The 113,820-nt window shown below is 45.0% G+C and overlaps 10 protein-coding genes and 1 long non-coding RNA gene across 23 annotated transcripts; 1 reads left to right on the forward strand and 10 right to left on the reverse strand.

Moving 5' to 3' along the window:
• Positions 1 to 1,744: 1,744 nt before the first annotated feature.
• Positions 1,745 to 4,399, reverse strand: LOC148328455 (uncharacterized). The gene is made up of 6 exons (XM_088306933.1): positions 4,239 to 4,399; positions 3,568 to 3,869; positions 3,338 to 3,394; positions 2,742 to 2,960; positions 2,234 to 2,377; positions 1,745 to 2,088 (listed from the first exon to the last, which is right to left on the reverse strand). Exons 2-6 carry the CDS (start codon positions 3,862 to 3,864, stop codon positions 2,032 to 2,034), a joined length of 774 nt encoding a protein of 257 aa, XP_088163059.1. The 5' UTR covers positions 3,865 to 3,869; positions 4,239 to 4,399; the 3' UTR covers positions 1,745 to 2,031.
• A 137-nt stretch (positions 4,400 to 4,536) lies between these two features.
• LOC148328456 (uncharacterized) lies at positions 4,537 to 10,268 on the reverse strand. 8 transcript variants are annotated; one of them, XM_088306930.1, is made up of 7 exons: positions 10,106 to 10,268; positions 7,678 to 7,738; positions 7,030 to 7,331; positions 6,635 to 6,691; positions 5,796 to 6,023; positions 5,440 to 5,577; positions 4,537 to 5,267 (listed from the first exon to the last, which is right to left on the reverse strand). In XM_088306930.1, exons 3-7 carry the CDS (start codon positions 7,324 to 7,326, stop codon positions 5,211 to 5,213), a joined length of 777 nt encoding a protein of 258 aa, XP_088163056.1. In that variant the 5' UTR covers positions 7,327 to 7,331; positions 7,678 to 7,738; positions 10,106 to 10,268; the 3' UTR covers positions 4,537 to 5,210. The 8 variants fall into 8 exon arrangements, with proteins under 8 accessions (XP_088163056.1, XP_088163057.1, XP_088163050.1 ...); XM_088306931.1 differs by having other exon boundaries at positions 10,111 to 10,267; XM_088306924.1 differs by lacking the exon at positions 10,106 to 10,268 and adding an exon at positions 7,901 to 10,098.
• Positions 10,269 to 10,297: 29 nt separating this feature from the next.
• Positions 10,298 to 15,619, reverse strand: LOC148328457 (B-lymphocyte antigen CD20-like). The gene is made up of 6 exons (XM_088306934.1): positions 15,374 to 15,619; positions 12,949 to 13,235; positions 12,520 to 12,576; positions 11,781 to 11,975; positions 11,114 to 11,248; positions 10,298 to 10,650 (listed from the first exon to the last, which is right to left on the reverse strand). Exons 2-6 carry the CDS (start codon positions 13,228 to 13,230, stop codon positions 10,594 to 10,596), a joined length of 726 nt encoding a protein of 241 aa, XP_088163060.1. The 5' UTR covers positions 13,231 to 13,235; positions 15,374 to 15,619; the 3' UTR covers positions 10,298 to 10,593.
• Positions 15,620 to 18,146: 2,527 nt separating this feature from the next.
• rpz4 (rapunzel 4) lies at positions 18,147 to 21,674 on the reverse strand. Its single transcript, XM_088306901.1, has 2 exons — positions 21,509 to 21,674; positions 18,147 to 19,561 (listed from the first exon to the last, which is right to left on the reverse strand). Exon 2 carries the CDS (start codon positions 19,540 to 19,542, stop codon positions 18,370 to 18,372), a length of 1,173 nt encoding a protein of 390 aa, XP_088163027.1. The 5' UTR covers positions 19,543 to 19,561; positions 21,509 to 21,674; the 3' UTR covers positions 18,147 to 18,369.
• An 815-nt stretch (positions 21,675 to 22,489) lies between these two features.
• Positions 22,490 to 26,937, reverse strand: rpz5 (rapunzel 5). Of its 2 annotated transcripts, none has more exons than XM_088307884.1 (2): positions 26,867 to 26,937; positions 22,490 to 24,273 (listed from the first exon to the last, which is right to left on the reverse strand). In XM_088307884.1, the coding sequence occupies exon 2, from the start codon at positions 24,205 to 24,207 to the stop codon at positions 23,026 to 23,028; it is 1,182 nt and encodes a 393-aa protein (XP_088164010.1). In that variant the 5' UTR covers positions 24,208 to 24,273; positions 26,867 to 26,937; the 3' UTR covers positions 22,490 to 23,025. The 2 variants fall into 2 exon arrangements, with proteins under 2 accessions (XP_088164010.1, XP_088164011.1); XM_088307885.1 differs by having other exon boundaries at positions 26,723 to 26,872.
• Positions 26,938 to 31,654: 4,717 nt separating this feature from the next.
• LOC148328460 (protein rapunzel-like) lies at positions 31,655 to 37,300 on the reverse strand. Of its 2 annotated transcripts, none has more exons than XM_088306440.1 (3): positions 37,188 to 37,300; positions 34,721 to 35,217; positions 31,655 to 34,601 (listed from the first exon to the last, which is right to left on the reverse strand). In XM_088306440.1, exons 2-3 carry the CDS (start codon positions 35,212 to 35,214, stop codon positions 33,911 to 33,913), a joined length of 1,185 nt encoding a protein of 394 aa, XP_088162566.1. In that variant the 5' UTR covers positions 35,215 to 35,217; positions 37,188 to 37,300; the 3' UTR covers positions 31,655 to 33,910. The 2 variants fall into 2 exon arrangements, with proteins under 2 accessions (XP_088162566.1, XP_088162567.1); XM_088306441.1 differs by lacking the exon at positions 37,188 to 37,300 and adding an exon at positions 36,116 to 36,296.
• Positions 37,159 to 47,775, forward strand: LOC148328461 (uncharacterized). The gene is made up of 2 exons (XR_015845577.1): positions 37,159 to 37,505; positions 44,636 to 47,775. It is a non-coding gene; the product is annotated as an uncharacterized LOC148328461 (long non-coding RNA).
• Positions 41,417 to 46,225, reverse strand: rpz (rapunzel). Its single transcript, XM_088306442.1, has 4 exons — positions 46,064 to 46,225; positions 43,994 to 44,064; positions 42,701 to 43,179; positions 41,417 to 42,187 (listed from the first exon to the last, which is right to left on the reverse strand). The coding sequence occupies exons 1-4, from the start codon at positions 46,207 to 46,209 to the stop codon at positions 41,981 to 41,983; spliced, it is 903 nt and encodes a 300-aa protein (XP_088162568.1). The 5' UTR covers positions 46,210 to 46,225; the 3' UTR covers positions 41,417 to 41,980.
• A 547-nt stretch (positions 47,776 to 48,322) lies between the features above and the next one.
• LOC148328463 (uncharacterized) lies at positions 48,323 to 51,630 on the reverse strand. The gene is made up of 4 exons (XM_088307570.1): positions 50,985 to 51,630; positions 50,114 to 50,329; positions 49,865 to 49,940; positions 48,323 to 49,206 (listed from the first exon to the last, which is right to left on the reverse strand). Exons 1-4 carry the CDS (start codon positions 51,313 to 51,315, stop codon positions 48,798 to 48,800), a joined length of 1,032 nt encoding a protein of 343 aa, XP_088163696.1. The 5' UTR covers positions 51,316 to 51,630; the 3' UTR covers positions 48,323 to 48,797.
• Positions 51,631 to 51,792: 162 nt separating this feature from the next.
• il21r.1 (interleukin 21 receptor, tandem duplicate 1) lies at positions 51,793 to 76,862 on the reverse strand. 4 transcript variants are annotated; one of them, XM_088307567.1, is made up of 12 exons: positions 76,762 to 76,862; positions 76,578 to 76,696; positions 71,781 to 71,856; positions 57,702 to 57,918; positions 57,464 to 57,544; positions 56,440 to 56,548; positions 55,972 to 56,147; positions 55,167 to 55,303; positions 54,786 to 54,978; positions 54,606 to 54,684; positions 53,606 to 53,699; positions 51,793 to 52,760 (listed from the first exon to the last, which is right to left on the reverse strand). In XM_088307567.1, exons 5-12 carry the CDS (start codon positions 57,516 to 57,518, stop codon positions 52,203 to 52,205), a joined length of 1,401 nt encoding a protein of 466 aa, XP_088163693.1. In that variant the 5' UTR covers positions 57,519 to 57,544; positions 57,702 to 57,918; positions 71,781 to 71,856; positions 76,578 to 76,696; positions 76,762 to 76,862; the 3' UTR covers positions 51,793 to 52,202. The 4 variants fall into 4 exon arrangements, with proteins under 4 accessions (XP_088163693.1, XP_088163692.1, XP_088163694.1 ...); XM_088307566.1 differs by having other exon boundaries at positions 71,777 to 71,856; positions 76,578 to 76,860; XM_088307568.1 differs by lacking the exon at positions 71,781 to 71,856 and having other exon boundaries at positions 76,578 to 76,860.
• A 635-nt stretch (positions 76,863 to 77,497) lies between these two features.
• Positions 77,498 to 91,994, reverse strand: nr2f5 (nuclear receptor subfamily 2, group F, member 5). The gene is made up of 4 exons (XM_088306764.1): positions 91,187 to 91,994; positions 83,838 to 84,118; positions 83,181 to 83,427; positions 77,498 to 79,734 (listed from the first exon to the last, which is right to left on the reverse strand). The coding sequence occupies exons 1-4, from the start codon at positions 91,566 to 91,568 to the stop codon at positions 79,412 to 79,414; spliced, it is 1,233 nt and encodes a 410-aa protein (XP_088162890.1). The 5' UTR covers positions 91,569 to 91,994; the 3' UTR covers positions 77,498 to 79,411.
• Between the last annotated feature and the right edge of the window lie 21,826 nt (positions 91,995 to 113,820).

Below are 113,820 nucleotides of genomic sequence, written 5' to 3' on the forward strand. Positions count from 1 at the left end.
TATCTAATGTAATAATAATAATAATAACAAAATTAATTGTTGAATAGTATTTATCTTCTTTAATGCAATATTACCCTAATCACACAATATATTTGTTTTTCTACCTTCATATTTTGTCAATGTCAATCTTGTCATATTCTGCCTTAAAAAAAAAAATCCAACATCAGGTGATTAGCCCAGAAAGAAAGTCAATATTCGGGTGTGAAAGCACATGAATATTCAGAAATGGAACGTCACAAATGCCACACGCTTGACACTTCAATTCATGTAACGGAAATTCTATTTCACAAAAACAAACTTATCGTCTGTAATATTAAAGTTTCATGAAAAAAGTGGAAAGTCTAAAAACTATGAAAATAAAGGAAGCCGAATTTGATTGCCGGCATTTGCAAATACACACATTCTCCCATTTCTTTTCGTTTCTCAACTCAACAAGAAGCGCCGCTGTAACACTTTCAGCCTCACGTTGCAGGAATGTAAACAAACAAGCGCAATTTTTCCATCACAGATGCGGAGCAGCTCCATTTGGGTTTTTTTGGTGCTCAAATCCAAAGAGCAATCTTTACTCCTCAAATTTTGGCTCACATCACAAAGCGAAGAACGACTGGCAGTTGATAAAACTTGGGGCAGACTTGAAGAAACTCACCAGGCCGGGAGATGGCAAGCGTGCGGACAAAACTGACATGATTCCCGTCGACATGAACTGATGACAGAAAAAACATTTTTTCAGGTATAAGATCTTCTTCCAGGGGTATAAATGTGTGTGTGTCGTGTTGGCGCCGCACCACGGCCCCGAGCCAGTAGGCCGCACCCAAAGCCGTCAAATCTGTAGAAGCCGTGCTGGTCCGCCCCGGACCCAGACCGATGTTGAACGCGCCCACCAGGAGCTGCGCCGTCTGAGCAACATCAACAACGCAAACACAAAAAACGGCTTCACTCGAGGAGACGTGAACAATTCATTCCAAAAAAGAAAAAAAAACTGTGAGACTGGAAGAGTGACAGAAAGGCAAAGCGGCACGGTCGTCTTTCTCACCCCGAGAGCGGCGATGAGGCGAGCGTCTGACATGTCGACGGCGAGCCAAAAACGTCTTGCAGCCCAAATCTCAAGAATGATGGAAAGGATCGGTCGCACGTGAGCGCAGGCCGAGTGCACGGATTTACTTTTTTTGTGCTTGAAGCGGGCAAAAACCAACATTGCTATCAAGTGGAAATATGCGCCGGCGATTGTTTCGTGATTTGCTCACGTTCCTAAAAGCAAGCTTCAAACGGGAGCTCGTTTCAACAAAAAAAAAAAAAAAAAAGCTTCATAGTAAAGCATAAGAAGTGCACACATCGCTGTTCAAACGGCGGATTGTTGTTTGGAACGAGACCAAGGTACATTATTCTGAAACGTTTTGAAATCTTTAGGAAAAAAAAAAGTGGCAAAGACAACTAAAACATCCGAACTTTTTTAGAGTTGAATTCGCTTCTAAAATGCTGACGTAAGCAATTTTGTCGGCAGCTGCGCAAGCGCGTTATCTCGCTCGTTTATTTTGACGTCACCTTGGAAAAAAAGCTGAAATCATTTTCATCTTCAATTTTCAACGAGTATGTCGACTTTTCGGATGTGCTGAAAATATTTCATGCGATCCGTGGTTCATCACCTAAAAAATTAAGTCAAAGAGCGAAATACATTTTGTATGTATACGTTTACTTTTTTTGTATTGGGGGAAAAAAACTAAAATCAGGAAAACGAGTCACCGAATGTCTTTGTAGCTTTTTATTTGTCATAATACCTTAACAGGCAAAAGAGAAAATATACGTTGCAAGTTTAAAAAAAAGAAAAAGAAAAAACACGTTCAACTTGCAAAAGCACTTAAAAAAAAAAAAAAACTCAAATCAAACCCGCCGCGTCTCGAACGAAGTGCAAAAGATGGAAGATTTATTCTTTTTTTTTAACATTTGATACAAACTCCAGATGCAAGAATGCTTCCTGGATATGTAAGGTGACTTTTGAAGAAGAGGAAAGAAGTGAAAGACGACATTTGCGTTCTAGGCCTCGACTCCCTCCAGAAGCGACTTGTATCCGCCTTCCGGATCGTCACGGCTCTGAAAAGCCAAACGACAACAAACGGCGTCGTTTCATTTTGGGATGCAAATGATGAGAAAAAAAAAATCAATAAAATGTCATTGTCGATTGATTTGTTGCGCTGGTCCACCTGCGGACGACCGTCAACGGGAGGTGGCTCGTTACCTGCTGCTGGTTGTCGTCGTGGTGGTGCCCGTGGTTGCCGTGGCAACACAGAGCTTTGAAGGCCAATACGCAGGAGCTGATAACCAAGCAGAGTTGGAGGACGCAGAGCACGATGGTGACGCCGTTGATGGATCTCAACAGCATCTACACAAGCCCAAAAAAAAGAAAAACTTGATTCTTGACAAAAGTCGGTTGACTCGCTCGGTGGAGGTTTGCCTTAAGTGGAACGCAAGTTGGAGGTATGAACACAAGATTGCGGCAACAACTTTATTCTCTTAATGTCACAACGTCATTCGCCTAATTCCTTTATGCGGAAAAATATTGACGTTTTCATTTTATAAAAACAAAACTTTCTTTGAAATATTTTGTCGGTTGGCCCTCCGTCCAGAATCGTCCTTTTAAAGCGCTTCCATCCTTGCATTTCACCACGACGTCCCCAAAAAAATATGCGCATGACGAATTTATAAAGATCATTTCAAGCTGATTATTTGGCAAATTTTCCACTCACGAGAATGAGGTCTTTCCCCTCCGAGCAGCGCTCCTGGTAGTACTGTTCTGCGGGACTCGGGGTGGTGCTGGTGCGTTTTCTGGCCCAATAATCGTCATAACTGTCGTCATCTCGGCACAAGCGCCAGACGTAAATATGGGACACGTTGATGGAGTAAAGGACGATGCCGGCGATGGCGAAGCCGACCCCAGACAAGTTCAGAATCGCGTTGAGCAACACCTAAAGCACAAACGACAAAACAACTGAGTTAGGAGACCAATCAAGGAAAATAAATAAAAGAAGAAGCATTGGCGTGTAAGATTTGTTTTTTTCTCAAATTCAATTCAATGTGAAGAGGTTGTGTTTTGTTTTTGTTTTTAATTAACTTGACAGGACTCCTGTCAGTGGTTGACGTTGTCTATTCCAGACGCACTTTGTTTGGTTTCTTTTTTTTTTTTTTATGTATCTTGGTATCAATTTGCAAGAATCATTTGTCTGCTTCCTGCTTTTATGTTGGAGCAAAATGATGGGGCCTCAAACAACGAAGGTCTTTTGGTAGCGACTCTTTCAGAATAAAATATCATTCTGGCTATTCGAGTCATAGAAACACTACTCACCAGACATGGACTGGGGAACTTCTCAGACAAAATGGACACGATGCCAAAAAGGATGAACTGCGATAGAAAAGAAAACACATAAGGCTATTTGGAAAAAAAAAATCACCATTTAAAAAGTGCATTTGATGCTTACTTGGCCATTTTGATGATCGCGCATATTAAAGTGAAGAATTTTGAAAAATTCTTAAATAATCCAACTTCATCCTTTAGAAGTTAGCTGTCTTTCTTACCATTGCTCCCAACCACGCAGGGAAGGCAGTTGAGTCCATTTGCCAGCTGGAGGCGGGCCCGCTGCACATGAGGATGACCCCCAGGCCGATGTTGAGCAATCCCACTATGATCTGCAGCGCCCCCAGAACGGACTGGGAGGTTCCCATGACGCCCTTCAGGTGCCGCGACACCGAGCAACACGCCGGGCTGTAGCATAGGCCCCCCAAGATTTGGCACAGGGGGGGCCAGCTACTTTGGGGGTTGCTGGTGAGTGTCAGGATGGTGACCCCGTCAGCCTTGGTCATGGCTACCGACATCGTGCCTTGAAAAACATCAATCGATTATTTTTGTGTTTTATTTTGAAAAAGGTTACGGAAGTCACGTTGTGCGTTGACGTACAACGTTCAGTGCTGCCACCAACGGCCATAACCTGTACTGCACTTTCGATACCGTGACTTGTTCTTAAACAGGATTTAACGCTCGTCGAACTTCGAATAAAATCGTGTACCATTCTCCAGTTTTGGGGAAACTGCCAAACTCCAGATGTGCCGTATCGTATGATCGCACATCGAGTATGTGACCCAGAAAAATACGCTGCGCCATTGTTTGGCTTCCAGAAAAAAAACACAACAACGTGGTGGAAATATATGACGCCAACAGGGACAAACAATTGCGATTCTATGTTACTTACTTGCTTCTTCGCGTAGATAAAGCCGGTGGAATATTTTCGGATCAAGTGGTGGCCGACGTCTGAGGAGCGAGAAAGACTTTGCTCTTGTTCCGGGAACGAGCAATCAAATGCTGCCTTAACCCCTTGATTGCTCTCCGCAGTTCACTGGACGCCAAAATGAAGCAGGCCTGCGCGTTCACAGTATTGAGCAATATTTCTGTAGCTGCCGCACAATTAATGTTGACATAGCAGAAAAAAAAAGATGAAGTGACGCCTATTGGCAGTGCAGCAACGGAGAAAAATGCAGACGCAAAAAAGGTGTTGGATATTATTTCATTTGTAATGATGCGTTTGTCAATCTTAATTGTCGCAACAACAAATAAGTAAACAACAGCAAATCAAAAAACACAAAATCAAAAGATCAGACACAAAAACACAATAATTATACACAGCAGCAAATTGAAAAAAGTGCAAAAACAAAACAGCAAATCAAAAATCACAAAACCAATTAACTAAACAAAAAAAAAAGCAATAAGGTAATTGCAAACAACAACAAAAACCACAAGTGACAACACAAGACATTTTCCTTTTCTTAAAAAAATAAAAATGGATTGTATCATATTAAGTTCTCAACAGGTGGAATTGTTGATTTTTTTGGGAGCATGGGGGTGGGGGAGGCAAATGAGTGAATCTGCGGGGGTGAAACCCAGAGTGTGTGCTGGGAAAAAACCCCAAAAATAATTCCCAAATGTCAGTGTAGGCTTTTGTCAACATGTCTTAACATGAAAAAGATTTTTAAAAAGTTAATGTAAAATTCCAAATGCATCCACGTTGAACTTCAACTCAAACCCACCGCATCTGTAATTAAGTGCAAAAAGAAGGAAGAGTTTTTGATTTTGGATTTTTACATTTGATTAAAAATTCCAGGAGCAGGAGAGCATGTTCCGTATGCGAATTGCACTTTGAAGAAAAAGAGGCCGACGACGGAACGTGTTAGGCCCGGACCTCCTCCAGGAGCACCTTGTACCCATCATCCAGCTCATCACCGCTCTGAAAAGTCAAAAGAACAACGAAAGACATCGTTTCATCTTTGGCTGCAAATAAGACCAAAAAAAGGAAAAAAGGCATCGATCATCATGTGAATTTGACCGCATATTGTCGGCACAGTGGAAGATGGGTTCGGGTTCATTTTAGGCTTTCGCGACCGGAAGTGGATCCTTACCTGCTGTTGCTTGTCCTGGTGCTCACTGTTGCCGTGGCGACACAAAGATTTGATGGCCAACACGCAAGAGCTGAGAACCAAACAGAGTTCCAAGACGCACAGCACGATGGCGATACCATTCAGGGCTCTTATCAGCAACTACACCGCCACCCAAAAAATAAGAAAGACTTTTGTGAAACAGAAAAACAACACTTTCTTCTCAAATTGCTCAAGTTGATTTATGAACTTCCTAATTCCTTTTTCTAGAAAAAAAACTGAACTGAAATCATTTGGAGATTTTGGTAACATCGACGTATTTTTTTTTTCTTTTTCTCTCATAACATGACAACTTTCTGATGCTTTTCTATGAGACTCACGCGAAGGAGGACTTTCCCCTCGACGCAGCGCGTCCAATATTCCTGCTCTGCGGGACTCCTGGTGCTGCCGGGGCGAATTCTGGACCCGTGCATGCCATAAAAGCTATAATCATTGCACACGTTGTAGGGCCACCAAATGTAACCTCCGTACATGTTCACGGCGTAAAGGACGATGCCGGTGATGGCAAAGCCGATTCCCGACAAGTTCAGAATTGCGTTGGCCAACACCTAACACACAAAAAAAGGTACACGTGAGTAATTAGTCAAACAAAGGGAAAAATGTTTCACAAAACAATGAATGAATGTAAGACATCATATTTAAATGGAAAATATTACCATTACCACAATATTGAAACTTTTTTTGAAAGAAAAAAAAACATTTTAAAAATGAATTTTATTTTTTTTTCTTTTCTTTTATAAATTAGAATCTAGAAAGAAACAGTACCTTTTTCTTATAGGGTAATTAAACCAAAATAAATCTGACTATTCCCATATCACAAATTCTTTTCACCTAAAATAAAACAACTGGAAGAAATTCTATAAAACTGGCAAAATAACAATATTTTTCTCATTTATTTTGAAGTAAAAAGCTTCTTTTCTTCAAAATGAACTTGAAATGACTCCCGTCAGTGGTTAAGATCATCTATCCCCGATGCATGAAAAAGACAAGACATTGAATTTTTCTTTTCTTTTTTAATATTTGCTGTAGCGTTTCGGTTGTTTCAATTGCAGCTTTTCTGTTGCGGCAAAATCGAGCGTCAAACGGCGACGGCATATAATGGTTGCAAATTTGACATAAACGAGTTGAGTCGCTGCACGAGCGAACAGGCGCTACTCACCAGACACGGACTGGGGAACTTCTCCGACAAAATGCAGACGACGCCGAAGAGGATGAACTGCGGCAGACAAGAAAGCGGCATGAGATCAACATTCAAATGGAACCAATGCAGTTTATTTTTTTGTTCGCGTAAAACGTCTGTGACTGTTTCGTTTGGAAGATTACAACCAAGAATGAAGGATCACTTTTCACATCATTTAAAAATTGCATTTAATGTGTTTAATGATTGTGCACATTGATATGTGGGAATTGTTTTTTTTTCCCTTTTCTACATCTTGATCCTTGGCGGCTCAAACGTAGAGTTTGGTGAGTTGGCAAACAACTTAAATACAAACAACTCAAAAATAACAACTCCATCACACAGTTTGTCTGTGCGCTTTGGGGTGTCGTTCTTACCAGTGCTCCCAGCCAGAATGGAAAGCCAATTCGACTCATTTGCCACCCGAAGCCGGCCCCGGTGCTGAAGAAGATGGTCGCCAGGCTGAGGTGGAGCAAGCCCACCGTGATGTGCAGCGCCCCCAGTACGGTCTGCGAGGTCCCCATGATGCCCCTCAGGTGCCGCGACACTGAACAGCAAACGGGGCTGTAGCACATGCCGGCCAAAATTTGGCACAGGGGGGGCCAGCAACTTTGGGAGTTGCCGGTCAGAGTCAACATCGTCACCCCGTCGGCCTTGGTCATGGCTACCGACATCGTGCCTTGAAAAAAAAACACCACCACCACCACAACGGTAAAATAGACTAAGGCTACATACGCACTGCAGGATTTGGGATTTTGTTTTTTTTTTTTGGGGGGGGGGATCCAATCTTTTGACGTGCTGGTTCACATGGCAACAACAAGTGACTTGAAATGTGAAGGCAACGCGTCGGTGAAGTGACACGCATGCGCACAAAGCACGACGTTGAGTGCTGTGCAAAGAGACGTCACGGCGCTATATTGAAGGAGATTAAAAGTTTCTACACACACGTGTAAGCGAACAAAAATAAACAAATAAACATACATTTATCAATCATAGCATTGAAAATGTATTTGCTGCCCTGTTACCTTATTCCGCTGACCAAATATGTTACAGTGACGGTCTGAAGTGTGCAGCTTTTATGACACTCTGGGAAGGTACACAACGAGATAAGTAAAAAAAATAAAATAAAAATACAAAATACATAAATAAAAACGTACATGGCAAGCTCTGTTGGGCGCATGGAAAGGACAGTAATCAAAACGAACAAACAAAAAATAACCTGACACTGTAATGGCAAAGGAATGTTACCGTGGTTGAATGAAGCTACATAGAATAGCTGTGAGCTGTTTGTGCCGTTCTTCAAAGAGCTTTTAAATGTTTCGTTTTATCGTAGCTGCAACAACCAGCAACCAATTGCGTAGCGCGAGTTCTGGCGCCAGGATTTGTCTCTTCTTCTCTGTACGCAGTTCAACTCGAATAAAAATGGAACATCGCCACTCTCTGGCAATTTTAGAAACTGCACTGAAAATAAAGAATCTTGAGATATGAACGAGCCAATTTATATAAACAGTTAAATGTCATGCAAATAAAATTCTCTGTAACACATGACAGTACATTAAATTATATTGCATCACATGTGCTAAACGGATTAGCTGCAGTTATACCACAAATGTCGACTTTGTGTTTCACGTTTCAAGTGGGATTAAAATGTAGAGTCAGCGATTTACAATGCGCAGTCGCGGCCGTCTCCTTCGCAGTGTGTCACGTTCTAAGAAAATAAAACCAAATCAGTGATTTATTTGATTGTACTTGTTATTTTTTAGAACATTATTTGGAAAATATTCCTTACATAAACGTGTTTATGATGAACCAGTGAAGGCACTGGCTGCCATCTTGCGTTGCCACTGTCCAACACACCAGGAATGACTGCGAAATGTAAACCTAACCTCTGTAAATCACGATTCATCATACTGAGGTAATCGAATGGTCGCGGAAAACTGAAGTTGGTTCTTTGAGCAGCTCAGTGGCAACGTAAGATGGCTGCCCTGTGACTTCAGCCGTGGGGGGCTCATCAGACTCCTAAAACCATTTCTCCCCAGAAAATGCAAAAAATAAGTGAATTACATTCTGATATGTATGAATAATTTCATTTCAGGCGAAATAATTTATCTGTTTAACTAAGGATGAAGCCAGAATCGTGAGACTTTTTCGGTGCAATTTTTGTTTTAGTCAAAATATGACTTAGGGCATCATTTTTAAGAGGCTGCTGATACAAATGTCTGTGGTTGTAAGATCGCTTCCTTCCATATTTTTTTTCTTTTCATTTCCTCATTCTACATCGTAAAAGCAAGCTTGGACATTTTTGATGGATTTCTATTTTTTTTTTTTTTTACCACATCTCCCACTAGGTCATATGACAAAGTGATCACATGCGGGAGTTGGCGCTCAACCTTACTGGTTATTTCTGCACAGTGCACAGTGATAGTTTCATAAAACAAAATTTGCATCGATTCAGAAGCAACACACAACACAAGCAGGACCAAAAGCAACATTTTGCTGAGCTTCGTTTCCTCAACTTTTCGTTGGCATGGCTTGGCACAAGAGTGTGACTTTTTGCAGGACTTTATTCTGGTGTAAATATTGGACTATTTTATTTCTTATGACGTGCTTTTTTTGGGGGGGGGTGTAAGTCTTTATTTTGTGTGTCATTCAATTTCAACTTTCTGATTTTGACATTCAATTAAAGAGTGTTTTTTGAATGGCGCTTGATTGATGCCAGCTGTCTTTATGCAAATGCCTTTTTTGGGGAGGAAAAAAAATGGATTTCCTTTTTTGTTAAAGTTCAATGTGCTAGTTGTCCATTTCTTCTCATTTTCGTTTCCTCATTTCACATCATGATTAAGCAAGCTGGCAAAAGAAAAGATTTTTTTTTTTTTTTTAAACCAACCAGTCGTGTTCGGACAAGTATATCTTTTTCCGGTATTCCACAGTTATGCAAACAAATAAGTTGTATTGTTAATTTTTTTAATGCATTTAAACTCGCATTGTTTTTACATTTCCAAAGTATGACATCATGATGTTTACGTTTTCACCGACGTGATGAAAAGATATGTTATCAGAGGATGTTTGCCTGATTGTTACTCTTCAAGAACTTAGTCATAGGAATGTTTTTTTTTTATTAATCAAATGCAATACACTGAATTCATTAATTAAAAAATTACATGTGCTTTTTTCTGTTTTGAAATGCTTAATTCATTATTATTATTTAAAAAATACTTTACTATACTAAACAAAATATTAGCATTAAAACGTGCAAGATTATGAAAAATATTTGCAATTTAAGATTTTTAAAAATTCACCATGTGCTAATAGTTTAAATGAAAAAATAAAGACACGTGACATAAGGTAAAGAAACCATCTGGAAAGACATCAGGTACAAAGTTGAATTGCCTCATCGTTTGACGGGTCAGTTTTCCAGTCACCTTCAAGCGGGATTAACAAATAAAAACACACCTTGCCTTTTTTAAGAGCCTTCTTCTTTTCCTCAGTGATGTTCTCAACAGGCTTCAATCTCCACCGACTGACAACAGGCAAGAAACAAAACTTTCATAAATTGTCAAGTACTTTTTAAAGTGTCTGTGAGGAAGTGGCGTGTGAAGCACAGTTGATGTTTGGTGGGGGGGGGGGGGGGGGGGGGGGGGGCGCTGCTGCGGTGGTTTAGCACCAGACGATTTTCATTGGGGTGGGGGCGTGGGGGCAATGAACCAAATTCTTTTTCACTTTATGGCCATAGATGACAGCAGGAATCGTTCTTGTGTTGCGCTAAATTAGAATGCTTCTGATTTGATTTATTATTTACCTCTACTCGTTTCAACGTTCAACTACGGTCGTCATCCGGAATTGTATAAGTCCTTTTCTTAATTCCAGATACAAGAGTGCATACTTTATAAAGTGCAGTTTGAAGACAAAGCGGAAGATGAACACGAAGACGACGGCGTGTATTAGGTGACGACTTCTTCCAAGGATGACTTGTCTCCACCGTCCAGATCACCACAGCTCTAAAAAGTCAAACAATAACAAAAGGCATCGTTTCATTGTTGGATGCAAATGTGATTAAAAAAAAGAATCATAACAAAATAGAAGTAAATGCTCATTGTCTAAATACTTTTGAGTGCTGATCTCATCATTATGAGTTAATACTTTTAAGTCCAGGTTGAAAAGTTTGGTGTATTTTGGAAAAATAGATTTAAAAATGAAAAGTGAAAAAAAAACAGAAAAAAATATATACACTGTGTATGTTCTGTATCAATTGCTAGAGCTCTATTTTTTATTAATTTTGTGAATTTTATTGTATTGCGCATTATTATTGTAATGAAAACCTGATGTGACAGAGAAAAGAGGAGAGCAAGATTTGTAATCAGCGCAAAAAAAAAATATATTCTGGTCAACTTGTGGAGGTAGTTTTGCAAGTCCACCAACAGGGGGCAGGCAAACATCTTTACACAGAAGATGACTTCCTACCTGCTGCTCGTCAAAATACTGTCGGTTGCCACGGCAACATATAGATCTGAAGGCCAACACGCAGGAGCTGATAACCAGGAAAAGTTCCAAGATGCACAGCGCCAAGGCGAAGTGGTTGAAGGCTCTCTGCAGCGTCTGCACAACCACAAAAAAAAAAGACTGGAACAAAAAAGAAGACTTTGTTCTCGTTCAATTCCGAGTGAGCCCACTCGCTTGACAACATGCATTAATCGAACTTCATTTTACTCATTATTTTGTCAATGTTTTTTTTTTTTTTTTTTTAATCTCGCAAAAGTAAGACCTTCTCTGAAATATGATGCCACAAAAAAAGACTATTCGAGTAAGGTCCCACCTTTGCATTTTCATGATGACTTTCTGGGAAAAAAAACATGTAATCCCACAAATTTCATTTTCTTCTATGAAAAAGTGCACTTGTAGGACATATTTGTTTAATGTGACTTTTTATTTGGAAAATTGGATTTTTTTTCATTTTTATTTTACCATGATGTAAAAATGCCTTTTCAATTTAGCAAGATTAGGATCACTGTTTGCAAAAACAAAGAAAAAACCCCAAAACATTAATTTGGCAATGTGAGTAACCCCCCAATAAGGCCATCTTCTTAAACCTCTTTCTGCTGGTTTTGAATGAAAGTGAGCGTCTACTCACAAGGAGGAGGTCTTCGCCTTGGATGCAGCGCTCCAAGTATTCTTTGTCGCCGTCGACCTCAATGTCAGTGTCAATGCCCAATATTAGATCGCATTTCTCCCAGACAAATATTTCAGGCACGTTTAAGCCGTAAAGGACGATGCCGGCGATAGCAACTCCGATTCCCAAGAAGTTCAGAATGGCGCTGACCAACACCTCAAACACAAAAAAGAAACAAATCAGAAATTATGACCGATGATGAAATTCAAAATACATTTTAAATGACATTTTTTCATTTTACAGAGAAAAAAATGAAATATTCCACATTCACAAGACAACAGTTTTATTTTAAAAATTGATGTTTTTCAAATGTAACTTTATTCTTATAGAATTTACTTTTCCCCCTCAAAAGAAAATCTGACTATTCTCGTATTACAATTTGTTTCTGTATTCATCTAAATTAAAAACATTTTCATTGAATTCATTCAATTATGCTTGAAAGCTTTTCCTCATCTATTTTCACATTTTTTTTCCAAAATTTTAAATGGCTCGTCTCTAATTGTCATAACCTGACATATATTTTTTTAAATTTTTGTATCAATTTGCGAGAATAATTTGTCTGCTTCTACATTTCTGTTGTTTGAATCATTGCGCCTCAAACGACGACGGCGGCTTTAACAGACGAAAATATAATTGGAGCAATTCTGGCATTCGACATCAACGTGTTGAGTCGCTGCGCGAGCGAAGAGGCGCTACTCACCAGACACGGACTGGGGAACTTCTCCGACAAAATGCAGACGATGCCGAAGAGGATGAACTGCGGCGGACAAGAAAACAGCAAGAGATCAACATTCAAGCAGAACCAATCCACTTTTTTGTTTGTCCACATTGCTTCTTAAAATGTCCGTGAGTGTTTCGCTTTGAGATTACGACTGTTGAAAAAAAAAAGAATAAGAAATAAGGAGGGAGGGATTACTTTTACGTCACTATTAAATAAAACTTCATCCTAGGAGGCTGAAATGTCACCCATCTTGGTTCCAGACACATTTTGTTAAATGGCCATCAGTCCAAAAAAAATGTATTGCTGTTTATTTCATTTCACACTTTCTGAGTGGGCAGACCCCCAACTACTCGTTTGCAAACAATTCCAAAGTGACTTTTGCAACACAAAATCAGCGCTCTTTCTTACCGTTGCTCCCAACCAGTGAGGAAATCCATTTGAGTACAACTGCCAGTTGTACGACTCCTTGCAGCACATGAGGATGGCACCCAGGCCGATGTTGAGCAAGCCCACCATCATGTGCAGCGCCCCCAGAACGGACTGGGACGTCCCCATGGCGACCCTCAGGTGCCGTGACACCGAGCAGCACAGCCCCCCCAAGATTAGGTACAGGGGGGAGCCGCTACCTTTGGGGTCGGTGCTGAGTGTCAGCGTGGTGAACCCCTCCGACTTGCTCATGGTTACCGACATCTTGCCTTGAAAAAAACAACAACGGCGGCGTTCAAACAAACAAAGTGGCATGGCGTCGCGAACACGAAGCAGCCAACGGCAATGACGTCACTGCCGTTGGGCTGCAGCCGCTCAAGGAAAAATGGAGACCACTGGTCAAGATATGTCGATGAGATGTCGACGGACTAGCTGGAGCACACACAACGCAAACACATAAGCTGAATCTTGTTTGCGGACAATTGTTGGTGAACCAGAAAGTTTACAATGTGGAAGAATACTCGTATAAAAAAAAAATAAAAAAGAAAATCAATCTTTTATGATGGGACGTTTTAAGTCCTTTTGCGGGAGGTCCCGCCAGCCGTGACTTTGCGGCACGGTGCTGCCACCAATGGTCATAAAGTGTACTGCATGTTGAAGCTCACAATTTTCAAACAAATTTAGCTCTCAAAGCGACAAGTCAGGCGTGACACAATACAAGTCAATAAAAATACTTCCGTGTCTTATTTGATCGATTTTGGGTTGAAGTCCACAAAAAAAAAAAAAAAAAGTTTCATTCCGGCACACAAAGCTTACGTTGGGCTCATCGCAATCTGCAGTCGTCCTTTGTTTTACATTTGCGGGTAAACTTCATGTGGGAGTGACAAATAAACAGCTTAAAGCAAACACACCTTGGCTTTTAAGAGTCTTCTTTTCCTCAGTGATATTATCGACCGCCTCCAATTGTTCCCAATCCACAACAGGCACTGAACATTTGTGATGGTGAGGCAACGCACTTCCCATCATGCTTTGCAACGTTCTTTGTTCATAGTTGTAAATAGTCGGGGCTCTTTATTTGTTTTTTTGTGAGAGTGGCTGTCATATCTTTTTGATGATTAGACAAAGTGACAAAGGAACTTTTTTGATGAATGGACACGGCAGATGACAGACGAGTTTGAACGTTGGCTCAAGTGTGTTGTCGCATGCCAGTTGTGGCCGATAGCAGCTTTGGAGTGAACGCGCGGAGCACAATCTTGGTAACAAAATGTATCGCAGATTTTCACCCATTGAGACTGGAACGTGTAAACTGGGCTCCAGTGTTCCTCATTACCTCGCGTAAACATCTGTCGTCGTGGCCAGGACAATTATGGTCTGAAGGAGAACGCGGCAGGCTCAGCAGGACGTAGATGGCACGGTCATCCACATAAGAGTGGAAAGAAATTTCAATGTTTTCGTAGGATATGCCCTCGGGGCTGTAAATACGATGACAACAGCAAGGGCCCCAAAACAGAACCTTGTGGAACACCATACGACAGAGGGGCAGAACGGGACACAGCATAACCGAAAAACTGCAAAAATATATTGCACAGTTCAGGGGGGAGATCAAATGACGGGGTTTAAGTGCAGAATCAATAGTTTTAAATAATCGATTGTGATGATTAAGACCTAACAAGTGTTCCCTTGGGACTCTTCCAGTTTTGCTTTGCAATGCCAGTAGTCTTTTAGGATATGAGAAGAGCCTGTCTTTTTTTCCACCTGTGTTCAACTTTGCGACATGGCTCCGGTCTTACTTTGTGACGCATACACTCTGCCGCTGTTAAACATACTACAAGTGAGTGCTGCCGTCTGATTTCGAAGCCCCTCACTACTCGTCGGTTCTCGGATGCCTTTCATCAGCGTTATGCTCCCTCTTCAAACAGTGGAACTCAGCTCTTGGTTCCACTCAACTTGCCATAATAATTTGAATTATGTGGCTGACAAAAAATGCCATTTCTAACAGGGACAGCAAAAGTTCATGTTTATTTCTTTAATTGAGCCAATGTACATAATATATATCATAGAGTATTTTCGTATAATTACATTTTGTACAGCTCGGAGAGGCTCCTGCACACCCGTGACAATTTTGAGGATAAGCGGTTTGGATAATGGATGCACATGGAAAAAAATCCAACAGCATAAAATAACCACATACCTTGATTTCCCCCCACCCTTCTGCCCAATTAATGGACACTCACAAAAAAAAAAAAACATTCAAAGATGATGCATACCTGTTGAACAGCAAATCAACAATATGTGCAATAACTATTTTGTGCATGTTTTCACAAAAATCAACCTCCTCAAAGACTTTAATATTCAACTATTATATTTTACCTGGGAGTCATTCAAATTGCCCAAATGGTTCACTCACCTTTCACGCTGAGAAAGTTGGTCCTGGATGCGTCCACATCACAACGGTCACTTGTCCAGTTAAGCCCTGAATATAGCTATGTTTTTGGAGGACATAAATTTACTAAACCCTCATGAACTTTAAATGAAGTGTCAACGCTGCGGGGGGAAAGAAATCACACTTGTTGAGCTACTTCAGAGATGAATGGCGCGCGGCCGCCATGACACGCTCTTCTTCACAATTGTGGCGCTGGTGAACGCTGTCTGCCACCCTGTGGTTAACATTGGTATTACATCCTTTAATGACTCAGCAACAGTCGACGTTTTCATTTTGAGAAATTTATTCAGGGCCGCTGCGAGGGTCGGCGAGGAGCACCAGTTGCCCCCCCTTTGAAGGTTCCTCACACCGACAAGACCAAAAGATGACGAACTCGGCTGTGAGCTGATCAATAGTGGCAGAGTTTTTTTTCTTCGGTCATCTATCCAGTAAACTGGACGTGAAAACTTGGGAGTAAATCTCCAGCAGTTTGCCTTTGAAGGTTGCTAGCAGGAAACACTAAAAAGGAAACTTCTCACCAAAACAGTATAAATTGTCTTATTGGTTTCAATACAAAATATGATAATATAATAATTCTCCTCTCGTGTGATGTTAAAAAAAACCTTGAAAATATCCTCAAAATTACTTTTCTCCTAAAAATTGTATTTGTAATAGATTAAAAAAACTGCTTTAAGTCATTACACACTGAATTCAGCCATTCTTTCCCATACCACTAGAGGGCGCCATTTGGTACGAAAATTTGAGAATCACCGATACTGGCGATTACCTATTCTCTCTCCACATTCGAACAGCACGCCTACACACTACGGAGTGGATAGTGAGCGATTCTCAAGCCAACCTGTCACTGCAATTAGGGACGCTCCCTATTCGCACAAGAGCTCCACCCACATGTGAGGCGGCCAATCACAATCCCCCAGAGTGAAATCTCTCCAAATGACAAAAAGTCCATCCATTGACAGCGAATTCGCCAGGCGGGAGGTAAGGCCGAGGCACGGTAGCGTCGGCACAATGGGCGTCCCGCAAGGCGGGCGCATGCTCGCGATTGCTCGTGATGTTTGTACGCGTTCTTGCCATCACCTGATGACTGACGCCGGCTCAATGCACCGACTGTGCGCTCAAATGGAAAGCATCACGGCACCTATTCAACATTGCCAATGTCCACTTTGTCAGGGCTGTGAAAAAAAAAAAAAAAAAAAAAAACGACCGGAGGGATGTAAAACATTTGCATCTGGCACAACATATTGGAGTGACGCAACATCTTGCACAAATGTTCATCAACACAAGATGGAGGAAAAATTAAATACGTATAAACAATAGTATCAAAGACTAGTTAATCGAATGTTTTGGTTTGAATTTTCTGCTTTTGGAAGAAGCAATTGAGAGCCAAAATAAGCATCTTAAGTTGCATATTTTTTGAGCAAAGGGATGAAGTGCAATAAATAGTGATGAAGAGGCACAGACCGGTCAAATGCAAGGGCTTACTTTTACGCTTTAAAAAGGATGAGGACGGGGATGATTAGATTATGAATATGGATGGACGGACAATGACGGAAGGGTGCCAAGATCGCAAACGGAGGACGGAACGGCAAAATAGGGTAAGGTACCCATCTATGTCGAAACCCACACGCATGTTCAGAACCTGGTGGCAAATATTTGATGAATGGACAGAAATCACCAAATTCTGTCCGCTGATCTTGTCCAAAATATAACAGGTAGATTGGTGAACAGCTAATTGTTATTTGGTCCTCATTTCAACATGGTGGTGCACGACAAACAGCATTTAAACGTTTGCCGCCACTGGAAAGCAGACTCGGACTTGTTTGGAACTTTTTTAACATGACGCGCATCGTTCTGGGACAAAGATAGAAAAGCCACAACCACGTGATTACAAGGCAGCCAGGGTGTTTCCACGCTCGCTAAAATATCCTTTTCCTGCGAGCGAGGCAAATTTGGTTTGGTGAAATCAAATTAAATCCACCGCAGCAGTGCAAAAACACACACAAAAAGAATTCATATTCACTTTTAATGTTTATTCGGACAATTCAGGAAGAATAACATCTACCACCATTTAGCAATGTTTGGTAAATATGAGGAAAATGCTGTTCAGATATAAACTGTCTTATACGATACATCATTTGATTATCGTGGTTAATAACAGCACACACGTTCATCAAGTACGGGAAATAAATTTGGAAAAGGCGTCGCACTTGTGTTAGTTGTGTACGAATAAAGTCAGAACAGGACAAATGCTCTCGAGTTGCACAAAAACTAAAAAGTCTCAGAGTTGAGCATCACAAAAATGTACGATACTTAAAATTTGATAGCAACTGGACAAAAACTGTCGGACGAGTCAGTCTCGGAAGACAGAAGGAACAAGTCGCTTCAAACCAAAAACGGAAGACTTGCTGTGTTTTCTTTTATTTTCTGGGTTCTATTCATGATCGCCGCTCCTCCCAAATTCCAAGTTGCCGAATGAAACGCTCTTTCAGGGCGGAATTTCATCAACGTTAGAGTTGGATTCTAAAATTGTCACTTCAAACCAAACTGGCAGACTTTCTGGGCATCACTTCTTGAATTAAAAAAATATATTTCTAGGATATGTTCGCTTTGATGACTGCTTCAAGACTAATTCCAGGATCTGTTGTCCTTTTTTTTTTTTTTTTTTGGAATGTCACTTTCAGAAAGATTTTGTGGATCTACTCATTGCTTCCAAATCTCATGTTGTTTTGTCGCTTTTGGGGAGGAATATTCAAAGCGTTGTGACATTTTGATCTTAAAATGGCAGACTTGCGTCTTCTCAGGCATGGCTTCCGAACACTTTTTCTACTCAAGACAGACTTTCCACCAAATTGCAAGTTGCAGAGCGTAACTGGCTTATCAGGACAAACGGCGAGTTCAAAGGCACATAGAGAGAAAAGTGTCGCGGCATGGAGGCGTCAAGTCTCGATGTGAGCGAGCCGTTAGGCCGAGTGAAGGCACACGTGCAAGTTCTTGTGCTCCTGCCAGTAGTGCAACTCGTCGCTGAAGCTCCAGGCGCACGCCAGGTCCTTGCTGGTCTTCACGGTGTGGACGGCGCAGTCGCCGGGCACCTTTTCGAACAGCATCTCGGCCAGGGCCACCACGCTCATCCTCTTCTGGCTCTGGATCAGCTGGCGGACGTGAGCGCCGTCTACCGGCTCGGGCGAGGCGCTGTAGGACACCACCACGTTGAGTCTGTCGTCCGACGTGGGCACCTGGAAGCGGCTCCTCCCCGCGGGGCAGTGGTAGTTCTTGGGGGCGAAGAGGCCCGTGGGCGACTTGAAGACGCGCACCGACCAGCCCACCCAATCGTACTTTTTCTTCAGCTTGGCGACGATGGCGTCGGCCAGCTGCCGGTTGCTCCAAGCCGGGTTGTCCCTCACCAGCCGTCGAGCGTCCAGCTCGGCCTGCTTGGGGAAGCTCACCACGCAGTCCTCGATGACGGCGTTCATCTTCTCCTGCACCACTTTCATCTTCTCGCCCCAGTCCTTGAGCTGAGCGTCTTCCTCGCCGTAGCCCTTCAGGGCGGCGTGGCCCAGGAGCGCGATGATGCCGAGGCAGAAGAGCTTCTTCAGACGGGCGCAGAAATCCTCCAGGGGCCGGCGGCTTTTCTCCTCGTAGTTGAGGATGATCTCCAACACCGACTCGCCCGAGAAGTTGTCGCCCGTCACGGCGTTGTAGAGCACGTGCAGATTCTTGTCGCCGCCAGTCTTCTCGAAATGCTCCAGGAAGAGCTTCTTCTTGACTTCTCGGAACTTGGCCTTGGCGTTGAGGATGTCCATGTATTTGCGGAACTGGTTGGTAATGTTCTCCTCCACCGAGAAGTAGGTGGCATCCATGCCGCTCTTCTTGATCTCGTCATGGATGCGCCGCATTTGGTCGGAGATGGCGTCCAGGCGGTCGCGCACCTTCTGGAACTGCTCTTTCATGAAGGCCGCCTCCTTGCTCTCCACGTTGTCCAGCGCCAGCTTGACGATGGGCGCGGCGATGGAGAAGACCGGGAAGAGGTCGCCCACGATGCTGGCCACAACCTCGGCGCCCTGCTCGAAGGCCTCCATCACCGTCTCCACCATGTCCTTCTTCTCCGCCACGAGCCTCTGCAGCTGCTCGGTCATCTCTGGTGTCGCCGCGATTCTGTCAAAGACGAAAACATCAAAGGACCGAAGTCATTCTTCATATTGAAAGAGCAGCTAAGCAAATGGCCACATTAATGCTAAGCTAACGCGCTACATTGCGTTACTGTCTGATGAAAATAAAACAAGTTTACTTTTCTGCAACAAAGCTGACTGAAAGGTTGACCTGATTGCAGTTACGACTTTCGCTATCATTTTGAGTCCAAAAGTTAAATTTTATACAATGTTTAAAATTCAAGGCCACCTTTCAACGGCCTTAATTCCTCTGCAAACATCACTGTATGCTTTTCAAAGGCAGTTGGCATTTGCTAGACTATCGCCAGATTCTCAACAAAACGTCACAGCTTCAACCTCGTCCGCTTTATCGTTACACATGAAAAAGATATCAAAACGTCCCCTCTAAACAACCAAGCCGCTCCTCCAAAAGCGGATACGGCAAGATATCGAGATGTGGGGCGAGATTAACGAGAGAGATGAAACGAGAGCGAGAGTGGTCAAACCCGCTGGACCAAAAGGTGCTGGTTGCCGTGACAACCAGGCAGTGGAAAATAACCCGTCTGCCCGTGTTGCTCCAGGGGATTTCGTGATGGACAACAGCACCGAGGTTGTTTTCTTATTCCCCAGCCTGCTCTCATCAGACCGTGCCGTTATTATTCTGTTAACTCTGACTATGAACACCCAAGGTACGCTGAGCTAGATTTCTTACGTCATCGCCACGTCGCGACCGAAACATCAGTACACTCAGGGACATTCCATTAGGTACACCTGATGACAAGAAACTACAAGAGATGTATTTTTCGGAGAACGATTTTGTTTCACTTTTTTTAACATTGTAATATGATGCGCAGAAATGGAACGTTTTCCCTCATTTCTACGGTGCCTCCGAGAAACCAAACTTGGCAAGTCTACCACCAACTCCTTCAGCACAGGTGCAACCAATACGACAACTTTTAGTATTTCCTTGAGCGACAAAGTAAATGTACTGTATTTGGCACACATGCTGTATTCATGATGTCGAGGAACTACATTTGCTAAGTTTGTCTCCTTCAGGTATCCGGTGCAGAAAGATGGCGGCGAAACATGGCAGCCTCCTTCAGGGGAGGTGTGCCCAATATAATCTAATTTGCGATAATGTCACCTACAATAAATGTACAATGATGTGATAGGACTTTTTTTGCATATATAATTAAAATGTATAACTTTTTGAAATAATGATCACTGGGGGAAAAAAATCAACCAATTTGTAAGCACTGTCCCTTCAAGAACGAGTTTCCTGCATGATGTCAAATAACTTGTTGGAAAAAAAACCTTAAAAGTCACAAATCAAAACTGAATATTTATTGGCAAACATACAACATGTGTACCCTCCAAAAGCGTAAAAATGATAGAGCATCGTACATCCAATATTGTTCAAGTGTCCATAAAGTCTGCAAAACAATATCCGATCATGTTGGCACTCAAGGGCGAGCTGAAAGCCAACAAACAGGCGCTTAATGAGTTCTCATAATGGCCAAGATATCGATCGACAAGCTGAGAGGCGAACAAGGCACGTTAACAAGATTGTTCAAAACCGCACACGAGCGAAACTTGCGCACACGCAAAGTCAACACAAGACAAGCAAGCACCAAAACCTGGGCGGTGACGTCATAACCAAGCGCTTGAGAAACCAACGCCCAGTAAAGTTAGACACAACGCTTTTTAATGTCGTTCTACTGCCAATATACGGACTTTTATCAATTAACGTCAGCAAAAGTAGCCACTCAAATAAATTAAAACCGTTTGGTTTGTGTGTGTGTGTGTGTGTGTGTGTGTGTTTGACAGTAAGCGCGACACTCATCGATCAAGTAACAAGAAAACGAAACATAATCGATAAAAGTCGAGTTGAAAAGGTCAACGGTGAGCTTATGTGGGACAATATTGAGTCAATTCGCAACTTAGTGGTACTCACCTCCTCTAAAAGAAACAGCAACAACGAAAAGTTTTGATAGAGAAGACGTCGAAAACTTCCACCAGTGTGCTTCCGTGTTTCGATCACGTGATCAAGCCGCACCCGTTTTGGGAGGTAACAGCAAGTGACGTCATCCCCAGGCGGCCCTCCTCCACCCACTTGGTCAACTTTAAGCTAAGTGGTTTACTTATTGTCATTTCAGACATTTTTTTACTGTTATATTAAAAATGGCGTGACAAAGTGTATGCAAGACATGAATTGGATCGACAGATGGTTTAGGATATATCTTGGCAATAATAATCATCATAAAACGTGATCAACTAAAAACTATGATTACGGTTATACTAGAACTGTTGTGGAAATAATGTTGGAAAGAATGACTGAAAGATTGCATGTTGTGGTTCATAGGACCCTTGCGTGAACTTCCCAAAACATCAAATCACCTTAAAGCCATTTTGAGACTCCTTTTCAGTAGTCAGCACACCCTTCGAGTCTTATGAAAGGGTATCGTAAATGGGAAACGGTACACTAGAAGGCTTTAGGTAAGAAACCAACAATGGCGCTGTTGACACGACAAACAGAAGGATGACATGAACGCACTTGGCTCAAGTCTGAAAGACAGATTTCCAATTTGACTTGAGGAATCTCAAGCTGCAGAATTTTCTTTACCGTTGTCGATGTCCAGCTGTGCAGGATCAAATTCACAGCATGAACAAATGTGAAAATGGAGCGCTAAATTCTTCAGTTTTTATGATCTAAATTCCCTTTTTTTCTGCTCCAAAGTCACGATAGAACATTAGCGCGTGCCGCGAATGCTTTTGGTATACTCCATTTTTTTCCTGAACCAGGAAGTGGTGTTCTAATTAGGAAAGAGACCAAAAAATACAAACCTGGCGCTTCATTTGTCTTTCATTTGCATCATCGCGGCTTGCTTCTTCACGCTTCCTGCGCATTCTTCTTGAAAATCAAATGGCAAATAACTTTTCTGTTTTGAAAAATCAGCATACTTTTAATGGAATGTGTTTTTTTTAACATAGATTTGTTTTATATATATACACACAGTGGTTCTGTACATTACATTACTAAAAAAAAAAAAAAAATCAATTTACAAACATGTGCCTGCAAAGGAAAATCAGTTGAAGAAAAAAACAAACAAAAAAAAGTTTTGATCACTGACAAGAAAACAAACATCACCGAGATTCAAGCATGTCCGATTAATGTTGAAAATCAAAAGGCGTCCTGCTGGATGACAACAAATTCTCTTTGGTATCTTTTATGTTGGACAGATGCTGCGACGTGAGCGTTTTTGTAAACAGGAAGCGATTGCGAGCTGTGGCGTGGATATTTTTGTAAATCTACCAAAAAAAAAAAAATGCTCATCTTTTGCAAACTCTTTTGGGAATGTCACCATGGCTTGCGAAGAGGAAGGATATGTCTCGAAATTGTCCGAGATGAAATGAGGACCTTTCAAAAATCATCAAAGTGGGTGACACAGTGCTTCAGGGTCCGTTGCGGTTCTACTGCGGGTGGATGCACAGGAAGGCCCGCCTGTGCTTGCCGTAGTAGTAGGACTCCACGCTGAAGTTGTTGGACTCCACCACTTCCTTGTAGTGGCTGACGGCGTGCACCAGGCAGTCGGGGAAGCAGCGGTTGAGCGTCAGCGCCACCGCCATCATGTTGCCCTTCAGCCGCTGCCGCTCGATCTGCTCGTAGATCCGAGTCTTGTCGATGGGCTGCGGGTCCACGCAGAACGACACCACCACCCTGATCTTGTTGCCGGTCACCACTTCGAACCAGTTGGCCCCGCCGCTGCCGTGGAACTTGCGTCCCGCCAGCCAGTTGTAGAAGAAGATGCGCTCGCGGTTGTTGAAGGCGCGCACCGACCAGTTGACCCAGTCGTACTTCTTGATCAGCGTCGACAGCAGCGAGCGCGTCAAGTCCTCGTTGACGGCGCACGGCGTCTCCTTCAGCACCTCCTCCAAGTCCAGCTTGGCCTGGTCCACGAAGGTCTCGGTGCAGTGGTCCACGGCCGCTTTCATGCGCTTTTCCACCGTCTCCATGCGCTCCTGCCACTTGGTCGCCAGGCCCGTTTCCACCACGCCTTCCTTGAGGGCGGCGTAGCCCATGACGGCGATGAGGCCCACCACAAAGAGTTTCTTGAGCCGAGCGCAAAAGTCCTCCACCGCCCGGCGGCTCCTCTGCTCCGTGGTGACCACCGTGTCCAGCATGGGCTCGCCCGCCGTGTTCTCCCCCATGACGGCGTTGTAGAGGGCGTCCAAGTTCAAGTCGGCCTCCGTGTTCTCGTAATACTTGATGAACTTCTCCTTCTTCTTCTCCTTCATGCTCGGCTTGGTGTTGATGAACTCCTGGAACTTTTCGTACTGGCCCAGGATGTGAGCCTCGCGGTCGACGTTCTGCTTGTTCATCGACGTCCTTTGCAGCTCCAGGGCGATTTGGTCCATCTCGTTCTGGACGCCCACCAGTTTCTGGTTGACCTGCTCGATCTTCTGGCTCAAGTAGACGGCCTCCTTGCCTTCCGGGTTGCTGAGGATCTCGGCCGAGGCCATGAACACCGCCTCCAGGATGGGGTGCAGCTGGCCCACGGTGGAGGCCAGAACCTCGGACGCCTGGCCCATGATGTCCAAACCTTTCTCGATCTTGTCCTTGTTGTCCAGCAGCCAGTCGGCCACGCTGTTCATGGTCGCACGAGTTCACGGCCGCTAGCTAACGCCAACAAAACGATTCCGCCACAGCCGGAGACGTTCCTGAAACGAGACCGAGAGGGACACCCTTAAAGGAGACATTTTATGTTGTCCTCATGCAAATGAGCCACTGCTCACCCCGCCCCCTCGACTGTGAGGTGTCAGTCGATGACTCTCTCTCAGCAGATGTTTTGAAAGCAACGTGCTTTTATCTCATGCAAATGAGCCACTGCTCAACCCGCCCACTCCAATCGAATTTGACGTACCAACGCGAGGATCGCAAGCGACGTCGAAGCAAGTCTTGCTAGCCTCACTCACCAATATTCTTCTGCGCATCCAACAACACTGCAGCTCTGCTCAACTTTTTGGTTTGGATCTTTGCTTCGGAAGCTGCCAAGTCACAGCTGGAGAGAATTAGTCCGAAACTCTGAGCAGCATTTTTCAAGACGTGAGGCCAGCGCCAAAAAATGTAGTTGGATGTGAAATTGGTGGACAGGCACTCCACACAGCAAAATATGCGCTTGATTTTTCCATCCCTGGCAGGTACGAGCGCCAAGAACCGGACCTTGTCCCGACACGCACAACCTAGTCCGTGTCCTGTTTGCACACGTCGGCATCAGGCCGCACCCTCGCAGCCGCACACAAACGTCACGTCGTCTTTGGGATGGCTCATTTGGTCGGACTCGTCCGACAATGGCGCAGCGCCAGCGCAAACACAGATGTTCGCGGTGGAGCAAACTAGGTGGGGGATTTTACGGCGCCGACACGTCACTTCTCGTGCCGGCTGGAGAAAAGACACCGGGGAGATGATCTAAGTTGCGCGTCGACTCCCCAGAGAGGCCGCGGAAAAGGCACACCCAAGCCTGGCTCAGGAAAAGCCTTCGGCAGTGCACTTGTGCAACCTTGTAATCACACACTGCGCGCGCACACACGTGCACGCACACGCACACACACACACACGCACGCGTTCATGCAGTACATTGCCTGAGTGTGTGTTTTTTGTATGACAAAAAAACAAAACAAATGAGGGCTGTTATTTGGCTACGGGTCGAATTGAACTATTTGAATGTTGATAATGATGCAAAAGCATTTTTAAAATTATTTTTTTTCTTTTTTGGGGGTGGGTAGATTTTTATTTTCAAATGAACTAAAATCAAGCTCCAAAAATTCTTAAATATTCAGTAAAATGCATTCAATCCCTTTTTATTTCGATGCATATTTTGCCCATATTATCATCGTTTAATTAAATGTTGCATCTTTTATAATTGACATGCGATATCAAATACATTGACAGCCGGTGAGGCAAAATGGGGGAAGAAATGTTCCTTCTCTGCCGTCCCATTCGGACAGCTTTTCTTTTTCGTTCCTTCGTGTTTGATGGTGGAAGACAAAAGCAGGTCGCGTCTTTTGGAACGTGTTTTGGACACAAACATGGCACGAGTGTTTGAATTCTCGCCACTGGCGTGCGCGCGCTCGCTGCAGTGATGAGGTCACTCGGTGTCATTTTACTTGACGTTGGACAGGACGACGCTTTGTAACCCAAAAATCAGGATTCATTTTAAAGTCGAAACTTTGGCACACAAACAAAAGTTTGCTCTTGTTAAGGTGGAATTTCTACGAAGGGCGAGGCCCTCGCGCCAGAGTTGGACCCCCCCCTCCTGCGTCCTCGACCCCTCCCCCTCCCTCTTTGTAGCTTGTAGGGAGCTCGCGCAAACAAGAATTGGGCCTCCCTCCGTCCCTCCCCAGCGTGAGCACGCAGATCCACTCCTCCGCTTGGGCCGTGGCCTTGACGATGCCACACCAACATTTGGCCTGATTTAAAAAAAAAAATATTCCACTCAAATGCTGAGCAATCGATTGCGCTTGACGCGGACATTCCAGGCCACTTGACGCGCAACGCAGACGTCGCCGGCCAAAAGTGCCTTGCCACAGCAACCAAAGACTTTTTTTTTCTATTTCACTTTCTTTTGTGTTAAATTACGCAATAAAAAGTGAATTAAGAGATAACTGAAGCCAAGTTGACGTTCACATCCTCACCTTGAATGGCCTCAATGCATTTGCACGGCGCTTTAATTCTTGCCATTTCCATTTCGACTTTCAAATGCTCAAATGGAATGTTCAAAATGGATTGGGCGAGCAAAAATAAGGCTTTCATTTCAATTTCATTAAAAAAAAACATATCCTAAAGTGTTATCTAATCCAAAATTGAGTGGTCACAAGCCAGCCGAAGAGAGCAAAATCGGCCTTTAATTTAGCTTCTTTTAAGTGTTAGCTAATATGGACACTTGTCCGAGGTGACATTCAAATCCTCAACTTGAGAGGTCAAAATACATTTACAGAATAAACGACAGCGTTTTTACACTCAATTATTTGAGAATTAAATCCCAGCTTTGAACGATTTTTTTTTAATTTCACTGTCAGAACAACAAGCGACTTTTTTTCCTTTTCACGCTCTTTTCTTTTCCCTTCCTTTTTTTTTTTTAAATCAAAGGGGAATTGAAGCCCAGCTCACCTTCAAATCTTCAACTTGAATGATCAAAATCCACTTGCCAAGCAACAAGAGGCTTTAATTCTTTCCATTTTGCTTTCTTTAGTTTGAACCAAAAATGTGCTTTCGCTTTTACAGGAAGTTGTAGAGAATTAAAGCCGAGCTCACCTTCAAACTCTCTCCAACTTGTTCAGTAATCCAGCTGGGAATGCGAGTGCAAGTCTCTGCCGGATGCATTTATGCAACCCCCCCCCTCCCTCCTCCTCCATCCTTTTCTCTCTCTCTCTCTCTCTCTCTCCCAGTGGATCTCGTCACGCCCCCTGTGGAACTCCTCCATCCTTTCCCAGCATTCCAGACGGATGGATGGACTGTGAGGCACACTGGGAAAGACAGAGATAACATCCTGTAAACACTCCTCCCATGCAGGGACATGTCGGCAGAAACATTAAGTGTGTGTTGGTATTTACTTCATTACTGTACTTGGGTACATTGGACCTCAGTATGAGTATTTTACTTCCGGACGCGCTGCGGCGACCCCTGAATGGGACAAAACAACCAAGTGTGTGTGTGTGTGTGTGTGTGGCGTAAAGCGTGAGAAAGGGGGAGTGAAAAGGGGGCTGCCGGACCCGGTTGTCCCCAAGACAAAACCAGCCTTGTTGTGGCTGGGAGCTGGTCGCCACGGCAACCGAACCCACTCCCTTCAACTTGAGCCTACGATTCCGCTAAGAACAGCAATCGCTCTGCCCGCAGGCATAAATTAGCGACGGCGGGCGATTGGTGGCCGGCAGAATGGTTCGGTCACAGCGCGGCGGTCGGATGAAAGGCCACGTTTGTCTTTGACAGCGCGGCGTGACAGGCGGCGCGGCAACATGTGATGTCACGCAACGTGACAAGTTGGTGGCGTGACGGAAATTTAAGAGGAAATACGGCACGTGTTGCGTTTACAGTGCAGCCCCTGCTGATGGTTTGTGAGGCCCCGCTGTAGCGCAGATTTTGAAGCGATTGTTTTTTTGGGGCTTTTTATGATATCGGGCAAGTCCGAATTTAGGACAAGGTGGCAAACATACAGTGTGCGGGCCAGAAACGGTCCATCGTGGAGCCCAAGCTGGCATTTTTCTGTATAAGTGACTGTCTGTATTATACTGCCCCCAGGTGGCCAAAGTGTGCACATGAGAGGGACTAGCCCAATGGCCACAGAATTGAAACACAGAATGTGGCAAAAACAGTTTAATTCTTTTTTTAATTGATTTAATTTTGACATGACTTTGTGTTTTTACAAAGTGTAACATCATACAAGCGCTTTTTTTGTTGGAGCAGAATAATGACATTTCATCAGGGAAATATGAATTAATTTATGCTTTTATATGTTTAAAACATGTGTAGGGGTACAACTTTAAAAAAAAAATATATATATATATACATTTAATTAGATCTCTGCAGCGGAGATGTTCTCCTCTTGCTGGTGGATGTGGAACGTATCCCCCACCATAAACAGCGGTTGACCGTATCCTTGCGTCAAACTCCTTTTTTGTGCCCGACTTGACTTGTCTAACAAGTCGCCGCAGTGAATTCATGTCAAGGCACTTTGCTTTGTTGACGTGACATGAAGAACGGCTTTGTATTGACTGGCTTTTATCTCTTTGACCTTGGCCAGCGTCTAATGTTTCCTGCCCGCCGCCGCAAAGTGCTACTCTCCTCAGCCGCCACCCTAGCGCCCCCCCTTGCCAAGATCAGAAAGTGCAAGTGGGAAGGAATTTGTGAAAAGGATTTTTTAGAGCAACATTTATTTTCGGTTCATTTCTTTTGTGCAAAGTGGCACTTATCAGGAAATACTGGGTGAGAAGGGCCATCATTCACCGTGTAACACGTTCAGTGGCTATAAAAAGTCTACACACCCTGCAAGCAATTATTACAAATATTTTACCATTAAAGTGACCAATAACCTGTTCAACGCAATTTTTTAAAAGTATTTTAAAGGAGATACAAGGGAATAAGCGAGACAAAGTGGTTGCATAAGTGTGCACACCCGCTTAAACTGGGGAGTTCATATGCAACCAATCACATTCAAAGTTTTGTTAAAAGGGAGTCAGCACACCTGCCACCATTGAGTGAGTCCGGTGAACAACAAATAAAGTGCAGCTGTTCATGAATTCTTTTTTTTTTCCTTAATTAAGGTTTTGTGCTGACACTGAATTTGATTTGGACCTGTTGAGAATTCCTTCCACCTTGACTAAAGGCCCCTATGGATTCTCCCCCCCCTTTACCGTGGTTGACTAATTCAAGTCGTTTGGAAATCACCTGCGGGAAGAGCTCTGCGCAAACAAGCCACACAAGACAAGTGTGACGCTATCAAACACAAATATTATTTTACTATTGCGAATACTGGACAGGACAAACCGGTTTGTGGCTACAGTAAGAAAAAAATAATAATGAAAGGCTCCGTCAGGTGCTTCATGTCCTTTGCTCGAATAATTGGACGAACAATAACAACAATTTTCATTCTGCTTCCTTGGATGACGGCAACTCTGCCTGCCCCGCCCCCAAAAACGTGACCATCATCTTCCAATTTAAAGTCACATTTTAAAAACATGCCAACAAATTTCAGTTCAGTCCAACTCTACAGCAGAAGGATGAAAAAGCCACCGGCGGCTCTGGGGCCGCAGGTTGCGCACCCCTGGTCTCAATGTTTGAATGTTTCCCCTCGCGAAAAACGGATTCACCGTGCGGTCATCCCATATGAATATTTCAACAGAAACTTCTTGCTTGAAGGGAGGATGTCCCCGCAGATGTTTCCGGGCCGCGCGGAAAAAGGACGTGCAGTGACACAGTTGGCCCGTAGGGGGGAACGGAGGATGAGCGGGAAGACGAGGACGCTTCCTACGCCGCCTGCGGTCATCCGTCAGTCTTTTGGGTCAATACCAAGCGACAGGAGAGGAAAGAGATAAAAAAGAAAAAAAGGCCTGGGAGGGAAGTGCTATCGATTCCCCGGCGCTGAGCCGACTTTGTTGGAGCTCCACCAGGGCACACAAAGCAATTATCCTTATTGGGCCGCCATGTTGCTTAATTGCAGTCCAAGTTCCATTATTTACGTTTTGCTGGCTTCTTTTACTTTGACGAGATGATGAGATACACGCACGAGTCAGCATAAATGTTCCTTTTTGTCCGATTAAAAAAAAGAGTGGAACAATTTGACTCTTAACTTTGTGACCTCGCATGTGATATTTCAACCTAATAATTTTGTTCTCACAATTTGGCAAATTTATCATAACTCCGTGACTTATTTGTTGTGATTTTACCAACGTGCGATCACCACATTGCAACATAATTTTTTAACTTTGTACTTTATTTTCACTGAGTTTTCTTTGGTTTGGACGCTCTCGCAAATGCACTGAAAGGACGCCACAATCACTATTTTTGTCTAAATGGGGCTTGGCGGCGTTCATTATTGGAGTCTTGACGTTCTTTTAAAACGTCGTGCTTGCAACTGCACTCCCTTTGCCCGAAATCAAACATCAGGCAAATGAACGTGTTTGCATAGCTTCCTTTAGCCAACGGTGCTCATTCGTTTTATGGCTTTAAATCAACTTGCCGTCCAGCAGGACAGCGTTGAAGCGTGAAATTTGACTACATCGCAAGAGAAAGTTGCTACAGTTTCACGCGCGTGTTCTTTTAAGGTGGACATGTCTTGAGCACGGCCAATAGAAAAGCTCCACATTTTCTCTTGCTTTTCATTAACGTTGGGTGGACTGAAAAAAGAAGCAACCAAAAACAAGTTGGAAGGTGGTTTCGCGTGGGGTACTGGTTCTGGAATTCGCCCTAAAGCTTTCCGATGACTTAGCATGCGCCTGATTGGCTGAGCGAGGGAAGATCATCCCAGTGAAGGTCTTGGCCTGCTACGGCTCTCCTTCATTTCCCGTTTCTCACGCTTTCTTCTGTTTGTGTCTTGTGTGTGTAAAAAGTATTTTAGTGACTGAACTGAGTAGTACTAGGTTTTGAAAAGAACAAAATTAGGTTCCCAGTTATTTCATGAGTAGCATTCAGTAGCTGTATAAGAGACAGGCATGTTATCACTCAGACATAACTTAAATTTTGATCATGCCTGACCTGGATTCTTTTTTGTACTCACCGCGTACAGTAGCTGGAAACAGTTGCATGCTGGTCGGTCACCACCAGGGGGCTCCAGGTACCACATTTCCTTCCGCCAAATGTCTTGAAGGCTCTTTATCCAATTGGATCAGTCAAAGAACAGGATGCATGCCTAATAACATAATCCTTAGCCGAGAGGAGCCTAACATCGATCCGCTGCCTTTCATTTCGCTTATGAAATATTGATATTGGCTTCTATCTGGTCCTGCGGATGGCAGCATTTCGTCTTTTTTCCAATGAGGGCAGATTGAATTGCTGCCTGTTCTGAAGTCGAAATTTCCCTTTGACTTGAAGTCCTGTTGCAAGTGAACAGCGCGTCAGAAATGAGATCACTTGGGCTACACTTAATAATAAAAATAAAATAAAAAATAAATTAATTAAAAAAAAAACTTGTGCTCCACTTTGCTAGGCAGGCACAGCTGCAGGTGTTTTGAGTTCAAATGGATCACGAAGATCAGCTGTGATTCGATCAAGCATGGCGGAAACGTGCAATAAGAGTCGACCTTTTCTCTCTGCACTTACCTTTGTGTTGCGTTCTGTAGAACTTATTTGTGTCGCTTTTTATCTTGTTTTATCTGCCAAACAAATGTCGAATATTGACCAGTCGCGTGGCTCTTCTTCGCTTTCAGAATGTGTGCCTCGCCTCACGAAAGGCAACAAATGCCGTCCTCTGCTGGTTGGAAGTGGACATTGCACCCTATAACATTTTCTCCCGCTTTTGTTATAACGATGAATAAACGACATTTTTCCTGTGTTTATATTTTTTATTTTTCTATTTACAGTACATCATACATTGATATCAAGCTGAAGTACTCTTTAGATGCCTTAGTATTAATACAGATGCTTGAAAACTGGCAGTTTAAAAATTATATGAAAAAATGTGAAAACAATCGGGACAAAATGATGTGAAAAAATAGGTTTTACGCTTACGGCTTCTCGCTCCTCTACGGGTGCAAAACGCTGATCGCAGGCGTGACAATTGTGCCACAATTTTTAACCAATCACGAGTCGGACACTGGGTTAAAAAAACGGGAACACCCATTTGTGGCTACATCTGAACCATATTCCCGTCATGTTGCCATGGCGGCGTTGGGCCTGTCGTGAGGCTTTTTAACGAGGAGGAGGATAGGAAGGAAGAGCACCTCCGATCAATATTTCCAACCTTTGGCCAAAGACCGCACAGCCGCTAATCAATTTGCTGCCACGATACACCGCACATGGCAATATTAGAAACAACTAAAGACACCCCAACGCGGAGAATAAAATCCACCGCAACAGAAAAGATGACATAAAAATAGTGATCATTTACGACAACAATGAACCGACTCAGACTGAAAGAAAGCAGCAGCAGATGAGACAACGAGGCACATCTGGATCAGACGAGAGTGCCTGCGGGGAGCTGATGGCCTGATAATCGAGAGCTGACGAGAACACCACGAAATGACAACCGAACGACTTGACATGACACGAAAAAAGGGACAAATATGAGGCAAACATGAAAGAAAGAAAAACACGGATGACAATTCCCGCATCGGTTTTCTCTTCTTCCTGCCACATTACGAAAGCTTGCCGGCTTCATTGCCAATTGTTCTTAGATGTCAATGTGGACGCTTGGTTGTCGATATGCGCTTAGCGACTTGCCGGCGACCACTCCAGGGTGTCTGTCAGCTGAGATAGGCTCCAGCTCACCCACCACCCCAATAAGGACATTTAAGATGAAGAAAATGGACGTTAAAATATTCCAATGAAAAGCCACGTTATTTTTCCAGGCTGGCAAAAGCGTGGCAAACGAATGAACGCTTCACATGCTAAGCTAAGCACTTTAGCGCTCGCCCGCGGGGGGTTTTAGCGCTGCGGTCTGGGAAACGCTGACTCGGGTGCAAAGGGAAATTAGATTAGCAGCCGCAGATGCAAACGGTGCAGCGTCAATCACATTTGCGCCGCGGAAAAAAGGAAGCAGCCTATTAGATTAAACACTTGCCCACATCCATAAACGACTTGTCCGCTGGCAGCAAGCAAAACGCATTCGATGCTCAGCGTGCACTCACTTGATTTACTCTGCAAACAAAACAATCCAAAGTAATTATACAATTTGTCAGGATTGGAAATACAATTTCGATTCTGCTCTTTAAAATGTCGTCATTGTGACTGTGAGGTCAGAAATTGAAATTATGTCATTCTTAAATCATTCGCTGCCATTGACGAATATAGACGTCATAAAGTATTTATTTTTTTTACCGGGGCTGGTGGTGATTGAGTTAAAAGTGGAACGTTCGTGTTAGGGTGGATGTGTTGGATGGTTTATGTTTAAGTTTAGGAAGTTAGTGGTTTGAGGTCACGGTTCAGGTTTAGGGATTGGGGGACCAAAGGTTAACGTTCATGAACAAGGAATAGAGGGCAAGCGATTCGGAATTAGCAGAGCTGGGAAGTCCGTCCCAGGGGCGCCCATTTTTGGGGCGGAGGATGTGAGGTGACAAATGTTTAAAAAAGGGCTGGACAAAGCAAGGCCGGAGGTGGATTTAAGTCCCGCCCACTAATCGGCCCTCATGCGTGTGACGTGGTCGCGAGGCGGCTAAAAGTTCATCTGAACGTACTCGGCGTTAGTGGCAAACAAAAAACATTTTCTTCGAACGCGTCAACAGCGCCACTCCCAACTGTACGTCGAAGAAGAAGGCTCGTTAACCCATTTCGGTTTGACGAAACACTTCCATCACAATGAGCCCATAATGAGGTGAGCGAATTTGAAGACGAAATTAGCCAGCTAATGATCTTAAAATTAATTTCTGCGCTTAGCATCTTTCCCACGGCAACATTTTTTTTTTTTTTTTTTTTGGTAACAGTGTCGGGGGGCTGACAATTTCTATGAATAAGGCCTGAGGGTGGGGGACTGACGGGCAAAAAAGGGTCAAGTGCCCAGCTTTGGGTGTTTTAGGTTTGTAGGTTTAAATTGGGAGCTTTCGGGTTTGTGTTTGGGAGGTCATGCCGGTCAAGGTTATCGTTTAGAATGGAAACATGAAACGAGGTTCGAGGTTGGACTGAATTCCTGCTTTGGAATGTTTGCGAGTTTCAGTCGGCGTGTACGCACACAGCAACGTTCTTGTGCCTCTCCCAGTAGTGACAATCTTCGGGGAAGCTCCAGGCCGCCGCCGACTCCTTGTGGCGGCTGACGGCGTGAACCACAAAAGCGCTCATCTGCTTCTCCAGGACGTCCACCACGGCGGGGGCGTTGCCCTTGCGCGCGGCGCCCTCCATCGCCGCCCGCACCACGTCACCGGGCACCGTCTGGGGCCGGGTGCTGAACGACACCACCAAGTTGATGTTGTTGACCTGCAGAACCTCGAACCAGTTGCGGCCCACCACGTGGTGGAAGCGCTCCCCGGCCCTCCAGTTGCGGTACGTGCTCCCCGAGTGGTTGATGAGGCGCAGCGACCAGCTCACCCAGTCGTACTTCTTGACCAGGAAGTCCAGGAGCTGCTGGGAGGTCTCCTGGAGGTTGTCGCTTTGCTTCTCCTGGAGGAGGTGCTGGACATCCATTTTGGCCTGCTCCGGGAAGGCGTCCACGCACGACTGGATGGCGGTCTTCATCCGGAGCTCCATCTCATCCATCTTGCGGCTCCATTCTTGGATTTTGTCTTCTTCTTCTTGGTGATTTTGGGTCAAGGCCGTGTGTCCCATCAGAGCGATGAGGCCCAAGCAGAGGAGCTCCTTCATGCGCACGCAAAAGTCCTCCAGGAGGCGGCGGTTCCTGGAGACGTACCTGACAAAACATCACATCAACACGTGATCAATCGGCTCCGACTTTACGACGTGGCACTCTACACCAAACAACGTTCCGACGTCGGATCGGTGTGTTGAGAGCTTCAAGGCCGAGCGTACCTTTCCACCACGTCCAGAATGGACTCGCCAAAGCTGCTTTTGCCCATGAGTGCGTGGTAGAGCACAAATAAATTCTTCTCGCCGCCACTCCTGGAGAAATGCTCCAGGAATAATTTGGTCTTCACCTCCCGGAACTGCGGCTTGGCCTCAATGATGTCCATGTACTTCCTGAACTGATTGCGGAGGTTCTCCTCCACGGCAAAGTACTGCGAGTCCAGCCGGGCCTTCTTGATCTCGCAGTCGATGTCCTCCAGCTGGCCCGAGAGAATGTCCAGAGAATTGCGGACGGTCAGGAACTGCTCCTTGACGTAGAAGACCTCCTTGCTGTGGACGTTGTCCAGAGCCAAACGCAGAACCGGAGCGGCCGCCTCGCACAGCGGGAAGAGTTCGCCCACCGCGCCGGCCACAACTTCGGCGCCGCGCTCCAACATGTCCATGGCCGCCTCGATGGCCTCCTTCTTCTGGGCCACGACCTTCTCCAGGGGGCTGCTCATGGTCTGCGAGACAAGAAAAAAAAATTCTCATGGAAGATTTTCCAGCGATCGTTTTCTTTTCTGAGTTGCGCCTACAGCGTAGTACCGCGTTGTGCCACAACAGGGGGGGGCAGCACTGAGCTCTTGTGGCAAAGTTGCAGCGCAAAAAAAGCAGCCTGAAGAAGAGTGAGAGAAGTTCCCACATGAACTGTGCGTACGCGTGATGTTGTGATGCAATTTTGCGCTCATTTCTTGACAGCAAGAAAGCTGCCAAGAAACACTCGATAAAAGTTTCTTTTAAAAACGCCTCAGTGTGGTTTCAGACATTTCCGAGGGCTATGACTGCCATCAAATTATTATTATTTTTTTGTTATTCTTTTAGAAGGAATCGGAAAATTTCGGTGCATCTCCCTTCTTTTCTTGTATCAGCGACAACGTCCGGTCATGCTATCGTCAGAGCAGTTGAACCGAGCTTCACCAGGCCAAAGAAACAACAACAAGAAAAAAACGAGTGCAGGAGAGAGAGCGTCTTGTTACTTTGTTGTTCCGCTTTTTGCATCCATTATTTATGCCGGCAGCAAAATTCCAGAAGCTGCCGCTGCGGATTCAAAAAGTCACTCATCTTTCAGCTAATCAGAATCACCTCATTGACGCGCCTTCTTTCATTTTTTTTTTTTTTAACGTTAGGCAATCAGCCAATTAGGTTTACCGAAGTATCGTGCCGATTTGCTCAAAGTAAGGCGTACAGATGCAATAATAATTTCTGTTGACAGGTTTACGTTCCTCACCACACTCGCAGCAAGTGGAATTTGCAACACATCTTTAAGGTCTTCAAACACACTTTCAAAAATCATACAAGCACATTTAAAAACATTTCAATGTATTAATTCAACAAAGTAATGATCGTTCCTAAAAGTTGTACCTTATAAATTGAACGCACAGCTGTGGCTCTCTGGAGGCATAAAAAGCAGGATTGGAGAGGCTTGACATTCAAGAACGAGGATCAATTGAAAGTGCGTCCTGTTCTTCTTCCAATTTTAGTGTCAAACAAAAAGAGTGCAGCGCCATCTAGTCCTCAAATGTGGATTACACCCAAAATAAAAGAGAGGCGAGACAAAATAGTCAAGAAGTGCGCAAAACAAAACAACCAAAAGATGTGAAATTGGAGGACCACAAACCGAAGGGCATCTCGATTTAAATGCAGGAAGTAAAAGTAAAACCCCCTCAGGAAAATATTCAAGTACACATACATATAAAAAAAAACAAAAAACAATTGAATGTTAATTAGTTATTATTAAAGCTGATATGTCACGGAGCGGTGAATGCAGCAAATTCTTATAAACAAATAATATGCATCGATGGAGCACATTTTAATCATGTGGAACCGATACTCGGTACTTTTTCGCATCCTTTTTTTAGTGGGGTGTGGTTGCACACGTTTCGCCATTTTCAAGCCTCATCACACCATATTTTTTTTAATCATTCAAATATGGCACATTAAGAAAAGTCTTCTCTGTTCTGCTTCAAATGTCAAAGACATTTTCACTTTACGGGGACTTTAAGTTGAGTAATCAAGTTAGAATACGCCACTGATTATGTTACAGCTTCAACCACGACAATCGTTGGGATGTGCTCCAGAGCTGGTGATGTTTTCAGAAACAAAAATCATAAATAAAACACAACACTGAAGGTAGTGATGTCATGCACACAAAATGGAGGCTGTGCGTATGCGCGTGCGTGTCCTTGACTGGATGCGAGCAGCAAAGGCCGCGGGGGGGAAAACAACTCCTTAACATCCAGAAATCATCACACCTAATCAAATACGAGGACGATTCTGGTTGTCAAAAAATATTTTATAAAAAGAAACCAGTAAGTGCGCAGTGGGCGCGCGCATTTACGCGTGTGTGTGAGGCCCCCAGTTGACGTCACCACACCCGCTTGGCGATCATTTTCATCGTCTCCAGTCCAGAAAAGAACATTCAGCACATTCTTACCTCTGCGTCTTCTTTTTCACGTCGGACAAGTTGTTTGGTGGAAGATTGTGAGCGTGCTTGCTTGTGTGTGTGAGCAAATCTGCACGGGGAGGGGTCCCAAAGAAGAGAGAGAGAAAAAAGAAAGGAGGGAGGGCTGAAGAAGAGATGCAAGGGACGTGAAAACATTTTGCTGTCGTGGTTCGTCCGAGGTGGATTTGAATGTTTCGGGCTTTTATCTTATTTTATTTATTTGTCGCTTTTTTGTGGCTGGGGGCAAGGGGGGGGGGGTCACCTTCAGGAGCCTCTTGGAGGTGTACAACATCACGCAAGCCATGGAAGGTAAGAACAGGACCTCATTTTTGTTTAATATATGATTGCGCACATGTTAAAAAGGAATAATCGGGTGTGTGCTGATATTGAAGCTTGTCACGTGCGTGAGTTGTCCACCATCAGGTTTGATGGCATCTTTTTTTTTGTCGTTGGGCATGGCATTCATTGAAGGAATATATGTGGCTTAAATATTGTATTTCCAAGATGGAATAAGATGGTTTTATTTTGTAATTAGCCGCAGGTGATGGCGCAAATGCTGCTTGAGGCGCAAAAATGATAAACGAAACACACACGCACACACACCACCGCCACCCTGCACCAAAAATAAATCCCGATAATGACGCAAATCCTGTCAGATATGCGCCACAGTCCAGGCAAGCAACATCAGTCAACTGGTGACTTATTTTTCATTTTGTATTTTTCTTTCTTTTGTGACTCGTGACCCCCTTCAGGGACGAGCAGCAGAATTGTGCGGGTCAAATCAGCATTTGTTTAGATGAGAAGATTACGCGCGATTGGAAGCAGTTCATCCAGTTCTTAACGGAGGCTTCAGCACTCACTATACCTTCTTGAAATGTTAAATAATAACTACGGTAAAGCTCAATTTGGTTCATGACATATATCAGAGTATACAGCAAAATACCGTAAATTTGTACTCGGATATATATCAGACTATGCAGCAACTGAAAAGGATACTGGGTGTGTATGTGGCGGATAATATGTGGACACAGGTGGACTGTTTGGAGATGTGGGAAATAGCAACATCTGGCGGACATATTGAGAAAGTGCAGCCCCGTGATCCACTCATTGGGGATTCACGCACATCGTTGGTGTCACCCCTAAAGGATCTCACATCAAAATGTGGCTAATTTCACATTTTTTCACAAGTCTGGACTTTCGATCAGGCCCGACGAGCGACCGAAAGAAGACAAATATTGTCCAACTAAAGTGCTGAAAATGGCTTGCTATGCAAGATAAATGGATTGACAAAGTGGCCGTTTTTTTAATTTCATATAAAGAAGTAATGTTTTTAGATTGAAGATCAGCGGCTATGATAATTGATGGATAATGTTATTTAAATAAACTTTGCCTTAAATGCAGTACACCTCACGTGACCTTCACACCCTCCATCCATTTTCTTCACCTCTGAGCTTAATGTTGAGGGTTGCTGGAGCCTAACCCAGCTGACTTTGGGCGAAAGGTAGACGACATCCTGTCACCCGGGACTGGTCGCCAGTCAGTCAGTCTTTCACACAATGAACAGATGCACTGCTGAGAGGATCGGATACCCCGGGAATGTCTCCCCGCTTAGGTGTCCCGGGCACGTCCCACCAGGACGACGATGGAGTGCCTGGAGTCCGTCTTCCGGGTCACCCCCCAACCACTTGATCATCCCGCTCACCCGAGGCAGAAGAAAATGGATGGATGGATGGAAGAACAGGCGTCATTCCGAAAAACAGCACCCTCTCGTGGACAAATAAGAGACGACACCTTCGATTGATACGTTTCAACCTGGGAAGCCGGCAAACCAAAAACTACCAATCGGCCTTTTATTGGTGTCGTTTGAAATATAATTTATTTTTTCTGTAAATTTTTGTATCAGTAGCGAAACTTCGCTGTGTCGGACACGCGAGCTTCAAAGTTTTCGTAAAATAATTCACACATCACAAGGTGGCCTACGTTAGCTACGTTTTGATACTTTAGAATGATTGGTCAAAGTATTTTTAAAAAGTAAATTTCATTTGATTTTACATACATACTGTGCAACTCAAGTATGTGCATTAGGTACACATTAAGTCAAAAAAAAAGTTCATTATGTTTGTGCACATATTTTTAAAATTGTACATTGAATAGTAAAAAACAAATCCCATGTAGACATGTACACAGAATCATGTGTCACTTTCATTTTAATTTTATGGAGCATATTATTAGGCACACTTGGACCGTCTAGTGATGAAAGCCCATTTTCATTAGCTGCAAATATTTTTCTTTTTAAGACAAAAACTTCACACTTCAGTCCAAGTCAACGGAACCAGATGGCTAATTGAAGAAATTTGGAGAAAGTCACAGTCCACAGCACAAGGACAGCAGTTTTGTTTTCATTGTCAACTGGCCATGAATCAAATTTGTTAGCTTGCAACGTCGTATCACTTCTTAGATCACATCAAATAAACATTTTCAAGGTCACACACCGTAAATTTAAAAATAGTTTGGGGAAGATGGAGATCTTGGTGTATTGGGCTCACATTGTCGACTTTCTTTAAACATTTTCTTTGCACCAATACCATGTCAAAGTGTCTTCGGGCTGGCATTGCCAGTGTCACGGCTCAACTGTTTGGCCAGTTTGGTCACATGATGTTGGCAACGCAAACCTGAGGGCACTTTTAAATCAATTTCAGCACAATCCGGTCGCAAACCGAGCGTCTCCGTCTCGTTTCAGGCTGCAGATGTCCCTAATTAAATGTCCACTAAGACCAGACGGCAGTTAAGGCGAGAAAACAAAAATCACTCCCAAAATCATGTATGCAGACTTGTATTTATTTGCAATGGTGCGAACAAAACGTGCACGAATAAAAAAAGCCAAACAGCCCGACACAATCAAACAGCCAACATGACAAACGGAGGCATTAATTCAACGTTTTAACACCGCATATGTTTAAAAGACAGTGACAACTGAGAGCAAGTCTCACCAAAATCAAAGAAAGAAAATCAAGAATATAGACATTGAGGCACCACTGGCTGCAAAAAAAAAAAGTTATTTAAAAATATAAAAAACAATTCAACCTGAAGTGGCCGCTGCTGCTTTTGCGTTTGGAATAAAGTGCCCATTCAACAGAAAGTGACCAACTCAGCACGAGCTTCAATGGCCTTTCCTTTTTTTTTTTTAAGTCATTCTGCAGAACGTGGAAGGAGGTGCTTCTTAAAAAATAGTGTTCGTGGGACTCAAGCGGCATTCTCATCAAGTCGTGTCATGAAAACCACTTTTAGTGTTCAGGTATGAGCGCCACACGACATAAGCGCATAACATTCGTCTCACGTAATAGCTTGGTTTGTTTTTGGTATCGCTCATTTTCACAACATCGCAAAAGCCGCTCGGGATTCGGATAAACTGGAAATTGTTGTAACAAAGAACATGGTGACGCTTAGTGGGTGGTCCCACAGTTAAGAACTACAAATAATTGACAGGCGCCCGCCTAAGCATTCAAGTTGTTCAAAACCCACAGCGGCGGGCAAACTCAAGCGCCACGTTGGGACTTCAAAAATGGACAAACTCAGAATGTGTGTGTGTGGAGGGAGGGAGAGGGGGTAAGCAAGAGATGCCATATTTTAATTGCCGCCACGGCGGACGACTGGTTAGCGCTATCGATTGGGGCTCCGGTCTTCCTGTGTGGCGTTTGCATGTTTTTGCATTTCCCGTTCCGAAGACGTGCATGGCAGGTTCACGGGACACTCCAAATTTGCCGTAAGTGTGATTGTGAGCACGAGTGGTTGTTGGTCTTTGTGTGCCCTGCGGTTGGCTTGCAACCAATTCGGGGCGGCGAGCCGACTGACCAAAGACGGCAGGGAGAGGCTCCAGCATGCCCCGCGCCCCTCATGGAGGACAAGCGGCTCCGATAAAAAGGGGGGGGGGGGGATTTTTTTATTTGGACCGTTTAGGATTACTTGAAATTAATTAACTCAACGGCTGCCACGGACGCTTGCATTTGGCAACGACGACCAGCACAGGCCCATTTTTCAACAGGCGGGCGGGTTGGACTGTCTCACCCGGCTCGTCTGTCAAATTCAAACTTGTGCATTTGAACAAACTGGCAGCAGGTGGCAGCCTTGCATCACTTTGGAAAGGAGATCAGCACAGCTTTTAAATGGAAAATAAAGATTAGGCAGCCATTGTGGACAAAAAAAGGTCAGCGATGTTCAACTTCAGCCATGTGGGGAGTCAACATCTTTTTGTTTAGGCGTATATTATTATTTAGCCATCGAAAGCCCTTTCTCAGTCTTGTTTTTGATTTGGAGGTTGAAGTGCCACAGCTTCAAAAATATTAACGCCAAAGCTTTTCTGTCCGCTTGAAATCAGTGCGTGATCGACTGCCTGTTTCTAAAGAACAGAAACAAATTCTAGTGAAATTTTACTTTCTGGTTTGGCGCAAATAAAGGCGGCAGAACCTAACCTCGAACGATCAGTCCAAGGGCTTGCAAACGGCTGGCAGTCGATGAGTTAAATAAGTACTTCATTTGGAGAAAAAAAAAAATAACGTAGACAATCTGTAACATTTTTGCCCATGTGTAATTTCTTGCAATAAACCTATCAGCTAATTCTTGAATGAAATATATCAAAGAAAAATCCCAACCACCAATTCGAGGAAGGGAAAAAAAACGCTTGACGACGTAAATATGAAGTGGCCGCACTGCCCGTCATGCAGGACGTGCGTACGCGACTTTGCCCACCGCTGTCGTAGAAGCGAACGACGACGACGACGACGCGTTCAGCGGCACATGCGCAGCGCCTGCTGCATCTTGTCCTGAACGTTCTCCATCTTCTCGGCCCACTCCTCGCCGAGGCCGGCGTCGTCGTCGCCGATGACGGCGGCGTAGCCCATCAGGGCGATCAGGCCGATGCAGAACAAGTAGGTGAGGCGCGTGCACAGGCGCTCCATGGCCCGACGGTCGCCACCCGAGTGCTTCAGGAACACCTCGAAACAACAACAACGCAGCGTCAAAACCACTTTCCCAGTGACGGGCAAGCCCTCGATGACGTCCGGTCGCCGATTCCACCGTCGCGTTTAGTCGTGCTTGAAAATTCACGTCCATCACTGTTGGTCAGCGGAGAATATTTCCACCCGATCAAATATACAGGAACAAATGCGAGTTGGCCTTTTCCCCGTTCAATTTTTGTGTAACGAGAAGGAATTTGTCCTACATTTAATTTGACTCTCTTAAACAAACCAAAATAAAACATTTGTTTGTGGTTGGTGGCGTCGCAGGATTGTTGCAACGAGGCACGTCTGCTTTTAGAAAGCAAGCATCTCCTTCAAAAAAGAAAGTTGAGTTACGTTACGCGTCTCACGCAAGGCGGCCAACGCCGTCCTCTGCTACTTTGAGTTCGACATGGTCGCACGGCTTTTAGCCTCAACTGTTATTTGATATTTTGCCGTATTTGTAATGTTATGGCGTTTGGGTTTACGTCAGCGTGGTCTGCGACTCACCTCCAGGATGGGCCGGCTGAAGAGTTTGGGTTTCCCCACCACGCCGTCGTAGAGCGTGTGCAGGTTCTGGTCGCCCAGGTCGTCGGCGTAGGAGCGGGCAAAGTCTTCCTTCTTGCGCTCGCTGTGCTCGGGCCGAGCCTCCACCAGCTCCATGAACTTGCGGAACTGGTTCTTGAGGTTCTCCTCCACCGAGGCGTACTGGCTGTCCAGCGTCTCCTTCTGGATGGCCACCAGGGCCTGGCGGTTCTTGCGCGAGAGATCGTCCAGCGCGCGGTTGACGGAGCCGAACTCGCGCTTGAGCGTGCGGATGTCCTCGTCGTCGATGTGGTGCAGGACCACGCGCATCAGCGAGCCCGCCACGCCGAAGATGGGGTTGACCACGGCCGCCGCCGACGAGATGGTGGCCACGCACTGCAGCACTTTCACCACGCCCTGCTTCAGCTTGGCGTGCTCCTCCACGATCTCCTCTTCCATCTCGGCTGCGAGAAGGGACGAGACGGTCATCAAGTATGGATACGACCCGGCCGCACCCCCATCGGACAGAACCATACGCTCATCGTGGGACCAGATAGGCAGGAGGGGCGCCAAAGCACTACTTTCTTTTTCTTCCGGTGTTTGAATTGTGGCGCTTGACCCGAACGGATCGCAGCTCAAAGATGATCCGTTTGCGTCACGAGTCCATCATAGACGGAACGGACAGAAGTCTGTCACTTTGCAACACAAGATCTTTTTTTAGCCGCAAATAAGAAATGAGCCTTTCATCTGCGCCAGGAAGGTTGCCTAAAAGTATCTGAAAAAGTGACTCAGATTTAATTTCTGTGAATTCAAGAGTAGAAAATGAAGACTTGACAATTGAAATACGATTTGCAGAAGCTACCTTAAATGTGCTTAAGTCTCATCCCACTGACATCTGCCGTCTAATTTGAAAAGCTGGAAAAAAAACGATTTGGATAAGCATTTATCCCCCCCAAAGTACTTAACTGTCGAAAAAAAAAAAGAGGATTATTGTATTATTTCAAGTCAACATTTTGGGAAAATGGATACTTTGACCAAACAGATTCCGCTCGATCAGATGAAAGTCAACCGAAATGTTTCCAAAAAGTTGTTTGATTCTTTGCAGAGAGTTGACGACTAAAGTGTCAGCGCACGCTTGCAACATTCATGACTGCAGCTGACACGCAAGCGGCACAAAGGCAACACAAATCTGACGTCGTTGAGCCGATAGCCTCGGAAGCATCACAAACATTTCACACACACTTTCACGGGGGATTCCCAGTGAGCACAGACGCTTACACGCTTCGGTCTTTTTTGCCTCCTTCTTTCCTGGAGCTCCCACTGGAACAAGAATGTCGCTGGGCACCGTCCTGCAACGACACAAGAAAGAAGAAAAAAAACAAACAAAGTGAGCGAAGAACAATGTGGAGTCATTTTTGACTTCCGGTGAGGAAAGAGTTAAGCATGAGCCTCTCCCGTTCCGCTGCAGCTTTTTTCTTTTCAGCACCAGGTTGCTGCGAGCGCACATCTTCGAGCCGCCGCGACAACTTTTAGTGGGTCGAGCCAAATGAAAAACGACAGAGCAGATCTGTGACGGAATTTTGAGCCGCATTTCTTACGCTACACCTTCATGAACAGCCCTCAACAGCTTGATTACGCGTCCAGAGCCTGCAGGGCGTGTTTGGATTGTGCATTTCTTACTCCATGCGTCCACTAGAGGGCAGCAAAAGGGTCAGCACTCACTCTTGATTTCAGCACCACCACCAGTGGACTGAAAGCAAACGCGTCAGAATTCAGGGGCCAAATTAGGCAGCACAAAAACGGAGACACTCAATGGAGACATTTTTTAATAGCTAGTTTGTGTGACTTCTTTTCTTCTATTTGCTAACTCCAGTTTCATAGTGGCATGAATGTATTGTAATTGTTTTCTTGTTTACACAGATGATGAGGTTGAGGCCCATTCCAGTGATGCAACTCAAGATGGCCGCCATTTCAGATGATTTGATGCAAAGGAAGAATGCGAAACGCAAAATGACTGCCATTTAATATTGTTTAACACAAGTGAGGTAAGCCAAGCTAATTCCAAACGACAGCAAGGAGGTGAGCCAAGTTGAAGACGACGGCCATTGAAGAGGATTTGGACAAAACCGAGGAGATACGTCTTTTTTTTTTTTTTTTTTAAAGCATGCATTTTTTAGATTAATGTATTGATTGAAGTTGGTGATGAGGGAAGGGGCACAGACTAGCACAACTTGCAGAAATTGATTTCTGAAAATCAAATTTAAGACCGTGACACAGGAGGTGAGCTGAATTCAAACTGGCCACTATTTAAGATGCGCAACAAGTTGAGGCGACCTCACCATGGCAACCATTTCATGATTCATTTGAAATCAAAAGTCAGACAGTCAAGGGGAGCAGAGTTCGAGCTTGCCACCATTAGAAAAAAAAGTCTGACCATCTCAAAACGTCGTCCATTCAATAGGCTTGAACAGACAGCTCCAATATCGTTTTCTATTAAATTGCTAGTCATAAGTGTGACATTATGATACACTGGTTCCATTAAATGTAAAAAAAAATAAAATAAAATAAATGTCACCCTCTAAGTGACTTCGTGTACGAGCAGGTGTTTCTCACCTGAGTGATGGAAGAAGTCACTTGCTTTCAGCAGCATTTAATTGACTAGTTTGCTAAATATATAAATGGACATATTAACAGTGAAAACACGGGAAAAGGTCTTTAAATGTGACATTTGTCTCAAATCCAAACAAGGAAGTGAAGGGCAGCCTCCTGACGTCACTTGTTACCAGCTCGACAGCCATCTTGAAAACTCACTCCCAAAACAGAAAAAAATAGCAACAAGCTAAGCTAATTAAAACAACTCAAATTTCAATCTTAAAGTTAGTCATTTCTAAATCAAATGACATTTATCTTCCACGTGAACATTGACGAGGCGAGTTTGTTGGACAGAATTTCTTGTGCCATTTAGGCAGTTGACGCGCACACCCTCGAGGCTCATTATCTTCAAACAACTGCGACGACTGTTGCCAAAAGACAACAATCAAAAATCTTGCGGTCTTGTTAAGTGTTTGTGGTTGCTTCGATAAGGTCAAACATCCGCTTTGCTAAAGAATGGAGGCCCACAGGCCGGGTGAGGTTCCTTCCTGCCTGCTTTGGCTCCCTCTAGCCGCGCCTCCATGTTTGCTCCTTAACGCACAACCGTGGCCTGACCCGCTTGAAAATGCGGCAAACACGCCAAATTAGCCAGGAAAACTCGTCCTTTTCGGTACCAACGCATACCACACCGTCTCCTTTTGGGATCCCAAGCAATATTGGCCAGCATTAGCAACGAAAGATGTGCTTCTTTCTTACCTTTTAGTGGCTGACTTCCACCTTGGGACGTCTATCCGACCGCCCAACCTCGACTGACTCTTTCTTCTTCCCAGCAATCCCTGCAAAATGGACACGTCCATGTACATTCGACATGTAGGGGGGGGAATATTGGCATAAACCATCATTTAAAGGTCTACAGATTCACCCAAAGGCGTAAAATTGTTATTTGGAACCAATTAGAGCCATTTTTCCAAGTGCCACTTGAAAATGCTACATTAAATGACTGAAATATTAACGCCCCCCCCATCACATTTACAGCCATCCCCCCTTGTTGTGAAGATATTCTGGTCCATTCCGCATTCAAATAGTCGAAACCAAGACCGAATTGTTTTACTGCGTGCAGGCGAACTCCAAAAAGAAGACTTTTGAGCGCCTTGCCAAAGCCCGCGGCATCTTTCAGACACTAACAAACACTCCATTCATGATATTTATAAGTCCAAGAAATACTTTAGCATTTCAAAAGTGCTTGGCGACGACTTTCAAGCAAGCAAAAGTCGACAGTGCTGAGGAAAAAGACGAAACTTCTCCCAAAAGGTGCGCAGGCAGGTGCGTCCAGATGATGCCAATGGGACTTTCCCCTTGGCTTTAAATGAGTAGAAAAAAATATAAAACTTTCTAAAAACACAGCAAACATACAAATGTTGCCGTAAAAATGCGAGTTCCGCCGGGAAAAAAAGGAATATTGAGTCCGTTTTCATCCAGAGTCCGCCGGGAAGCGCACCAACGAAGCGCGCAAGCCACTGGAAGTTGAAACTTGATCGATTTAGCGTCTTTAAGCCTTCTGAATGCTCAAATAAACGTGGAAAATGAGTATTAGTCCTGCTTGGAAAGCATGTCACTGCTTCACAGGCGAATAATGTGACACAATTGAGCCTTTTAACGCGCCCTGCCAGCCAGTGGCTGCGCGCGCATGCTGCCATCTGTTCATTCGCCGCCGCCTTCTTCTTCTTTCTTTATTCGGCGCACGCTCGACAAAAAAAAAGAGGTGTCCCATAAATCTTGTAGAGTGCAAAAGCTACAGAAAGCAATCTTCCAATTAAAGTGACTTCGTGGCAGTTGGAGCTGTTTTGCCCCACGGCCCTTCTTGTGCATGCAAATAAGATACGCCACCTTCACCCAGGCGCAAATGTCAGCGTCGTACCGGCTACACAAATAAAGTGGGAAAAACGCGATCATTCGCTCCGTCAGACCTGAGATGTTGGATTCGGAGCTAAAATCAAGACCCCTGCTCTGCCAAAACGAAGTGCACCTGTCCCGTTGAACAGCTGTCGAGCGGATCCGATTGCACGTGCAAACAAAATTCGACAACAGCAGGCATGCAGTTGGTTGCAACTGCAGCTCAGCTGTCTGCTGCTTGATTGCACGCCTCATACTTGCGTTCGCTTAAATTAAGACCGGGGTTGGGGTGCTTTTGCTTTCTAAAGTCTGAAAGCCCGGCAAACCTGCAATGAGAAATAAGTGTTCAGTTTATTTATTTGAAGTCTTTCGTAAAATGCTCTTTAAATGTATTAATTTTTCCAATGACAATTTTTTATGCATGGCATATACATTTTATCTTTTCATTATCAAATTTTGGAGATTGAAATGTATGGTATAAGTGTATTGATTTTTTTAAATCTCCCTGTGCATGCAGCGTTGAAACAAATGTTTTGTCTGTAAACAACACTTGAATAAACGTAAAAAGAAAAAGGCGTCTTTTTGCATTTTTTATAGCTTGATAAGTGCACCATGAAACAGTAAAACACAAAACGAACGGGTTTAGTGAAAAGCTTTTTAAAACACGCTCAGGACAGGTGCAGAAAATGGTTAAGCGGCTCTTTCAAAATACTTGCAGGTCAGAATGGTGGACTAGTGGTTGCACATCTGCCTCACAGTTGGGAGGATCGGAGTGCGGGGTTCCGTTCGAATATAGATGACTTTTATCACCAACATCTTAATCGTCACTTTTTTTAGATAAAAATGCAAAAAATTGACGGAACGCCAACAAAATGTTGTTGAGCTAATGTAATAACAGATAATGGACGATAGGGGCACTGTTGGGCCGTCATTTAAGAGTAACATTCGAATGACTTTAGTACTTAATTAGGTGATCTCAAGATGTGCCAGGACTCCCCAGGTTATCACAGATCGTACCCTCAATGTATTGTGATCGTTTCTTTTTATTTTTGCCAAATTTGTTTCTGTGGCGCTCTGCTAAACTCATTATTGGTAAATTCTGAAAGGGAGGACAACCACAAGCATCTTTGGAAAGATTTTTATTCAAACTGCCTGCAGACAAAAGTAAGGAAACTGGTGAAAAAGGCCCAAAATACAATTATTTTATTTCATGTTAAATATTTTTTAAAGTATGATTTACATTTTGGTAGTTGTGAAAGTTGTCTTCCTGATGTGTTATACCGCCCCCAAGTGGCCAAGTTGCACACAGCGACGGTCGTTGCAATGAATTCATCAAGATGCTCAATTCTGTATGATTGATTGTGTTAACAGTATGTTTTATAAAGTATAATATTTCAATGGCAAATGCTGAGTTAAGGGAAGAGTTATACATTTGTATATTTGCGGTCGGAGTCTAGTGAATATTCTCAACTCCACCCAAAAATTAAAAAATTAAACATTTTTGAATTTATCTTTGCATCCCGCTACTGTTGACGGCCAACTGGTTGGGGACAATTGAAGTGAACAATTCCCAACACCACCTCAGTGTTGTTTCTCATCAACTACACAAAATTCCCCCGGGTCCCCCTCTGTCGTCCCCCGGCGGCTCAGGGTGGCGGTACGGCGGGGGTCCGCTCAGGTGGTGCTGATGTGCCATTTTCCTGGCGTAGTACCTCCTGGAGGAGGCTCGCCACGCCTCCCGCTGCTGGGCCTGCGAGTCGTGAGGCAAGTCGCAAATGGGTGTCCGCCGCTTCCTGTTGCCGGTGGTCAAAGGGCGGCAGGGCGCAGCGGGGTAGTGGGAGGACGTCGTCACGGGACGGAAGTGGGCGGGGCGTGGCGGGGGGCCGGCCTGCAGACGGGCCACCTTGCGGGCGTAGTAGCGTCGGGAGGCGGCTCGCCAGGCGGCACGCTTCTGCTGCTGGGCCTCCTCGGGCAGCTCGGCTGTGGGGACTCGCTTTTTCTTGCTCCTGAGGACGACGACGGATGACACGAGTGATTGATTAATAATGTCTGTCTCTGTGCCACTGGTTCTTCTCGTTTTGACGTGGGTACATCTGATTTGCTTTGCTGATTTTTGAAAAGCTCGGCGTGACAAGTGAGACGTGCCTCTAGCTGCTTTCCACTAGATGGCGCCAAATTGTCCCATTTCAGCCACGAGTGCATCTGGCATCTGCTTCTCCCCCTCTCATTAAAAACAAGCGACATCTTCAATTTCTCATCATATATTTCAATGTTTACATAAATTTTATTTATTTTACGATGTACTTTTCATTGATTTCATAACCAAGACTATTTCCCATATTTCGTTTCATCATTTGTTTCCTGCGATTTAGAGGATTTATTATTATTATTCATATTTTTACTCAGGGATTTTTTTTGTGTTCTCCATGGGTTGAATATTTGGTGCCAAAATATACAATGTTGACGTCTCAATTGTTTAATGAGTCTGCTCTACTGAGAGTGACAGGCTGGCTGCATGGCGCCCGTTTCCACTCTGATGCCATCTATGAAGGCAGAAAATTTGTTTTCCCTCTATTCCGTGTTGTCAACGTTAATTGATAACAGCTTCATGGCGGACGTTACAGACGTTTTCTTTTTTTTTTTTTTGTGATTGAAGCGTTTCACCTCAGTTGCTCCGCCTCTGCCACATGTGCCAGTCCGTCGGCGTTGTCGCAGGTCATCACTTCTCTAAGCTCCAATTCTTAAAAGACGCACACACACAAAAGAGAGGAATCAGCATCAGTAGCTCCCGTTGCCGAGTAAACTGAAACTTATCATGATTATGGAGGGGGGAATTATTTGCTCACTCTCCCTAGGTATAGAAATGGAGGCTGAAATTTTAGTATAGTGACAACCCTATTTGGTAAACGTTACCTGCGTCCCAACAAGGACCGCCGCTTTGGTCCTGCTGCTCCGGCAACCTCTCCTCGGTCAGCTCCCATTTGACGAGGACGGCATCCACGTTGCACGGCTCCTCTTTCACGGTGACGCCGCCCACTTCCACAGTGCCAGTCGGGTCCGCTTGGCTGTGGGGGGGCGAGGGGAGCGCCAGAGAGGGGATGTTTGACGGAGGGCTGTCAAAGAGACCCACTGTGGATAAAGGACACAAGCAGGCTTACGTCACAAAAGTTAAAATCAAACAGAAGTCTGAAGTCTTGTAAGACAATCTTGCTCAGTCACATCATACAGTTGCACATTACTCTTCTTGTACGTTACAATCTACTCCCTCGTTACACATGTGGCTGCACCATCATGACCAAGAGGATAATCACAATTATTTTCAATATTGTAATTAAAAATGTAACATTGTAAAAAAATATATATACATAATTTTTAATGGACTAATTATCAACAATGTAAGACTTTTGAAACTCTGAAAATACTAAATACGCTTATTTTCTTAATGAATGTTTATCTCATTGGAGGCACTCGCTCTCCTTCTCCAACATTTTCTGGAATTTTTTTTCTCAAGATGCCAGGCTCTCATCAGACCACCGAATGACTTCACCTCTCAAATTGTGCTCCATTGTTACTCAAGCAGCTAAGAAAAGCCTTAACAATACGGCCCCTGGTGGTTGACTGACGATTGGTTATGCAGTAGATAACATTTTACAGATCAGGTTAATTCGGACGTGGCAGCCCCAATAGTGTTCCAGATTTTATTCATTGTACAGCTCGAGTATATCGTGATATGGATGGACGGACAGTCAAGACATTGAGATGTTCATACTGCCAACTTACGTACAGGAGAAAGTGAGTTCACACTGCTGCTGACCGGCGTCCACGCCACCGCCGTCGTTGTTGTCCCCGTGTTGCCCGTTGTCCGGCGACCGTTCGGGGGTCCCCCGGTCGGGCATCGTACACGAGGCGCACCCCCGACGGCGTAACGCGTGCAGCTCCCGCTGCAGTCTTGCGATCTCTTTGTCCCTGTCGGCCACCATCCGTTGGTACTCGCGACTGCGGCCGCTGGTGACGCTGTACAGCACGTTGACCACTGACTCGATCGCCAGCCGGATGGCGTTCTCCACCACCAGAGCCTCCTCCGGTCGCAGGCTGGTGTTCTGGGACAAGTTCATCGTCGTTTTCCTTGGCCTTTGACGGGGGGCGTGGTTTGTTTTGTGCCAGGCTCTAACGGCTAACGGCTACCAAGACGAGGATGCTAGCTTGCGGGCAGATCGGCCACTCGCGCTGAATGTCACATTTAACTCGTCAAACCGACGCTTGCCATCGACGCGAAAACAGAAACGCCCGAGAAGTTAAGCATAAAAAGAGTGCAATTGTTTTTCAAACGGTCGCCCTTTGCCCTCGCTCGCTTGCCTCCAGTCACCGCTTGTTGTCTTGTTGACACTTGATCGGCTGTCGGTTGGCCAGGCAACGCGACCACAGCGCCACCTGGAGGCCCGGATGAGTGGTGACGGAAAAGAGGAACGACAATGGTGACGACGGCTCGGAATATTTCGGGGACAAGTCGCAACATTATAGATATAAAAAAAACTAAATAAATAATGCACCCGGATTTATTTATTAAAGTGACAACACAAACTACGTACATAAAACGACGTCATTATGATTTTAATAAAGGCACAAAATTGATACAAATAATTAAAAAGAAGGCTTAGATTTTTTTTTACTAAAAAGAACAATATAAAATACATAAAACACATATTTTGAGATCAGGGATGGCATTAGTATTTGTCAGCTGTGGGTATGTTGAGCCTTGTCTGCGATTAGACTTAAAAAATGAACTGTCCATTATATTGAATGGACAATAAAAAAATATGACCCATTGTTTGTACTGAAGAGGGGAAAATGATGGAAAATAAAAAACAAACAGGTATCCACATGCATGATTCCAACAAAAATAAGATGGAAAAATAATCTTTAAAATGTTTTCAGTGAGATTTTCTAGTCACCTTTGAACAACATGTACAAAATCCATTCAAAACTAAAACTGGTGGATTGTTTAATGTAGAGTGTGTGTCGAGTCTTCGCCAGCGTCACGGCACATCATCCACTGCTTGACATATTTGGAGCGTGAGCTTAGTGGCTCGGCTAAGAAATCTCCAGCGGGCTCACCTGAACCGGAGTGGGACGGGCTGGCGCACTCCCCAAAACCGCTATCCACCGTGTCCAAGTCCACGCGGGGGTAGCCGTCGTCCGACTCTCGGTTGGAGGCCAGCGACGCTCTCTCCACTTCTTCCGGCCAATCGTTGAATCGTCGCTCTTCGTCTTGCCCGTCCACTTCTGGCCGCTCCAGATCCGAGTCCATCAGCTCCCCATAGTTTGGCCCCGACGCTTGTTGCTCGTTCTCCTCGCACACGATCACCGTGTGAATGGACACGTGTCCCAATTGAGCCAGCGGGGCGGGAACGAGGAGGAGGCGCCCCGCGGGTCTCGTCTCCTCATCCGCTTCCCAAACGGGTTTGTGGTAGTGGAGCAGCTTCTTGGTGGTGGTCGCCGTCTCCAAATGCGAGGTGTTCCCCAATAAGTCGTGCTCGCTGAATACGGGCCTCACCCACTCCTGTGACGAGCGTTAGCAGAATGCAAAGGAGACATTTCGTGTATTAAGCCTCACAGAATTCTTATTCTCGATACAGAAAGTGACTGAACTCGAAAACAGGGGTGTCAAAAAGATTTTCTGTGCAATTCCACGGGCCGCCACTAGTCTAAACACGGTATCTGATTCATATCGCGTTGGTGGAATGAGAATTAAGCAGATGAATCCATCCATGTGGAGGGGCTGACATTTTATCCTGCACGCCCTTTGCTGTCGACTGAAATTGAGGTCGGGCTCGCATTGCAAACGTCACGTGACCAAAGCCAATAGAAACCTTCATGAGGAGCTGAACGTGCGTGTGCAAAAAAAACGATAGATAAGCAAAAAGACGATGCGGATCTTCCAGGTCAGTGTCGACTTATCAGAGTTATTTGAACGTTATTCTCCAGCCCATGTTTGAACGCTGCGCCTCTGACACAGCTTCTCCTTCCATGGGAGATTGTCCAAGTGTACCTGATATGGCCACTCACATACAAAGCCTTTTCTTATGGAATATTGTTTGTGACTTAAGGACAAACCAAGATCTATTTAGAGTACATTTTGAAGGAAAACATTCAAACAACATTTGCATCAACTGTCATTTTTCCACTGAGCTAGAACACAAACATTGACCTCATCATCACCCCCCCCCAAAAAAAACTGCAAGCCCCTCGCAGCCCTGGCATAAAAAAACAAAAAAACATTCACACCACCTAAGTGGCCCCTCGGTGTGATTTTGCGGGAAATTCCCAGGCAGCGAGCAAGTGCAAGAAGTCCCCCTCTAGCGCGACGCCACCTGCTGGCCAGCAGCATCAACTACACCCTCTCACCTTGAAGTTGCCTCCGTAGTCGAGGTAGAGCGGCTTGAAGAAGTTGTGCGGCCTGGACACGTATGTGCTCAGCTGAAATCTTTTCAGCAACAACCTGGGAGGAATCCAAAACACGTCAACGTCTGTTACGCAGGTGTAGCTCATTTATTGATTGGAGGAGGAGTCGGCAGACTTTTGCGGTCATTTGGCACATTTGATTTTTAAAAGCAGGCATTGAAAGGATTGCTGCAAATGAAATGACACTCCTCGGCTTGGTCCATCCGGTTTGTTGAGTTTTGCTTGATTCTTGGAGTTTCATGACAAAATGCAGCACGTCGATGCCGTCAGGTTCAAGCCCGAAAAAAAGTCGCCTTTTTAAGACTTCTGAATACTGTCAAAAAGCCCAACTGACTGCTGTGTCGTTTCGCTTCTTTTTTTTTTTATTGCTGACATTCGTTTTAAGTACAGAAGGTTAAAATAAGTGTCTATGTTTGTGTCGTTCCTGGGGTCCTTAAGCAATTATTTAATGAAATCAATGTCGAATGTGTAAACGAGTTCAATAAAAGAATTCATATTTTTTTAAGAATTGTATTCCTTTTAATTAACTTCAATATAATTAAAAACAAAACAATGAACTGTATGGCCTTGTTTTTATGTACACTTGTTTGAGCTGTGGTTGCTTTCTGAAGTGCTCTAAGAATACATTTGAGTTGCGTGTTGCATTTGCAGAGGTGTGCCGCGTGACTTCCTGCCGAGTGAAGCCTGCTCGTTGTCTGAGCGCTGTCGTGTTTGTGCGCGTGTGCGGTTTCTCGCAATGCAGGAGGTGCTGCCAGGAAAGGGTAAAGGCCGAGCGGTGAGAACGAATATCATCGTCATCCGCCGTCAACGGGAAGTGAGTTGGCGGCAGCGGCGGCGATGAGTCACGCTGTGTCGAAATTGGCTTTCACTTTGTTTGATTTCAAATGCAATCAAATCAATCGGGGAGACTTGAGTAAATCCCACGGTTTGTTTTAGTACTCACGCTTTTTGAGAGCAAGCCAGCAGCAGCCCGCCAACTAGGACCAAGACGGCTACGAGGATGCACAACCAGAATCCTTTCACTAAGACACAGGAGAAAATCAGTCATGTCGAGGGATGTGACTGTTCTCATTACAAATCACATTTGTCTGCTTGCCAAAAAATGAAATGGCGACTTGCTTACATGCCACGTCTGCGGATTTTGTCGGCGTGTTTGTCCACTTGACGGAGGAACTCCACTCGCTCCACGGGCCCTGCGACGGGTTACTGGGGCACAACTTGGCCCGGACAGACACGCTACACTTGGCGTGGGGCGGCAGCTCCTTGCGCCCCACCACCAGGAACCTCTCGTCCACGGAGAACAAACGCGCTGGATTCTGGCGAAGGAAAAAAAAAAAAGTCAAAACCTCGCATGAATTCTGCCCGGGGTCGGAATCATTCACTCATTCCGTTCTCCAGAAAGCAGGAAGGGGCAACCGGCAGCCTACGAGCCGCGACCACATTTGATGAATTTAAATCCAATATTTTCATAGCATCCACAGAAAAGCGTTAAATTGAGTTTTACCTGCAAGAGACCTCGGCTGATTCCGATGCGCAGTCTGTACATCAAACAATCGTTGTTGTCGTTGGCGAAGTCCCACGTGATGTTGTCGAAATTGTCGGCGCTCATCACTCGCACGTTGGATGGCGGCTCAGGTTTCACTGGCATTCAAGAAAATGACATTTGTAGTCTTAATTTGAAGGCCATAGGAACAATGTTATTATTATTTCTTTATTTTTTTTACTCCATTCATTGCGATTGGGCCAATTGTGTGCATCCACACCTGGATGTACTCACATGCTGATTTTATTTTGTAATATTCATTATTTTGAGAAAAAGAAAAATTAAAAAATTAAATTTCACCTTTGATGTTAATACAAAAACGTTTTTTTCACAAGTCACAGTAAAACATGAATTCATTTGTTTTTATCTGAAAAAAAATATTAAATAAGAATAAACGTTCTATAAATCGATACCTACAATTAATAATCTGAAATATTTTTTCCAATTAGTTCAAAAAAATGTTTACATAGTTATGTTATTTATATATTTTTTTAAATGATTACGTTGTTGGTGGGTCTGAGGTGATTATATCAAACCCGATTAAATCCTGATCAGATTCAGATTACACATTTGCACAAAAAGTGATTTGTATGGTTCCAACCGCACATTTTACAAAATCAGGTAATAATTTCTTACATTCATGATGAAAAAAAAAAATATCCGGATGTAACATTACACATGCTAACTGCTGCCTTGGCTGAGGTGACTTTTTTGTTCTTATTTTTTGCCGTCAACCACAGGTGATGGTTCGGTGACTCTGTCTTACCCACGTCGTACAGCGCCCAGCTAGAGAACTCGCTTCCCGGGCCATCCGGTCGGCGGACTGCCGTGGTGCATTCGGTCCCGATGGCGGCGATGTCGGAGAGCTCCGGCGGGTACATGACGCACCAGGAGTGAGGAGGCGCCACCAGGCAGCTGTCGGCCACGTGGAGCTCGCCGTCGCTACAAAAGCACACCAACGAGTAACTCCGAGACTGTGACGGGTCTCCCACAGTCACAATGCTTAACTTTTTTCCTTTTTTGGGAGGGGGTGCTGGAAAGAATTAATTGCATTGACATTCATTTCAAAGGGAAAAAGAGGATTTGAGATACGAACGTGGTCAAAGAACGAACAAAACCCGTATGTCAAGGCGCCACAATAGTTGGAGTGTCATGTGGCAACTCGACTGATTGGATGGACGTGGCAACACACAGAAGCTGAAATGTGACACGCATGACGTTAGGTGAGGATTACCTGCAGTTGACGTGGAGGCGCAGCGGCTGCGCCGGGACAGAAACGCACGAGCAATTGATGAGAAGGTTGTAGTCGGTGGAGCAGGTGACGCCGCAAGCGGAGGAGATGACTGCAGCCAGAGAGGAACGTCTGAGACCAAAGTATTGCCTGCGGCACACAGACTGCACTACAAAAAATATTGTGGATGGGCCAAAACATTTGTAGAGGAGAAAAAAAAAAAAAGGTCCAACGAGGAAGTAAAATCCTGCATGTAAATAATCTGACTTTCTAATGATGGCTAATAATTTTATTGCTCCCAATTTATTTATTTTTTTATTCCTTTTTTCTGGGCTGTCAATATAAACATCAGAAAGCAAACTTTTTTTGAATACATTATATTAATAATAATGGCCTGTTGTGCCTTTCTTGTTGCGTGAGCTATTACCGCAATGCGTGCCGCCACCTCTTGGGGGCAGTGTGCTGCATTCATGGAGATAACACACCAAAAAGACAAGTAGACGATATAATCAAAATAACTCTGATGATTTCCTGTGGATATCATTTTATCTGTCCGCATGTACCTGTGTGAATATTTCTTATTCTAAGGAAGTAGCCACCACGTTAAGTTAATGGAACCCTCGAAATTGGCTTGACGTGTGCCAGCAAACATTTCTTTCTTGTCTGTTTCAATGTCAAAATGTGCATTTTAACGAGTATTTGGAAAAAGCATCCACCACCTTGGGGGATCGTTTCAATGTCAACATAAAAATTTGTTTTCAATTTTTTTTAGCAAACGCTTCTATTTCCTGGACTTTATCATCGCAGACTTCTGACAATTACAAATTAAGTCTATTTTGGAATAGCAAGTCAGCAATGGTATGCATCCGAATATGTATTTAAACGCTATTCCAAGATGCATTTCCGATTGCCGCAAAAAGTCAGACTTTTTTCTCTTCCTTTTTGCCTTTTCTTCTGCGTCAAGGATGATACATGGACGTACAAAGGTGAACGGATGAGACCTTTGACAGGCACATCGATGACATACCGCCTTGGATAAGAATTGCGAGGCTCCACAGCACCATTGAAAGGACAGCAGCCATGAAAGTGCTCGAAAAAGCAGGAAACACTGAAACGAAATGTCGGCGTGCCGCACAAATACACATTTGGAAATCATCACAAATTCAAAGAGAAGCGCAAGACATCCATTTAGCAATTGTTTTTGACTTTCAACAGTTGTCCTTAAGAGTCATTTGTAAAACCGGAACGCAAAAGGAAAAGCTTACCGTCTTAATTTTGGAGGCTAAAGAAATGAAAAAGTTGAGGATGCGCGAGTGAAGACTGCCAAATTGGTCACCACGGTGGCGTCGTCGGCCGCTCTCATGTCAAATGTGGTGACATCGCATTTTGCATCGCGTCTTCCTCACCCAGCCGCACCAGCGACGCTGCAGATGAGCGTTAAGCGCATCCTTTTTCTCGTTTGTTGTTCCTCCTTCACAAAGCCTGCAGAAGACAACGGGCGCTTGGTAAAAAGCACCTGGCAGCCGGCAGACACGCGCGCACGTTTGTGACACTCCGGCTGATCATTTTCACAAAGCATTTAAATTTTGCCCTTTGACTCAAAACAAAACCACTTCAGTTTCAGTACTGAGATGATCCAAATGATAACACAAAAGGCCCGTATGGCGAGTTTGCGTGCCGGCAGCAAGCACTTCATGAGGGGTTTTCAGTGCGTAAAACCCCTCACTTCAATTTTTAACTCATCCTAATAGTATTTGACATTAATAATGGACTGGAAATGTCGTTTTAAAAATGACATATGGCGACATTTTGTTAAAAAATAGACGCCCACAAATAAATACACATGAGGGGTTCCAGAGCAACTGGCGCAAATCGGAAAATCCACACATAAGGGAGGAAAAAAAAGGAAAATAATTAGACTGAATGTGTGTGTATGTAAATTCTTGAATAAATAAGGATAAACCGCCAATAAGTGCTTTGGATGAAAAATGAGGATTGGCTCCACAAAAATGATTTAAAAACAATAAAAAATCAAAAATGAGTGGCTCTGCTGGAGCCAAACTGCAAGTATGCGCGCATTCACTGTTCTGCATATCAAGTTTATTTGGTCACCGTTTGCGGCTGTGTCGGAAAAGTCTTGGAAAAGGTGAATGATAATGCAGTATGGCTCTCATGCTCATAGCTTCATATTCAGAATCATGTTTAATCACTCATCTAAGATGTGGAAAAGTCACACATTACGTATATATATATTTATATTATCATATTAATGTATTGATTCAGCGGCACCCCTTTTTTTTTTTTTACTTCCTCACTGTCCGTCACAGTCAAAAACTCAAAGTGATACAGGCCTTGCATTGCATTTCCCCAAAATTGTGGAACGCACTTCCTCTTGCTGTCCCTTTATGGACATTTCTGAAAATCAGTGAAGCCACATTTGTTTATGTAATAAGACGAGTTTCATTCTCTTATTAACTCATTTATGGTACTTCAATTTGGGCTTAATGCCAAGTTCTCCCTGTTGGGTTTTGAGGTAGGGCTTTGTGGCCGGGTCGGAGTTTCAAATTAGGGTTTTAAGACAGGGTGTTGATTTAAAATAATTAAATTAGGGTTTCAAACGAGTGCAAGGATTTTGAAACAGGCTCAGGTTTTGTGCTAAGATTATGGTTTTAAATTGGGGTTTCAAGGGACATGGTTAGACTATGTTTGTGATGTGTGTGTTTCATTTAAAGATAGCCTCGAGTCATATTGTAGGTCCACCCTTGCGCCACTAGATGTCACTGCCTCAGCGTCTTTAACTTCTTCACCGGCCTGGTCAGGCTCTCCTTTTTTTTTCTTTTTTTGCGGTGGCCATAATCTGACCATAAATCATTTAATACTCTGCCTCCTACGTTGAAAGAATTTCACTTCAATTTTCAAGTTCGTAAAAAATGTGCAAAAGCCGCAAATATTTTGCCCGCCAAGAAGAAGCTAAAGGACGTCAGCAGTCGCCAGGAATTAGACCAGACCAATTTAGTGCTCGCAACGTATTTAAACACACGACATTTTTCGAAATAAACACACGCTCACGTAAGAAAATAAATGTACCTGCAATATTATGCTAGTGAAATGCGCGAAATAAATAAAGTTGTATTGTACTAGTAAATTAAATTGCTTTACGACGAGCCGTAAAGTGAACGCAAGTGCTGCAACGTAAATCTAAAAAAAAAAAATATATATATATATATATATATATAGTGTGTGTCGGCAAAGTGGGTTGCAGCTGTGCTTGTGGGTGTGTGTGTGCAAATAAGGGGTGCAAGGTCCAGAGTGCGAGTAGGGAGGCGGTAAATACAGGTTGGGAAGTGTTGAAGCGTAACATTTCTCTGGCTGGCCGTCCATCCCAGCACTCCTCCTCCCTTCTGTTGCCCGGCCAGACTCAGCAGCGACGGCAATTTGTGCGATTTCACAGCTCACCGGATCCCTAAAACTCTTGACAGCCGTGCGCTGGCGTGCCTCTGACGGGGCGGTGCCGGGATGCGGCGGGGCCACCGGGCATGTAGCGAGCTGGCGGGAGAGAATGACAAAGGAGTGTTGGGATGGAGGAGCACACGAGACGGGGATGTTGCAAATAGAAATATGGAACAACAGTTGAAGGGATCGTAACATCAGTTTCCTTTCCCGGGGAAAATGCCTTTCAAATCAATCTGAGCGTCGATGTAATATTGTTCCGGCGCTTTTCCATTAGCCCGGTTCCACACCGAGACGACCCTGCTTGGCCCGCAGTTGTCGCTTTTCCACAAATTTGGGGAAGTGTTGTTACAATAGCGGTAGAGGTGGTGCTAAGGCACAGGCCGGGTGGACCCGAGTCGTCACTGCCATCTGATTGGCCGACAGCAATGCAGCAAGGCACACGCCCATTTCCTGGTTTTACGCAAACCAGGCAGAAACCACGTAATGGCCGTCGCCAAAGTCATTAAAAAATAAAAATACACTATGTACAATAAACGTAATAGTTTTTACAACAACACTGAACCATGATTACAATTTTATATGTACTAATGGATTGATTTTTGTTTGTGCATTTTCTGTACTGTCAATTTGAAATCATTTCCTGCATTCCTGCACTTGAAAGAAACATGTAAACTTATTCAAACACAGTTGACGTCTCTAATCGAAATGGGGGAGGGGGGGGGCGAATTTGGTGAGTGCCCCCAAAGCAACGGAGATAGTGGCAGATCGTCCCCATTCAAGGGTTCTTGTGATAAGAAATGTCACCTGAGTGCTCTGTTTGGAGTGCGGGGTCAAGAGAGGGTTCGAGAGGAGTGTAGGGTGTAAGTGTGTGTTGGGGGGGGGGGGCTGGATCAGGACATCTGTTGGGGCTTTGGAGAGGTCAGCCACGGGACAGGAACCAGTTTTAATCCTCCCAGCTGGGCCCGCGGGAGAGGATTTGGACCCGTGCTCACTGGCTGGCTGTCAAACAGCCAAAGCCACAACACAAGCTAATTGAGCTGCGCCGAGCAGCCGCGTTCGCTCGCTCGCCCGCCCGCCTGCGCTGGCTTGGCGGCACTGCATTGTAAAGCCATCGTGGTGGCAAAGCTCACCAAGAACATCAAAAAACACCTGGATTGCACAGTAGCTTCCGTGTCACGCTTAACGTTTTGCATCTCAAACGAACGGTCGCTGGTGCAAAATATACACAGCAACTTTCACTTTTGGCGGATTACGGGCAAATTGGAGTGAGCTTTACAGATAACAGGCCGGACGACTGCAACTAACAATTTCTTTGATAGTCCTTTTAATGTGCTGATAATTATTTTCTGATTAATTGATTAATCAGATCAAAAATTGTTTTTTTATACACCCAAATAATGCATGATTATTTTCCAATAATTGTTTTTTATTAAAAACAAACTAAAATAAGCACATAAATAGAAAACAAAGCATAAAATTCCCAAATAAAAATGGCTTAAAAATATTTAAAAACTAACATAAGTCAGTGCAAATATTTTTTTAAATAATAAAAGACAGTACATAAAAAACCTTTTGATTAATAGAATGATTTTTTTAATTAAGAATAAAAATGCTAACTTTTCTCTTTGAAACTATTTTTTCCCTTGAAAAAGTTAAATTACTTCTAACAATATAAAACAAAAAATCTACATTTATTCTTGTAAGAATACAGCAGTTTTTTTTATCAAATACTGCACATATATTTTTTATTCTTTTGAAAAAAAAAAAAAAAAAACGAAATAAGACTTCATCTATTAAAATTGCAACTTTGAAAAAAAAAATAGTTTTTTTTTTTTTTGCTCAAGTTGTTTGGAAAAAGGATTGTACTAAACATGCAGGAGGTAGTTATCTTTGAAAGCTTGTGCTTGTTCGACCCTGACGAAGGTCCATTCTTGTACTGATATGAGACCACTCAGCCGAGCGTCATTCACCCAGAAAGAGATCCCAAAATCCCTCGCCAAACGTTAGCATGCAGGGCCGAAGGGGGTCAAGTGAAGGTTCTCTTCCTGATCGGCCAACTGGAAAACTCCCAGGTTCGAAGGTCACGGATAAGCCGCCCCATTGGCTGACCGATCGGACGAGTCAAATTAGTCCGCACCCCCCCAACTTGCTGATGTCGGCCACCCATGAAGCGTCAGATGAGGCGCATGTGTGCGAGCATGTCGTCGTTAGCGGCCGTCATAAAGTCGGGGGAAAAAAAATAATATCCGTCCGTCCGCCGCGACCTTACGCTTCTCTCAGCGTTTCGTAAGCGCTCATTTGTCCGCCAAATACATTTCTCGGCCTTGTTGGAATGCGAGTAAAGTGCGGGGTCGACGACTGGGTCAAAATGGCAGCTCGTAAATTGCAACAAAAAGAAAAACTGAAAAGAAGGATGACGACAACATGTACAACATCAACCGCCTTTGTAACGGGACCTTGTCGTCAATTCATGAGCAAGTTTGGATAGCAAAGCAATTTTGACCATAAAAATGAATCAAAATGCCGACTCCTAAAAACGCCAGCATTTTGTACTTGCGTCTTTTTCATAAAGAAAAATAGCAGCCAACCGATATGGATTTTTTTTTTTTGAAGACCATGCAAACAACAGTTGCAGCTTGACTTTGAGTCCATAAACTATTTTTGTTGTCAAATTGCTTTATGATGTCAACCTTCGCAGGCGACACAATTTGTTGTTTTGTCGTCATAACGAGCCCGGTTTGGCAATGAAAGGTGATTGAAATCATGTGAATAATCCTGCAAGGAAAGGGCAAACCAAGAGTCAAAACACCTCGCCACCATATTCGACACCAAATTTGGGGAAAAAGTGATTTTTTTTTTTTTAACTTTCAAGTGTAATCCTACAAACAGACCAAACAACTCTCTGGTGGAATTATGGAATTAACAAATAGCACTCGGAGTTATCGGCCTTGGACTTTGTGCTTTTATGACACTGAGATGGCGAGCGTGTGTGTGTGTGTGTGTGTGAGAACCTCACAGTTCATGTTTCTGGCCATAAATTGCAGCAGTGTGGCTCATTTATCTCCCTTTTAAAGAGGTTTTTGTAACATGATGGGAGGCTTAGACTATTTTAAAGCAGAGCTGCGGTTACAAAAACACTTTTCATGGGACAGTAAAAATGATGAACACTCAACCCCCCCCCCCAAAACACGTTGGCTCATGTTTTCCTCTTTTTTTCCCCACAAGGTTCATGCAATTGTTTATGTAGTTGGGAAAGTTGATTTTCTACTGTAATCAATTCAAAGTTCACTTCACAGTTTTTGAACTTGTTTAAATCAAAATAAATAAATAAATTAATTAAGTAGTGTTTTGTATTTTTTTTTATTTATTTATTTGAAATAATTCAACTTATCTTTTGTCTTTGAGAGCCAACATCCACCACAAATGGCGCAGCAGCACATACAAACAGCACGCAAACGCAAATTTGGGGGGCAATTAACTGCGATATAGTCGTGCTTCAGTTGAAAGGGATCAATGCGCGATCTGATGAATTTTCACGCTTGCTTTGCTTTCATTTTCAATGCTGCCTGCCTTGCAAATAAAATTAACTTGCAGCCAATTGATGCAGTGTGGCATCGACATGCGGATGGAAATCAATAATACCGCGTACGTCTTTTGACTTTTTGGAAAAACTAACTAACTAACTACCGGCGGTTCATAGCAGTCCTTTTCCCACCAGGATTGTGGGCGGAGGAGCCGAAAAAATGCGAGCATCCGTAAGCCGATCGTTGCGCGTAACGCGCTCAGCCACCAAAGAACTAAATAAAAGCTTACGAGTGACATTTGGACAAACGCTTACGCAACGGCCGATCAGAGCTTGGACGCCACATGAAAGGCTGACGTGAGGCTTTTTTGGCTGGAGTCGGGCAAACCAATTAGCCTTTGTTTGCGCTCATTCGCCACCTCCAGTTTGGCAGCGGCGGCGCGCCGGTACCACGGGCCCGGCGACCGGGCCCCCTCCAGATCAGACGGAGCAGATGGGGAGCTGGGAAGCTTACATTAAAAGATGCCCAATCACGACAAGCGTGCGGCATAAAAAAAAATAAAAAACAAGATTTACTCCATGAGGCCACCTTTGCAAACTAAGTCGCTAAATAACGTTCTCACTCACTCACGAGCCGATCGCCATTTCCAATTGGACTCATTCTGCATCCCGTGAATGCAGTGGCGGGCCGTGCATTTCGCACGTAGGCCTTCAGTGAAGTCCTACTTAGTCCGACTTGCATAAATCCTCCTCATATCAGCTTCATTTAAGACACCACAACCGACTTGAAAATGACGTCGCAAGTGTATCTGCAATTAAATGCACATTTTTCCCTCCGTCGGCCATTGTGGTTTAAAAAAAGCAAGACTATATTTTACATTTTTGAACAGTCGCCAGTTACGACTTACGGGTGTGTTGATTCCCCCTCACGAGTGAGTATCCAATCACAAGACGCGTTCATCGCCTTCAACGTAAGGCCAGCGAGAAGTCCCGACGGTCATCAACTCGTGATCTGATTGGCTATCGCAACTGTCTATCAACTGTAAACGCCTCCTCGCACTCACGCCAAACAGTCGCCCGCACGATTGGATCTGAAGGCCTCGGACAAATAGCGCGTGCCACTGGTGTCGTGAAATCTGCCTGGCAACACGAGCTATCTGAATTCTGATTGGATAAAAACTCTCAGCACTAGGATATAAAATGACATCAACGGTGAAAATATGATCATGATTTCTTGATTATGTTAAGCCAGCAGAGAAGGCCTTGATGGCCTTGACCGCCCGCCACTGCGTGAATGTACATCAAAAGAAAAATAACATTTTCAGTTTGACGTCGGGTCGTCAGTTAGTTAGTCATGAATAATGTGCGCACTTTGTAACGGCCATTTTCATTTTGCTGACTGACTAAGTAGTCGCTTACGACTCGCAATTTTATGTTTTTCGTAATCCTAATCATGAACTCATTGCCACTTTGATTTTTGTACAAGGCTGCTGACTGACTTAACGGATTGACTGCCTGGCTGCCGTTTTGCTTTTGCTCAAGCAAGAGAAATGAAGGCGAAGGCTCCGCCATTGTTGTCTTTGGGTTGAGTCATGGGGCTCGCTCGCGGAGGAGGGTCGGGTGGGGGCGCTCGGTCATACGTGAACTGTACATGACCCGGAGGGGGTCAATCCGAGTGTTTGTTTGGGTTGGAGAGAGTTCGCAGGGGATGATGCATTCAAGGAACTCGAGAGCGCGGAGAAAAAGGAGGAGGCGAGCGGAAGGGGGGGGGGGGCGCGCGTGAGATGGATCGGGCCGGCAAACGGGCAGATGTTTATGGGCCATTATTTAGCAGCTCTTTAATCTGCGCTATTGACTTGCCCTTGGAAAAGGATGGCTCGGTGGCTCGAGTCGCCTGAACCTGAATCCACGGACAACGCCGTTCGTCAATCTCCCCAAGACGGTCGAGGAGGAACGCTTGTTACCAAATTGAAACCATTGAGGTTTTTTTCCCTTCCATGTTTGAATGATCGCGTTGCCAAGAAATGGCCTTTTTGGGGAGAACAGACCCACAAAGGCCTTTTTTTTTCTGGCCTGAACAATTTCACAGGCAGTCATCGAGCGACATTTACAAAGGAAATTCTAAAGTAATTTTTTGGGGGAAATTGGAATTGTAACTAGCAGCCTTGTTCATTTTCACATCTTCATGAACGTCATTCGGATTTGCTGTGAGCCTGCAGCCTACTTAAACGAGCTAACTAACCGAGTGACAAATGCTCAACTGGGTGCTTTTTTTCCCCGCTGGGCCGATGTAAAAAGCAGCATGAGCACTTAACCTGCCGAGAGGTCGGCCCGGACGACGAGGATGAAGGCGTGTAATGCGCACGTGTGGACTTGAGGGCGTGATGAAGAGGCCACTAAAGAGTTTGTCACAGCCATTTTCCCCATCCGCCTTTTCCGCGCAATTCCACTTGTCCTTTTTAATCCAGCGTGCGGCGGCGGCGTGCGAGGGGGGGGCCCCTCCGCCACGCTCTCGTTCATCTCTTGAAGGCGCACTTGAGCTTAATTCTCCCATCTGCTCGGTGAATATTAGCCCACTTGGCGTGGAGATCGATCGGAGGTTAAAAGCTTGCGAGACCTTGGCTTGACTGAGGGTTGCCAGGCAACTGCCGTGCCCCCCCCCACGGGCAAGAATAAAGAGGTGTCCGCGCGGTGCCCTGCAATCTGATAATTGACTACATCAGCATAAGCACGCGATGAATTTTGCCAAAAATTGTCCGGTGCCTACGCGTGCAACAATTAATAGATTAACCGACAACTACTCAATTATCACATAACGCGCCAACGATTTTGATCGTCAACTAATTGTGAAGAGATTTTGTTAAAATTGAAAATGTCCAAATCCACATTGTCAGATTTTTATAGTCCTCAATGAAATCAGACTGATTTAAATAAAAATAACTAGCGAACTGCAACTTTCATTTTGATCATCTGCTGATCATTGTTTGTATTTTGCTCATCTCCAATCAACAAACTAACTTGCTAACTTTCCATTTTTTTGTAATCCCGCATCCGTAACTCACGTCTATTATTGGTAAACAGCAGAGAAGTTGGAAGTGGTTGGGGCGGCCCGAGGCCACGTTAGCATCCCAGCCTTGATTTCCAACCATCAGTGATTAAAACTCACCCCCCCCCCCCCCCCCCCCCTTCGCTCTTTCTCACTGATATGCTGACCTTAACCCCCGGACCTCGGCACGGCGGGGTCACTTAACCTTGAACCCAATTACAAGATAAGGTTACTTAAGTGTGACCCTCCATTTAATGGCTGAGGCAGCCAGAGACGAGAGGGAAAAAAAAAAAAAAAAAAAAGCTGATACGTCGCTGGCTTAATTCGCCTGCGCCATAAAGAACGCCGCCGCTTCGATTTCTCATGCAAAGTGCGACTCAGCAATACGCCGTCCTGATAAGATGGCCGTCGCGCGGCCAGGTGCTTGAACCCACATGAATTTGTTTTTATGAACGACCTGACTCATTATCAATAACGAGATGAAAAGGTTGCGTTCAAGTGAGCCGATGTCGTTGACTGCTCGGGTCGTTGCTTTCCGACGTGGATTGAAAAATAGCAGCATGGATTTTCTTGAAAGGATGGTTCGATTTGAAACGAGCAACTAAAACGTGGTGGGCATGTTTATCATGACGGCATGATGAAAAGGACGCGTGCGAGAAATTGAACAGGAAGTCAAACATTTTGACTCTGATGGAACGTAAAAAAAATAAAAATAAAAAATTGACCCTGACAGCAGTTTTACGGAGCAACAAAAAATGTCCTTCAGTGCTAAATTTCAAAATTAGCTTTTTTTTTTTTTTCCTCACTCTCTCTTCAGTTGTCTAATGTTGGGAGAACCCTCCGGTCCAAATTTCATGATTATTTCCAGGAGTATTTGGAAAAAAATAAAAACAACCAAACCCAAAAAAATAAATAAAAAAATCCTTGACATCAACAAGAAAGTGGACAGACAGACGGACGGACGGACGTGTCCCGCTTGACAGGACGTAAAAGGAAATCTCAAAGAAGCGGGCCACGTGTTTTGGATTGAAGCAACAATTTAGACGAATCCGAAAAGCTACGTTGCCAACGTCAATTAATGTGGGCGGAGCATAACAACTAACGTCTACAAAAGACAACATGGCACACGGACGATGATCATTTTGAAAAATTCTCATTTCTGGATTTTGTGTTTAGGACATTTTCACCGTCCACGCATACAAACATTTTCCACACTCACTTTCACACACGGCCAATTAAGAGTCTTCAGTGATACTTTTTTCCCCCATTTATTTCCGTGAATAGGTTCAGCGTTAATCCTTCCGCTCGAGATTCAAGTAAGACATGTTGCCAAGATTAGCCTGAGAGCTTTTGTTGTCAAAATGTAAGAATAATAAGAATTTGAAAAAGTCATTTGAAGGGAAACAATGACCTCCTTCGTGTTGGCGAACTGCTTCAATCTTCTCGCCGACTCACACAAGTGGAGAGTTTCTTCTCTCATCGTTTTGGACGGACGGCGTCGCGAACAGCTGCGTCCTGTCTGCGCACTCCCAAGACACTCACGCAAAATATTTACTTGCATCTTAATCACTGATTTTCCGTGCGCGTTGATGAACTCTAGAGGAATGCAAATCCTTTGGGGGGCTTTACTTTTTACATTTCCTCTTGTTTTAAGGGTCATCCCACCTTATTTATTTATTTTTTTTAAAGACGCTTTGACCGGCACATACAAACGAGCGTGGCTGCTTAGTTGGGGATCTTCTCTGCCTTCTTCTTCTGGCCTTCATTTACACCGCATGCACATGAGAGGACGAACAAAGCTAAAACTGCGTCGCTATCAATCAATTGCTTTTGCCAGTGCATCTCAAATCGTGGGCGGGGCCCCGTGGGCGGTGCGATGCTGAGGGGGGCACGTGTGACCCTAAGGAACATGCTTTTTCTCCGCCATACTAAAACAAAGTGTAATTGCACATCCACTCCAGTAGTTGGCAGTGGCGCTCTCCTTGGTTTTGAGTCATTTGATCTCTGTCAGGTGTCAAACATATTGATGAGGAATTGATGGACCTCCAAATACGTGTTCCGTCATAAGCGCATGATTCTTGTTAACTTATGTACTTTAAAAAAAATAAAATCAAATCAAATAAAAAGCACATGCTCCTTTTTGACAAGCGGGAAGTTCCTTTCACATTTTAAAAGCACAGGATTTTCCAAATGGATTTTGCGGACTACAACCTGTTTTTAAAGCCTTTTCATTGTAAAATGATACTAGAAATTAATCTCTTTCTTTACATTTCACAAATCTCTGCAATCAGTGATTGTCTTTCTTTCCGCAACACTTCTTGCACACTTTCTGTTTTTGTCTACTCGTAAAATTAAAAATGAATGAGCATGTGAATGAATGATTTAAAGAAACATACAGTGCTATTACCACACCATTGTCTTGACAAAAAAAAGAAAAAAAAAAAGATTTTGTACTCTGAAGAAGCTAAAATTAATGGCTAGGTTTATTAAAGTCACCAGAGTCCGCCGCAACCCGGATCAAAGCCGAGACAAAAGATCAGCTGAGTGCTAAAAAGAGATGTGAGGCATGAGGTTGTAAGTTCGTGCATGTGTGCGCGCGCACGTGTGCGGTGAGGGGGGCGGGGGGGGGGTTGCTGCTATTAGAGCTCGTAAGCAATAGAATGAATCTGTGGCCCGCTGACCGCCTGTTGAACCTCCCTCTGAACTCAAGGCGAACCCTAAACTTGACGACCTACACTCGAGCATCTCCCGACGAGTCCTGAATCGCCGTAGCAAGTACGCAGAATGACGCACACGCACGTATACATTTAACGGCAAGTTCGGATTTTGGGACGGAGATTTAGAACACGGGACTTTTTTTTTTTTAATGCTGTAGTGTCCCAAAACTTTTGCTTAGGACAGTGAATGCCCGTTTATCAGAGAGAATACTTTGCAAACCCAGACTAAAAAATTTTTTTTCCAATAGTTTTACTCCACCTGTACACTTTTAACATTTAAACGAAAGACAATCAAACGTATATTTAAGTAACATTTCTTTTTTCCAACGAGTCTGCCATCTTAATAAACGCTATCATAGCGAACACCGTAGAGGGAAATGACGCCATTTATAAACCTCCGAACAAGTTTCACTTGAACTCACATGGAGCGGCAACTCGTACAAATAACAGCAAAAAAAGTCGAGAAGGTTAAAGGTCATGAATGCAATTCAAGTTCATCCGTAAACTTTCAAGGACGTTTTCGGTCGAACGTGACAGTCGAATGATTTTAAAATCGACAGAACATTGAGTTACAATTTCAGTATGAAACGCGACAACAAAAATTTGGATTGACTGATTGATTTCCATTTCCACTTGAGAAGTGAAAATCTTTGTTCTCCAAACCGTGAAAAAAAGTCCACAGCAGGTCATGATGTGTGGCGTTGTCAGAAACATGACCCCCACCTGCCCACCCGCCGCCTGTCCCGACCTCAGGCGACGCTCAAATCCAAACGGTACTGAAAGCCGTAACTGCCCCCCCCCGCGCTTTGCGTTCTCGTGGTCTCTCCCGTCCAGCAGCCGTCACACAAGAACCACAAACCGGATTTCCCAGACGCAAACTAATCCTCTTTACATTCGAGGAGCGGACTTTGTTTTTTAACACGGATATTGACCCAAGATTTGCGCCAATCAGTCAAGTTCAGACGGAGGTCACGGACGTCGAGGTGCCGGCCGGGAGCTTTGACGGGAACGTTTCACTCGGCAGTTAGGAAATCAAAGCGAACATGTTGAACATGACCAGAATGACAAGTTTTATCGCGCGCTCGGCAAATGTCTCAGCACTTGTGGATTTACGCACAGTTAGCTTAGCGCCAATAACATCAGTTGTCCGTAACGGGAGCGAACGCCGTACCTGTTTTTTGCGTTCAATTTAAAAACAAATAAAACAGTCGCCTTAATCCTTTTTTGCTCGCCAAATCCAAAACAGCGAGAAGGAATCCTTCGCTCGTTAACGTTTGCGCTAATCGACTCGCCTGGCATCAAGAAACGGCAGAGAAATGAGAAGTGCTATTTGTAACCGACCTCGTCATCAGAACCTCCACCAAGCACCCCCCCCAACCCCGTGCCCCCCTTCCGTTTAATCCATCTGTCTGTCAGCTCAACACGAGACAGAACCCGACCCATTACGCTCGGCGCTGACCTGTCCGTGACCCATCCCTGCACTCTGCCTTCCCATCTCACTCGCTGGGGGGGAGGGAGAGGAGATAAAACGCTAACGCAACTGTTACTGCGGCAAAGGGTGTGATTGTGTTGTGTTGTGTTGTGTGTGTGTGTGTGTGGGGGTGTGTGTGTGTGTGTGTGTGTGTGTGTGTGTTTGCGCAGTGACTTTTTGACACGATTGTGGAAGCGAGAGAACGCTCGCGGCCCAAAGCGCGGCGAGCGTACGTAGCCTGACTTCGACCACTTTGCGACAAACACATTTTAGAGTAAAGGCCAGTCCATTAGGGACGGCGGGAGAAAGCATATTATCTGTGGATCATCGCTTTACACAGTGGCGCTGTGTTCATTTTGTCAACAGAGGTCATTTTAGGGTTGATTTGGCCGTTCCCAGGGGCCCACGGAAGGATATCATTGATTTTCTTTGAAAGATTCAAACCCTCGAGCCAGTTTCATTAAGCGACAACAAATTTGCTCTGCATATCTCTTGTGAGTAGAACAATTGGAAAAAAAAAAAAAAAAAAAGACCCGAGGTTCCAAGCCTAAAACGACATAGGAAGTCTGCTGTCGGTCTGAAGTGAACATTTTTCTTTTGGGCATTTCCAGGAGTCCTCTAAGAAGAATGAAATTGTTCCATTTTTAAAAAATTCAGCCCCGAAGCCAGCTCGATTTAGCAACATGAAATTTGCTCGAGATCTTTGTCAAGTTTTGCCGTTTTGAAAATTCAGCCTCGAATGGTTTGAGTTAGCAACACGAAGCTTGGTAAATATGTCTGTCATGAGCCGACCCACAAAAAAGTCTCAAGGAGCCATGCCTGAGAAAAAGTCCACCATTTTGGTTTGAAAGTGATATTTTGGGGTCCTGTTAGGGGTCCCACGGTGCAAAGTCAAAGTTTTGTATTTTGTCAAATTACGTCCGCAAAGCTGGTTTAACTCAGCAACATGAAAGTTGTTCATGGCTGTCATAAGCAGACACACAAAAAAGTCTAAATAAACCATGCTCGGAAAAAAAAACTCAAGGGAAGTTCAAAGTGCCCGTTTTAAGTTAATTTGTCCTGTTCCAGTTTAGTTGCAATATTCAACATCAAGCAAAAAACTCCCAATAAACTTAAGAAGCCAAACTTACTTACAAGACACCGCATGTCTGCCATTTTGGTTTGAAACGGGAATCGTCCCATTAGGGTCCGTGTTTCATTTCCGCGGGTCCTGCAAAAGATAACAGTCGAGTTTGAGCCCTTCAATCCAAATTTAGATTTGCAAGTCTAATGTTGTACAAAAGACTCAGATAGTTCATATTTTTAGGCAGGCAGTGTTGGGGCAGCTATGCTGGGGTCCTTCGTAACTTTGGCGGCGCGGTCGAGCGAGAGAGAAAGAGAAAAAGAGCCGGCCTTTCCAAGCATCCTGGTCACCAAGTGGCGCTCTGGCCGACGCCCTCAACTTCGGTAAGACAGAAATCGGAACCACCAGATTTACAGTCCAGGTTGACACACAGCGCTATCGACAAATGTAGTGCCACAACATGCTGCGGTACATTAGAGTTCAGTTGAATATTTGTAAAATCCGTCATTGCATGCTGCAATTAATAAGCGCTTGTCGGTGTCATCGAGGCCATCTTGTGTATGAAGACGCTCAATTAGAGAAAGCAACAACGACAGACGCTTCCCGTTCTACATACTCAGCGTGTGGACTGGACGACAATGGCGCACAAACTCTACAACACACACACACACATCATCATTAGTGGCAATTAGCGCAGCTGTGACCTCACACTTCCGGGTCAGCGCTTCGCAGCAGAATGGAACAAAAAGGAAAGTTGTCCCGGAATCCGCGCTCCCAATTAGCGAGGGCGCTGAGCAGCGCGGCGCACAATGGCGCAGGTGAGAAGTTGGACGGGTCCGGGCGTCGCGCTTTGGACCAGCACAATGGCAGGCCGCCGCATCGCCTGCGAGCCGCTTGACAAGCGAAGCGGCTCGCAGGCGAAACGACACGGGAGGTTCCACCGTGCCTTTCACCCGCTCCAAGAGTGACGTAACTGCGTTTTTCTTTTTTTGTTTTTTCACATTTTGCTTGGAACAGGACCAATCTGCATTCGAAGTCAGCGATTTCCAACTTGGGTGCCATTTCTGACGATGATCATAATGAGAATTATTTAAAGAGACATCTTTTGTCCATCGGTCTGTCCCAGCGACGTATATTGACAGACAGAACAATTACACACTTGACCACTAGATGGCAGAAGGACCAATAAACCTTCCCAACAAACCTCCAATTTAAACCAAGGCTAACCCGAACCCCGACCTAACCCTAACCAAACAAAGTACATATTTTATATATATTTTTTTTTTTTCAAAATTGTCAGAATGACCTGACGATAATAGATTAGTAAAAATAATCTGTTAAAAAAAATCTTCAGGTTTCCTCAGTTTTATAAATTAAAACCCCCAATTACCTACTTACGTGTTCTTTTAATAAGTCCAAGTGTGTTTTCAATAAATTGCCTATTTTTTTTTTTTTTTTTTGAAGATTATGAATTCCTCGCCATAAGCGCAAATTGATTGTACTCGTCAATTAAGCGTGCCGTGTGCTTGGTACGCTACTTTAACGCACGATTTCTGTTCCATTGAATTGTTTTGTAAAGTACAACTGGGATGGGATGCATCAGCGAGCGGAAATCATGCGTCACGTTACGGCATGTTGTGTTTTATTTTTGATTTTCGTTTTTTTTAGAAACGTCATGAGTAAGTTGTCGTGGCTGCTGTTTGTCGGCTCGTTACGACACTTTGCTGCCAAAACAAAACACTCAATAAAGCCGGGGGGGGGGGGTGTGAACATGACTTAGTGGGTCAAACGCAGCCTGCGGACAAACACAGATGCGTTACCGCGTGTGGGGGTGTGTGTGTGTGTGTGTGTGCAGAAGCAGAAGGCACTAAAAATAAACCATCTGAAATATTTAACTTAGTGACCCAGAAAGGCGGCCCGGCGTAATCGTATGTTTGCACAAGTCGAGCGCGACGGCCATGATATGATGAGGCCGCTCCGACGCTCTCGTCGCCTCGCGTCCGTTTGACGTAAAATAGACGGAGACGTAAATAATAAAACGAATCAGCACAATTGGTTGTGAACTTGTGATTTTGATGACATTCTTTGATACGCTGGAGTGCGGCAAACGGTTTTCCCGATTGAATATGCAAAATGACGTCGGCCATCAATGACAATCGATCCCTCGGATTGGCTCGTCGAACACGAAGCAAAACTTTTCTCGTAAGTGAAGGTGAGCAAACGTTTCTCCCGATTTCTGATTGTGAGTGTGTTGGCCAACATTCTGAAATGTGCGCATTTTAAATCACCAAACTCTTGGACTAATGTTGAAATGCTTTGCAGCTTTGAAGCGGGCTTTCTTGCCAAAGTTCATTTGGAGTTCTCCGATCCATCGCCATGATTTACTTGATAAAAAAAAAGAAGGACAAAGTCCTTCGGCTCTCCATCCAAAGCGTCCAAAGCTAATATGCTAACGAGCGTGGCGTCGGGTGGTCCCAAGACGTCCCAAAAGCAACAGTCGCGCTTCCAGCGTCAACAGGCCGCCGTCAACGTATGAAACATTTATTTTTTTCCCAACGACCGTCATCCGGCCATCGCCGAGGGAATCGCATCGCCCGTCGACCCCCCCGTTCCGCTCGGATCTCATCAGGCGCTCCAAGATCCAACCCCCCCCCCCTCGCTTCCGTGAAAATTGCTGTGCAGGAAAAATGTACATCATCACCCCCCCTAAATCCTTCAAGAGGGCCCGACTGCAATGTACGGCAACAGCATCAATATTGATGCGGGACAAAGTTCTCGCCAAGCCGCCTGGCTGGCCGCCCATCAATATTGATGCGCGCCTCAACCCCCGATGCTAATGACGTCTGCTACGGGGGGTTAGCGGCCCCTTGTGCTGCTCCAATATGGATGCAGCGCGACAGGACAGGACAGGACAGGACAGAGGAAAGTCACATTTTGCGTGGATCGTCAAGATGGAAGAAGCTCAGTGAGATGTTTGCCTGACTGCCAAAAATGGTTTGGCCTTCAAAGTCGGGCCGGGCCTTCAACTTTGGCGTTGCATTTATTGATTTTGCATTAGGAGGACAAACCCTACAAGCGTTCAAGCCTGGGATAGGCTGTAAAACTAAATTCCTAGTTTGAAATTGTATCTTAATCCAGGATTAGGGTTTCAAATTATCTTTGAAATTAGGGTTTTTAAATTTGGGTTAGCGTTTTATGCCTGCGTTGGGATTTATTTTAAAAATCTAATTAGGGTTTTAAGACTTTAGAGGATAGAATTAGAAAAACAAGGCTTAAGGTTTAAAATTAGGGTTCCAACCAGGATTGATGTTTGATATAACATTTCAAATTATGGTTTAAAACCGTTTATGATTTCAATTTAGGGTTTCGACTAGGTTAGAATTTAAAGCAAGTGTTAAGGCTTCAAATTATGGTTTCAAAAAATGGAAACCTTTTCAATTCATGTTTTAATCAGGTTTAGGGTTTCAAGTTAGTGTTAAGGTTTCAAATTTGGATTTCATGCAGTGCTAAATGTTTCAAATAAGGGTTCGGGTTTCAATGTCAGTTTTTTTAAGGGTTCAAAGTAAGAATTGAATGTAGAATTGAGTGAGCGTGCGTTTAGCATTTGGATAGTGGCGATATTCATTTATCAACCCCCCACCTCGACTCCCTGAGCCACTCAAATATCCAACATGTTTTGCTGATGGAGAACACCCCCGCCCCTCCGCGCCCTGCAAGATTGCACTTAATACCGTACTCCCAGACAAAGAAAGTGTGACCTCAATTCCACGTCATCGATCTGCGTGGCCGCCGTGTCACCTCAAGCCCACCCCTGCCCCCCACCCCCACCCCTAGACGGACATCTTGCTTGGCCAGACACGACACACCTTTTATTCAAACCACCCTCACCGTTTCGCAAAATTGAAAGCGCACAACGACAAAATGGAGGAGGAGGAGTCATATGGCTGAAGGACAATTACTGTCATATTGTGCATCTGTTGCAGACCCTCCCCACCCCCCCACCATCATAAATTACGATTTCAAGCAGGTTAGGGGTTTAAAGAAAATTAACATCTAAAGTAATAGTAGGGTTTCAAGCTGGGTAGAAGTTACAAAATGTTACCATTTCAAATTAGGGTTTCAAAGATGATTTGGGGTTTAAATATGTGGTTTTAAGACGAGAGTAGGCTTTCAAGCCTGGAAGAAGATACACAATGTTGGGGTTTGAAATTCTGGTTTCAAGTCTAGGTCTAGTGTTCAAACAAAGGATCGGGTTTTAAAAGTGTTTCAAGCCATGGTTAAGATTTCAAGCAAGCCTTACCTGCGAAGGTATGGTTTTTAAAGTCCGGCTTTCAAATTATGGTTTGGCTTTTTTAAATTTGGATTTCATGCCACAGTTCAAGTTTCGAGAGAGGCTCATGATTTTAAAATTGGGTTGTGAACGCAAATTCACTTGCAGGTCCTGCGCCTGCCACCTTGACGGCGGCCTCGCTCGCTCGCTCGCTCACATCGTTTGCACCTCAATGAACACAACATGGCCGCGGCAACCGAGATCGACTCGACTCGACTTCCATTTTAGTACGTTTGGCTTGGATTTGCAAGCTTGCTATGTAAACAAAGCGACACGGAGGGCGAGTGTTGGTTGGAATTAAACGGATGCCAGCTGTGCGCCAAGTGAGTCAGCTGTGTGCTGGCGTTCACGAGATACACGCACACACGCACGCGCACATACACACTCACACATAAGCTCTGTGACTGAGACATGACATTAACAGCCAAAATAAGTTTGTATTTTTTGGTTTGGGGTGAGAAATTTAGCAGGTGATATTGGTAATATGGCGTTTATTGTGACGCAAATTGTGACGGGAACTAGTGAAATATTTACTTACAAGTTGCTGGCGTTGGGCTAGCATGCTAGCTCTTTCCACTCCTCCATGATAAGAAGCAGGCCGGATGATTTTGACAGTTGACGCATTTCTTTCGAAATGTTATTTGAATTGATTAAGTCCTGTAGTGAATACGGTGTAAGATTCTGAGTTACTTTTGAAAGTGACCGTGCTAAAACCAACACACCGTGCGCACTTGATGTCTCAAAATGCCTTCCACAGCACGGACGAGATGGCGCCCCCTAATGGACGGTGGTGCATAACGCACTGTACGTGCATTGCGTGTAAAGTGACTGCTGGTGTCCTCAACCTGGTTGTCACGTTTTATTATTTGATCGCCTAAATTACGTGTGTCTGTGTGTGCGTGCGTATGTGCGTTTAATCAACTCTGTGTGTGTTTTCCGATTTATTTTCCAACATATGGAAAGCGTTTTGTTACAGCTCCAGCGGTTGTAAAATGCGCTATATAAATAAAATGTATTACATCGGACACGCCTTCTTATTTGACCCCTTGCTTGGCTGCGATCAGTCACGTGACTGGATCGTTCCCGCTGATTCGCAAAATGAAGATTTATCGCTTCCTTCTCCTTTGCCGTCAATGTTCACTGATTTGCCAAACAAGTTCTTTTTTCACTTTTTTGTGGCACTCGCCGGACTCAATTTTCGTACCTTTTCGAGGCAACATTGACAATGAAGTCGATGCCGATATATATCACCCACCCCTTACTCCCAAACCCTAGTTTGAACCTTAACCCTATTTCAATACCCTACTTTGAAACCCTGACCATGTCCTAAAACCCTCATTTGAAATGTTGATTCTGTCACAATCTAATTTGAAACCCCTTTTTATTATTATTTTTTAAACGGTAATAGAAAACCTTGTCTGCCGTCTGCAGGGTCCAATGAGTGACACGCAAGCACAGTCAGTATGAGCAACCAAATTTTTATTTTCTACATCACGGCCCACCAAAAGCGACAGCGCCGCTCGCCGACTTCTCCGCTTGGCCAAGAGCGCCGGTCGCAAACCTTACCCGAGTTTGTGGGAGGGAGGCCAAGTTGAAACGAGAAGAAGGTGACGAGCCGCTTGAGGTTTTATTTTTCCCCGAGGTTTGTCATACATTTCCCCACTTTTTTTTTTTCCTTTCTTAATCCCTGTTATAACAGGTAAACACAGATTATGGCACAGTCATAAGATAAATGTGACAACGTCTTTTTTTTGTTCTAAGGCAAGTTCCGATAATTGCTGAAAAACGCCCACCCTCCAAAAAGGTGGAACGGTGCCGTAGTAAAACGAGCGTGACGAAGGCAACGAAAGGGAGGGCCAGTGCTGTCAACGTCGCCATGCAAGTGCCTTGCCCTTTTTTTCTTTTGTCAATGAAGAGTCTCTCCGCTTTTTGATGTCTCCCCCCTCCAACATGCCTGACTGAAATGATCAGGATGGTCATCCGGCTCCTGCACAGCTTGCTGATGAGCTCATCATTTGAATCAGGCGTGCCGCAGCAGGCAAAGATGGAAAACAGGCCGGCTAGGGGCCTCTCGAGGATCAGACGTGGACGCCCCTGACAGACCTAAACGGACTTTACATCCGATTGGTCGCCATCTGATCACAGGGCACATATTGACAAACAAGCGCTCCCGCTTTCGAGTGTTCAATGAAACTAAAGTGACTTCCGGTGAGAGAAGCGGCGTACGGCCTGCACGGGTCGCCAGACAATTGCGGGACACATTTCGACAAACATTCACACCTGGGGGGGAGTCTGGACGGGTCGCAAGCATTGACCCGGTCTTGACTGAAGCTAAACGGACTTGAAGTGCGAGAGGGCACAAGATTGGACGTATCTTTTCTTTCGCTATTTTGCGTATGCGCCGTTGTGGGAGGAAACACCGCTGAAATGTTTGCTATCCAAAGGAAGCGACTCCACTCATTCCCTTTAAGCACTTGGGGAAGAACTTTGACCGCCGATCGTACATCCATGTGTGACACCCGCCCCCCAAAGTTGCGCTGCGGTCAAGGGAATTATTTTCAAAAATATATTTTAGATAATTTGTTTGCTGAATTGATTTCTATACTGATTGAGAGGAGTGGATGCACGCTGTTGTCATGTTGCCGAAAGAAATCTGATGACACCAGCTCAGAATCCTCCATCAAATGCACAAAAATCACATCACACCGCCTGCGCCACAACTTAGACCTGCTCCAAGCGGGTCTCATGTCTGGTCTACTTTGTGTCACCAAATTGTCCGGTGCGCCGGGCGACGTCGGCAATTTACCAAAACGGCCAGCTCGGCCTGCCAAATTCCCAAACACGCTAAAATACACCACAAGGAAGATGCACTCGTTTTTTCCGCCATCGACCTAAATCACATTCACAACGATGACCAATTTCAAGTCTTGACGTTTTTGGAATGTTCCCCACTTGTCCACCGTGCTTCTCGAAACGGGACCCTCCGAAAAACTTGCAAATTTCACTTTGGCATGAGAAATTTCATTTTTGTTGTCGTCTGTTTTTTGAGTCATGCCCGTCGAGTCATCCCATTTTTTAACCTGAGCTTTACTCCCACAACATCAGCCCCACCCTCCCCCCAAACCCAGCGGGCACCCGCAATGCGATGGACGCTACACTGTACATATGGACACAATCGGTACTTTTCTCTCCGTTTCAACACACAATAAAACTTCTGCAAAAAAGTCCCACAAAAAAAAAACAAAAAAAAAACTTTTTGGGGCGTCTGTCCTCTTTCATGTAATGGCTTGCGGTTGGGGCGGGCCTCCGCCTGCGCCTGCGTCCAGTGGTTTTTTTGGCTGGCCCCGGTCTCCCGGGCCCGTCGGGGGGGCCTCAGGGTCCGCCGTCGTTGTAATGAAGCGAGACGGGTCGCTCGCGCTGCACGGCGGCCGGCACGTAGGGCCAGTTGTAGCCGGAGCCCGACAGCAGCATGTCGCGCAGCAGCGTCTCGATGGGCGTCTTGCCCACCAGCCGCACGAAGAAGAGCTGCTCGATGACGGGCGACGACACGATGCGCAGGGACGGCAGCCGCAGCAGCAGACGTCCGAAGCGGTTGGGCTGGCTCGGGTACTGGTTGCGCACGTACTCCTCCAGGGCGCACTGCGACTTCTCCTGGATGCTCTCCACGTGGCCCGCGTCCGACAGGCCCATCGCATCTGCGACACACACACACAAGTTAGAATGTCGGAGCGTTGAAGATTGCGCCCACCGAGTCGTGTCACCAAGCGATGAGGTTCGATTCCACACAACAAAGTTCATTATAGTGAACAAAAATTGTCTCAACTAAAATTAAACACAAATTTTCTGTAACAAAATAAAATCACAACTAAAATGCTTTTCAAATAACACAAACTAACTTAAACTTTACAAACTTGACGACAATTCTGATGGTAAAGAAAAATTTTCGTCATTTGAAATGTAACGATTTCGGTCTGGGTCACACGGTCGTTTGAGAATTTTGTCTTGCGTGACACAAATCCTCCATATATTATTCTTAAAAAAAATAAATAAATAAAAAATCTAAAACTAATACTAAAACTATAAAAAAAAAAACTGAAATGAAGCATTTTTAAAAATATAAAAACGAATAAAAATGAACAAACTGGCAACACTCATTTAAACCAACTGAACTAAAACAAATAAAACTAAATAAAAAGTATGCATAATGAAAAATGTCAAACGTGAAGATGTGAATTTGAGAAGAGCGAAACACCAATCGAACGGTCGGACAAACGTCGCCATACGAATGTGAAGCAAAGCGCGATTGGAATTGTTTGCCATTTTTCACCGTAGATTATATTATTTTCAGATATTTTCATTTTCCAAACTCCGTCTGAATGAACTTAGATTTTTGAAGACGAAGGTTACGTTTCCCAAAAGGACAGACAAAGAAAGGACAGAAGCGTTTTTTGTTTTTATTTTTCCCGTCCCTTTTTCACTGACTCAGCTCATCGGCAAGCTCTGAGAATCTTGATGATGATCCTGATCGAAAACCGGCTGGAAAGGACCTCTTGACGACCGGACTTGATTCGAAGACGGTTCGCGCAATGATTAGGAGGTTTTCGTGCTTGCGTTCGGTTCGATTGAACGGGTGCCGCTAACGCCGCGCGACAAGCTAACTGACGTTCGACGGCACTCGAAGCACGACGGCCTTTGACATGTGACTGAACACCTCCCATTTCGCCCGCTTCCCTCCCCCACTGCACAGCTGAGAGAGATTGGGAGCTTGGAGGGGTGGGGGGGGGTTTAGGTCGCACACTACACTTTTCACACCCTCAGTGTCAGGGGGGAAAGCATGAGGGATTTGGCGCTGTGGGAAGTCCAAACAAAGACGCTTTTTTTTTGCTCTCTTTTTGCGCGTGACCCTTGCATGAACTCTCGTGTTTCTGCCATTGCTTGGTTTGAACCTGTCAGCTTGCATCGGGGCTCCTTTTTGTCACAGCGGCCTTTGATGTAACCCTGATCCCCCCCCCCCCCCCCCCCCCCCCAAAAAAAAAAAAAACGATAGCGTGTCAAGCTGTGTGAATCACTGCTTTACTTCTCTGCCGCTCAGAGGACAGCTGGACTGATTATTTATTTTTTTTTTTTGCGTGTGTGCGTGCATGTTGAGCGGCCGTGTTCGTGACAAAGCGGCAGAGATTAGTCAAGCTGTCCTCCGCCGCCCAAAAAAGCGGCTTCGCGTGCCGAAGCGACAGCTCTGCGGACACTCTCGAGTTTTTGCGCCAAGCGGGGCAGACGAGGAAGTGGAGCCCGGCGCGGCCCGGCCCGGCGCGGCGGAGACGTCTTCCACCAAAACCGGCGTCAGGAATTTCCACGGCTGGAAGTTCGTTCAAGATCACGTGTGAAGTCATTTCAGAAAATGCCAAATGAAATGAAGCCTAAAAACAAAAATAATTCCCATGTCGTATTTTCGACAAAGTAATCATTTTCCCGAAGTGGCAAGCGACAAACGTGGAAGTGTGACGTCATTTCTAGAACAACAATGGCGGCGCTCAACGTGGGAAGAGTACAACGGCAGACAGAAAGCGACATTTAATTTGCGACTTCACACGTCATCTTGAAATCAACTTTGCCACAAATGACGCCACGAACTATTAATTGTTGAAAACGTGCCTGATTTGCCGCTCGGATTGCTTTGGCGCCACCTGGTGGTGTTCTGATGCCAAGACATTGTGTTGACATAAGGGGAGGAGCTTCATTTCATTCCAATGTAGTCCTGACTGACAACAAAGTGGTGCTTCAGCAACATCTTCGGGCATATTGGTGCCAAGGAAGTATGTTGTGACCCTCGCCCTTTCTAAGAGGAAAAAAAAGCGCACTTTGGCATCATCGCGAGACAACGAGGAATTGTTTTGGGGCGCATCAGTTCCTCACAGATTTTATTCTTTATTTGCAGGGCAACATAGCACATGCAGGACTGGTCGTTGGCCAGTCGCACGGCACAAATAGACAAACAAACATTCGTTGTCATCAAGCTTTTTGGACTTTTTGGTGACAGAAGCGAGCGACGTTCTGGACTTTGGCATCCAAAAATCAATGGCAGGGCATCGTGACACGTGACCATGACATGCATTCTTTTTTTTTTTTGACTGGTGTTACTCGTACTTTTTGTCTGAAAAATCCAATGGGCGAACATTTGCACTCCCATTGCCACCTGTGGGCAATTTCAAGCGTTCGTTCGATGAGCCTGACGTGGTCCAGCATGCTTTTGGCAAGAGAAGCACGAGCGCTTGCCAGCCAATGACAGGCGAGATTGGATTGTGTGTGTGTGTGTGCGTAAGTCAGATGGCGAGCTGAGGGCGACGGGGGGTAACCATGTAGGTCACGGCCACGCTGTGGACAATCCGACACGATACATAATTTAACTTGTGAGATGGGGGGGGGGGTGTGACTCAATAATAAATGGGATCATGGAGGAAGCAAAAGAGCCACATTGCATGGGGGGTGCACAGGAGTAGGGTGGGGGGGGGGGGGCGGGGTCTCGCAATTCTTCTGTTAACGTGTTCACATCATGATCTCCCAGCGAGGTGTCTGGCTCGCGACAGCACGTCGGAGGCGACCGCAGCAAAGTGACCAACGCGATCAACGTCAAAGCGGCGCACAACAAAAGCCCGACGCCGCCAATAGAAAACATCTCGCCACCACGTCTGTTCCAAAAAAATGCAATTTCTGTTTTGCCGTTTTGGAGGCCTCGTCGAAGCTCGTTATGCCAATCAAGTCACGGGCGCGCGCCCCGAAAAACCACAAACATGCCAAGAGCCATCAAAAACAAACAGAGAGGTGTAATAAAAAAATAAAAAACAACACTAAAGTCAACAATGTGTTAATAATCGTGATCTAAATTTGATATATTATACAGTTCCTCTATCTGGAGTTATTATTTTATGAGGAATATTTCTTCGGCTTAAGTCAGACTTTCTGGAAATGATGAATCACGAAAATCAAGGTTCCTCCTTATTAAAAATGACATGATGTGTTTTATGCGATATAAAAAAAAGAAGAAAAAAAAGAAAAAGAGAGCCGGTTGGAATATTTTGGGTTGAAAATGAAAAATGGCGCCACGATTCTTTTGGGATGGACCCGAAAAGCCGTTTGCGCTCACCGGACGTGAAGAGCACGATGGACTTGAGGCAGGAGTACTCGGCCGTGTCCACTTGGAGCGCCTTGAGCTTCTCCACCTGCTCCTGGAAGACTCGGATGTGGTCCATGAAGGCCACCACGCGCTCGGCCGACATGGGCGAGGCGTGCAGGCCGGCCGCCGCCAGCAGGGGCGCCACGTGCAGCGGCATGGAGCACTGCGCCGCGTTCAGGACGAATAGTTCGCTCCACGACATGCGCAGCAGCGCCACCTAGGAACAGGAAACGGCATTGCAGTCAGACGCCAAAAGTGACACCACGTCAAAATAGTTTTCATTTCACCGGCCTCATGCAATTTCTTTTTAAAAATCTATTTTAGTCATGAGGATTTAAATTACTGCCATTTATCATTTAAATGATTTCTATGACAAAAATAAATACACAACGGGCCGAAAAGTACAACTTGAACAAAACCGTGGCCCAGCATTGAATTTTTTAAAAACAATATAAATGCAGATTTTTTATTTTAAGTTGTTTTATTAATGCAAAATAATGTTTAGTTTATCATTAGAATGTAAAATGCTCTAGTAGTCTTTTGGTATATAATTATAATTAACTTTTGGGAAGTTCAGAAAGACATCAAAGCGAAAGCGGAAGGAGGAGGCGGGACTTGCGCGCACACCTGATCCATGAGCTGCAGGTCGGGGAAGAAGGGGATGTTCTTGGCCCACTCCACGGCGCTGAAGAGCAGTCGGGCGGCCAGCTCGCAGATGTTCTCGATGCCCATCAGGTTGTTGCCCTGCATGCACTGGGCGCCGTAGCGCGACGTCGGGTAGGGCTCGGCGCGCAGCAGCAGCGAGATGAAGCCCGACAGGTAAGGCTGGCTGTTGTACGGGTCGGCGCCGTTGCTCAGGTACTGGCCCGGGCTGCTCTGAGAGTTGGACGTGCGTCCTCGTTGGACAGCTGAAGGACACACGGCACGCTTGGTCAGATTCGGATGAATTCAACGCTCCAGCGTTAACATATTCTTTATCCTCTGCAAAGAACAGCTAATTGACTTTTTATTGCGATGCTTTGGCAGTCTACTAAAAGACAAAACGTGCGCTGGAAAATGTTTCAACTCAGAGGCCCGGCATTCACATCGATGCTGATGATGGCAAGTGTGAGGAAAACACCTGTTCATAGGTCTCGTGTTACTCAAACAAACACGTGGGGGGGGTGCAGAAACGCAGCTGCATAAAAGTGAGGGCGACGCTTCGATGCTTTTAAACTTCTTGGAAGGAGAAGTTTCCTGGTGGTGGAGCGCCAGTCGCCCGCCGCCTTCCAGGAACTGAAGGACACCTCCGGTCCAAACGAGGACACGGCGCCACTTTAAAGAACTCGATGTCGCTATGCGACCTGAAAAATCACGGCAACGCTCGCCTGGCGTGCGACAAAATTTGAACAACGGTGGCTGACTTTGTGTTTTTGCTGAACAACTATTAGCATCTATGCTAAAGCTAATGTAGAGCGACAATGACGTCGAACGAGGAAACGGAACTTTTGCCACACACGACTTATCAAACACAAGTTGCGTTCAAGAGCGGCAGTTTGTTTGATTTCAAGCGATCGTTACTGCTGAAAATGACTGACAAAGTGGAGACGATTATTATCGATTTGTGGGAAAAAATGAATTTGGCCATATTTGGACATGCGAGGTTTCCCGCCGGACAGCGAAGAAGAAGAAGAAGGTGGTCAGAAGAGGGCGCCCTCACACACGCGCACAAACACGAGAGAATGGATTGCGTGCACAACTTTAGTTTTGTTTTTGCTTTTTGCTGCGAGGATGCTTGCTGCCTGCGTCTCTCCGACTTTGATGAGGCACTTCCTGAATTAATTAGTAAAGCGAGTGGCTGACTGTGATTCAGGCTATGCTCACTCACACACACACACACACACACACACACACACACACACACTCACCCCGAGACGTTTGACGGGAAACACACCAAACGCGGCTATTTTTAAACGCGCTCCACCAAAACACACGCGTCAGCTCGGAGGAGTGCTGCTGGTCACGTCGTTTGTTTTCACGTGCACGCATCCGAACGGCGGCGAACACGCCAGGAAGGTCAAGTTGAAAACAGATCAAAACGCTGTCCCGAGGAGGGAAAAAAAAACAAAACACAAAGATAGTCACAAAGAGGAAATCGGAATACTGACGGACAAAAACTGTTAAATTACTCCTCAACACTTTCATATAAATAAATAATTTCATATCGTGAACTAAAGCGTCATCGTGTCGAGACCTGAAACGATTAATCGATGAATGGCAAAACTAGCCAATCGGGGCCTGCGGAGTTAAGTGTAGCGATTTGTGGAAGGCTACATGAGCGAGCTAACAAGTGTTAGCATCACATGCGCCGAGGAAGGCCCCATCGCCCCCCCAGAGCTCCACCCCCACCCTCCCCCCTCCCTGTTATGACGCGCCCTCATTTGGACTTTGGCTCCGGCTGCGTCTGCTCTGAATGTTTTAGTTTTGCTTGACCTATATTCTGCACCGCTGTTGGCTCAATATGAGTCACGCATGGGAGGCGACGGGCGCGTATCCCACTGCGTGCGCCGCTTCCATTTGGGGATCAACGCATTCGCACCGTGATCATCTGCAATCGCTCCTTTCCTTTGATTGCTTTTCTCACATCCGTATTCCAACAAGAAACCAACGTCCAAACGGCTAAACATTAACTTCCTTGTTCAAACAATAGACGGCAGAAAAAGAAGAGCAAAAAAAAAAAAAAAAAGGGCCTGAGGCTCAGCGCTCCATCTCGTCCCATTTTAAATGTCAAGTGTGACCAAATAAGACAACACGAGTTTGCTGAGTCTTGTCGGGGAAGGAAAAGCAGCAAAGTGACGAGCCGGCTGCGTAAAAGCACACAACACGCAAACTTCAGCGCCGTGCCCTGCGGAAGCTCACTCCATCCGCTTTACACCACGCCAGTGCAGTCCAGTCAAGAAGATTCTGGCTTTGGATTTGGATTTGGACTTTATTGTTCTGCTTCCCATTTACTTTCAATGTGATTCCACGGTGGACCAGTAGATGGCGGAAGACTTTTATTTGACACTGTAAATTGGAAGGAAGAACGAAATCAGAAAGTTCAAGCTCAGAGTTTTGGACTTCTCGGGCCTGCAGAAAGCGACGAGTTTTAATGTAAATCTTTTTCCATGATTGTTGATGTGGATTGTGAAATGATAAGTTTGTTCATTCAGAAAAAAATGGTGACTCAAACAGTGCTATATGGGCAACATACTTCTAAAATGGGTTGATTTGTTTCTTTGGCTTCCCGTCTTGTCATCTGAGATCTTCTTGTTTCCACGTCTTATGTTTGTCATTTAATTCATTAGAACAACACAACAACTAAAATGTTGCAATACGGGCAACATTTTAGATCCGAATGTTGGTGTTCTACTTTTTGGCTTCCCGTCTAGTCCTCATGCCATGTTTTTGTTTCCTAATTTCGCGTCTTTGATTTCCTACACAAGAACGGCACATGAATTGAAATAATAAAAATGCCAACATTGCTATTCAAAATGTTTGCTACGCATGCATCCCATCTAGTCGTCATGACAATTTTTTGGATTCCTCAACTCCTGAGGTTTATATAAATGCAGATAATGGATGGATGGCTGGCAAATTAATTACGTCACTATATGGGCAACATTTCAAAGCCTGGCATGAGGCATTTTCCATGACTTTGGCTTCCCGTCGAGTTGTCGTGATAATTTTTTTGTTTTTTTTTGAGTTCCTAGCCTCCTGTGGTTTCATCAATTGAACGCAGAACGCAACGCAGAACCTCAACTATTTTGACATTGCCGGCATTCGCATCTTGTTACTTTGGCTTCCCGTCTAGTCGTCATGGCGACTTTTCGTTCGCTCGCCTGACGTCTTTGTCCGATTCTCGCGGGCAAATGCAAACCATTTGGAGGAAAACAAGCGGCGGTGGTCCGAGGTTAGACAAGGACCGCTGTCCGCCTCAAGGGCGCATCCGCCGCAGACACGCCATTGCTATCGTGTCTCGATGTCATCCACGATATGAAAAGGCCAGACATGCCCCTCGGGGCAGCTGGGAAGAAGGAGAAGAAACCCGAATCTTCTCCATGCCAAGAGGTCATTAAACTTTTAGTGTGTCGACTGGAAATGTCAAGGCGATACCAAACCGCACACTCGTACACACTAATTATTGAACAGATAAAAATCAGTCGCACTTTGCGGCTGATAAACGTTGCCGTCTTCATGCGGCCGGCCGCCCCGCGGAGGTTCTGCTTAACACGTGGCTTGACGGCTTGCCAGACGAGCAAAATATTCCTGGAAGATCATTGATGAGAATCAAACAGAAATACTTGCTTGCATGAGTCGACTATAAAGTCCACTCTATCTATCAAAACCCTTGCATTGGGAGAACTCAATTAAATGTTTCAGCCCAAAAGTCAACTACCAAGAAGAGAACTTTATAAAAAAGGACGGACGAAGCAAGGCTGGAAGTGGGTCTTCGACGGTCCCTTTAATTACCGTGCGCAAGAAAATTCAAATATTTGCACTCGGAAAATGAAAAAAAATTAAATAAATATATATATATATATATATATATATATATATATATGAGAACGAGAGAGCAAGAGAGAGAGAGCAAAACCTCACTACCTCATTTAATAACGTGAAGCTATTCGTCCAAATTGGCAAGTAAAAATCCGTTTTTATGGCTAAATTTAGCAATCGTGGCTTTTCCGGAAATTACTTTGTGAATGTGAAAAGGACGTTTTACGTAATACTTATGAATGATGAAACCTCTGCCGTTAGCCTGTCGTCATGCAAGGATACTTAATTATTATTTTTTTAAATTATTTGTAAACATTTTTTTTAAATCTTTTTTGTGCGGGGGAATGGATACGAGGACGGACGTCGACGAGGGACGAAAGCGTAAAGACGAAAGGGGCGCCCGGGTCACGGATGGCGGACAGACCGGCAGAAATACGGTAAAGTGCTCAGCATAGTGAAGTTGGCCATCCCTGCGTCAGACTGTCGGCGACGATGCGGGTGAGGGGGCGGAGCCGAGGGTGACGATGTGGAAGGAAGTCGGTCGTGGCGTGAAGACGATCAAATCGGAAGTGGCGAACGGAACCTTTCTTTCCAAACGCGTGCACGTTACTCACCGACGGACGCGACAGTTGTTTGTTTACATTCAAACGTAGCTTGTAGCAGACGTGAGTGACGTCACGCACGCGCCAATCAGGACATCTGCTGAGGATGGGAGACTTGAGGTCGCTCCTCTTTCATCTCCAAACGCTTCAAACAGCAAAGGCAGATTCCCCCCCGAGCTGCAAGCGCTATATAAGCAAAGTTGACTTGAGTTGAGTACTTGAGTCGCCCGCGGGCAACACGCACCAACATTGCGACACTTGATCACAAGACGGAGGTCAACGGACGACATCATCGATTCATCGACTTCAACTCGATTGCGGTCAAGTAAGTGTCGACTGCGCCTCGCTTCAATTCACCGCAGATGTCGCCATGAAATAATCATGGCGCCGCGCTTCCATATTCATGTTGACAATGTTTATTTTCCACGGAAGACGTTTAAAAGCGCGCTTCCTGTTCAGCAACACATCCATTTCTCCTCCGGGGCGCCGTCCGAAACAGAGCGACTGTTGATAAACACGAGTCGGGACGCCAAAGAGGATTTGAGGACAGACGTTAATCCCGCTGACCTCAAACGCAGCAAGCCACAAAGTCAAAAAAAAAAGGAAAGAAAGAAAGAAAAGCTCGGCAGTGCTCGAGTGTGTCGGCGATGTCGCGTCCAAAGCGAGTCAACTTGTTTCACGAGCCTTTTTTTTTTTTTTTTTGATCGCTCGCTGAGCAAAAGTAGCCGTGACCTCGTTTATAGTCAACTTGTTCAATGAGCGTTAAGTGTTTAAAAAAAAAAATGAACATTTTCAAAAATTGAAAAACGTGAAAATTATATATAAGATTAAGTAAAAATAAAGCAAAAAATATCATTTTAGAAATGATGGGTTCAAATTTCAAAAGATTAAATCTGTTTGTCTTTGATGATAAACACAATGAATTTTTTTTTTTTTTTAAATAAAATTTTGTTAAAAATAAAATTTTTAAAAATGCTCATAGTTTTTTATTTCTTTCCGTACAAGAATGCTCAGAGCGCGTGTGAAGACAAGCTCATCACTCAGGCCTCCACATTCCATATTGGATTTAGGTCTGGGCTCGAGTTGGGTGAAAACAAAACTGCCGTGAAGGCCTTTTTACAATTTTTACTTTTTTTTTTTATTTAAAAATCCTGTCATGTGTGCACATTTATGCAAGCAGATTATTGTACATTTGAAAAATGTACTCCTTCCATTTTTTGATCACATGACCACATGGCGGATGCTTTTTATTTACTTTTTTTTTTCTCTTCGCAGTGGAAGTCGCGCAGCTGATCAGGAGATTTTCTCGGGGGGCGGGCATGACCGAAGTTGTGTGTCTTGCGGCCGATGAACGAGATACGCAATTGAGCGAGCGAGCACAGCGTGTGACCTGGAAAGCAGGCGGGAGCATCTCAGGTGACGCCTCGCTTGCCTTTGAATGGGGAGGAGAAAAAAAAAAGAAAAAAGAAAAAGGGGCCACTGTCCCTTTAAGAGGCACGTCAAGGTGTCCTTGAGCGACCCCCGCCAACCTTTGCTGTCAAAGTGGCGGCCCTCGAGCCAAATACGGCCACGGCTCATTTAGCGTCACAAAAAAAAAAAAAAAAAGGTTTTGCTAAATGGAGTGGTTACATTTTGTAGCACGTATCTGAAAATGGGATAAAGCTGGAGCACCCGGAGAAACATGCTCGGTTCTCTCCAGGTACTCGGGTCAACGTGCAAATGGAAGGAAGAAGGAAGAAAACTGTCGCGACTTTCCACAACTTCAGAAATGAGTCGTTGGTGTCAAGGAAGGACGTTGAATTGATACATCTCGGCTCAGAGATCTTTCAAGGAGTTTAGCCTGGATCGTTAGTGGAAGTGATGGAAAGTTTTTTTTTTTTTTTTTTTTTTTAAATCAAATCATTTCTTTTTAACTGAAATGTCGCAAGTGAGGTTCAAGTACGGCACGACATTAACTGCTTCAACGATCAATATAACTGATGACAAACATTTTGAGGGGGTGTCACTTATTTTGTTTGCAGTAGTATGCAGCTAAGGTATGGATGTATATCTCACACATAAAAAGATATACGTCTTATTTTGCATATAGATGTGAATGACCCTTCCAAAAAAAAAAACAAGATTGCAAAAGAGTATCAATTAATAATAATGACATATTAAGGGAGAGTTTGGGGGCAAATCTCCCCTTTCACTCAGCAACACGTTTGCTGCAAGTCTGCTTTTGGCGCCAAGTGACCCGTTGTTAATTCTACGCAATAGCACCAAATGAAGCACCGATGAGGCGGTGGCAGCCGTTTTACCCAAAGTGCCCCCCCAAAAATGGGAGGGGCTGGCAGGCTATTTTCATTTTCTTTTATATCAATTTGTAAAAATAAAAAGTGTGATTTGGCCCTAAGACACACAATTTAATATACATTCATAAAGAGGAAGAAAGTGTTTTTTTCCTCCCTCTAAAAAGTTTAAAAGTACTTTTTTTTTTTATTTTATGACAGTTTTAACAAAATGAGGGTTTTTTGGGTTTTCTTTTTTATATGAGGCTCAATATAATGGTGGCTTGAAAAAAGAAAGAAATGTTCTCTTTAACATATAATTTGAAAAGTACAAAGATTGCCTTTCCATGTTTGCCGTATTAATTTATTTTTTTTCTTTCAAAGCAAAGTGGTCGCAACAGCAAACTTTTAATTAAGTTCTACAAGTCTATGAAAAAGAAAAAGAAATTTGAGCAGCCATCTACACTTCGACGACGGTACGTTGCAAAAAGCAAGCAAGCAACAAAGCATCAAAGCATGCAAACATGAAAGAAAGAACGAAAGAAAGAAAGAGAAGAAGCGGAAATGTGCGCGACCGAGGTCTGACCTTCTCTCCTCATGCCGACTTTGAGGCACTTCTTGAGGCGGCAGTACTGGCACTGGTTGCGGTGGTGCTGGTCGATGGGGCAGTCGCGGTTGCCGCGGCAGCTGTACGACAAGTTCCGGCGCACGGAGCGCTTGAAGAAGCTCTTGCAGCCCTCGCACGTGAACTGGCCGTAGTGCTTGCCGCTCGACTTGTCGCCGCACACCATGCAGTCCACGTTGGGCAGCTTGTCCCCGGACAGCGCGTCGTTGCCCGGCGTGGAGCCGGCGGGCGTCCCGGGCGCGCCCCCGCCGCCGCCGACGACCGGATCCTGGCCGCAAATCTGCAGCTGCGAGCCCGGCTCGGCGGAAATGCTCTCTGGCCACTGGTTTACTACCATTGCCATGCTATCCCGCGGACACTTGGGAAAGCACGAGTGATGACAACAAACGAGCGAATGATGCTTCGCTTCAGTCCAAACACTTTTCTTTTTTGATCAAAGTTCACAAGAGGCGCGCAAGCGACCGAGGAACGTCGCATGAGGTCCCGGTGCTGCTGGACGCGGTGCACCGAGCCATAAACGCGTCCTCCTCGTGCAAACAACAACAACAACAAAAAGAGGCCAAAAGAAGAGAAATCTCGGAGCAGCTTCAGCACACGAGGAGAAAAGTCCAAACGAGTCGCGCTCGATTTCAGCGCATTTGTCGTCCAAGAGTCTGCCGCGCGTCGCGTTGCGGCACTCGTCGATGGTGTCGGAGTGGGCGCCTGACGAGAGTGTGCGCGCTCTCGAGCGTGCAAGCGAGCAACACAACGCAACGCGCGCTCGTCCGCCGAACGCGCGTCGACTGCTGGAGTCCAAGCGCACTTTGGGTTGGGGGGCGGGGTCAACGACCGCTAGCTGGTGACCCGCCTTCTCGAAACCACGCCCCCTCCAACAGGGCCCATATAAGGGCATTAATGCCAAATAAGGACAGGCTTCAAGGCGCCACCCCCCACCCTCCGCGGAAAGGGCGGGGGGGGTGGGGGGTCCGCATGGGGCGCCACCGGTCCCGAGTCCAATTAGAAAGGAGACCTCAGTTCGGATTGTCAGGAGACAATCTTGCTTTCTCGGCAGGCAAAAAAAAGAATGTCAACTGTAGCAGCAAAATTGTCAAGTGGGCTGACGTTTGAGCAATTTAGGAAAATATTTTCGTTTTTTTACTTTAAACTTTTGGAATGTTTTTGCAAAGTTCCTCAATAGTAAATGTTGAACGTTTTCCTAGAGTTTTAAATTACTTTGAATTCCTTTAATTTTTTTTATCTAAATAAAACAAAATGAACGACCTGATTTTATTAAAAAAAGGTTTGTTACCTCAAACCACTTTGAGAAAAAAAGAACATCATCTGAATACTTTTTAAAAGAGGCTGAATTCAATATTTAATTTTTTTCACTGAACAAGACAAAAGTGAAACATTGAAAATCTCAAGATATAATTGGAAAAGAAAATTGCAACAAGAAGCGCACGGCCAGAGCAAACAACAAAAGGCGCCATCAGCAAATTGTTGGCCATTTGCGAGCGTGTTGACTTCGGAGCGTCTGGAAACGTCATTGGCGAGACGCTGATGACTTTGACACGTTTGTCCCGTGCAGGTGAGCGTCGGCCGCTCGCGCCGCCACGCTGACATGACGTCATGAAAACAAAACAATGGTTGGGATATTTTTTTTTCTTTTTGGTTCTGGAATGTTCTAAATAGTCCAATTCCTTCGCATGATGTTCTCTTCAATTCGAATCGCAAGCATTTGCGGATTCTCGTTCCTGCTCGGATCTTGAATGAGCGGCGAGACGGCTTCGAGCCAAAATGGCTGACTTCCCGTTCGCTTCCAAAAGAGGCTCTCGGGGACTTTTTTGGCCTTCCTGTTATGACGCGACACCCAATTTGGTGTCCATCGGTGAAACCGGTGTCGGCGACGAACTATTTTTAGCATCGACGTGCAAGCCAAAATGGCCGCTTCGTCTTTGTCTTCCCGCTCAAGTGCGATTGAGACTTTTTGGTGCACTCTGTTAAGGTCGATGCGTCTGCCCGATTGGCTTTCCTGAGGTGAAAGCGGCGTCGGGGGCTGACATTTTGAAAGCTCGCTGAAGAACTTTTGCTCCGTCTCTCGTTTTGGATGTGAGCGCACGTGACGTCTCTGTTAGTGGAAAAGTCCCCAAAGCTATAAAGGCCACTTTGGGGGTCCCCGAGTGAAGCTGCCCAGAGGCCAAAAAGTTGCCCCCGCGCTCGACTTAATTGCTGTCACATGTAACCTTACGTACCTGGCCAGCAATTAGCCCCCTGACTGACTATTAGCGGGATTCCAGTGCGGCCCGCTGAGCAAGTGCGCCTCTTGAGGGCTTTGCCGGCCAATAATTAAAGTGAAAGTGGATACGCTGGAGGCTTCGGATCAAGTCGGGCAGGATTGGGCAGAAAGGCAGCTTATTAAATCAGGATCGGCTTGCTTGACTAATGGACGTGATTCGTCGTCACGCGGAGGAGAAACAACGAGGCCAGCCTCAAATGTGTCGCGAGTTAGCACTTCGTCAAATATTAACCAGAACTCGAAAACGAATCCGAGTAAGTAAAACGTGGACGCTACAAAGGCCCGCGGGAAGTTTTTTTTGAGGCTACGGTACTTTTGTGCACGAAGAGGATATTTTTCTCAATCTCGAAATGATTTTTTTTTTGGGGGATATTCAGCAAAAGTGTATTTTGTCATGTCCGGAATGAAATAACGCATTTCAAGTTATTTGAACAAATCGAAAATTGAATACCGTATTTTGCGGACTATAAGCCGCTACTTTTTTCCTCGATTTTGAACCGTGCGGCTAATACAATGGTGCGGCTTTTCTGTGGATTTATCTTTCTTTTTTTCTTTTTTTTTACAGAAGCTTAAGCTCACATGAAATGTAATTTTCACTCGTCCAACTCTTCACTTTTGTCGACGGGGCACACACTATAAAATTATGGACATCAATTTTATTTATTTATTTTTTTTTACAAGAATGGGTGGCAAATGTGAGCGCGCCGGACAGTTGAGGAAAGACACGGCCTGCTGGCTAATTTACGGCGCCCCCAAATCGAATCGATCACGGATCCGCAGAAAAGAAAAAAAATCTTCCTTGCGTGTGCCCGGTCGAAATCAAGTTAGCACTGTCCGCTTGCCGTGATGGTGAAACGTCGTCTTGTGCTTTATTTTTCGACAGAACTCGCTCACGAACTTGCGCCAGGTGGCCGCGTTGCCGTTGCGGCGTTTCCTCGGCACGTGCGGCTGCCCGATTAGACGGCCCTCCGCGTTTCCTCCAAGCCGATTGGGGTTGATTAAGAGGTTAACGGTGGCGAGGCGCAGAGATTTATCTGTTCCTGCTCTGACCCCCCTCGGGGTGGAGGGAGGGTGGGGGGGGGGATTCCACAGCCTGGTGTCCCCACGATTTATTTGGTTATTTGTTTATCCGACGCTAGCCGCTCCCATCTGCCGACTCAGCGCCGAGGATGACGGCGAAGGCCCCGGCCAGTCTCCTGACCTGTGACACTTGGCTGCAGATACGCCCACCCCCACAAACGCACACACGCACACGCACACGCACACCAAGCTTGTTTTCAAATGACAATTTCATATTTTTGGTTTGGAGGAATGACGGCCTTTGTCGTAATGACTTCCCGACACTTTGGAGTCATCACTGTAAATGGCATGTACATGTACTCACTCATTTATCGCACTTTTGCTCCAGAAATGTATATGTATATATATTAGTGTTTGCTGTCAAGCAATTCCATTTTTTTAACTAATTAATCGCAAAGCATTTCCGTAATTAACTCAGGCGGTGCGATGCGATGCTGGGGGGGGGGGCGCGCGTGTGACCCTGGGGAACATGTTTTTTTTCCCCGCCGTTCGACAATATAGTGTAATTGCACATCCACTCCACTAGTTGGCAGTGGCGCTCTCCTTGCAAATTGTGCGCTGCAACAAAAATGCTCTTATTTAGAGTTGCGGCGGAGAGCGGGTGGTGCTCGGAGGGCGGGAATTGTTTTCTTCTTGCTCGGGGGGGTGTAAGAGAAAATAATTGAGAAGCACTGATTGAAGTCAATATGAAATCCAAGAAATCACAACCTCAAAAGTCCAAATTGAATTGAATCGGGATCCAAAGAATGGAAATTTAATCTCATCAAAGTTTTTGAAACGATATTCTGCGGTCAGTAAAGGTTGCCGCCGTATGTCGCTGAGATCTTGTCACTGATGAGGTGCGCATTTGTACTTGTTCTTCATGTCGATATTTGATGACGGAAGCGTGTGTGTGAGAAAACGCCCCCCCCCCCGCCAACCCAAAGCTAAACAAACGCTCCACGTCTGCAGGATTAATTTTTGCTCTCCGGCCAGCGCGAGCAGTCCCATCTGCCGACTCAGCGACGAGGACGCTGGCGAAGGCCCCGGCCAGTCTCCTGACCTGTGACACTTGGCAGCAGATACGCCGCCCGACACCAGCAACCCCCCCCAAAAAAGCTCGTTTTCATATGACACGTCTTTTTCTGGGCCCCCGTTTGGAGGACTGATGGCGTTTGTCCTAATTGCTTCCTGACATTTTGGATTTATCGCTGTTTATTTCCTGCTTTTCCGTGAAGGCTTTGGGGCCGCCTCAGTTAAATCATCGCGCGGAGGAACTCGCTGATGTTTTCTTTCAGCCCATCGCTATCAATTTATTACGCCACCCGGTAGCCTCTTTTGACTCGCGCCGGCGCCATCGGAACATCCATCTTATTTCGCTCTATTTACTCGTCTAATTTGGGATTCTCCCGTCCTTGCTTGGGAAATCTTTTTGGGAGTTTTGCAAGCGCGTTCATCCCGGTGGAAATGCGCGCTACGTCGTGGGCGGAGAATTTGGGCAAAATCGGAAGGCGAGGCCCGTTTTATTGGATAACCTGAAATTTGGCTGACATGTCTAACGAGAGTTGAGCCACAAAAAAAAGTGGCGAGAAGCCACGTTTGAAAAATGACTGCAAGCTAACAAAGCCAACGCTAGAAGCTAACACCACACAGACAGACGGACGGACGGGTGATTCAACATGGTGGTTACAAAATTTGATGATTTGCCATAAAAAAACAACTACAAAAAAAAAAAGAGATTTTTGTTTGATGGTCATTCAGTGTGAAATGGAGCCGCCGAAGCCAATTTCACTTGGGAACATCTCACATTTGGAAGGCTCATTTCTCATGAGAAGACCCGCGACAAAGTCTCAAGACGCCATGCTGGAAAAGACACAGCAAGTCTCAATTTTTGCCTTGAAGCGGCCATTTTGGTCCTTTCCAAGAATTCTTCAATCGAAAACCCGTCCTGATGTCTTCTTCTGATTATCCCCAAAATCAAACCAAAACATTTTGAAAAAATGTTGGACATTAAATTTATCGCTGAAGTCATCTTGGCGTGGCGCTTTTTTCCGTTTTGTAATGTCGGTCATTCCCTGAAATTGTTCCAAAGGAAACGAAAGATTTTGTCTGATCTGAAAAATCTTTGGCTCGTCTATTGTAAGTAGACACAAAAAAAGCCGCAAAAAAACGCTGCCATTTCGGTTTCAAGCAACCATTTCAAGATCATTTTGGACGTTTCCGCAGGTCCTTGAAAGGCAAAATCATCCAAACGGTTTTGTCCAATCGCCTCAAAATTTGAACTGCAAAACCGCTCGGACCTTTGGTTGATTTCTCTTCGGGTGACCCACAAAAAGACTCAAAAATCAAATCGTCCGTTTTGTTCATTTCGTGGACACGAAATTCATTTTTGGCGTGCCGAAACACAAGGCGACCCACAAAAAGAAAAACAACGCCCCAAACCTCGCGGCATTCAAGCAAAAGTTTGAAGTTCATTTTGACCGTTTCGAGCGGTCCGTTAAGAAATCTTGTCCAATGGCTTGCAAATTTGAAGCACGTCAACTTGACTAAATGATTTCAAATTTGTGATCGTATTTGTTTCGGAACATGGCGGCAAAGTTTGATGACACTCGATAAAACTCAAAAGTCCACCAAGTCGACACGCTGTGGAATGCTTTGGAGTCCCAAATTCCAAATGTCTTTGAAGGCTTCACGCGCAGCCGGGCGGGCCGTGCGTGCTCTCACACCTCGTGTGGAAGGAGGTCTGTCAGTGGTGTGCATGAAGAGGGGGGGTCGGGTCGGGGGGGGGGGCGTTGGCTATACAGGGAAAGCTATGTGGCTTGCATGACCTGACATGTCTCTGAAGCTGGAGGGGGTCTCGACCTTTCACCCCGGGTTCCAAAACTAGGAAGATGAAAAAAAAAGGGGGGGTGGGGGGCGATCAGGGCGCTGGGGGGGAGGTTCACCTTTAAACAAGGGCTTCTGTTTCCACCACTCCAGGAATGTCACTCCCATAAAAAAAAAGTTCTATTAGGCATGATAGTGGCTGAAGATTGCACCAAGTCAGGAGGTGTTGACCTCCTTTCGCCTCTCTCGGTTTTTTTTTGTTTTTTCTCCGCCACATCAGCAGAATTTGGGCAGACGCCCAACTCCGGTTGGAACAAAGCTCATAATCTGTCCTCACCACATGCAAGGACTCTTCACACTTGAAGACTATAAACTCTCGACACGAAAGTTAAAAAGGACACGTGGGAAATCAAAACTGAGCAAAAACGTGTTTGTTGAAATTCGTTGAACGACGACATGATCCGCTGGCGACGATGTGGCTCTTTTGGTTGTGTAAAATTTGCCAATCATGTTCGCATTCGGGCTACAATCGTGCCTTGAGACGCAAGTTACATTCGTTCTGTGATTCACTAAACTCGGATCTCAAATCATCCTTCCCCATAGAAATGAGCGGAAATTAATCTGCTGCAGCCCCCCCCCCTCAAGCCTGTTGAGTTGAGTCTCAAAATGTTGCTTGCAAGTCAAAAATTTGTGAAAGTTGGCTCACCTGTATCTCACCCTCTGGAGTGTGAAGCCATGTGGGCTTCCCGCCCAAGCATCCCCCCCTCCCACGTTGCCTCCCGTGACGACGTCGACGTTAATGAAAAGGTCAGCCCGCTCCTATTTGTGGAAATCCCGGACGAGCATGCGAGTGACTAATCGGCGGCTCATTGAGAGTTTTCGTCACACCGGATCAGCGCTAATCCTGCCGGCGATGACGTCCCCCGATGGAGTTTACAAGCGGGCTGCCGTGAGACGCCGATTAACCGTCGAGAGAGCGACTAAACCGGGGCGAGCGAGGCTAGCCGGGTATTGTCATTTGGGGCGAAATTCACACTTGGTCACAACGAGGATTTAATTTTTGGCTCAGCAACACAAAATAGAAAGTAGACCCACAAAAAAAGTCAAAGAAGAGGACACAGGTGGCCTGCCATTTTGGTTTGAAAGAGCCCTTTAAGCTTTGCATTATTTTTGAAAAACTTAAAGCACGTCTGTCATTAGTTGGCCAACAAAAACTTTTTTTTTTTTTTAATTCAGCCCCCAAATGTAGTTTTACTTAGCAGCGTGAAATTTGGCCGTCTTTGTCTTTCATGAGTAGAGCCACAAAAAAGTGTCAAGATATATTCCACTTTGGTTTGAAGCTGATATTTTTGGGTGATTTTTGGCAATTTTCCCCCCCAAATTTTTCATACAAATTTAAGATTCATGACATTTGGTTTCATTCACACGTCTACCTCAGAGTTTGAGGTTTGGAATTCGTGCTTCTTAAATGTTTTTTGTTGTTGTTGCTGAGCTGTTACAGTTTCGGCTTCACTGACCCTAAAATGAAGAAATAAAACGGTTTCGTGATTGACTGGTGACAAGTTCAGGGTGTACCGCACGAGTTTTCCGAGTTAGGTTCTTTCTAGCGTTGCGAGCTAATAGTTGAGCTACGAGTGACATCCGATCCCACGCCTCACTATGAATTTGAGCCCCAAAAAAAAAAACTCGAGCTCATTTACGCAATGAACGAAGCTCGGAAGCGCCGCGCTGCCCACTCCGTTTCCGGGAAGTGCGAATCGCAAAGCTTCCAGGTTCCAAAGCCTCCGTACGTGCAACTAAGCAACTCATGAACACAAACGAGCTTTGAAGCCGTCCAAGTGACCCACTCGTTGCCCGGCCCGAGGGGGGAGGCGGGGGCGTCACATCACTTAACTCCTCGGCATTTAAACATAGCGCCGCCAGCACCCAGGTCGACTGGTCTCACCGCTAAATGTGTGTAGGGGTGGAAAAAGGCCACATTCCCCTCCCCGCCGTTAGAAACTCAGACGGTGGTCTTTAACACATTCTCCCGCTCGCCAATAAAAACTTGTGACCAAGCGTTGACCTTTTAGCGCTCGCCTTCTTTGCGTCTGCCGCCGCCATGCTGCACGGCAAAAGCAACGGTGGCCGGCAGCTGCCAGGAGCTCGGCTGGCGGAGGATTGGGGGGGGGGGGGTCTCCAGGGTCAAAGGGGGTCAGAGTACCGGTAAAGTCATTGCAGGGACGCCGCACTTCTTCCCCCTTCAAAGGCTGCGCGGTGACGTGCGTGCACCCTCTGGATGTGCACCCCCCCCACTCCCCCCACCCCTTTTGGGCTCTGCTGTTCCTTGGCTCTCAGGGGTCAGAACAGGCGAGGGTTAATAAAGTGATACCAGGTGTTGGCCAAAGAGAAACAACCCCCTCCCCCTCGAGAGAGAGCCAAACACCCCTTCTTCTCATTCTTCTTCTACTACTCTCCTTACTCTGGGCCCCATTTCACACCTCCCGATCCTGACGGGACATCCCCACCGACAAAAACTTGCGTCAATGTTAGATTCACGTTAACGTTTCCGACAACTTGGACTTGACACACGTGAAGCAGCAACGCATCCAAACAATTCTCTCAAGCGGATTTTGCCTCTCCTCTCTTGGGGACCTTCTCTGCCTCTTCATTTTGCGTTGAATTCGCTTCAACTCTTGCCGTAGAGCTCAGTGCTGAGACAGATTGCATCGCCCAGCGGAGCTCTAAATTGGCCTCCGGCTCAAGCGACAACATTATAGTCGGTTAAATAAAAATCCCGTTGTAGCGATGAAACTCATTCACACAAAACAAATCGATTTTTTGTCTTCAATATCCGTCAATGGCAGCGAATGAGTTAAGAAGTACCAAACGAGGAAGTCATTCCAAAAGCAGCATTCTCCCGAAAGGATTTGGAGCCGACTTTCAATCTGCCAAACGTCTTGTGAGTAACGTACGAGCATTATATCCCGATAAGTGGCAAAGGCTAAAAGGAGAACACGCACGTTTGCAAAAAAACAGCCCCTCCTTTGAGTGCCAGGCGCTAAATGAAGGGCTCCTAATTAACGCTAATTAACATCACTGACAAGTCGGGGGCCATTAGTCCGGCTAATCCCCCGTTTACGTTTTCCCCCTTTTGCCAGGAACCCCCGCCGGTGGTTTCTCGCCCGGCGCAGAAAGGCCGCATTGTTCGCCGAGGACTTGGCATCAAAGATACGAGAGCCCTCTTGGCAAATGAGCGGCCTCCATTATGCGCCGATGCCGACACTCCAAACAGTCCAAAAGACGCGGCGCTTTCCGAAGGGGTCAAGTCCCACGTTTGACATGGTCCGGGCGATCCATCAATGACATGTTGGCGCTCTTGAATGATTGCCAGTCGGGATGACGTGGAGGAAAAAAAATGAAAGGAGCGAGGCAAGTTTGGTTTTTTGTGGTTTAGAAGTATTTATACGCAAAACCTAAAAAGTAACGATTAAAAACAAGATGGATTTGTACTGCGGTTGTGGGTTTGGACTGCTTTGCCCGTTCAGTCAACAGCTGAAAGTGTATCGGTGAGTGCGGCGCTCCTATTTTTACGGCACGGGCGGGTTATGGGAAATTGAACTCAAATTTTGTCTCAAAACCCCCAAAAAAATTGGCAAACTGAAATGGTGAAAAACATTCGCAACAAATGAGTGCTACAAAGTTCCCAGCCGCTGCATGTGTGTCTTTAAAAACTATAGTTGGGATTGGACCAGCCTGCGAATAGTGAGAATCCACAAAGAGTTTTAACCACAAAAATTCATGAATACGTTGGGCTTATGCACAGCTGCCCGCCGCTCCCACCCCAAAAATTAATATTGAAAAATACATATTTCTTTTTTAATATTGAAAAAAATTCACAAATGGTGAAATTGCAAAATATGGAACATCGAAGATGCGGGCGTTCATTGTAATGTGTTGAGATGAAAATCCCCAAATTCACTTTTAGGGAGGGGGAGATTTGTTTTCCCCAAGAGCCTAACCGTAATCCTTTGATGAAATGAAATGCTTGTGAAAAGGCGAAAAGTGAAGAAAATGTGCAATTTAGGAAACAATTTTCTGCCAAAAAGAAAACTCCAAATGCACAAAAAAAAAAAACAAAAAAAAAAAAATCAAGTAGACGTGCTTTGTTTGCTTGATTGGGCCACAAAATGGGATTGGGTGGGCCGGGCTTGGCCCGGGTGCCGCCACTTTGACAACACAGCCAAAAGAATCTTCTTTCTTTCTTTCTTCTTCTTGTTCTTGCGCTGCTGCGGCGGGCACAGGAAGCGGACTCGTGCGTCGGCAGCAGCGTGGAGAACAATGGCTTCTCTCACAGGAGGTCAAAGAGGCGACCGAGCCGCACACAAGCTTTTTTGTGCCACCGACGTTCCTGTATGCAAATGATGGGCAGCCCATCGCAACAGCGGCGGCCACATGCCGCACTTTCGCTTACGACGCTGCTGCTGAGGCACGACGAGAACGACAACAGCAACATGAGCCCAAATTCTTTTTTGTTTTTTACGCCTTGGAAGGTAAATGCAACAAATTCCAGCACGTAGCCACGGCCGGCGTGTTGCGTTGCGTTTGGGGGACAATGCAGACGCAGCTGCGGTCATCAGTCCAGGCTCCCCGGGAGCTGGCGGAGGCCCCGGTCATCTCACCACCACCCCCCCTCCCACCTTCGGGGGGGCCCCGGAGCACATGTTGGTTAATGACGAGCCCCAAAAGGGCCGCCATATCTGCCAGCATGAGAATGCGTGCACCTTCTGCAAAATGCTTCAAGCGCGACACGGCGCCCAATTGATTGATGACGCCGACTCGGCACTTTGCGACTCACCAAAGACGTCTTTGTTCTTGCGGGATCAATGCAACCTGGCTTCGGTCCACTTTCAAACGGGTTTGTCTGCCCGAGCGACTTGCGTGACAAAAGAACATTGTTGGGGGGGGGGTGCGAACATTCGCATCGCGATATTTCCAACATCAAAACTTTTGTGTTTGTCACAAAAGTTGCAATTGAGCAAGTTTCTAATGACTGCAACTTGTAAGCTTATTTCCGTTAGCCCATCAATGGACTTTCACATTATCAGTTAGCATTAAGCTAACAGACTCCGCTCAGACATTTTGGTGTTGAAATGTGCAACGTTGCCGTGACTTACAAGTTTGACGAGACACAAGCTGTCACTTGACTTGCGATACACGAAAAACAGCGTTAGCGTTAATTTGGGAGTTTTTCAACAAATTTATGCCATAATTTGCTTATAATTTACACGCATTTCACTGCTTTCATTCAAAACTTTTTTTTTTTTTAACCCTGAAAAATTCTTGAATAATACGGTATATATCAAGTGTTTCCTACAAAAAACAGACATTGGCTCCCTAAAATAAAACCTAATAAATCAAAATGAAATAAGAACTTTTTTTTTCTTTTTTTGTGCGAGAAAAAGTGTCAAAAATGGAATAAAGTTGTCATTTTTGTAAGCAGTATGTTTTGTGAAACATTCAACAAAAGTCTCGGCTACGTTCGTGCTTTTGAGGCCGCTCAAAACTTGAATTGAAGTCGCGCGATATGGCGATGTTGGAAATGACCACCAATCAAAACGCACGGAAGCCGACACACAAATCTCCAAACGTGGTAGCGGACGATTACGACGGGATGTTCGCTAAAAACTACGACTAAAATGGACTCAACTAAAATCCGGCGGTGTATTTGAGCCAAAGTCACAATCGTGATGGATGATCGCACTTTTCTTCGTTCTTGCGCCAATCCGATCACGGGATGAATCTACTCGTGCTCTCATTGGTCGATCTCGCGTTTTTCCCGCAATATGGCTGTATTTTATTTGTATTTTTGGCGAGGGATGACTGTATCCCGTTTTTGCGTCTTTATTCCTGACTATGTCCTCTTTCTGGAGCAACCGCCTTCTTCATTGGCTGACGCGTCATCTCAAAACAAAATAATACAACATATTGTATGAACAGCTTGAGAACATGATACATGTTTGCACAGTTCCCATGGCAACGGGTCCTTAAGCGAAATCGCTCAATGTACGAATGGACTGTCCTTTCTAATTTTTTTTTTTGTGTACGATGTTCAGACGCAGAAGCACCGCGCAGGGGGCGGCGGCCTCAAAGCTGATTCCGAGGCAAAAAGAAAAAAACGTGCGCTGATGGCCAAAATTGGATCTGAGGCATATTTGGAAGCCGCCGAAAGCAAACAATGCAACACGCCGAGGTCACCGCGCCGAGGTGTCGCGCTTCCAAAAAAAACATCAAGAGAAAGTTGCAAATGTTGCGACAACACCCGCGCATGGGAAGAAGAAAAAACAACAAAAAAAAAACACACAAAACCAAAACGGCTGTCACACGCACGTAAAAGTCGCACGCACACACAGAGAGCACCTATCCCTCGGGGGGGCCCTCAGGGGTCCTCCCCCACCCTTGAAACCCGATCTGTCGGCATGCAGCGCGGAATTCTCCCAATCGCCCTGACTTTTCACCTTTGACCTTTTTGGCAGCGCAGAGGAGAAGATGAAGTGCCCGAGCTTCTCTCGGTCACCGCACAAAAAAATGCCCTGTTCAAGACGCTCTCACACACACGCACACACCCCCACCCACGCACACACACACGCACGCACACAAGCTGATTACCATTTGGGATGTCCTTTTTAGGAGAAAAAGTTGCAATGTTAGCAAAAAAAAAGATTTTGAAAATGGAGATTTGGGCAAGAAAATCACATTTTTTAGAAGAAAATGGTATTTCACGTAAATAAGACAAAAATTAAAAAAATCTGAATGTAATGAATTTGGTTTCTTACAAGAAAGAAGAAAAAGTAAAAATGCAAGCAGAATAAAATCTTAATGAGGAAAAAGTCAAAATTTTACGTGATAAAAAGGTGCTTTTTTGAGGACACTTTAATGTTGGTGGATTAAAATTATTTACTTTAAAAATGGGGAATAAAGTCAGGGTAATGATATTTTTTTAAGTTGTAAACGTAGATAAGTAATAATAAAAAGTTTAAAAGAAGAAGTAGCATTAAGACAAATCGAAAATCAAAATCAAGCAAAATCACAAAAAATTGCAGTGTTAATGCAATAAGGTTGTATTTTTATAAAATTAAAAAAAAACATTAATTAGTGGAATAATAAGGTTTTTTTTGTTTTTTTTAAAGAAACCAGTACCACTGTTAGCAGAATTAAGTTGTCTTTTTTGTATAATACAGCCATATTAGGCCTTTGAAGAGTTAAAACATTATTGGAATAGAACAGATGTAAAAAAAAAAACTAATTAATATAAAATAATCAAAAACTTGAATTATAGAAGAAGACAGTTGGAATGATTTAGGAAAAGTTGTAATGTCAGGCAAATAAAATCTTTTAAGGAGAAGTCAATGTTTTCAAGAAAAAAAAACAGCGTTAGTGGAATAAACCAAAAGAATATTCGAGACAACCTTTTAATATTCGGGGAAAAAAAGATTTTTCAAAGAAGTGCCGCACGCACGTCCAAACATGAGCAGCCTTGAGACCAAAAGCTCTTGTGAAGCCGCTGGCAATGTGGAGATTTTTGCTCCATCATGTGAATCATGTGAGACTGACATTGAACGCATCACGAGTGGGGGGGGGGGGGGGTTGTGTCACGCAACCCGTGACACGTGTGCGTTTGTGAGCTGCCGCAGTGCATCCCGGGATGCCGTAAACACTTCACCCGCCCGCCCAATCGATCTCCTCCCCGACCTCGATTTTTCTGCGAGGCCCAGCGACGCTTCAGAGACGTTGGCGTTCCCACGTCGCGGCGAGAACAAAAGACATGCCCACGAATGTTGTTGTTTGCTCCGTTTGGACGTCTTGCCGCCTCGTGAGCGTTCAAGCAGCAGCAGTCTGAATGCTAATTGGTGTTAGCCCGTCTATGGCATTTGGGATTGAGTTAGCATTCAGCTAGTGGACTTGTGGACAAAGGCTAAAGAATACTTCAATAGATGTCATAAAAAATTGTTTTTCTTATTTTTTTTTGTCGTGGAGCTTATTCGAGCCGAGTAAAATTGAACTGATGCCTTTTAAAAGCTAGAATTTGCCACCGAATATATTTTGGAAATTAGTGAATTAGCAGGTAGGTATTTAGTAGTTTCCCTGTCCGTATGACAGATTTTCCCTTCTTGCGGGCGTGGCAGGGACCTTGCGATCAATGAACGGCGGTCCGCCGCGGTTCGCAGGCGGCCTCAAGTTTGCACGTTTGAAAATATCCGTGGCGGCATTTGTGCATTGTGCGCGGCTGCTCGAGTCATGCTCAGCCTTTGATTGGCGCGGGCACAATGCGCTCAGTGTTGCAGCGGTGTCAAAAGGTCCGTTATGCCGCGTCGTGGCCATGCCCGTCGGCCCGCCGCGTCCGTCCGTCCGCCCGCCCGCCGCTTTTGGCCTTCCATTCATGCGTGCTGACAAACGGCAGAGTGTCCGCCGAGCATGTGTCACGGCCTCTTGATGGACTTCTTTGTTGGAGTTTGCTGTGAATGTCACCTCCAGTCCTCTGTGGCCTCGCCGCTCTGCCAGCTCGTAATTGCCATGGCCATAAGCTTGAAATTTTAATGTACAGACACGGACGAAGAATCGCGCCAGTGTGCGCGCCGCCGCGGCAACAAAAGGCCGCTTTATTTGCGCTTTTTGTCTGGCGAACGAGCAGGATGGAATAGACCGAGTGATCCATCCGATTTATCTCGGGGCCTCAAGTGGACAAACGCAACGTTGAAATTTAAGTGAAAACAAAAAGAGGATCTGAGTGTCAACCTGAAAAAAGTCTGAGGGAATTTTTTATGCCTTTCTGTTTTCCATGCTCGAACCTTTCAGGTGAACTTGAAGGCCTCTCCACTAGTGATGGCTAAATGAAGCTTCAAATTTGCTTCATGAACCAGTATTTTTGGACTCCTGTCGATGGCACTTTCTGTTCTGAAAGCACAGCAACTTGCCATTTCTTTAAAGCAACAGTGCCATCTAGAGGACTCAAAAATACAACAAGTGGTTCATGAAGCAAATTTGAAGCTTCATTTTCCCATCACTACTCTCCACGTCGGCCGAGAAGTCGGCACGCCAGATGTGAAAATGAGCAAAGGAAACTCCACAAAATTTGACGGAGACGCCAACGACTCCGGACCTTCTGCGCATGCGTGAGATGTAGTACCCCTCCAGGCCAGCAGAGGCGCTAAGCAATGCGTCGGCGATGTCCAAAAACGGCGTTTTTTGGTGAATGAGAGTGATTCCTTCATCTTGGTGCTCTTCTGTTTTTCTTTGATTATGTCCATTGAAGAGATGAGCAAAGTTCATTGAGTTCTTGAGAAATCCGTTTTTCCGTTTTCGTCACGTCTGGTTCTTGTCCATTGCGCCAAATCGCTAGCTGACAGCCAATCACGGTGATGAAATTTGTCTTTGCAGACTTATCTGAGCCAATCCAACGTCGGAATGTTGCTTGACTTTCAGGCCAAGTCACTTCCACTTAACCACCATAGGGGGAGCCTGGGAGCAGATTTTTTAATTGATTTTTTTGGGTTAGTTGCTGACTTTGCAAATAAACACGACAAAGAGTCGCGCTGCGCTACGTCCGTCCGAGTGACAGTCGCCGAGACGGATCGAGCCCGGCGAGCTGCAGGCTTGCTCGCCACCGTCTTGTCTGGCCAAATAAGTCGGCAGCCATGATGAAGTGCCGTGACATTTGCCGCTGCCCGAAGGAAACCATAACCTCGACGTTTTGGTTGATCTCACGTCATCAGAAGGTCAAATTGTCCAACATTTACTTCATGTCCCAACGCCCACGTCAGACACAAAAGAACCAAAAAGATGTTGAAGGAATCTTCGTGAGACGATACAGCTGCCATTTTGGAGGAGGCAAATATGCAGTTGTGACCTCTTGAAAAGTAAGAGTAAAAATCGTTTTCGGATTTAAGAGATTCAAGTGCACCAAATCAAACCGAATCAGTCTTTTTTTTTTTTTTTTTTACATAAAACACAAATATTGGAGGTTTTGCGGCATTTTTGAAGAATTATTTATTTATTTTTTTTTATGTACAATAACCAATAATAAACAATGTCACGCACGTACGAATGCAGCAAACGCTTCCCATCATGCATTGGCCTCTCTTTTCAAAAGCAGTAACCTAATTACAGGCGAATCCAGTAAATTCCTCCCCCGGATCGCTCCAAACAAAGCATTACTTATGCGTCACTTGCCCGGCAAAACGTGACCCCCGCTCGGACAACAAGACGCCCCCCCCGCCCCGCGCTCCGAACGCCGAGCCTCCCGGAGGGTGTTAAGACCTGTCGCTGCCCTCCCCGGGGAATGCTGGGAAAGGAAGGCCTCCGCATCTGTCCTCCGCCTCGGGCCCTCGGGAGAGCGGGAACGTGACATTCCTCCATTAGCAGACGACGGCGAGCAACAAAAAGACAAAGTGGGGAAAAAAAAAAAAACTAAACGTGATCAATGATGTGACCATAGAAGAGAAAATATGATAAGATGTTCTTTTTCAAACGAGTGAATGTGACAAAGAAGGAAAAGATTCCTCGGGGTGTGTCAAATGATCCGTCGAGGAAATGAGCGGCGAAAGGAGAAGAAAATGTCAAACTTCAAGAATGCGCTCATGCAATCTTAAAATAAATGACTTCATTTTGGGCTTCGTGTAGCAATTTTTGAAAAATGTTTTTCAGAATTTGGAGCAAAAATCAGCACAGAATTTGTTTTCCCGTTGAGAAAATGAATTCCGAAATATCTTTCCGACGTTAGATCAGGTTTGCTTTTTCCGAGACGACGGTGGCAGTTTTGTGCGTCAGCTAAGTTTCATTTTTTTTTTTTTTTTTTTACATTGTCTGGTCATATCTTCCTGTCAGATTGAAGGACATTTTTTGAACTAATTGTCAAGTTGCAATTGTTTTACTTTGGTTTATTAATTAATAACTTCAAAAAAATCTTAGCCAGTCAAATGTTCGTTTCCTATTGGCAGATGATTTTACTTGATTGATCTCATCTCTTTTCTCTCTCTCGTTTTGTGATGTTTCATTCTTTAAGCCCCACTCTGCTTTTTAATTGTTTTAAAAAAAAAAGTTTCCTTCTTCTATTGTCAGTTAAAATTGCTTACATTGAGCGATACGAATGTTTCTCATATTTCTTGACTTTTTTTTTTAATGCCCACTTTTTTTGCCGTGTTTGCTTTGAAAAACCCAAAGATCTTTCTTTAGTTGGGATGGATGGAGTCATCTTCGTCTCCTTCTTGTTCTTCTTCTTCTTTGTCTTGCTCTTCCTCTTGTTCTTCTCAAGCTATCCATCAGCCTTGAAAAGCCCCGAAGGGGGAAGCAAGCCCGCCCCCCCCCCCTGATCAAAAGTCGGGGCGGAGGTGGAGCTGTGATCTTTAGCGCACACTCCAACCCACCCCCAGATGCCCCCCCCCTCCTGCCAAGGCAGCAGGGAAAGTGATTAGAAGACTCTCCGCCCTCCTCCGCCATTTTCACATCCACTTGTAACACTTTTCTGGCCCTCAATGCGCCTTCGCTTCGGCTCACTCGCTAAACATGCCTTCGATTCGACACTTTGAGTGGGGATCACCAAACTGTGGGGGTGCGCGGGTGTTGCCCTCAGGGAGGGGTTACTGCACGAAATGAAAAGTGTATCATGGTGTCATGATTATTCATTGAGATGCGGTTAAAGAACGGGCTTTGTTTTGACTGTTTACTTTTTTTTTTTAAATATTTGCAAAAGGAGAGGGGTACGCCATCCGTGTCACAATGTTGAAGGAGGTGCACATCTTCAAATTTTGCAAAAGGCCGCTCAAGGCAAATTCACCGGACAGATCATTAGGTACAGTGGAAAATGGTTTTCCGCTCTTTGAGACACGAATGACAAGCCGATCCCTGCAGGGGGCGCTCTAGCATCGCTTGGCATTTGATTTCAGCACAGCTTTTGAGGAAACGGTAAAAATTAGGAGGCGAATTTTAAAAGGGAGCGAAATGCAAAAAAATTGAAGAAAAAAAAAAAAGTCAAACACAATCCTCGGTCAATTGAGTGGATTGGAATTTTGGTCGTCAATATGCCGCATTTCATGTTCAGTATACAAGAAGAAAATCAATTAAAAAAAACATTTTTTAGTCTTGTTTTATAGTTTGAGGTGTCACAAAAGCAAAAAAAAATAAATATGCCTCAAAGTCATTGAATGGAAAAAGCTCGAAGCAAACCATTTTGGGGAGTAAAAGAAGCGAGTCAACTCTTTGTTTTACTCGGTTGGGTGTCACCGAAGAGAATATTTTTGAACAGTTTCTCGCAATATGAACAAATGAGCCACGGCGAATGAGTTGATGACATCTGCACAGTTTGTTTTTGTCGTTTTATGAAAACAAGAAAATAAATGAAGAAACGTGCTTTGTTTCGACATCCTTTGTCGGGAGCGAGGGGGGGGGGCGCCGCCTAACGTTGTCGCCAGCGTGTGCGTATCTCTCCTTTATCTGTTGGACAGCTGGAGAGTTTATGCGTGTCAGCAAGACCACAAGCAATGTCGCACGTTCACACGGTGCCGCGTTGTGGCCGGGTGTGAGGTGGTGACCCCTGTCTGTAAACCTCCAGCACCCCCCCTCCGCCCCTCCGCCCACCTTAGCCCGAGCCCCCAATGAGTGGCGGCCCTGCTGTCCCCGCACGTTGAAGATCTTTATTGGCCCCGTAAAGTCATCAGTGCTGCGCCGCCTTCTAATGGACTCGATAATTGGTCGTGATGAGCTGTGGGAAAAGCATCTCGGGCAGCTCGTCTGAAGTTTATTAGCATGCTAATGCTAACGCGTAGCTCATTTGCACGCCAATTAACACCAAACGTTCCGTTATGAAGAATGCGTGTCGGGATGTTCGATATCACCTTTATTCAGTTTTACTTTGATATCAGAATCGAGTCCCGATATCACAAATATTTTGATACATTTCGCCGCTATGTTATTCCGTCCGTGTTGCGCCAACGCCTGGACCGCACTTACTAGCTGCCCACTCAATGGATGTCAGATTTTTTGGGGCCTTAACTATAGGTGGCTATTACCGACAGCCTTCACGAGTACCCCAAGGCACGATACTGATACTTTGTATTAATACTCACATATCGCGATTTATGGATGTATAAGCCCCGCCCACACTGGATTCACATTTTTCACAAATTTGTTTTTTAATATTTATTTAAAAATTTTTTCAAATGTTACTATTCTAGTATTTTGACATATGTCTGGTTGGTCCTATGTGCCCCCCCCCCTCTCTCAGTAACGCTGATGAGTTGTGGCCCACCTCTGTCGTTTAAGTCGTCCATTCTGAACTCATTTACTGCCAATGACGGCTAAAGACGTCAAAGATCCATTTTATTTACTCGGCTGGTAATGAATGAGTTAAGATAGATGAAGATGCGCAGACAGACAGACGGACAGATGGACGTTTTTGGAGTCCACCAGCGATGACGCCGTCTTCCAGAGACAAATGGACGAATTCGTGCTGTCAATCATCTGGTCACAACTGACCGGCGACGCGATTGACAGCCATTTGGCGGTGCGTTCACAACCCCGTGAAAAAACGGGAAACTTTTGCACCCTCCGCTGCGAAAGGTCCGAAATGCTGCTGACTGGACGGGGGCCGACCCCCACGCTATCTTTTCTGAAAAGCAAGATGCTCTTGCTGGAGGAAAAAGTGACACCTCCTTGTTCTGGATGAGAGGACGACAACAACTGTATGAAAGCGCCCCCCCCCCCCAATTGTCCTTTCTCCCGCTGACCACTGCTCAAGAATTGCCCCCTCACCCCTGTGACCCCCCACCATTGGACCCTTTCACCGGGCACACAATGGCCGCCGGGAGCCGTGTTATTTGAGGCACTAAAGAGCCGCCCGCCCCCGAGACAAAGGCCACCCCGCCGAGAGCTCCCCAGCCCTCACCTCCGTTAATGACAGGTTTCATACACCGCAGCCCTCCCCAACACAACACAAAACACAACACCGAGTGGGAGAGGGAGAGAGGGGGGGGGCGGTCCCAGCTGCATGCTAACCGGCTACCGCAACATGGCCGCCTCCCTCACGTTCATACGTGCAGACGCGCGCGCACACACACACACACATGCAAACTTTCACTGCTACACCCACACACTGGTTGTTAAGTCCAAATATTACAAACGTAACGTCAAAGCAACAATTTTCTTTTCGTCGTGGCCACTTTCCAGGAAATAGAAACGGCTCAGACATGACGATGACGTGAAGCCGCTTCAATGTTTGACTGACAGGCGTCAATTAAAAGTGTAAAGTCGCTGACATGTAAATAAGACGGACCTTGAAGCCGGAAGGGGTGTATGGGGGAGGGATTGTTTATTTTTTTTTTGTTTTGGGGACATGGTGCAAATATGAGAAGATATTCCTCAGATTTGTAATGAATGCATGAAAATAAGAGAACTGAGGTAGACTGGGAAGAAAAAAATGTCAACGCATGTTTAAAATATAGGATGCAAATATGTTATAATAAATAAAAAAAATATCTTGCATTCAATTTAACATCAATTGAATTAGAGTGTATTTATTTTTAGGTCACAATACAAACTAATTTTATATCCTAAAATACATTTTTATTTATACAGTGAAACGCTTTCACAACTGCTGCAGCAGGAACAATTTTTAGCAGATTTTCTAAATTAGTTTCAAGTGATATGCCTATTTTCTTATTTTATTTTAAATTTTTTTTATTTATTTATTTTTAAGATTTTTATCTTCTCAATTTCTAATGACAAATATTTTACTAAAGACACATGCGTGAAGAATACGCGCGACACAAATTGAATGGATGAATTATTATGAGCCAAAGTTGTTGATCAAACCCGCAGCATCTTTTTGAAACCAAATTTTGCTTTGCTTTTTTTTTTTTTTTTAAACAACAGTGACGCAAAAATGACGAGCGGTGATAACCCGATTCGCAACTGATTTCGAAACAATGTACCGTGTCAAGGAGCTTCCAGGAATCACAAAATGTCCTCCGCATACAAAGCGGCATGGCCAGCCGAAGGTCTTTGTGTTCTGGCGTAATTGACGATTTTGGAGCGCGTCGCTGTCATCACTTATGCCACTTGGAGGAAGACGAGGAGGTTTGCCGCTCGTGTCGTGAGCCCAGCCGGAGGCCACATCGCATCCATCTTGGTTTGTGCGAGAGGAGGATGATGATGACGACGACGATCTGTCAAAAAAAGAATCAGCGAAACAGGTGTCAGTCAGCCGCTCAAGCATTTGGAAGATTTTCTGGAGTTAAAACAATTTCACTTCCACAAAAAAAAAAAAAAAATCTTTCAATATCACGTTATCAACATTAGATTTCAAACGTGATTGTGTGGCAAGCTTACGCGATACGTTATCACGTTCAAATTTCATAAAAGTAAAGTTTGAACACAAAAGTCAAACTTATCACGTTGAAAACTTACGCGACAAGAAATTGAAACACCTTTGCCCCAATACGCGTTTGCACGAAATGTGACAAAACGCAAATTTCATTTTCAGTTTTTGTGGGCCTCGTTCCAAACGACACCTTGTGGGTTGCCATATCTGGGCTTGATAGTCCCACAGACGGTGGTCATGTTGGGCCAGCTCACCACATCCTCCCTGCTTTTGTTTTTCCAAAAGGAACCGCTTGTTGTATAAGTGTGTGTGCGTGCACGCGCGCACATGCAAAAAACACACACGGCCCATCTCAGGAGATTTGGATTAAAGCAAAATAAACAGAAGGATTGAAGCGCACCTCGGCAACGGATGTCCCACAATTCAATAAAAAGCAACAATCGTCGCGGGGGGATTAAATCTCGAGCTGTGTTTTTGAATGTCGGGGTGGGGGGGGTGGATTTGGATGGGGGGGCCGTGACAGATGTGCCAGACAGATGTGGATGGGTCGACGCGGAGTTTGGTATTATGGGAGCGATTCTAAGTGGCTTGCTGCGAGATGACCAAGTAGGTCAAGAGACTCAAGGCGGGAGTGACGGCGCACAAAGCAAGCGAGGGGAAGGTCAAGCGTGAAATACACCCCCGTGCCACACGCACACGCACACACACAGCCAGCGCCAGCCCCCCCCCGCCACCCAAAGGGATGTGGACACAAATGCAGTGAGGCATGCGTGAGTGTCGAGGTGGAGTGAAGGAGACAAATCCAGACAGTTGTTGGGCAAAACGGCGACAAAACAGAATCCCAAAACATTGCTTAGCTGTACGGCGTTCTGCCGCTCGATTGCGGTTGAATATTTTTTGTATCAGAATGCAAATTTAATTTTTTCTTAATTTCCACCGTCGATTTTTCAGTTCATTTCAACTGCGAGTGAGAAACTGCGTGAAGCATGCACTCTTTTCCTCTTCTTTGGAAAAGTGGGTGAGCCAGAATTGTCTTTTTTTTTCCTCAAAGTGACGGGATACAAAAGTCTCTCCTTTTTTTGG

This window comes from Idiotropiscis lumnitzeri, chromosome 10 (genome assembly GCF_059441095.1).
Source record: "Idiotropiscis lumnitzeri isolate Australia: NSW breed Sydney's pygmy pipehorse chromosome 10, RoL_Ilum_1.0, whole genome shotgun sequence".
Classification (NCBI taxonomy): Eukaryota; Metazoa; Chordata; class Actinopteri; order Syngnathiformes; family Syngnathidae; genus Idiotropiscis; species Idiotropiscis lumnitzeri.

What these genes read in the sequence shown, in the direction of transcription:
- nr2f5 (XM_088306764.1), bottom strand. Translation starts at nt 91,568, where the DNA reads ATGGCAATGGTAGTAAACCAGTGGCCAGAGAGCATTTCCGCCGAGCCG. An exon ending in AGTCGGCATGAGGAGAGAAG is followed by an intron (nt 84,119 to 91,186) that starts GTCAGACCTCGG and finishes TGTGTCCTTCAG; the next exon opens with CTGTCCAACGAGGACGCACG. An exon ending in CATCGTGCTCTTCACGTCCG is followed by an intron (nt 79,735 to 83,180) that starts GTGAGCGCAAAC and finishes TGTGTGTCGCAG; the next exon opens with ATGCGATGGGCCTGTCGGAC.
- rpz (XM_088306442.1), bottom strand. Translation starts at nt 46,209, where the DNA reads ATGATGGTTTATGCCAATATTCCCCCCCCTACATGTCGAATGTACATG. An exon ending in GGCAAAAAAGACCGAAGCGT is followed by an intron (nt 43,180 to 43,993) that starts GTAAGCGTCTGT and finishes CCCTTCTCGCAG; the next exon opens with CCGAGATGGAAGAGGAGATC. An exon ending in TCAGCCGGCCCATCCTGGAG is followed by an intron (nt 42,188 to 42,700) that starts GTGAGTCGCAGA and finishes TGTTGTTTCGAG; the next exon opens with GTGTTCCTGAAGCACTCGGG.
- LOC148328460 (XM_088306440.1), bottom strand. Translation starts at nt 35,214, where the DNA reads ATGAGCAGCCCCCTGGAGAAGGTCGTGGCCCAGAAGAAGGAGGCCATC. An exon ending in ATTCTGGACGTGGTGGAAAG is followed by an intron (nt 34,602 to 34,720) that starts GTACGCTCGGCC and finishes ATGTTTTGTCAG; the next exon opens with GTACGTCTCCAGGAACCGCC.
- LOC148328456 (XM_088306930.1), bottom strand. Translation starts at nt 7,326, where the DNA reads ATGTCGGTAGCCATGACCAAGGCCGACGGGGTGACGATGTTGACTCTG. An exon ending in CATTCTGGCTGGGAGCACTG is followed by an intron (nt 6,692 to 7,029) that starts GTAAGAACGACA and finishes TGTCTGCCGCAG; the next exon opens with TTCATCCTCTTCGGCGTCGT. An exon ending in ACCAGGACAAGCAACAGCAG is followed by an intron (nt 5,268 to 5,439) that starts GTAAGGATCCAC and finishes TTGACTTTTCAG; the next exon opens with AGCGGTGATGAGCTGGATGA.
- rpz4 (XM_088306901.1), bottom strand. Translation starts at nt 19,542, where the DNA reads ATGACCGAGCAGCTGCAGAGGCTCGTGGCGGAGAAGAAGGACATGGTG.
- LOC148328463 (XM_088307570.1), bottom strand. Translation starts at nt 51,315, where the DNA reads ATGAACTTGTCCCAGAACACCAGCCTGCGACCGGAGGAGGCTCTGGTG. An exon ending in GTGTGAACTCACTTTCTCCT is followed by an intron (nt 50,330 to 50,984) that starts GTACGTAAGTTG and finishes CTTTATCCACAG; the next exon opens with TGGGTCTCTTTGACAGCCCT. An exon ending in CGGTCCTTGTTGGGACGCAG is followed by an intron (nt 49,941 to 50,113) that starts GTAACGTTTACC and finishes GCGTCTTTTAAG; the next exon opens with AATTGGAGCTTAGAGAAGTG.
- LOC148328455 (XM_088306933.1), bottom strand. Translation starts at nt 3,864, where the DNA reads ATGTCGGTAGCCATGACCAAGGCTGACGGGGTCACCATCCTGACACTC. An exon ending in AGTTCCCCAGTCCATGTCTG is followed by an intron (nt 2,961 to 3,337) that starts GTGAGTAGTGTT and finishes TTTGTGCTTTAG; the next exon opens with GTGTTGCTCAACGCGATTCT. An exon ending in ACGACGACAACCAGCAGCAG is followed by an intron (nt 2,089 to 2,233) that starts GTAACGAGCCAC and finishes TTGGCTTTTCAG; the next exon opens with AGCCGTGACGATCCGGAAGG.
- rpz5 (XM_088307884.1), bottom strand. Translation starts at nt 24,207, where the DNA reads ATGAACAGCGTGGCCGACTGGCTGCTGGACAACAAGGACAAGATCGAG.
- LOC148328457 (XM_088306934.1), bottom strand. Translation starts at nt 13,230, where the DNA reads ATGTCGGTAACCATGAGCAAGTCGGAGGGGTTCACCACGCTGACACTC. An exon ending in CTCACTGGTTGGGAGCAACG is followed by an intron (nt 12,577 to 12,948) that starts GTAAGAAAGAGC and finishes TGTCCGCCGCAG; the next exon opens with TTCATCCTCTTCGGCATCGT. An exon ending in AGTATTTTGACGAGCAGCAG is followed by an intron (nt 10,651 to 11,113) that starts GTAGGAAGTCAT and finishes TTGACTTTTTAG; the next exon opens with AGCTGTGGTGATCTGGACGG.
- il21r.1 (XM_088307567.1), bottom strand. Translation starts at nt 57,518, where the DNA reads ATGGCTGCTGTCCTTTCAATGGTGCTGTGGAGCCTCGCAATTCTTATC. An exon ending in AAAATCCGCAGACGTGGCAT is followed by an intron (nt 54,685 to 54,785) that starts GTAAGCAAGTCG and finishes CCTGTGTCTTAG; the next exon opens with TGAAAGGATTCTGGTTGTGC. An exon ending in ACTACGGAGGCAACTTCAAG is followed by an intron (nt 52,761 to 53,605) that starts GTGAGAGGGTGT and finishes CGCTCGTCACAG; the next exon opens with GAGTGGGTGAGGCCCGTATT.